The sequence below is a fragment of the Haliotis rubra genome, unplaced genomic scaffold, assembly GCF_003918875.1.
Source record: "Haliotis rubra isolate DU_JTF1 unplaced genomic scaffold, ASM391887v1 Scf309, whole genome shotgun sequence".
NCBI classification, from domain to species: Eukaryota; Metazoa; Mollusca; class Gastropoda; order Lepetellida; family Haliotidae; genus Haliotis; species Haliotis rubra.
The window spans coordinates 813,469-935,364 of record NW_025766979.1 but is presented as its reverse complement, the minus strand read 5'-3'; the positions used below and the strand labels follow the sequence as shown (position 1 = coordinate 935,364).

General features: G+C 42.7%; 6 protein-coding genes and 1 long non-coding RNA gene across 7 annotated transcripts; all 7 read left to right on the top strand.

The window, feature by feature from the left end:
- Positions 1-849: 849 nt before the first annotated feature.
- LOC124283062 (nucleoporin 88-like) lies at positions 850-28,119 on the top strand. Its single transcript, XM_046719083.1, has 13 exons — positions 850-1,021; positions 4,107-4,293; positions 7,578-7,749; positions 17,723-17,818; positions 21,632-21,713; positions 22,608-22,712; positions 24,174-24,326; positions 24,548-24,670; positions 25,153-25,299; positions 25,609-25,735; positions 26,258-26,373; positions 27,247-27,547; positions 27,621-28,119. The coding sequence occupies exons 1-12, from the start codon at positions 990-992 to the stop codon at positions 27,308-27,310; spliced, it is 1,404 nt and encodes a 467-aa protein (XP_046575039.1). The 5' UTR covers positions 850-989; the 3' UTR covers positions 27,311-27,547; positions 27,621-28,119.
- A 4,334-nt stretch (positions 28,120-32,453) lies between these two features.
- Positions 32,454-52,363, top strand: LOC124283061 (coiled-coil domain-containing protein 63-like). Its single transcript, XM_046719082.1, has 10 exons — positions 32,454-32,517; positions 35,082-35,260; positions 36,557-36,746; positions 37,233-37,352; positions 39,669-39,850; positions 40,580-40,770; positions 45,051-45,340; positions 46,021-46,272; positions 46,620-46,741; positions 52,146-52,363. Exons 2-10 carry the CDS (start codon positions 35,100-35,102, stop codon positions 52,324-52,326), a joined length of 1,689 nt encoding a protein of 562 aa, XP_046575038.1. The 5' UTR covers positions 32,454-32,517; positions 35,082-35,099; the 3' UTR covers positions 52,327-52,363.
- A 3,515-nt stretch (positions 52,364-55,878) lies between these two features.
- LOC124283058 lies at positions 55,879-60,560 on the top strand. The gene is made up of 5 exons (XM_046719078.1): positions 55,879-56,035; positions 57,698-57,879; positions 58,524-58,688; positions 59,219-59,265; positions 60,483-60,560. Exons 1-5 carry the CDS (start codon positions 55,992-55,994, stop codon positions 60,525-60,527), a joined length of 483 nt encoding a protein of 160 aa, XP_046575034.1. The 5' UTR covers positions 55,879-55,991; the 3' UTR covers positions 60,528-60,560.
- A 2,754-nt stretch (positions 60,561-63,314) lies between these two features.
- LOC124283028 lies at positions 63,315-67,874 on the top strand. Its single transcript, XM_046719040.1, has 4 exons — positions 63,315-63,423; positions 64,027-64,074; positions 66,201-66,388; positions 67,702-67,874. The coding sequence occupies exons 2-4, from the start codon at positions 64,031-64,033 to the stop codon at positions 67,872-67,874; spliced, it is 405 nt and encodes a 134-aa protein (XP_046574996.1). The 5' UTR covers positions 63,315-63,423; positions 64,027-64,030.
- Positions 67,875-68,403: 529 nt separating this feature from the next.
- LOC124283022 lies at positions 68,404-69,913 on the top strand. The gene is made up of 2 exons (XR_006900290.1): positions 68,404-68,442; positions 69,653-69,913. It is a non-coding gene; the product is annotated as an uncharacterized LOC124283022 (long non-coding RNA).
- A 22,516-nt stretch (positions 69,914-92,429) lies between these two features.
- Positions 92,430-98,095, top strand: LOC124283067. The gene is made up of 6 exons (XM_046719085.1): positions 92,430-92,549; positions 93,150-93,197; positions 93,696-93,865; positions 94,657-94,821; positions 97,284-97,330; positions 98,018-98,095. The coding sequence occupies exons 2-6, from the start codon at positions 93,154-93,156 to the stop codon at positions 98,060-98,062; spliced, it is 471 nt and encodes a 156-aa protein (XP_046575041.1). The 5' UTR covers positions 92,430-92,549; positions 93,150-93,153; the 3' UTR covers positions 98,063-98,095.
- Positions 98,096-106,674: 8,579 nt separating this feature from the next.
- On the top strand, positions 106,675-120,645 carry LOC124283066. Its single transcript, XM_046719084.1, has 6 exons — positions 106,675-106,732; positions 107,181-107,228; positions 108,184-108,353; positions 118,706-118,870; positions 120,192-120,238; positions 120,570-120,645. Exons 2-6 carry the CDS (start codon positions 107,185-107,187, stop codon positions 120,612-120,614), a joined length of 471 nt encoding a protein of 156 aa, XP_046575040.1. The 5' UTR covers positions 106,675-106,732; positions 107,181-107,184; the 3' UTR covers positions 120,615-120,645.
- Positions 120,646-121,896: the final 1,251 nt, after the last annotated feature.

Below are 121,896 nucleotides of genomic sequence, written 5' to 3'. Positions count from 1 at the left end.
TCCTATCCAGACTGAACTTTTGATGATCAGAGTTATTAAATGATGTGAGCTGTAATTCCCTTAAGAGTTTGTTTCTTCTGGGATTTCCAAGCAGTTAAATTCAATTCTCCACGTGGGTATAGTGTTTGAAGTTGAAGGCTGAAAGTGACAGAAGACCACACATTCTCACTCATATGGTGAAGATTTAGGTTAGAATTAATCTTCAGTAACCCATGCTTGTCATAAGAGGCGACTAACGGGATCGGGTGATCAGACTCGCTGACTTGGTTGACATGTCATCTTATCCCAATTGCGTAGATCGATGCTCATGCTGTTGATTACTGGATTTTCTGGTCCAGACTCTCTTTCTTTACAGACCGCCGCCATATAGCTGGAATATTGCTCAAAACTAAACTCACTCACTCACTCAAACACATACACATACAAACTTCTAATGATGACATGGCATATATCCACACCACTACAAGCATTCACACATGCTCGATACCATATTTGGGGCTAGTGGTTACAGCGTGCGCTCTTCACGCCAAAGACCCGGGTTCGATTCCCTACATGGGTAAAATGTGTGAAGCCCATTTCTGGTGTCCCCCGCTGTGATATTGCTGGAGTATTGCTAAAAGCAGCGTAAAACTAGACTCACTCGATACAATATTTATGAGATAAAGGTGAACACAGCTTTAAGCATTCATTGCTTCAATGCTCCAGGCTTCAACTCTGAACTTCCTATTTGTGTTTCCAGCATATATGACCTTGCTGATCCCGAGAAGGCCATGAAGACAATCGACCTTGACAGTGTCGGTAGGTTCGACTTCAACCCTTCCCCAACCAAGATTAGACTGAGCTCAGCACTGGGGGAGACAGCAGTCAGCTTTGACTTTGGCCCAGCGACAGAACTGAAGACCCGACAACGCTTGGGGGTATCTACTCTCCAGGAGACCCTCCCTGTCTGGCCGTAGTGGGTGTACGTCGTCAAGGGCAATGGAGATGTCATGGTGGTGTATACAAGTCTGAGGTTTACAAGGTAACAAATATGTGCTTTGTGGAAATGGGCTTCTCACATTGTACCTGTATGGAGAATCAAACCCTGATCTTCAGCTTGACAAATGAATGCTTTAACCATAAGACTACCCCTACGTCTCACTCACCCGTTGGATGTGTGAAAACAACGTCTGCTATTCATGCGGTGGCAGGGAAGGCTGGGACAGTTGAAGTCGTGAGGGGTTGAAACTGGAGACCACTTAAGATGAAGATTTCAAACAAAGGGTTGAATGAGTAACTGAATGTTTTGTGATACAACCATTTCAAGGTTCTCTGTAAACAATGAAGTCGTACAAGTCAAACCAATGGTTGATAGCATGGTAGCAGGGGGTAACTCCACATGGTGGGGGCCATTTAATAATAGATAAAAATATATTTTTATTTATTGTACAATATTTTTATTAAAACATTGATACAACTGTCACATGACATTTTCAGCCGCAGAAAATGCGTATATGTACCCCAAGGACGACTCTCTTCAAAGAATTGGAAACCTCTACAGGTTTAGCTAAATATCATGAAATATCAACGACCTGTTCACATCATAACCACCCAGTCCGTGATACAACATACCTTCCCTGCAACAAATTGACACAGCAGATCAAGTGTCAGAGATGATCAAATCATCGTGGTGGTGTGTGGTCCTGTGCATAGAGCTCAGGTCACATATCAGTTGAAGTTAAGCAACGTCGATCGCGGAGAGTCCTTGGATGGGTGACTGTGTTTGACAGCTTGACTCCTGAGAGTTTATAGGACTTCAGTCCTGCCCCACAACGAAACACATGTGATACATTTGGTCTCACCTAAGGCAAGTGAGTTTATTCAAAATTGCCTCTGTTCACCCAGCAGACAATGGGTACCCGGTGAGATAAATCATGTGACTATTAACCTTCTAGCGTCTAAGTCGTCACGCCGAAGACCTGGGTTCGAATCCCCACATGGGCACAATGTGTGAAGCCCATTTCTGGTGTCCCCCGCCGTGATGTTGCTGGAATATTGCTAAAAGCGGCGTAAAACCAAACTCAGTCAGTCAGACTAGCGCCTAACAGGCAGCTTGGGTTATCCGGGGTAATAATAATCAGATTCTGATTACAGCGTTCAGTGAGCAACTAGTCAGGGCCCGTTTCTCAAAGCTCTCGAGACCTCTGGCTTATGAGAGCTTTGTGAAACGGGGCCCAGATGGATACTAGGTGCTATAAATGAATTATTATTATACATATTATTATCATAAATCAGTTCACAGGTAAGTTGTACAGCCATTTTCTTCCCACCAAGACTTCACTTGAAGCAAACCAATTTGACTGATGCATAATACAGATAGTCCAGAAATCGTTCCCTCAGCTGTTTGTGATGTATTCCAGTACAGACATCAGATGACTTTAAAAATTCCTGAATCGGAATTAGACATTTTCCCATACATACTGATTCATAGGTGAAGCCTAGTAGTTAAAGCATTCACCTATCACACTGAAGACCTGGGTTCTGTTCTTCACATGGGTAAAATGTATGAAATGTGATGTTGCTGGGATATTGTTAAAAGCGATGTAAAACTCTCCAATCATATTATGGTTACAACTGATTTTACAGACCACCTCCATGGTGTAGTGATTAGAGTGGTCGCGGGTTCTATCCCCGACTGCGTCAAACCAAAAGACTTTAAAATATGGTACTTGTTGGTCCCTGCCTTAATGGGTACAACAAGGACTGTTTGGCTTGGAGTCAGTATAATGTGTCTGAGTGGGGTATTCATGCTTCACTGCGGCATGATATCTCAGTGGGCTAGCACTATAAAACCAGCTTAAGTCTGGGCTAGTACAAGCAGCCACACATACACATACACACGCATGCACGTCGTCATATGAGCGAAACATTCTCAAGTACGACGTTAAACCCAATTTCACCTCACCTCGCCACAACTGATTTTACAATAATGGAGAGGTGTTTTGTATTTCACTGATGCCAAGACTTACACAGAAGTGGAGACTTTGTTCAATACACTTTTAAAGTATAATAATTTAAACTATTCCGAATAACACTTTGAACAAAATAATGATTTTTCCCAATTAACCTTCCTTGATAAATTCCTCATGTTGTGTTGGTTTCTGTGTTACAGAAGTGTTTATAATTCCTTGTCTGACAGTACCGATGACATTGCTGACATAAGTTTGTTGAAAACTTAGAAATCACATTATTTAAGGGAAAATGTTTCATGTATGAGTCCAGTAAGTTTTATGTTAAAAGTGGTCCTTGGGTGCTTCACACTGCCTATTTGAATCTGAGGACTTTATTCTTAATCATTCAACTTCACTTGTTGTATTCTCCATTATCACATGAACAGCTGTACATGACTTAATTTATTGAAGACAACTTTATCTTAAACACAAGCCATCCTCCGAGTGTTTGCAATGTATGTGTGTGACACAACCTGCCTTGTTATAGTGAGAGAGTAAATATTGCCTTCCAAAAGATGGGGGGGCGGTGGGGTAGCCTAATGGGTAAAGCGTTGGCTCGCCACGCCGAAGACCCGGGTTCGATTCCCCACATTGGTACAATGTGTGCAGCCCTTTTCTACTGTCCCCCGCCGTTACGTTGCTGGAATATTGCTAAAAGCGGTGTAAAACCAAACATACTCACTCACTCACTCCAAAAGATGGGGTAGCCTCCTGGTTAAAGCATTCGCTCGTTACGCGGAAAACCTGGGTTCAATTCCCCACATGGGTAACATGTGTGAAGCCCATTTCTGGTGTCCCCAGCAGTGATATTGCTGTAATATTGCTAAAAGTGTGTAAAATCATCCTCACTCACTCACTATATAACTAGTGCACTAGCTACCCATGAAATTATATTCACTTGGGGCGAAGATGGATCAATAGCTTTGCTCTTGGTGGCACACATATGTTCCAAAGGGCACATCGAGCATCTCTGTGCGTGACCTGTGGCACACATATGTTCCAAAGGGCACATATAGCATCTCTGTAAGTGCCCTGTGGCACACTTGTAAGCAGATCTATATTGTTTTTTTGTCTTGTACTAACAGACTGTCTGCAGAGTCACGTGTTTGTCTCCAGGAACGAGCATCTCCCAGTGCAGGGCCCTCTGATGATGTGTCCACCTGCTGATGACAACTACGGCCTGGACGCATGCACCATCCGCTGTCTCAACATCTCTCCGCCAGTAGTTGTCATAGCAACTTGTGAAGGAAAACTACATCACTGTGTGGTCATGGCAACCGAGGATGACGACATATCTATTTCAGTGAGTGTTCTTCAGAAACAAATAGCTCTGACAATAATGTTTGTGTGCGCAAGTCTACTCAGTTGTAAATCAGTTTTGTTTCTATTGAAGGTATGAAGGCTGATTTTAACCAAAACACTGCATTCATTACTGATGTATATGTATACCCCCTGAGTGAGTTTTGAAACTCAAACTGTATCTTTCTCACTCACTCACTCACTCACTCACTCACTCACTCACTCACTCACTCACTCACTCACTCACTCACTCACTCACTCACTCACTCACTCACTCACTCACTCACTCACTCACTGGGGTGGTGGAGGTAGCCTAGTGGTTAAAGAATTCACTCGTCACACCAAAGATTTGATTCCCCACATGGGTACAATGTGTGAAGCCCTTTCTGGTGTCCCCTGCCGTGATATTGCTGGAATATTGCTACACTCACTCACTCACTCACTCACTCACTCACTCACTCACTCACTCACTCACTCACTCACTCACTCACTCACTCACTCACTCACTCACTCACTCACTCACTCACTCACTCACTCACTCACTCACTCACTCACTCGCTCATGAATATTGGAGAACGAATACAATAACAAGCCAACAGTAGATGTAATAAATATACAGTGAAACAACAGCAGAACATTTATTTGACATATTTTTACATAAATTTATCACAACAATTACCAGTGACCACACTGATGTCAAGTTAAATATATAATGTTGTCCAATATCCTGTCTGGCTTGGATATATTCCATATCCCATTTAATTAACACATGCTCATGTAGAAAACAGTCTTTATTTAATATTTGTGCATATTTGAATTGTGAATACCAAATGGCATTCTTGAAGGGATACAGCTTGAGATACAAAAAATACGCGAGTGCAGGGTTTTACCTTGAGTCACAAACATGGGGGTCCCAGGTACCCCAATTATTTGTTTTAAGGGACTTTGATGAGAGTATGAGGCTCCTGTGAAATAACAGTTTAGAGAAGCGTATGAGTTGATAATTTCTTTAGAGCCTGGAATGAATCATAAATAAACTGGTAGATGAAATGATGCACGTCACTGCTCTGAAAGACACAACCAAACACTTATCTATGTCATAGCAGAGATGCCAACCCTTACGATTTCATCGTACCGTTACGAAAAAACAACACAAAATACGCGACTACGATAGCAGTAAAAATATTAGATTTTTAAAACAAAATACATAAATTAAATGATTAAATAGCATACGTACTATACATTATACATTTTATTCAGTATCAAGCTATATGTGGATACTTACTACTGATTTAGTTGAGTATAACGTTAATAACAAGGTCTTAGACTATATATTAAATTTTTATATTTAATATGAAAATTCTTTGGAAAAGTTAACACTAATTTTGGCCAACAAATACTAATTTTTGAATCAGTTTTTGGCCAAAATACTAATTGGGCTAAATTAGGGTTGGCATCTCTGTCATTGATGTGTTGTCGGTACAGTGAATAATATTGTGGGGCCGTCTGGAAGCAGTGACTTGTTTTCTGTGTCCATTCTGTACATATGTGCACACTGGACACACATTTACGGGTTGCATGAGTGAATCAAAACAGCTCCATTACGCGGTACATATGCACATGCATGTACATCGCTGTTATGAGTGCAGTAATCTGAAAGGCAATGATGAATAGGTTTGGTTACTAGAAACTCTACACACATAGTTAAGTGTCACAGCAACAGGTAAACACTGACTAGTGTACTTTTGTTCAAGGTTAAAACCCTCAGATACAACCAGACCAATTATCTGCATGTATTACTGATGGTATGGACACTAGAGGTGTTCCGATTAATTGAAATAATCGAAGATTGGTCGCAGTGATCAAACGACCAAGCAATCGATCACATTTTCTCATAATCGAACACAAACGATTTTGGAAATACTGTTTTATTCTTTAAAACTCTTGTCGATGGAACATATATTCGAAGTTGTCAGGGCCTGAAAATGTGTTTAATTCTTGGAAAACTCACTTCACTAACTGAAAAGTCATGACTTAATAATAGTTGAAGGCTCTGAGTAGTTTATGTTCATGATATATTAGTCATCACTTTAAAGTAGCAAGTTGCATCATGTTATACTTATCTGCAATACCAACCTGAATAGAAAAATCTGAGAAATGACAATAACCAATTTTTTTCGATGATTTCTCGTTGGTAATGAAGCAATCATTAATTGTGAGATTTCAACCAATTCCCAACACTAATGGACACATTGTTTCCAAACAGATGACAATTGGCACTTGAAATAATGCTTCAGTTAATAAGCATTAAAATGTGGGCCAGGGTTAGTTGGATATTTGCAACAAGTGATAATCAAAGCTGCTTGGGGTGTTATTGGACAATGTGTATCACTGAGTGAGTGAGTATGGTTTTACGCCGCTTTTAGCAATTTTCCAGTAATATCATGGCGGGGGACAACAGAAATGGGCTCACACATTATACCCATGTCGGGAATTGAACTGGGCCTTCAGCGTGATGAGCGATCGCTTTAACCACTAGGCTACCCCTCCCCCACTAATCCTACAGGAGTTGTGATGAGAAGATAAGATAAGAGAAATTGCCCAAGAACCAGTTTATGCAAATTTTCTAGCATTCCCTTGTTAGCTGTAAATAACAGAGTCCGCAGTTTCTCCCTACATCTTTGTTGTCTGAAATTTGAAATCAAACGATTCAGGATTGTTACTGACCTGCAAAATAGGAGAGAATATGAATTTTTTATATGAAATTGCTCAATTGGGATACAAACTATATTGTACCTATGCCAATGTGATCTGACCCGTGAAGATCCGGGTTAGAATTGATCTTCAGTAACCTATGCTTGTCGTAAGAGGCGACCAATGGGATCAGGGTGGTCAGGCTCGCAGGCTTGGTTGACACATGTCATCGGTTCCCAATTGTGTAGACTGACGCTCATGGTGTTAATCACTGAAATGTCTGGTCCAGGTTCAATTATTTAAAGACTGACGCCATATAGCTGGACTGGCTGGCTGACTGAGTATGGTTTTACGCCGTTTTTAGCAATATTCCAGCAATATCACGGCAGGAGACACCAGAAATGGGCTTCGCAAGTTGTACCCATGTGGGGAATCGAACACGGGCCTTCGGCGTGACGAGCGAACGCTTTAACCACTAGGCTACCCCACCGCCCCCATATAGCTGGAATACTGTTGAGTGCTGCGTTAAACAACAACCAACCAATTAATAATGTAATGTGATGCATCCATCGCTAATGTCAGCGTATTTTGCAGGGTCACTCCAGCCTGGGCCCTACTCCAAACGCCAGCATCTACGAGCCTGTGACAGAGCCGACTCTGTGGGTGTACGAGAGTGTTGAACTTGAACTGTCCCTCACAACAACTGACATCAACGATGATCTGCCAATTGAAGATGATTTTGCCTGTCCGATACGAATTATTAAAGGTAACATCCGTTTACGTTGATCACTTTGTAAACTGCATTGTTCATTCGGCGAGTTGTAAGTTATGGAATGTTGTGAGATGCTTTGCTAAAAGATCAAAGGCCAACAGTACTTTATCAGGTGATAAAGTATGTATATTGCATGACATCACACTGTATTGACGTCACTACGCCATTCTTGTCTGCCCCCTCGTTATCAAGCTTACTCTTGGTAACTGACGTCATGATGCATGTCAGTTGTCATCGCCTTGTACAGCCTCCTACAGTAAACTACACCATAGCACCCCGTTTCTTGATTTGCAGTTGCTTCGTTCGGCTAACATCAGTGGCGGAAACACAAGTTTATGCTTTTCGACAGATAAAATGTCTCAGTTAGACTCACAATTAAACAGCGACACGGCAACGTTCGGAATGTTTACAATCCTACAATGCATCCGTGGAATGCCGCGTGACTTAAGTACTGTCGGACAAAAAAAACCTGTTTTTTTCCTTGATATCTACAATTTATGTAGTTAATATGTGTAAGTGTGAAATATCTGTTAAACTCAGTTCGGCCTAACTACAGTCTCAGTGGTAGGGAGATAGGAAACGTAGAAAAAGGACTTTACTGAGGAGAGATTAGTGCAGAAATGAGAAATGCGTCGTTTTTTCTAAGTCCAAAGCGACTTATTTGGCACAGGCCATGGCTTTATGCAAATTAGTGTGCGATGATATTATATTACAAAGGACAATTTTTATATGTCCACTCTGAAATTAAACTTAGCTTCATTACAAACGATAGCTGACGTAAAAAATAATAACAATTTTTTTACTGAAACTATGAACAGATTTTAATATTTTTTAGGATATTTCTCCATCAAAGTTAAAACTATTCCATCCCATATGTATATCCATGTATGGCCTTGTCAGAACTGAAACAGTTGAAAAACACATACAATATGTGGAAGAAATTGTGAAATCTTCCTTCTTGGTATGAGATGGCTGTGGTTTAACTCCTGACAGTGTCATACCATATGGCATTCCAAGATGGTCACTTGCCACAGGGCAGCCTAGTGGTTAAAGCGTTCGCTTGTCACACCAAAGACCCAAGTTCGATTCCCCACCTGAGCACAATGTGTGAAGCCCATTTCTGGTGTACCCCGTCATCATATTGCTGGAATACTGTTAAAAGCGGCGTAAAACCATACTCACTCACTCATTCCAAGATGGTACTTGCCGTTCCCAAGGTTGGCAAAACAGGGAATGGTCAGCTCTGTCTCTGTCGGGTTTCTGTGTTGAAAATATGCCTTGGCATCTAACAAAACTGGGTTGACTACCACACACACACACACACACATATGTAAGCATACCCGTGAAGATCCGGGTTAGAATTGGTCTTCAGCATCTGATGCATGTCGTAAGAGGTGACTAACAGGATCGGGTGGTCAGGCTTGCTGCCTTTGTTGACACATGTCATCATATCCCAGTTGCATAGATCGATGCTTACGCTGATTATCACTGGATTGTCTAGTCCAGATTTTATTATTTCATAGCTAAATAACGCTGACTGCAGCATTAAACAACAAACAAACAAATCCAAGCATGTCGTGTGTCCTGCAACTGAAAACCCCATTTCAATGAACCTTTCTTTTTATACAAAGTCAGACTAATGTTGTATTCTCGGTTAAAGGGAGTTGTTTGTTGCCTGTGGAAACATTAATGAAGATAACTGACAAAACTATGTGAGTTATATTGAAAAGGAAGGTTTGGCCATTAGTCATGTACTATATTTAGTATTTAGTTTTCTGTCAGTTGAATAATTAGGAGAAACACTGTGTTTCAACGGGGTGTTAGGCAACTAAGTTGAACCAACCGCCTCCATGGTGTAGTGGTTAGAGCGTCTGCCCTGAGAGCTGGTTCAATCCCCGGCCGCATCATACCAAAAGACTTTAAAATATGGTACTTGTTGGTCCCTGCCTGGCGCTCAGCATTGATGGGTACAACAAGGACTGGTCGGCTCGGAGTCAGTATAATGTGTCTGAGTATGGTATCTCAGTGAGCTAGCACTGTAAAACCAGCTTCAGTTTGGGCTAGTACAAGCAGGCAGACATACACACGCATGCACGTCGTCATATAAGCGAAATATTCTAGGTATGACGTTAAACCCCATTTAACCCCATCTAAATTGAACCACACTAGACTGAAACTGCAACATCGTAAAAATCTGATCTTCATTCATGCTACTACTCAACAAGGATCCGAGGACATCACATTGCTTGTATATTCGCAACAAACTTTCCGAAACTTTGACTGACAAGAAGTTTTCATTAGCCAATTGAAAGGCTGTTTTCGTATGCTATACGACACTAATTTCAAACTAGCACCATTACAGACACCGATTTGAAAACTAATTTGAATAAATTCTTGATTCAAAATGTGGAACAGTTAAAAGAATGTTCTCAAATGTCTCATATATGGCTGCATTTGTATGGGTTTGGTTTGGTTTGTTTTACACCGCACTTGGCAATATTCCAGCTATATGGCGGCAGTCTGTAAATAAGTCTGACCAGAACAATCCAGTGATTAACAGCATGAGCATCGATCTATGCAATTGGGATACGATGACATGTGTCAATCAAGTCAGCAAGCATGACCACCCGATCATGTTAGTTGCCCCTTACGATAAGCTTGGGTTACTGAAGACCAATTCTAAGCTGGATCTTCACAGGTCATTTTGTATTGCAATACATCCCACAGCCTATGAAAAGACTGACTGACTGACTGAGTATGGTTTTACGCCCGCTTTTAGCAATATTCCAGCAACATTACGGCGGGGGACACCAGAAATGGGCTTCACACATTGTACCCATGTGGGGATTTGAACCCGGGTCTTCGACGTGACAAGCCAACGCTTAACCACTAGGCTACCCCACCGCCCCCTATGAAGAGAAGTCTCTTCCTTCCGAATGTATATCCACTGAAGCATGGGGTTGACGGTGATTCGGAATCAGCCATATAGACGGAACTGAATTTTGGAATACCTAGTGCTATGCTTTTTCAGGCTGTATGATTTTGAAATGTATTCCATCTGTCACATTCCTACTATTGCGGTGGGGTAGCCTAGTGGTTAAAGCGTTGGCTCGTCACGCCGAAGACCCGGGTTCGATTCCCCACATGGGCACAATGTGTTAAGCCCATTTCTGGTGTCCCCCGCCGTGATATTGCTGGAATATTGCTAAAAGCGGCGTAAAACTAAACTCAGTCAGTCAGTCCCAACAGCCTTATTTCTTCTTTATTCCGTCTCAAGGCTGCATCTCTGCTGTCTAATCATAAAGGAGTTGTACGTCTACCTGTGTCGGGCTTACAGCTAATTCACAAGTTTCTACCTGTGTCATAGTGACAGTTTGAAATGTACGTGCATTTGTCACCTGTCCGTCTGGTATAACGGATGACAACAATCAACACTCTGATGTTGATCGTTCTTGTTACAGGCAAATAAACACCTTTTATACGAAACTCGTAATATATATCTAGGACAATACAAAGCCTGACCCTGCACCAACCTTTAAATAATTATGGTCTTAAACATTTGAGTAATGGGGGCGGTGGGGTAGCCTAGTGGTTAAAGCTTTAGCTCGCCACGCCGAAGACCCGGGCTCGATTCCCCACATGGGTACAATGTGTGAAGCCCATTTCTGGTGTCCCCCTCCCTGATATTGCTGGAATATTGCTAAAAGTGGCATAAAACTAAACTCACTCACTCACTCTTTTGAGTAGTGTGTTAGGTCAGTGAGGATTTCAGAATTGTCTGAAACATCACTGTTCCCCAAATTTTGGGCTTAGTATCTTCACTAGCATTGTCCTCTATCATTGTTTCCCAAATTTTGGGCCTAATATCTTCACTAGACCAACCTAGATCAATCATTGTTCCCCAAACGTTGTCCTCTATCATTGTTCCCCAAATTTTGCGCTTAATATCTTCCCCCAAACAATCTAGATAATCATTGTTCCCCAAACGTTGAGACTAGCATTGTCCTCTATCATTGTTCCCTAAATTTGGGGCCTAATATCTTCCCCCGAACAATCTGGATAATCATTGTTCCCCAAACGTTGTGACTAGCATTGTCCTCTATCAAATGCATTTGTAGGTCCTTGTATCATTGCTCCCCCAACAATCCCAACAATCTAGATAAATCATTGTTCCCTGAACTTGTGCCTGACATTGTCCCTTACGCGGTCTAGATAAATCATTGTTATGTTTCATTACATATTTCCTATTTAAATGCAGTAGGTATTTCTACAACATATATTATCGTGTAGTACTAAAATATGTTGAGTCTAGCATGTGGTAGATGAATGATATGGCTCAACACAGTTGATTTACATTCTGAACTAATTATAAATACTGTATGTAATGTCATAATGACAGGGACGAAAGAGGCCCCTTACCCCGAACTGAATAAGTTGAGTGTTGGGTTGTCTGTAGGGGTGAAACGGTACGCTTGAGCTTTGGTTCGGTACGTAGTGCGGTACAGGGCCCTCGATTCGGTACAGAACCAAGAGCGTAACAAAACTAAAATCACAACAAACCACAGTGTTTCTTGAAAATAAAGTTTTAATGAATGTAATGCTTCAAAACTAGCAGGCCATGATGGATAATTATTAATTCATTACATCTTTCCATCATTAACTCTTGGGAACGAATATATTTGCATCTGTAAGATGTCAAATATAATTATTTAAAAAATTCAGTATGTGGTTTATACGGAAAATACACTTTGATGCATGGTGTACTGAACCGAAAGCAAAATACCGCGGTTCCACTAATGTAGTTGTGAACCGTTTTACCCCTAGTTGTCTAGGAGATGATAAGACCCTCTACCCCTGCTGGCCCAAGGAGTGGTTGGGTGGTTAGGGCAGGGAATAGATCCCTTGGGCACCTTACTGTCTAAATAGGGGCCAGGTGATTAGGGTGAGAATAAGTGCCCCATTCCAGATGCTGAATGAAATTTGTGTGTGTGTGTGATTAGGGTGAGATTAGGTTCCCTAAACCAGATACTGATAAAAATATAGGTTGGGCAGTGTTCGCCTTAACGCAGAAAACCTGCATTTTTCACACACAAAAATCATAAAAACATGCAAAACATATTTTGAGTGTGTGTTCTGCATGCACAGATTCTGATTTACAGTTTATATTGTTATTGACATTGCTGCGTAATTAGACACTTCTCTCTAAACTGAATATGATTGACATTCAAATAGATAATAAGAATTGTCAGAAATATTTTCACTAGAATATCTTTAGTACATACACGAATTACATAACAATAACATCATATTATTATCCTAACGATTTTATGGGTATTAAAATGGACTCGTCCAGAAATAGCGTCCGCCTGTTTCCGTCTAGACTTTTTTTGTCTTTTCCGAGCAGAACTCTAAAACCGTTTCACTATTTCTTCACCAAACTTGGCACATAGATAGATTTGGTGGTGTACTGGTGCCTTTTGGTAGTTTTGGAATTCTGAATAAAATATTTTTGGCGTTTCCATGGCAACAATTTCAACTTAGACTGAAATTGGTGGTAGTGCTCTTTTCCGTAGCCGAACTCTAAAACTGTTCTCTATTTCTTCACCAAACTTGGCACATACATATATCTGGTGGGGTACTGGTGCCTTTGGGTAGTTTTGGAATTTTGAATAAAATATTTTTGGCATTTGCATGGCAACAAGTTTGACTTAGCCTGAAATTAGTGGTAGTGCTCTTTTCCGGAGCAGAACTCTAAAACCGTTCACTATTTGTTGACCAAACTTGGCACATAGATAGATCTGGTGGTGTACTGGTTCCTTTTGGTAGTTTTGGAATTCTGAATAAAATATTTTTATGTTTCCATGGCAACAAGTTTGACTTAGACTGAAATTGGTGGTAGTGCTCATTTTAGGATAAGTGTTTCTGTTACCAAACTTGGCACATACATATTGGACAAGGAAATAATTAATCCACATAAACAGGATGTCATTGGCTACTGTCGAAGGAATTTACAAGATTTGAACAAAATGAAAAAAGGGCACTTCATTCTAAAAGGGCATTTTGGTTCCATGAAAAAAAACAACAAGTTTAGTCAGTTGACTGATTTTATTGGTGATTCTCATTTTCTTGTTAAGAGTATCTTGTTCTTTCAAACTTTCTGTTTCAAGTACAATGTCTGAAATAATCATAGTATGACTTTAATCATTATTTTTCCATTCAGGCTAATCATGAGAAGTCTGTTGCAATTTTGAACACTGAGTCTGTTTCTATGATCTGTCACAATCAGTTTCACTTTTGAGAACACTCTCTCAACTTCAGAAGTTGACAATCACAGTTGCATGAATGGACAGTAATTGAACAATGTTTGGATTCAAGTTTCCAAGTTGAGGCTTGAGTCTTCAAAATGGTGGAGGGTGAACTGGTGTCAAGCTCCTTTACTTGACTCCACTCAATCTGTGTTTGGTCGACATTAAGTCCATTTCTGCCCTTGGTGTTCCACTTAGAACATAATGAACAAATCATCATTCCCTTCTTTTGTCATCTTCTGAGTACCACATCGACCAGGAGACGGTTTTGTTGCCACTTTGTGTCAAATGCAGTCTTGTGACCACCGCCTTTCTTCTTTGTTGGATTAACTGACTCTGTCTCGTGTGCCATTGACTCGCGGCTTGAGTTTTCCTAGGAAACTACCTCTGACTCGTCTAAGTCCGGTCTGAAAAAAAATATATACAAAGTTAATATACCATATTCAAAATATTCTTAGATATTAAATTTGCAATCATAATTATTAAAACAAAAATATCACACAATAATACACCTGAACGTAAGTATCTACTGTGGAGAGCTTCGACAAGGGTGTGGCTTCCCATTGTTTGAAATCGTAAAATAGTTTTACTCCTTCAAGACTTACTTTTTTATGAAATCGACACTAAACACTAAACACTAAAAACAAGGCTACCATGTTAAGTGTTATGCAAGCTGTATTAACTATTTCATTTCCCAGGACAAACAACAAAATAATTCAATATCGATTTCAAATTGCCGATGGATTCAAAATGGTGGACATTTTCGAGTTTCAGATTTTCACCTAAACAGCACAGTCTCATGAATATCGGTCCCCCCAAACGTACCAAAATACATCCCATGTAGTTCACACATTGTTGTCTTTAATAAATGAAGGTTTTATTTGAAGGCATGTGAAATGGAAAGGGAAATCAACGGCCTAAAAATCATGAACTTAGAGGCACATACCTGTTAGGCGCGAAGAAATCTATTAGTCGGCGACACTTCCTTGCTTCAACCTTCACCGCTTCTTCTCTTTTCCTTTTGATTCTTTCCTTGGTAGGCATTGTGATTTGTAAAGAGAATTAAACACCTTTGACTTCGCCATGGTTTAAATGCCAATTTCCTAATCATTATCAAAACAATTTTGCATCTCCCCTAGAAAGGGAGAGAACTCTGTCCTTAATAAAATTCTGAAAATACACACGGATTGTTGTAAAATCAAGCACAGCTGAAAAATAACTGGGATTGAGGTGAAAAGGGCAGGGCACAAAACAAAAAGGGCAAGGCGCAGCGCCCTCCTAAATGTGCCTAAGGGGAACACTAAGGATCGATATGTAAGACCACTATTAACGATCGTCGGTAGTCAGGAAGTGACTTCAACACACGGTATTAGCAAACGACAGTCACATAATGATTGTTCATTATATTCAAACACTGGAACGTAAAGTTAAAGCATATAGTTATAATTATTTGTTATGATAATGATAGTATTGTAATGAAAATTTCACACGCAAAAGATTTGGACTACATATATATAATTGTATTTCTGCACGCACTGGTACAAAACCTACCGTGAACACTAGTTGGGTGATTAGGGTGAGAATAAGTCCCCCCATACTAGATACTGACATACGGGGTGGGTGGATGATTAGGGTGAGAATAAGTCCCCCCATACTAGATGCTACGGGGTGGGTGGATGATTAGGGTGAGAATAAGTCCCCCATACCAGATACTGACATCGGATGGGGTGGGTGGATGATTAGGGTGAGAATAAGTCCCCCCATACCAGATACTGACATATGGGGTGGGTGGATGATTAGGGAGAGAATAAGTTCCCCCCATACCAGATACTGACATACGGGGTGGGTGGATGATTAGGGTGAGAATAAGTCCCCCCATACCAGATGCTGACATACGGGGTGGGTGGATGATTAGGGTGAGAATAAGTCCCCCATACCAGATACTGACATACGGGGTGGGTGGATGATTAGGGTGAGAATAAGTCCCCCCATACCAGATACTGACATACAGGGTGGGTGGATGATTAGGGTGAGAATAAGTCCCCCATACCAGATACTGACATACAGGGTGGGTGGATGATTAGGGTGAGAATAAGTCCCCCATACCAGATACTGACATACAGGGTGGGTGGATGATTAGGGTGAGAATAAGTCCCCCATACCAGATACTGACATACGGGGTGGGTGGATGATTAGAGTAATTTTTGATCCCTTAAACCAGATATTGATTGAAATAGGAGTCGGGTGATTAGGATGAGAATAAGTGTCCCCATACCAGATACTGATTGAAGTGGGGTGTGTGTAATTAGGATGAGAATATGTCTACTGTGATCTGCACTAACATGGGGGTTGGTGGTGAGAAAAATATTTCATCTCCTTCATATTGGGTGATTAGGCTCAGTGAGTCAGCTGATTGTGTGTCATAATTTACTTGTTTGCCTGTACTTAATTATTCATGTGTCATTATTCAGCTGAACAACAATTATGATCAGGATTAGCGTCAGTTAAGTGCATAGACAATGTGTTTGTTAAAACAAAACACTTTTAGAAAAGAAACATGATACATGATGGTTAGATCCTGCTGGAAGTGAAAATTCTGCTGTCAATGTTGTACAGTTAGGAGTTTTCTGTAATTCAGAATAAATGGGTGTTGGGATTGCATATTATGCAAATATCTCTCTTAAAATAGAGATATAATGGATGCATGTTTTCCTACCAAACATAAATGCCGGTTTATGAATATGGCAGACCGGGATGAGATGTCACCTGTTCAGGATAAACAAGTATGGTCCTGCCATCTGATATGACTGATGTAGCTCAGGTGTTGCCTGTCAGTGCCCGCTGACCATGCAAAAAATCCTTCACATTCATGTCAAATAGTTGTTCTATGTTGTATACACTGGGTTTTTTAAATTGAGAATATTTCCCTAAGAACAATTATTCTTTTGTGAATGGTATTATGGGTGAAACTTTTATTTCCTATTGTCACTGATTGTTCGTCTGTCCCAAGTTTTATGTGTTGTAAATCCACTAGATGTCAGAATTGACGAGTTGACGTGTTCACGTGGAGTGGTTGATCTCACCTCTGAACGCTAGAACAAAACAAGACAAATCATTCTTCATATCTGAAGAGTTACTTTCATTGTTTGACCTCGTGTCAGGTCGTCATGCATGTATTAGTGGTATTGTGCAATAAATTAGCCGTGTTTATGCAGCGTTAAGTCTGGGTGTTGACAGTGCGGTTGGAATTGAATCTGGAAGGCCATGAAGCCTAGGTGTGTCGTGCCTCACTTGTCAGGCTGCGCATAAACGTGTCGGAAAAACCTGTTAGCATTGGTGAATATTGGGATATTGCAATGTATCATTCTGTCATTATTATATTTAATGACCTCCTTGAGACAGTTTTATGTAATGCCTTAGTCCTTACATACATTCTCCACACTCACAGAATAAGTAATTAGTTGTACAGAATAGATCATGGATATTATGGATATATTCGAGTGTTTATTTGACTGTGTTGAGTAACGTTGCATGATGGGATCAAATGATGGAATTATGTAACTGATAATTTTCAGGTTATGATTTCTTTGTTCAGAATAGTTTTCAGCTGAATAACATTGTGAAAGTGAAAAATAATATTGTTTGATGTTTATCTGTTGCAGATCCGTGCACGTCAACCCGTTACCACTGTTGCCATGGTGCTGGAGTCCACAGCGTTGCTTTACCGTGGCTCAGCTGTGTGCACAGGTTCCTCACAGGTGAGTCAATTCTGTAAGGTGCGTGTCTGTGAGTGAGTGAGTTTGGTTTTGTGCCGCTTAGAGCAATATTCCACAAATATCATGGCGGGGGACACCAGAAATGAGCTTCACACATTGTACCCATGTGAGAAATCGAACCCAGGTCTTCAGTATAATGAGCAAATCCTTAACCACTAGGATATCCAACTGCTCCAGCATGCCTGAGGGGATTCTGGGCTACAAAACGTGCTTGTCATACAAGGTGACCCAGTGGCTTTAGTGGCTGTGACTTGGAGTTCAAGACCAGACTAGGTGATGGGATGGGGCAGACCAGGTGAGGGGGTGGGGCAGACCAGGTGAGGGGGGGGGGCAGACCAGGTGAGGGGGGTGGGGCAGACCTGGTGATGGGATGGGGCAGACCAGGTGAAGGGATGGGGCAGACCAGGTGAGGGGGTGGGGCAGACCAGGTGATGGGGGGTGGGGGCAGACCAGGTGATGGGATGGGGCAGACTAGGTGATGGGATGGGGCAGACCAGGTGAGGATGGGGTAGGGCAGACTAGGTGAGGGGTGGGGCAGACCAGGTGACGGGGTGGGGCAGACTAGGTGATGGGATGGGGCAGACTAGGTGAAGGGGTGGGGCAGACTAGGTGATGGGGTGGGGCAGACCAGACTAGGGGGTAGGGCAGACCAGGTGATGGGGTGGGGCAGACTAGGTGATGGGATGGGGCAGACCAGGTGAGGGGGAGGGCAGACCAGGTGATGGGATGGGGCAGACTAGGTAGGTGAGGTGGGGCAGACTAGGTGATGGGGATGGGGCAGACTAGGTGATGGGATGGGGCAGACCAGGTGAGGGGGTGGGGCAGACTAGGTGATGGGATGGGGCAGACCAGGTGAGGGGTGGGGGCAGACCAGGTGAGGGGATGGGGCAGACCAAGTGAGGGGGTGGGGCAGACCAGGTGATGGGTGGGGCAGACTAGGTGATGGGATGGGGCAGACCAGGTGAGGGAGAGGAGGGCAGACCAGGTGATGGGATGGGGCAGACCAGGTGATGGAGGTGGGGCAGACTAGGTGATGGGATGGGGCAGACCAGGTGAAGGGGGTGGGGCAGACTAGGTGGCCAGGGTGGGGCAGACAAGGTGATGGGATGGGGCAGACCAGGTGAGGGGGGCAGACTAGGTGATGGGGTGGGGGCAGACTAGGTGAAGGGATGGGGCAGACTAGGTGATGGGATGGGGCAGACTAGGTGAGGGATGGGCAGACTAGATGAGGGTGGGGCAGACTAGGTGAGGGGTGAGGGCAGACTAGGTGAGAGGTGGGGGCAGACTAGGAGGGGGTGGGGCAGACTAGGTAGGTGATGGGGCAGGGCAGACAAGGTGATGGGGTGGGGCAGACTAGGTGAGGGGGTGGGGCAGACTAGGTGAAGGGGTGGGGCAGAATAGGTGGAGGCAGTGGGCAAACCAGGTGAAGGGGTGAGGTAGACCAGGGGAGGCAGTGGGACAGACAAGGAAAGTGTTCAGGGAGGTGTACATACAGAAACAGGTGATGGGTTGGGGCAGGGGGAGGGGGTGGGGCAGACCAGGTGAGGGTGAGGAACAGACCAGGTGGGGCAGACAGGTGGAGGGTGAGGAACAGACCAGGTGAGGGGGTGGGGCAGACCAGATGAGGGGTGAGAACAGACCAGGTGAATGGGTGGGGCAGACCAGGTGAGGGTGTGGGGCAGACCAGGTGAGTGGGTGAGGCAGACCAGGTGAGAGGGTGGAGCAGACCAGGTGAGAGGGTGGGGCAGACTAGGGAGATGGTGGGTGGGAGCAGACCATGTGAGAGGGTGGTGGGGCAGACCAGGGTGAGTGGGGGAAGGGCGAGACCAGGTGAGGGTGTGGGGCAGACCAGGTGAGATGGGTGGGCAGAACAGGTGAGGGGTGGGGCAGACCAGGTGAGGGTGGTGGGGCAGACCAGGTGAGTGGGTGAGGCAGACCAGGTGAGAGGGTGGGGCAGACCAGGTGAGTGGGGGGTGGGGCAAACTAGGTGATGGTGGTGGGGCAGACCATGTGAGGGGGGCAGCCTGAGAATTGAAGTGTTCAGGCCATACAGGAATGACCTGGCCAGGCAGATCAAGACAAGGCTCCGATTTCTCAAAACTAACTTAAGTTTTTACTCAAATTTCAAACTGAGTTTGACAATTTGAAACAGCTGAATTTTAAACTAAATTTTTGTAATAAAAAAGCCCAAAGAACTTAAGTAATCTTTCCCCCAAACTCAAATTGTTTACTATGTTTGAGTTTAATATCTATTTCAGTTTATTCTGGGAAATGCATTTTCCAGCATTTTCTCAAATTTGAGTAAAAATTCTAACTAAAGTCAAAACTCAGACTTAGGTTTGTTTTTGTCGGGGCGGAAGGTCAGGTGGGGCTTATTTTTCTCAGTTTCACACCTCAAGTTACTAAAAAAGTAAAGCATCATTTTGGATGACAAATAGAATCTCACCCTCATGTCCTTGTGTCATGTTTATATCAAACATTTCAAGATATCAGTTTGTCTTCTCCTGTCTCAGTAATTAGACAGACAGACAGACAGTTTATTCAGTAAGGAGGCCACTGGCCCATAATACATACAGATAATAGGGTTGTTTTTGTATCTTTCACGTGCGCATGTTTTAAGAAGGTATATGTAGCACTCATTTGTTTCTAGAATTTACAATATTGTTAACATGGTACAAAAACAAGCCGATGTTGTACATAACATCATAACTTTCATTTTGAAACAGATTTATCATAGTGTGTACAGTGTAGGGTTCTTGTATATATTTAGCAATGTATTTGACTCTTAAATCTTATAACAACCACACACAAATATGACATGCCATTCATTTTCAATATAATCCAGACCTGCAGTACATACAAAGTCTTTCTCTTAGTTCAATATTGCCATATCTTCCAGTTTCTACTGCTATCTTAAAGTTGCTACATCTAAATCTTGATAAAGACATCCTTAGATACACTGGAATGTCAGAACACAAGTATTTTTCAACATTCAACAAAGACTTATATTGCTTATAATAAAAGCATTTTGAAGAATCCTGTATTGATGAATACCATGACTGTTGTAGATTTACCTTTAGTCTTTGTTTAAAAAGAGAAATGAACATACCAACATTTCCTATTTCTTGATAAAACCAAGCATAACAAAGCCATACCTGAGTAATATTTGTTTAACCTTTGAAACCCATGTGGTGCGTCCAGCTTCATCTAAAGATCTTAACATAATGTAACATTGATGAGGCAACCTATTTTCTGGTAAATTTATGAGACGACACCAGTATTTAATAACACGCAAGAGATAAACATATTGGAGAGAGAGTCTGCCACCTGCCTAACACCATACCGTTAGACGTAGATTTGTTTACTCTTAAATACTGTTTACAGAACTTAAGTTGTACGGCTTCAATAACTTTACAATATTCAGTTCCCCAAATTTCTGCGCCATAGCAGAGTATAGGTGCAATCATTGAGTCAAATATTCTAAATAAATCACAGCCATGTCTCAGTAATCAGGGCGGTGGGGTAGCCTAGTGGTTAAAGCGTTGGCTCTTCACGTTGAAGACCCGGGTTAGATTCCCCACATGGGTACAATGTGTGAAGCCCATTTCTGGTGTCCCCCGCCGTGATGTTGCTGGAATATTGCTAAAAGCGGCGTAAAACCAAAACTCAGTCAGTCAGTCAGTCTCAGTAATTAACATGTCACCAATTTCTTTAAATGTGATGATTATCTCTACTAGTCATGATTGTTTCTGCATTCAACTGACCAGTGTGTCATATTTGGTTCATCTGTTGCAGCTAATAACAATGAATCAAGTCTTCCTCACAACCAGGAGTGTGTGGTGGAACACTTAGTCTGTACCAAGCCACTCCCATCCAGGTCAGTAAGATCCTTAGTCTGTACCAAGCCACTCCCATCCAGGTCAGTAAGATCCTTAGTCTGTACCAAGCCACTCCCATCCAGGTCAGTAAGATCTTTAGTCTGTACCAAGCCACTCCCATCCAGGTCAGTAAGATCCTTAGTCTGTACCAAGCCACTCCCATCCAGGTCAGTAAGATTATTAGTCTGTACCAAGCCTCTCCCATCCAGGTCTCTAAGATCTTTAAAAAAAACCTCTCTTCCAGATTAGGATACTTAGTCTTTGCAAAGCCCCTCATTTCCAGATCAGTAGGATCCTTAGTCTTTGCAAAGCCCCTCCCTTCCAGATCCTGTCTGTGCTATGCCCCTCCCTTCCAGATCAGTAGGATCCTTAGTCTTTGCAAAGCCCCTCCCTTCCAGATCCTGTCTGTGCTAAGCCCCTCCTTTCTAGATCAGTAGAATCCTTAGTATTATCTAAGCCCCTCCCTTCTAGATCAGTTGAATCCAGTCCGTGCTAAGCCCCTCATTTCCAGATCAGTAGGATCCTTAGTCTTTGCAAAGCCCCTCCCTTCCAGATCCTGTCTGTGCTATGCCCCTCCCTTCCAGATCAGTAGGATCCTTAGTCTTTGCAAAGCCCCTCCCTTCCAGATCCTATCTGTGCTAAGCCCCTCCTTTCTAGATCAGTAGAATCCTTAGTATTATCTAAGCCCCTCCCTTCTAGATCAGTTGAATCCAGTCCGTGCTAAGCCCCTCCCTTCTAGATCAGTAGGATCCTTAGTCTTTGCAAAGCCCCTCTCTTCCAGATCAGTAGGATCCTTAGTCTTTGCAAAGCCCCTCTCTTCCAGATCAGTAGGATCCTTAGTCTTTGCAAGGCCCCTGGAAGCTCGGTGATAACCATGCCTGGATGTGTTTCAGCCCGGCTGCTCCAATTCTTGGCCTCGACATCATCACCGATCCATCCTTGTCTCCAACACTGCTGACCTTGACCAGTGACTTTGAGTTTGTCGCACTGCCCTTGAGGTGAGAGTTACATCATAGAATAAACAATGACCTTGTCAGGTCAGTCACTGATACTTTTTAAAGGAATGGAAAAAATTGTTTAGTTTTTCTGAAAGTGATTTCATCATGTCTGTATGACATGTGACCAGTGGGATTTTTTTCCACCGCCGCAACGCGGAACAGGGGACTATGTATGCAGCAGCGTCTGTACGTACGTACATCCCGATTCTTGTTAATAAGATACCTCGTGAAGTGTTGTACCCAATGTCTTCAAATTTAGTGACAGCCTACATTGGGGGATTGCGCAGACAACAGTTGGTTTGGGTGACCTTAACCTTATTTTCAAGGTCACCATGACACTTTGACCACTTTGTAAACTTGCCATTTCTTACAAAGTTGATGTCAGGAATTAACATAGCTGGTATCAGGGTAGAGTAGTGTAAAAGGGGATGGGGTACCCGGGGTAGAAAATTTAAAGCCGTCCCAGACCTAATACACACTGATATTGAACAGTTGCCCTTTGTCAAAGAAACGGGATTTTTAAGACCTACATTTTTGTAAGATTGCTTATGTACAACAAGCCTATATTGAGGGCACTAACTTTGGGATCTGTATCACACCTCTGAACTATAGTCACTCTCTGATGCAGGCTAATTTGCATATCACGTGACCAGACTTTTCTCTTGTTTGTAAACAAAAGTGCATATTCGTAAATAAGAATAGACTGGCCTTTTCAGTGTACTCTTCATAATGTTTTACATTGTTTCATAGATATTATTCTACAACTGCAGCAGTAGGGATTATGACAATGAATATTTATATATGAAAGGGGCTGCATCATTTGCTCTCTGTTGCGCTTCGATGATAGCATGTGGTGCCGTGCAACCTATGTAAACAAAGGATCGCTACACATATCGAAATAGTGTTTCATATTTTAGGATGTTTTCTCATTGAAACTAAACCATTCCATCAATGATGTTTAATTAGACCTATAGACTCGTAAAAATATAAGAGTTAAGAAATATCTACAATATATTGAATCATAACATCTCTCTGACCTGTAGCGGAGGTACTGTGCTGGTCGCATGGAACTCTTGGTAGGAGAGTGGGCTATTGTTTAAAAAACAGATTTCCTTTTCTCAAAATGTGTCCCAGTCCACAAAGCGTTTGTAGTGCTACAACATTCGTAAGCCTATGATAATATATGGAATTGCGACAGGTCGTAAAGTTACGAACTCTCTGTGGATCAGGACCCTGTACTAGAAGTGTACTGTAAGTATTGTACTAATGTAATTGAACGTCGCAAAGAGTTCAATGCCAAATATTTGAAAATATTAGCTACACACATTTCTTACGTTTTCTAGTTTTATGAATTGGCACGACAGAGATCTGTAAACCATAAATATTACAATATGTGACCTAAAATGCCATTACCATGGTAACAATATGCTGCTATAGTTACACGTAGTGTCCTCCCCTCAGCACCAAGAGCAGCAGTCTGGATGAACCCAGGTCCTTGCTGTCAGACTCCCCAGGACCAGCAGTTACCTCCCCTCTCCGTCAGCTCAATCGGGAACCATTCGACCAACACATTGCCAAGATTCTCCTAAGAAGCTCCTCACATCCAGTTCTCAAGTAAGTCATGGTGTGGGTTCAGCCTAGAATTGGTCTTCAGCAACGTAATAATTGGACCTAAACTATACGCTGAAATTCATTCACATACCAGATTTACTGTGAGAAAGTGCTTTACAAATGGTTGAAATAATTTCTGTCTCATTGTGTTATCTCCCCTGATTAATATTTCCTCCCAGCTATTTTTACCAATACACAGCCTTAATGGATATGGAATATTCCAGGTCTGGCCCCAAGTCAGAGTTATCCCAACAGGAATGCTTCCAGCTGCTGACACGAGCCACACAGGTGTTCAGGGAGGAGTACATACAGAAACAGGACCTGGCCAGGCAGGAGATCGAGACCAGGTGAGGGGGTGGGGCAGACCAGGTGTGGGGTTAAGCAGACCAGGTGTTGTGGGGTTGAGCAGACCAGGTGTGAGGTTGAGCAGACCAGGTGAGGGGATTGGTGAGGCGGACCAGATGAGGGGTGAGGGGGCAGACCAGGTGAGGGGGTGGGGCAGACCAGGTGAGGGGTTGAGCAGACCAGGTGAAGGGATTGATGAGGGATTGGACCAGGTGAGGTGAGGGGGGGCAGACTAGTGAGGGGTGGGGCAGACCAGGTGAGAGTGAGGAACAGACAAGGTGAGGGAGGTGGGGCAGACCAGGTGAGGGTGAGGAACAGAACAGACCAGGTGAGGGGATGGAGCTGTCCAGGTGAGGGGTTGGGCAGACCAGGTGAGGGGTAGGGGCAGACTAAGGAAATGTGACCAGGTATAATAGGGAACAGACCAGTGGAGGTCAGAGCAGGAAGGGAAGTGATAGACTTATGCATGTTGTGTTTGTTGCAGGGTACGGATCCTCCATGAACAAAAGAAGCAGCAGCAGCGTGACATCAGCACCCTCAGCCAATCTCGCAACATCCTCCAGGACAAGGGGGAGGGGCTTGCTTCAAAGTTAAACTCAGCACAAGAAAGCCAGGAATCATTGCTCAGGAGGTAAGGGGGTACTGTGTCCAGAGTAGGCACGTTTATTGGATATAGATAGTGACCATTGTAGGCAGGCATGTTTGTAGGCATAGCCAAGCATAAGCATTTGAGTCTGGATTATCTGAAGAGCAAGGTGCTTGAAATTTATCTTTGCCTGTATCATCTATAGTGCAAGCTGCTTGAAGTGTTCCTGTAACTGTATCACATACAGATACACATCACAGCGAGATACTGGATGTGAAAAATGTTTTGTGCTTTGAGCAAGGTGCTTGTTAATCTGTTAATCTCCATTGTATAAATGTGTAATCTCCTTCCCAGATTGGATCACATCATGAGGAAGATTCAGTCGCGGGTGCCGATGTTGTCTGACGCTGAGAAACACATGTTGAGAGAGCTGAAGACAATCAAGGGGAACCTGGACACATTTGCTAAAAAGCTGCAGCAGGTGAGACATGAATGACAAACTGATACCACATGGTCGAACTGAACTGCAGATCAAGCAGTGTTCATTCGTTCTTCTACCCAGAGTTGCATGCAGCCAACATAGCACTACCTGCTAACTCTGCCTCTGTACATTCAATATGCTGTATGATTTTCAACTGTTTCATATTTTACTTATTTACACATCTATTTGCGAATGGTTTACTTTTGTTAAGAAAATATGAAGGTATAGTTTGTTTATTTTGGTTGAAAGGCTCCACGTGCTGTCATTGAAGCCCTACGGAGAGCTGGTGATACATTCACTTTGATGTATAAAACAGTTTTATGATGTCCCTCACTGTCGCAGTTGGAGTGAAATATCTACAAAAATGCTTGCATTAGGCCAGTCTTTTCTGATATAAGGATACACGCATTTGTTTATAAAGAAGAGAAAAAGTTTGTTAACATGACATGCAGATTAGTCTGTGTCAGTTTACCAGTGTCTGTGTTAAACCCAGCTGACGTGACCTCTGTGTGTTACTCCCAGGTGAAGATCAAGCAGGACTTTCAGGCACGGACTGCTGCAGGCGACCGACAAGGCCCAGGAAGTCCAGCCATACAGAAGGCTCAGATCGGTCAGCTGCAACACATTCTCAAACAAGAGTAAGTAGCAGTTACCTCCCTTACCTCACATATTCATGGTCTTGCTTAGAAATAAAAAAATCAAAAACAGTTTCAGTTTGTTTTCTGTTTGAGCATATCATTGTGGCATCCTGTTGGTAAGTAAAAATAAAGGGCAAATCTATTTTGGAAGTTGTCAGAAAATTTAATGTCAGACACAAAGCTAATGAAGAGCTGATGTCCATATTTCCTCTTTCACTTTGAATTTCTTCCTCTTTTGTAAAGATTGTTATTTAAACTCAAACAGCTTAACCAGATATTAGCTTCAACAAATAACAGCTAGTACTGGGAGCACGTAGACATATCAAAGCTACCATGGTAAAGGGGTTGCCTAAACAACAGTTCCAAAATAAGATTTTACTGGGATGCTTGGCATGAGATGAAACAATATCTACAGTTAGCTACCAATTGTGACATTGGTAACAGAGATTATATTCTCACACCTCGAAACATTTCATTTATCCTACAGATCTGACAGGTTCCTTTCACAGGTCAAACCTGATTCTAACATAGGTTGTGTGAAGATTCAGGTTAAAATTGGTCTTCAGTAACCCATGCTTGTCATGATGGACAGGTGCAATTAATGTAGGATCAGGTGGTCAGAATGTATGGCTAACATAGGTTGTAACTCACAGAATGTATGGCTGACTAGGTTTGCCACATGTCATTGTATCCCAATTGTGTAGATTGATGTTTATGATCTAACATAGGTTGTAACTCACAGAATGATGGCTAATGGCACAGAATATGGCTAACATAAACTCCACCCACTCACTCATTTATCCTACAGATTGTATTGCTTGCACAGGTTGTAACTCACAGAATGTATGGCTAACATGAGGTCTTCTGTTACAGGGGAGAGGAGATTGCTGACCTCATGAAGAAAATCACACAGCTCAAGATGGAGACAAACAGCTGAAGTGGAAAAACTGACATTGAACTAAATAAGATGGAGGCAAGACTGTCTGTCTACTCTAGTGAAGGCTGCAGGTCCACTGTTACTGTAGGACCACACATCTTGATCAGAGATCATAGTGTACCAGTGGTTGATGTAACAAGTAATGAAGCAGCCAGGAGCCATTGTGGGCTGTCTAAATATGTGACTCAGCTTTGTAGCGATTGACCACACTTCATACTTCATGCTCTTAATTTTAAGGTATCCTGGAAGATGACTGACTGACTGAGTATGGTTTTACGCCGCATTTTAGCAATATTCCAGCAATTTTAAGGTATCCTGGAAGATGACAATCGTGTCAGTTTTTATACAGATCATTCACACCCATGAAGATCCCGGTTAGAATTGATCTTCAGTAGCCCATGCTTGTCGTGAGAGGCGACTAACAGGATCAGGTGGTCAGGCTCTCTGACTTGGTTGACACATGTCATCATATCCCAATTGCGTAGATTGATGCTCGTGTTGTTGATCACTGGATTGTTTGGTCCAGACTTAATTATTTACAAACCGCCGCCATATAGCTGGAATATTGCTGAGTGGGTTGTAAAACTAAACTCACTTACAGATTATGCACAAAATGTCGAGGATGTTCAGCGAGATAATTGTGTGATGTGTCGCGATGTGATGTCACCAGTGCATCATCGCTATGTTGGATGGCCGATGTTGACCACTTTTCTGGCCGCTACTGACGATGCTGCAAGCAGTACTGTGATTGTTACATTAAGTGTTTCACAACCCTGTATATAGTGAAGAAATACATGTTGTATCTTGTAGTCATGTGTGTCTGTTGTCTCTCACAGATCCACTTACATTTGTGTTATTCTTCTGTATCAGTGTAATGATGTCTGAGACAGATTGTTTGACAAATAGATTGAACATGTTGAAAAAAGCAATATGACACATGGTTCCATGTGTTTCGGCACAGACAAACACTACACAGTAAGACAGACACACACTGCACATACACACTGCATTGACATACACAACACATGCACAGACACTAGAGGTGTTCCAATTAATTGAAATAATCGAAGATTGGTCTCAGTGACCAAACGACCAAGCAGTCGATCACATTTTCTCATAATCAAACACCAACAATTTTGGAACTACTGTTTTTGCGTTTAAAACACTTGATGATGGAACATATCTTAGAAGTTGTCAGGGCTTGAAAACGTGTTTAATTCTTAGACAACTCACTTCACTTACAGAAAAGTCACGACAAAATATTTCTTGAAGACTCCAGGATACCAATGCAATTTGCGCAGTTTCCAAATAAAACAAAAATCAACAAAGAACCATGTTCTACATATCTGAACAGGAAAATCTGAAAAATGATGCTAACAAATTTTTTTTGATGATTGCTCGTTGGTAATGAACCAATCATCAATTGTGAGATTTCAGCCAATTCCCAACACTAACAGACACACAAACACTGAACAGACGCTCTACACATACACACAGACATACACACTACAGACAATCATGAACATGCATGGCCACACACTATACACATGCACTCCGAGCCGACCAATCCTTGTAGCCATTAATGCCGAGCACCTGGCAGGGACTAACAAGTACCATATTTTAACGTCTTTTGGTATGCCGCGGTCGGGGATCGAACCCGCGACCTTCCGCTCTCTGGGCGGACGCTCTAACCACTACACCACAGAGGCGGTCATGGTCATTGGTAGTAATACACACATCAATGTTGCTGTGGGAAGGTTCGCTCTTACTGCTTCTGGTTTCACATTCCAATATTAGTGCTACAACTATAGTTTTAAAGATTGGAGCGCTGACATTCATCTGATAACATCAAGTGTTGCGCCTGCTGAGACAATCTGGTTTGCTTTGCCAGGGCCTGAATATTTGAAGGTTGTGGATATGCAGTTAAGGAAAGTTGAAGTTCAGCATGAATTTCTTGAAATATTTGTTGTTTTCATTTCAGGATATCATAGATGTAAATGCCTACCTCCTACCACTGACCAGCAAAATAAAACAAAGCAAAACATGCAAGCACACGCACGCACGCACGCACGCACGCACGCACGCACGCACACACACACAATCTCATCTCTCTCTAACCGCCTCCGTGGTGTAGTGGTTAGAGCGTCCGCCCGGAGAGCGGAAGGTCTCGGGTTCGATCCCCGACCGCGTCATACCAAAAGACGTTAAAATCTGGTACTTGGTGGTCCCTGCCTGGCGCTCGGCATTAATGGGTAACAAGGACTGGTTGGCTCGGAGTCAGTATAACGTGTCTGAGTGGGGTATTCATGCTTCACTGCGGCATGGTATCTCAGTGGGCTAGCACTATAAAACCAGCTTCAGTCTGGGCTAGTACAAGCAGCCGCACATACACATACACACGCATGCACGTCGTCATATGAGTGAAATATTCTCAAGCACGACGATAACTCCAATTTCACCTCACCTCACCTCACCTCATCTCTCTACTCCCCTTCCCCACGAACATACTGTGTCACATTACCAAATTGTTTTAGAAGAATAATGTGGAAAATGTACCAACCCGAGGAACAAGCAGTGATCAGCACTTGCAGAGTAAGCGCTGACCCACAGAAGCCACCATAAAGATATGAATACAAAACTAGGAAAAGACTACCACTTCCCATGCCACAGTGATGTGGGTAGGAGAGTCAAGAGTTAAATCGTTGCAGGGACAGCCTTGATGGTTCCAAAGCATCTGCCCAGTATTAAATAGAATAAAGTGTCATAGAGCAAACCATTTCAATGAGTTTCTTTGAAACTTCATATTTTCAAATGACCTAAATGTTTTAGTATATGTCCAAAGTGCACCAAAATTCTATCTGCCTTGTCTGTTTAATGCAGTCAGCACACATTCGGTGTATACCCTCGTAACATCATTCTGTCAACGTCAGTTCTACATGATCTGACTTTTGCCTTCTGTCCGTCAACCATCCAGGGTCCCGATCCACAAAGCGTTCGTAGCGCTACGACATTCGTAAGCCTATGGTAAACTATTGAGTTACGACATGTCGTAAAGTTACGAACAATTGTGGATCGGGACCCTGAACAACCAACCAGATCTTGGGATCGAAACGAACGCTCTTTGTCAAAAGCATAGATACAGTACAACCAGAAACTATTGAGAATTTAAAGATTGTAAAAAAAATTTTCACTCATTACTCACGTATTAAATGTGAATATTAGCAGAACATAACTCCAGATTCAAAGGCAGGTGAACAGTTAGTATTTTGTCAAGTCACCATGGGCAGCAATGCAGGCTTCAATGCGGTGGGGCATACTACTGATCAAAGAAGTTAGAAAGTCGTGGTCCATGCTGTCCCAATATCTGACCACCTCTTCTTTCATTTCAGCAATTTTGTCAGATTTTTCTTATTGACACTTTCTTTCATAAGTCCCCAAACATTTTCTATTGGATTTAGGACAGGGCTATAGCTTGGCCAATCTAATAATGTCCCATTTTGGGTCCGAAACCAGGCGAGTGAATGCTTTGAGCGATGTTTTGGGTCGTTGTCCTGCTGGAAAATCCAAAATGTCCATAGAACACGTGAGCAGATGGAAGTAAATGTCCCTCGAGAATATCTGTGTACCGCTCACTGTTCATATTCCCTTCAAATACACGAGGGGCGTTGCCCCTAACACAGATATGCCACCCCAAACATTAAATTTCGGACTGTACTTTGGGCGCTGATACAAAAGTTTTTCAGTGTGTTTGGTCCAGAATTTCAGTGTATTAGGAAACAGCCACACAGAACTTTCATCTGAGAAAATCACATTGTCCCAGTTAAATTTTCTATGCTGTAAGCACCAGTTCAACCTTCGCTCCTTTTGTTCAGGTTTCATGATCGGTGATGGAATTCCTCGACTTTTCTGCCAACCCATTGCATGAAGCTCAGTTCTAATTGTCTCCTTACAGACAGCCACAGTTCCTCTATCAATCATATCCAGCCTCAAGTTTTCTAAATTCTTTCGTTTGTTTTTAGAAACAAGAATACCAAGCCGCCTCCTGTCACCGACAGTCAATTTTCTGGGCCTACCTGCGCCTCCCTGGTGCTCAATGCCATATCCACTTGCAATATTTTTCAAAACACGATAAACAGTGGACAAAGGGATGCCTGTTCTACTTGAAATCACTTTAGCTCATCTGATGTCCTTGTTATAATACTCTAAAATCGACTTCCTCTTCTCTAAATCATCCATACTGAGGATCACTGAAAATGTCGTCTGCTAGCAAGTAAACAAAGGGGGATAACTCTTCACAAACTAATGAGAAAGGATTAACGGAGTTGTCTCTCTTGAATGAAACCAAGCACTTGATAGCTGGTCAAGGTTGTTTATACTAGAAATCCCATTAAACATATTCCTAAAATTCTCAATAATTTCTGGTCATACTATATGTTACATCATGTCATTTTTGTGGCCAAGCAATTTATTTTTTCACATGTTTCCAACGAAAAAGTAGGCACCGTCCACTACGAACTACTGTTTCCAGAATGAAGTCAATATTTTCAGTGACTGGGTGAACCCTTTGTAGCAAGCTGGTTACCGTCTCCCTTTGCGCGCGCCAACTTGCGAGACGGGGCCCAGCTTACCCTTTGTGCTTACTGGGTGATCATTAAAAGTTTAAAAGGTGTTCGAGCAACTAGGCCCATTTACGCCATGTCCACCACGGAGGTTTGCTAAGGTTCTAAAAATTTCATATAGTAGCAAAGCTGCCACACGCTTTAATGTATGCATGAATGACATTTTTAACTTCATGGCGAGCGATATTCCCTGAACATAATACTCCAGCCAATGAGAGGTCAATATATAGATAACTGTAAGAGATTCCACCATTGCTTTACGTTGTTTAACATATTTAACAATGCAGTAGATAAGTACATCTGGGGCCGTAGTTTCTCCTCTCTCTTTTTATGATGCATTATAAATACGATTTTGTATTACTTTTGACACATGTTCGAGTGCAAAATAACAGACAATCTTGTTTCCCTTTCAATCAAGCACACTTGGATAACGTGAGTCGAGTTGACTCTAGTTTTAATCGAATAAAACAAATTACGTCAGAGAGGATCATCATCTGTTTATGACGTCATGGCCATTCGTACATTGTGACGTCATGTTACCTTAGCTTCACAAGTAACAGCCGACCTTGATTCTTCATCCACACACGGGTATGTAGCTGTTTGCGTTTCAAGCTACCGTATTCTTATTCTCCAACAAATGAAAGATGCATTTGAATTGAACGAACCCGGTCCATTATCGAGGGCTGTCCGTCAAGTTGAATAAGAATTGTGTAAATGTCAAATATAAAAAAATCCTGAAAACATGATTTATCGATATCGTTGACCAGGGCCCCGTTCCTCGAAGCGCTACGATCGCTTTGTGAAACGGGACCCAGGATTATTATTTCGATATAGATATATATACTACTTGCTTGAATAGACACATTTATACACTAAACTACAGTCATGGGACATAAGTATTCGTCAGTCGGCAAAATTCTCATAGACTCGTGCAAAATATGAACAAGATCAAACCAAAAATAAATTCAAGACATTTTTTCTAGCTGCACCAAATTAACATGTAAGTCTATGGAAATTATGCACAGTGACGGATACTTATGTTCACTGACTGTATGTGAGAAGCACTATATATTACACTTCCAATGTTTAATGCCAGCTTTTTTTGTATAATATTGTTTCAACGGTGAACCGACATGACACTTAAATCTAGGGGTCACGCGTACTTGATATTAATTAAAAGTTTCAAGATGTTTATATGGCAATGTCACCCAAAATACATGACCAAAAATATATGTAACATGTATGAAGTCACGTTACATCTAACAGGAACTGTACAATGTACAGATTAGGAAAAGTAGGCTAATTGTTTTCTTCATATTTAAAGGTACATTTAGTGGGGCTGAATATTTAAAAAATAAATCATTTCATTTATATTTTACAACTTCATACTTAGGACAGTTAAATATGACATGAATCACATCTTCAAAAACATTACTTGCTATTAAAACAGCTTCAGCGTCACGAGATAAATGCATCTTCCCCGTCAACAGTTTGTGTTTTATGTGAGTTTAACCCCGGTGCGATATTTATGTAAAGCTTTTATCCCTATTACCTGTATGGCACACTAAAAGCACTCAGAGATTTGTTAGGGGCATTGAAGCATTGTTGGGAAACGATAACATGCATCAAGCCAGTGAGCAAGCTTGACCACAAGATCCCGTTAGTCTCCTCTTACGACAATCATTCGTTGCTGAAGACGACTTCTAATCCGAAGGTTTCGGGTGTAGTCAAGAGCCTCGTGGTCCAGGTAGCATGTATTTGGACCATTATATTTCCGAGTTGACGTGATACGTACTATATTGTTAGACATTCATGGTGGAACGGAAACAAATATTTGTTTCAGGTGTATGTTTGTTTGAACATATTTGATTCTGTGTTGAAGTGGATTGGGCACAAGTTATGTAACTTATTAGCGTCCGCTCCCATCAGAAATATGAACAATAATGAACAATAATGATTGTACGTAATGGATGGACATAATAATATTGAGACATATTATTGATTAATTGAAGCGCTTACTTCGTACAATGTATTTATGTACATGTCTAAAGATATTTTCATTGATAGTATTTGGCAGAGCAGGGTTGCCGTAAAGAATGGTATCAATGTCGAACTGAACTTTTGATAGTTCAAAGTCTTTCTTCAGATCAAAACGGCAACTGACAAATTTTGGACATTTTAAGAAGAAATGGTTAGCATTTTCCACCGGAGCACCACAATTGCAAGCTCTACTCTCTGATAGATTAACACGAAACAGATCTGCTTGTAATGAACTACACGAATATATTTGTCTTTCTTTCACCAAATAGAAATTATTTTGGAACCTTGTCCTTATTTCCAGATAACTTTGATTTAAACGATGATAATGAATTTGTACATTTTGTTGTAGAGGAGAGAGCATTCCATAGACTTGCAGAATCATAAATAAATGACTTTTGGAGAATTGAGGTGCGAAATTTAGGAACAGCCAAATCCGATTTGTTACACAAGTTGTATCCGGAAATGGATTCAGTAAAAGGTGGAAGTAAATCTATCAGGTAATCAGGAGCTTGCATGTTAACAATTTTGTAGAATGTACAGAGTTTCCTTTGTGTTCGTCTAACTTTCAATGGTAACCAACCAGTTTCACTGTATAAACTATATCTTGAAGCGAATTTAGGCAATCCGGTTACAATTCTTGCTGCTTCAAGTTGTAACATTTCAAGTTTATCACAAATATAGCTAGGGCTATTTTCCCAGACCCCAGATGCATATTCTAAAATAGGCCTAATATACATTTCGTACATACTAGAAAGGATATATCTAGGTAATACGTACTTTAGCGTCCGTAATGAGGAAACAATTTTTGCGGCCTTTTCTATTACAGCAGATACATGATGAGACCACTTTGTATTATCTGAAAAGATGACACCGAGGTGTTATTTTATTGTATGTTATCAGCCAGTCTGGAAACAGTAGTCCGTTATAATGGGCATGGCCTTTTCCTTTTCAGTTGATGGAATCATCAACAAAAATCACATTACACCGTTGTAATGTGTGTTCATGCTATTACCCATTGGTTTGCGCAAGCTATGATTCGTAATTTAATAAACGCCATGTCGCCGCTGATTGCGGCACAAATCAATACTCACTCTACTAGTTTTACTCCGCAGGCCGCAAGATATTTAAAGATGCCGCGGGGGATAGCGGAGCGCCCCGACTCAGCAGAGGACCTCGGGGAGGAGGGGAGAGAGCGACAGGAACTGGCCCGGCTGCAACGACAACTACGGCTACTGGAAGGGGACAGGCGCGCCTACACAGAGGAGACATGCAACGTCCTCATGAAACAGAAGTAAGTGGCTTGAGGAAAGGGCACCGAGATGGAGGGTGGTCTGGGGGAAGTGAGGAAAGAGTACCGGAGTACTGGTCAGTGAGGAAAAAGTGTACAAGAGTATGGAGTGGTCGAGAGGCAATACCGGACAAAAGGGTGGTTGAGGGGATAAGGGTAGAGTGTTCCAAGGTGAAGGTCGTTAAGAAGGAAATATGTAAAGATTTCCAGAGAGGTTGTGGCCGGTTGGCAATGAGGCAGTTCAGCGTTGAGGAACACAATTGTTGCGCCGTACCGTTAGTAGCTGAGGTTTCTGGGCGTCATGGCAGCCAGTCTGAGTAAACTTGGGCTCAGTATGATTCGTTGCACTGCTATACTGAGTCTAACAAAACGTAGTAGAAGGTCGCGTCAGTTAACCCTTGAGCGACCCATGACGGTCCAACCAAACACGAGACGGCCGAACGGATTTAACCAATCAGACAACGACTACTTGTTAGGGTTCGGCGGGACTTGCAAAACGGTTATGGGATTTTCTCTTCGCTAACACTGAGGGATGCTTCACAGTATAATACATTATGACAATGTATTATACTGTGAAGCATTTCGAGTCGGGGGTCTTCTCAAAAACAATATTTTCTTCACAGTATAATACATTGTCATAATCTTTAATCTTTAATCCTCGCAAAGACACGAGGGTCTGTGCTTCTACTAGGTTTTCTTAGACTCAGTATAGCAGTGTAACGAATTATACTGAGCCTAAGTTTACTTAGAAGTCTGTCATGGCAGCCAAACCAAGAAGAGATTGACAGTGGACTTCTGATTGTCTCAAAAACACGTGCGCCTTTTAATGTGCATTCACGATGCACTGAACGTCATACTGATGATTTGTGAAGGTCTTGATGGCCTAAAAAGACTATGTTCATGATCTTGAGGTATCGTACATATCCGTTCGATCTTTTGTGCGATTTTGAGCTCATTTCATCGGGAGGTAATTAGAGGACTGTCCTAAAATCATGTGATTTTGTTTTTGTTGAGTTTTCGTTTTTTTCTTCTTTTTCTGTTTATGGTTTTTGTTTTAAATTTAAATTAAATTTTATTTATTTCATATATTTTATATATATTTATTTTATTCCATTTTCTATTTTATTTTACATTTTTTTCTTCTATTTTGGAAGGGGGACAGGGGCAAACTAGATATGGCTGATGAAACTTTGAAGAGAATCGTTGAAAATGTAATCATTATGTTTCACCTCATCGAAGCACTATTGATATGTAACGCCTGTTGTGGGTCACGTGACAAGAATGTAAGCCTGTGCGCAGGTCGGTGATCCGGGCCCTGCAGCAAGAGAACGGCGAGATGACAACAGTCCTGCGTCTGTCTCAGAGCGACAGGAACGAGATGAAGGATGAGGACAACACATCTCGCCTGCAGGAACTAACTGAGGCTGTGGATACCTTCAGCTCTCAGTGTGACACGGAGCACAGCAAGATCGCCCAGCTACACTCAGAGGTGTTTGTTTGTTTGTTTGTTTGTTTGTTTGTATTTTAGCTATATGGCGGCGGCCTGTATATAACCTTGTCTGCACAGACAATCCAGTGATTGACGTAATGAGCATCGATGTACGGAATCAGGAGACGATCAGTAACGACACTGAAAATGTAAGCTGGTTGTCAGCGGGATTTGTCTTAGTGGTCCAAGCGACAGAGTTAACGGAACTTGGCTCTGTGTGTCTCTGTGTGTCTGTGTGTGGGGGGGTGGGGTGGTGGGTTTGTTTCTTGGCTTAGCTGACCTAGCGACAGAGTATTTGTAACTTGGATGTGGGCGTGTCTTGTTTTAGCTGAACTAGCGACAGAATAGATGTAATTTAGGTGTGGGCGTGTCTCGACTAAGTGGCGCTGGCGACAAAGTGTATGTAACTAGGGCTATGGGAGGGACATACCTTAGATGAGGTGGGCACAACAGAAGTAACTTGAGAGTCGGACACTTTGTTCCCAGCTGGTCAGAGTTCAGACAGACATCTGCCACCAAAGGAGTCTCAATGGCAGCAAATCGGGACCCATCATGTACAAGATGATGCTGAAGAAGACAAAGGTCATAGAGAACAGACACGACAAGGTCAGTTGTGGCCAGGGTGTGGTGCCCGTTTCGCGAAGCGATCTTAGAGCTAAGGTTGTCAGTCGTAACTCTTAAACTTTGATATAGAAGAATAACAGCCTAAGAGCGCTTTTGGAGCAGGGCCTTGCTCCAGACAGGACTCTTAGCGCTAAGTTGTCGTAACTCTTAAACTTTAATATAGAAGAATAACAGCCTAAGAACGCTTTTGGAGCAGGGCCTTGCTCCAGACAGGACTCTTAGCGCTAAGTTGTCGTAACTCTTAAACTTTAATATAGAAGAAAAACAGCCTAAGAGCGCTTTGTGGAGCACGGCCTGGGTCACATTTCACAAAGCCATCGTAGCGCTCACATTTCACAAAGCCATCGTAGCGTGATCGTGATCGTACCTCCCATACTTTAACATAGACTTACGACAGCCGTAGCGCTAAGGTGATCGTACCACCCATACTTTAACATAGACTTACGACAGCCGTAGCGCTACGGTCGCTTTGTGGAGCACGACCTGGCTCCACAAGTAGATAAATGTTAGTTGTTTGGGCGCTAAGGCAGGTTGTAACCCACATACTTTAACGTAGACCCGCAGCAGTACTAGGCGGCAGCACTAAGGGTTCTTTGTAAAACGAGACCCCAGGTCACAGAGATAAATAAACTAGTGTCAGATTTGTCTTACAACTCATCAGGTGCATTTTGAAACAACTCCTTGTAAGGTAACTGATAACTGACAGACACTCGTCTACGAATCCCCACCGCCCAGGGCCCCGTTTCACAAAGATCTCGTAGCGCTACGACTATCGTAAGTCAAAGTTACAGAATAGGAAGTACGAATACTACGAGAAAGGTTACGAGATCTTAGACTTACGAGGTCTTTGTGAAACGGGGCCCTGGTATGTGTATGATAAAAGCATAGTAATAAAAAAACGATTATAAAGAAGATTCTTTTTGTCATTAACAACTGTTTTACTGAAACCAAATAATAGTTTGAAGAGTTCATGAGCTAATACAAACATGACACATATTTAATAAATGCACCTTAAGTTTCTACGATTTCACTGAAGGGACAAGTTCTTACATCAGGTGTAGGCGTTATGCCGTACAGTCCAGTTTCAATGTGCAGTGGGATGGATCCGCATCGATACATAGATATCTATCCATATCTATATAGGGGCGGTGGGGTAGCCTAGTGGTTAATGCGTTCGTTCGTGAAGCCGAAGACCCGGGTTCGATTCCCCACATGGGTACGATGTGTGAAGCCCATTTCCGGTGAGCCCCCACCGTGATATTGCTGGAATATTGCTAAAAGCGGCGTAAAACCAAACTCAGTCAGTCAGTATATAGGGGCGGTGGGGTAGCCTAGTGGTTAAAGCGTTCCTTCGTGAAGCCGAAGACCCGGGTTCGATTCCCCACATGGGTACGATGTGTGAAGCCCATTTCCGGTGAGCCCCCACCGTGATATTGCTGAATATTGCTAAAAGCTGCGTAAAACTAAATTCATTCAGTCACGATATCTATATAGAATATCATTTAAAAAATAACACAGTTGTCATGAGTGAAGCCATCCGGCTTACTGCCGTCTGACCATGTCTGGCGTGGCCTTCCACCCAAAATATTTTTGAACAGACATATCTGTGACTTGTCAAGGCGATGTTTATATTGCAAACTAGATAACATACACTTATTAATACTCAGACACCACAGATCTTCGACACGTTGGTGAATTCGACTGAAGTGCAAGTACCAATGATTTACAATCAATATAGGGGCATATTAAGTGCACGTATTATTTATAAGGTTCGATTCCATAAGTTCTTTCACGTATTATTTATAAGGTTCGATTCCATAAGTTCTTTCACATATCTGAAAGAACTTATGGAAACGAACCTTATAAATAATACGTGATGCCGTCAACAATAATAACTTTCTACTTATTTATTTATTAACACATAAACCCCACATTTTCTTATCATTTCATGATATTGGTGGAATTAAAATGCACAAGTAATTGAAGCAACAAACTGAAATCAATGACATAGTCCTGTCACTCATGCGACACAAGCCGCGCCCATTCCATTTTCAGCCAATCAGGTAACAATAGGGCATTAGTGGGCGCGGCTTAGTTGTTGTTTTGAGCTCATGGAAACAAACGACAGGGAAGAAAGGGATTTGAGCAGCAGTTTCGATTTAAATTAAGGTTTTTGACCGCTGCTGAAATGACTGTTTTCGTTTGCTTAGGTTTCCTGTCTTTTGCACGGATCTCTTCTTGATATAACCAAAATTAATTCAAAGAGTCACTAAACCCATCACACACATCTTACTCTAGGCTATGGTCAAGTTCAACAACCAGCTGGCGGTGAATACCCGTCTCCGCGAGGAGATCGACCACCTCCGACAGGAGAAGTCCGTGTTTGACACCCTATTCCGGAAGCTCAACACTGACCTGGAAGACATGCGCAAAGACATGTCACTCATCATCGAAGAAGCGTCTCAGGCGTATGAGGAAAGGTATGCATAGTAAATATAGTAGAATGTGTGGTACGTATGGAATCCCAGAAGGGACAATGTCGCATTGTTGACCTTTCAAAAACAATCAAAAAGTGTCAAAATGTACCAAAGCGCGACAATGAGTCAACGCGATAATGTACATTCTGGAATTCCAAAGGTACGCGTTAAAGGAATTCATCGGGCGATTCCCAAAGGCTGGGAGATCTGTAGTAACACGTGACGTCACGGTGGGTGTGTCAGTCTGCACAGGACAGCAGGTGGCCTATTCAGGAAAACGTCTCAGCGCCAAGTTTTGCGCGTGAAGGTGTTGAAAACGACAATCCTCAACACATAAAAGGGTATTTGGACTGACTTTGCAGTGTCTTTGCACTGAGTATCTTAATGTACTCACCCAAGAACCCAGTCACTCAAGTACTCTCATTCATTCATTCACTCACTCGCACAAGCATTCACTCACTCACTCACTCAAGCACTCATTCAAACACGCCCTCACTCAAGTTCGCCATCAGACTCACTCACTCACGCACACAAGCACGCCCTTGTGAAAATATTGTTAATGCAAACAAGTGTTCAAAGATTGGTCGTGTTCGATTATGATAAAACATGTTGATTGCTTGGTCGTTTAGTCACTGCGACCAATCTTCGATTATTTCAATTAATCGGACCACCACTAGTTCTCACTCACTCACGCACACAAGCACGCCCTCACTCACTCACTCACTGTGGCAGGGACGAGGCGTACAACAAGATGCTGGCGCTGAAGGAGAGGAGCGAGAAGGACACGGCGCAGCACGAGATGGAGATGCGGGAGCTCCAACGCATCATCGAGCACGACAACAAGCTGAAGGAGTTCATGATGATCAAGTCCAACGACCGCGGCGAGTACAAGGAGGAGGAGGACGCCAAGAAGAAGAAGGGCAGTAAGTGGAGCAGGGCAGACAGTAGCGGGTAGACAGCTGATGATCACATTGTAGACCGATGATATGAACATGACGATTAGACGGCTGTGGAGTATGTACCGGTAGACAACTGATGACCACAACATAGTGAGTTAACGGCTGCAGAGTATATGCCTGTACACCACTGCAGACCACATAGTAGACATGTGCTTACTATAGAGTAGACAAATGTTGGCCATAAGTGAGTCATCATTAGTGAAATTTGCATAGACCTACATGAAAATTAACTCCTTGCAAGAATAATTTTCATCAAATTGAGTAGAAGTCATTTTATTCTGATATTTTGCAAACATCTTGGAAATCATCTTCAGCCACGTGTACATAATTTTCTTTCATCTTTCCGTTCATTGGTTATCGAATGACACCTGATTAAGCACCGTATATAAGTACAATTTGTGTAATCTATCCCATAGACAGCCATGTTAAACCCGATTGGTCTGTCTAAAATTAGAAGATAAAGCTACTCTGTTTTCAATTTTGTGGTCCGTTATCGTTGATTTAAGACCGCTAAATGTAATTTAAAAACCGAACGCGTGTTTTAAATTACATTTAGCGGTATTAAATCAACGATAAAGGACCGCAAAATTGAAAACAGAGTAGCTTTATCTTCATTCTAACACGACTGATAAGCGTTTTAAAACCGAACTGTTTGGCGCCCAAGAACACAAGGCGTGAGTGGGGGCCTTTTCCTGGAAATCGCTTGGAATCGTCCTGTTCAGGGACAGGTTGTGTAATGAGCAAAATAAAACATTTTCAACAACATCAATGCTTTATTTCAGGAACAAGTATGATTGGTATTTGTAACAAGTAGCATACATAAATAAAAAATACAGTTTATATTGTGAGCAAAGTACAATTATTTGATTTTCTCAAGCGAATTATTGATCTCCCCTACTGTATGACAATCGACTCGCCCAATGCAAGCTGTGAACTCGCTAAGTTTAGTCGCCGCTAACTCTATTCACGGAAATAATTGTTGATAACCACCCTACTATTCCCAATTTGAAAAAGACCCTGACATGCCACGTTTTATGTGGGATACATGGACGAGTGGAAGTGGAAGTGGAAGGACTGGGCATTACGGCCGGGACGGAAGCGGTCAGGTTAGGGATGTGTGGGCCGACGTGTGTTGTCGACGTCATGCCCGCTAGATCTGGACCCGGCTTGAATATACTGCCGCTTTTGCGCTGCTGACGGATTTTCCAGCTTCGTAGTTTCTTCACTGGGATTAAAGGGTCAAGGAATTCTTCTGCAAACCATTCGCTTTAACTTCAAAACACCAAAGATGCAGCCGAGGTAGAAATTGCCAATGTCCGACATTTCTGTTTACAAACAATAGGGTCAACGAGTTCGTTGTATTCATACGCAGTGAATCAGTCACTTTCATTAGCGGTCTTAAACTGCCATTTAAGTACGGTTTTGATGAACACTCAGCCAATCAGAATCGAGTATCACACAATGTCGTGCTAGAATGTACAGGATATCGACTTTGAAATGAGGAAATGTTCCTGCATAAAGTATACAAAGATATATCTGCAATGGAATTACGAAAGCTCAATAAGGGGAATTCTGACTCGCATTCATGCTCAATATTCAATTAAAGAACCACTAAACTTTGTTTTTGTTACTCTTTAACCATTACATATGAAAGATTTGTGGTTAGTCTTATGCGGAACACCAAATGTATTCTTTAAAAACTTGTGGTTAATTAATACCGAGCGATTAAAAGTGGCCAAAAAGTCGCCTGCTTCCCTCTCGCCCGCCAACGAAACCACAGACAGGTTACGTAACTCTGTCGCCAGAGCACTGCAGTGACGTCATATGAGGAACGATTTTCAGTTAGTTGTATAGAAAATGTGTAGCACGCTCATCATTTTGATGATTTCTCGACATCAACGACGACATGCCGAATCGTTGCTTTGTCGTCAATTGCTCCTAGGGGTCGGGCGATGGTGTCCCCATGCACAGATTTCCACAGGACCCCACAGTTCGTGCTAAATGGGTTATGTTTGTGAGTGCGAAGCGAGCGTTGTGGAAGCCTGAAACGATATCTTACTTGTGTTCAGATCGCTTCACGGAAGTTAAAGAATCAAAACTACTTACTAGTTGTAGTAAAATATGCATACGATTGATGACCATAAAGATTTTCTATGACTTTAACTTGTAACATAACGATTTCTTCCTCGGAAGTGAGGTTGTGGTCGAAGTAACAATAATATTGTAAGTAGTATTATATTGATTACACCACCTCGCTGCCACGAGAGAAATTGTTATGATATACGCTATGTCATGCAAAATCCTATTGGCCATCAATAAAATATACATATTTTATTACCAGTAGAAAGTAGTTTTGATTTTTCAACTCGGTGAAAACAAACATAAATACCATTTATCCCTCAGACTGGCGGATGTTCCCGACAGGCGCCGCCATTTTAAAAATAAAAAATCTGTTAGAATTAATGAGATTATAGTTTGTTTTCACTGCTAAGAAAATCAAGACTACTTTCATAGTTAAATATGTATTGGAATCATAAACAAACGGATTTTGCATGACACAACTTATAACATAACGATTTCTTTCCGAGGAAGCGAGGTTGGGGTCGAAGTCACAATACTGCGCGATAAATTTCTTGACTCACCAGTATGTAGATACTAGTCAATGTGCGTCTTTATATTTGGTCTTATAATCCTAATTAGTTTTATTATCATAATTTGTATGCATTTTGAAACTAAATAAAAAGCAGACGATCTGCTGATACTTATAGTGAATTTATAACAGAACTGTAATATCTAGACATTTTATAGTTTGCCACATGAATCATAATTACAATACATCCTAGTGCATGTTGTCTGTCTCATTACACTTCACGGCGAAAACAATGATTCTGTTGAATGCTACGACAAAACGAATAAAAACAAAAATGCAAATATTAAAATTAAAACAGTTAAAATTATAGGAACAATATCAGGCCATTACCTTGTTCGAGGAATGTATCCATCAATATCCACAAAACTGTTCCAAAATGATGTGTCTTTAAACAGCTTTAATATACGAAAAGTGATAAATCTTTTTCAGGTATTGGTGTATAGTCTCATTGGTCACCCAAGATAGCACACCTGGCAACTAATTGTAAAATGTCCGGGCCTTTTAAAAAAACAGTAATTTAGTTAGCCAATAATGGGCAATCAATCAATGTATTGCCGGTTAATCCTTTTGAAAGAAGGACGTTGTTTTACGCAGACACCGACACGACAGAGTGTATTCAGTATAAATTAGTAAATCTACATACATAAACACTACCTTTGACAATTCTAGCTGTAAGATAAAAGTAATTAATCAATCAGCGTGTTATCGGTTAATCCTTTGATCGATGTTTATAATGTTGAATATTTACTCCAGACACAAGAAATGCCAAATGGGAACCTTTGTCGGTAATCTAAGTGTGTTACCACTAATTATACCTGTTATAAATTCATTAACTGACCATCAGTGAATGATGATGAAATAACATGTGTAGGTTTATACCACCTAACACGGGTTACAACGAGGGAGTATTAATTGCTGTATTGTACGTGAAAACTTATGGGCCGGACACTGTTTTGAGAATACAAACACACGTAGACCGTCTAGGCTACATAGTAGACTGATGCTTACAGCATAGCGAGTAGAAGGCTGATGATTAATACCGACGGACTGTAAATAAACAAATTGGAACAGGCAATCTAGTGACTGATATCATGAGCATCGAATTTAGTAACGGAGATACGACTGCATCAACCACGTCAGCGGGCCAGACCGCCCGTTCCCTGCAAACAATACAGCGTGTAGACTAATACGAATAAAACAGTAGGGTTACCTGACTTGTTCAGAGCCCCTGTGTTTTCCTAACGCATGGAAAAAACCTGTCCAGTCTGTAATTGTGAGGCTGTTTCTTTGGCAACGTTACATTTTTGGTTGATTTTGTTTATTTTCTAAAAACAAGTTGCAAAATCTAAATTAAGACTACTCCAGTCTAGGTAAACCCCACCCATTCTGACACGGAGTTGTGGATGTCTGACAAAGTGAGTTTAGTTTTATGCGGCAATATCGGGGACACCAAATATGGGCTTTACACATTGTACCCATGTGGGAAATCGAACCCGGTTTTTCGACGTGACGAGCGAAAGTTTTAACCACTGGGCTACCCCACCGCTCCAGTTATAGATGAGATGCTTGGCTGATGCCTTTCCGTTGCTTGCAGTGAAGGGAGAGCGAGACGTAGACATCGAGAATAACCAGATCTTGACGTACGAGGAGGCATTCGCCGAGATACGGGAAGCCACGGGGGAGGATGACATCTTCAAGATCATGACCGAGTTCCTGCGGCGGGAGGACGAGAACTTCGCCCTGTTCAACTACGTCAATGAGCTGAACGATGAGGTGGATAAGCTTCAGGAAGAGATTGGGTTGATGAAGTCGGAAATCGTCCGTTTTGAGGAGGAGGATGTTCAGATGGAAGCTGAGAGGAAGGTTTGGCTGAAGGAGCTGGAGGTGAGGGGTCGGGAGCGAGACGCGCGTGTTAAAGGCGGAGGATGGGGGTGGGTGGGTGGAGGTCTGGCTGAAGGAGCTGGAGGTGAGGGGTCGGGGAGCGGGACGCGCGGGTTAAAGGCGGATGAGGGGGAGGGGGCTGGGGATCTCTATCTGAAGGAGCTGGAGGTAAGGGTGTGACGGAGCGAGACGCGATGAAGGGGAAGATGGGACTGAGGAGAGAGGTCTGGCTGACCGTTGTCTTTGTAAACCATTACTGTTGGCTGTCTTCAGCTATGACTTCACTCCGACTTTTCGTCCCAAAATTCAAATGATGTCAACAATACACTTGTTTACGAGTCATATTTGCTAAAGTACACATTTTTTAACTCGATTATTTCTTGTGGGTAATTAATAGAGTAACCTACTTGCCCTCTTAATTGACACTAAAGCAAGGATACAGGTCTATATGATACATAAAGAAAATTACATAACTTAACGTCCTCAAATATAAGGGAGGCATTGCAGATAAAGCTTTCCATGAAAATCGTGTTTTACCAAAGTTTACCAAATATAATCGGGAAGCGTGCCCAAGGGACGTAACTCTACATAGAGAAGGGAGCCTCAGTTAGCTTGACCACCCATGCCCCTATTTTCCCATGGTATTCATATGAATAACTTAGTACTGATCCGAACACCTACAGGACAAGAGCACCCAGTCGGGGAAGGAGGCAGATGTAGCGGACAAGAAGATCATGGAGATGTCACAGGTTCTGGACGAGCTGACGGATGGAGTTACCTCCCTGTTCCGCTGCCTGGGCTGCAACAGGACCCCCATCAACGAGATGCTGGGCAGCGAGGCGGGCGTCACGGAGAAGAACATTCTTCTATACATGGGCATCATCGAGCAGCGGACGATGGAGCTTCTGCACCTGCAACACTTCATAGACATGAGGGTCAGTTGTTGGAGAATGGGAGGAGTGAGTGAGGTTTGGTTTACACAGCTTTCAGCAATATTCTTGCAATATTGCGGCAACCAGAAATGTGCTCCAGGGAAATGGGAATGAAACCCGGACCTCCGCTGTAACACTCAAACTCTTTAACCACTTGGGTGCTCCACTACAACTGAGATTGAAGGGAGGAGAAGGGCGGAAAGGAGGGAGAGGTGTGGAATGGAAGTGGTACGGAAGTAGGACACTAGGATTTGTGTGGGGATGTATTTATGTAGGTGACATGTTTGGTCTGTATTTGAAAGCGTTCACACATTGTGTCCGATTCTCTTCAACATGGTTTAATGTTGCAGAATTTAACTCCCGAGAAGGAAAAGGAGAAAGGAAAAGAGGGAAAGACAAAGGAGCCAGATATGAAGAAGTTCCGCCGACCTCCCGCCACATTCACTGTTACTATAGCCCCTCCGGGTCTTGGGTAGGTAGTTCCACCACCAACACTGTCAATATAGCCCCTCCAGGTCTTGGGTAGGTAGTTCCACCACCAACACCGTCACTATAGCCCCTCCAGGTCTTTGGTAGGTAGTTCCACCACCAACACCGTCACCAGGTACCGCCACCAATAGCCCCTCCAGGTCTTGGGTAGGTAGCTCCCTCTACCAACACCGTCACTATAGCCCTCCTCCAGGTCTTGGGTAGGTAGTTCCACCACCAACACCGTCACTATATTCAAGGTCTTGGGTAGGTAGTTCCTCCACCAACACCATCACTATAGCCCCTCCAGATCTTGGGTATGTAGTTCCACCAGCACTGTCACTATAGCCCCTTCAGGTCTTGGGTAGGTAGTTCAAACACCAACAGTCACTATAGCCCCTCCAGGTCTTGGGTAGGTAGTTCCAACACCAACACAGTCACTATAGCCCCTCCAGGTCTTGGGTAGGCAGTTCCACCACCAACACCGTCACTATAGCCCCCCAGGTCTTGGGTAGGTAGTTCCCACAACAACACCAGTCACTATCGCTCCTCCAGGTCTTGGGTAGATAGTTCCCGCAACCAACACCGTCACTATAGCTCCTCAAGGTCTTGGGTAGGTAGTTCCCGCAACCAACACCATCACTATAGCCCCTCCGGGTCTTGGGTAGGTAGTTCCCACCACCAACACTGTCACTATAGCCCCTCCAGGTCTTGGGTAGGTAGCTCCCGCACCCAACACTGTCACTATAGCCCCTCCGGGTCTTGGGTAGGTAGTTCCACCACCAACAGTCACTATAGCTCCTCCGGGTCTTGGGTAGCTAGTTCCACCACCAGCACCGTCACTATAGCTCCTCCGGGTCTTGGGTAGGTAGTTCCCGCAACCAAACTCCATCACTATAGCCCTCCAGGTCTTGGGTAGGTAGTTCCTCCACCAACACCGTCACTATAGCCCCTCCCTCCAGGTCTTGGGTAGGTTGCTCCCTCTACCAACACCGTCACTATAGCTCCTCTAGGTCTTGGGTAGGTAGTTCCACCACCAACACCGTCACTATAGCCCCTCCAGGTCTTGGGTAGGTAGTTCCCTCCACCAACACCATCACTATAGCCCCTCCAGGTCTTGGGTAGGTAGTTCCACCACCAACACCATCACTATAGCCCCTCCAGGTCTTGGGTAGGTAGTTCCACCACCAACACCATCACTATAGCCCCTCCAGGTCTTGGGTAGGTAGTTCCACAACCAACACCATCACTATAGCCCCTCCGGGTCTTGGGTAGGTAGTCCCACAACCAACACCGTCACTATAGCCCCTCCGGGTCTTGGGTAGGTAGTTCCCACCACCAACACCGTCACTATAGCCCCTCCAGGTCTTGGGTAGGTAGTTCCACAACCAACACCGTCACTATAGCCCCTCCGGGTCTTGGGTAGGTAGTTCCACAACCAACACCATCACTATAGCCCCTCCGGGTCTTGGGTAGGTAGTTCCACCACCAACACCGTCACTATAGCCCTCCAGGTCTTGGGTAGGTAGTTCCCACAACCAACACCATCACTATAGCCCTCCAGGTCTTGGGTATGTAGTTCCACCAACACCGTCACTATAGCCCCTCCAGGTCTTGGGTAGGTAGTTCCACTCCAACAACACCATCACTATAGCTCCTCCAGGTCTTGGATAGGTAGTTCCGCAACCAACACCGTCACTATAGCCCCTCTGGGTCTTGGGTAGGTAGTTCCACCACCAACACCGTCACTATAGCTCCTCTGGGTCTTGGGTAGGTAGTTCCACCACCAACACCGTCACTATAGCTCCTCCAGGTCTTGGGTAGGTAGTTCCACCACCAACACCGTCACTATAGCTCCTCCGGGTCTTGGGTAGGTAGTTCCACCACCAACACCGTCACTATAGCTCCTCCAGGTCTTGGGTAGGTAGTTCCCGCAACCAAACACGTCACTATAGCCCTCCAGGTCTTGGGTAGGTAGTTCCACCACCAACACCGTCACTATAGCCCCTCCAGGTCTTGGGTAGGTAGTTCCCACCACCAACACCGTCACTATAGCTCCTCCAGGTCTTGGGTAGGTAGTTCCACCACCAACACCGTCACTATAGCCCCTCCGGGTCTTGGGTAGGTAGTTCCCGCAACCAACACCGTCACTATAGCCCTCCGGGTCTTGGGTAGGTAGTTCCCACCACCAACACCGTCACTATAGCCCCTCCGGGTCTTGGGTAGGTAGTTCCCGCAACCAACACCGTCACTATAGCCCTCCAGGTCTTGGGTAGGTAGTTCCACCACCAACACCGTCACTATAGCCCTCCAGGTCTTGGGTAGGTAGTTCCACCACCAACACCGTCACTATAGCTCCTCCAGGTCTTGGGTAGGTAGTTCCACCACCAACACCGTCACTATAGCCCCTCCAGGTCTTGGGTAGGTAGTTCCCACCACCAACACCGTCACTATAGCCCCTCCGGGTCTTGGGTAGGTAGTTCCACCACCAACACCGTCACTATAGCCCCTCCAGGTCTTGGGTAGGTAGTTCCACCACCAACACCGTCACTATAGCCCCTCCGGGTCTTGGGTAGGTAGTTCCACCACCAACACCGTCACTATAGCCCTCCAGGTCTTGGGTAGGTAGTTCCCGCAGCCAACACCGTCACTATAGCCCCTCCAGGTCTTGGGTAGGTAGTTCCCGCAACCAACACCGTCACTATAGCCCCTCCAGGTCTTGGGTAGGTAGTTCCACAACCAACACCGTCACTATAGCTCCTCCAGGTCTTGGGTAGGTAGTTCCACAACCAACACCGTCACTATAGCCCTCCAGGTCTTGGGTAGGTAGTTCCCGCAACCAACACCGTCACTATAGCCCCTCCAGGTCTTGGGTAGGTAGTTCCACCACCAACACCGTCACTATAGCTCCTCCAGGTCTTGGGTAGGTAGTTCCACCACCAACACCGTCACTATAGCCCCTCCGGGTCTTGGGTAGGTAGTTCCCTCCACCAACACCGTCACTATAGCCCCTCCAGGTCTTGGGTAGGTAGTTCCACCACCAACACCGTCACTATAGCCCCTCCAGGTCTTGGGTAGGTAGTTCCCTCCACCAACACCGTCACTATAGCCCTCCAGGTCTTGGGTAGGTAGTTCCACCACCAACACCGTCACTATAGCTCCTCCAGGTCTTGGGTAGGTAGTTCCACCACCAACACCGTCACTATAGCCCTCCAGGTCTTGGGTAGGTAGTTCCACCACCAACACCGTCACTATAGCCCTCCAGGTCCTAGGCCACCAACATGTGTATAAGGTCTCTGGGTAGGTTGTTCTGGAACACCGTCACTATAACAGTCGGCGTAGTTCAAACCAACACTCACTATAGTCCCTCCGGGTCTTGGGTAGGTAGTTCCACCACCAACACCGTCACTATAGCTCCTCCAGGTCTTGGGTAGGTAGTTCCACCACCAACACCGTCACTATAGCTCCTCCAGGTCTTGGGTAGGTAGTTCCCGCAACCAACACCGTCACTATAGCCCCTCCGGGTCTTGGGTAGGTAGTTCCACAACCAACACCGTCACTATAGCCCCTCCAGGTCTTGGGTAGGTAGTTCCCGCAACCAACACCGTCACTATAGCCCTCCAGGTCTTGGGTAGGTAGTTCCACCAACCAACACCGTCACTATAGCCCCTCGGGTCTTGGGTAGGTAGTTCCCGCAACCAACACCGTCACTATAGCCCCTCCGGGTCTTGGGTAGGTAGTTCCCGCAACCAACACCGTCACTATAGCCCCTCCAGGTCTTGGGTAGGTAGTTCCACCACCAACACCGTCACTATAGCCCCTCCGGGTCTTGGGTAGGTAGTTCCACCACCAACACCGTCACTATAGCCCCTCCAGGTCTTGGGTAGGTAGTTCCACCACCAACACCGTCACTATAGCCCTCCAGGTCTTGGGTAGGTAGTTTAACCAACACTTCACTATAGCCCTTTGGGTCTTGGGTAGGTGAGTAGTTCACTCAAACACTGTCACAGGAAAATGCATTTCCAGAATAAACTGAAATCAATAGGTTAAACTCATACTTAGTAGACAATTTGAGTTTGGTGAATAGATTACTTAAGTTAAACATGCAGTTGAGTTAATAATTAGCTGTTTCAAATTGTCAAGCCCTCAGTCTTGAGGTATTTGACCAAAACTAGCCCCTCCGAGTCTCAGGTATTAGTTGAGAAATCGGGGCCTGGTCTTGGGTAGGTAGTTCCACCACCAACACCGTCACTATAGCCCCTCCAGGTCTTGGGTAGGTAGTTCCACCACCAACACCGTCAATATAGCCCCTCCAGGTCTTGGGTAGGTAGTTCCACCACCAACACCGTCACTATAGCCCCTCCGGGTCTTGGGTAGGTAGTCCCTCCACCAACAGTCACTATAGCCCCTCCGAGTCTTGGGTATGTAGTTCCACCACCAACACCGTCACTATAGCCCCTCCGAGTCTTGGGTATGTAGTTCACCACCAACAGTCACTATAGCCCCTCCGAGTCTTGGGTATGTAGTTCACCACCAACAGTCACTATAGCCCCTCCGAGTCTTGGGTATGTAGTTCACCACCAACAGTCACTATAGCTCCTCCGAGTCTTGGGTAGGTAGTTCACCACCACAGTCACTATAGCCCCTCCGAGTCTTGGGTATGTAGTTCACCACCAACAGTCACTATAGCCCCTCCGAGTCTTGGGTGTGTAGTTCCCGCAACCAACACCGTCACTATAGCTCCTCCAGGTCTACGGTAGGTAGTTCCGTCCACCGAAACCAAAGATGGGTAGGTACTTTCCGACGATCTTTGTACCGGTCGAAATCCTCGGTGATCTTGGTTGAACCTGTGTTTGGATTGGTCATTCTTTGAACTACTTGACCTGTGTTGTGCTGGGGGAAAACTAAGGGAAGAACTGCAGACTTGTTGATACCGCCCGAAACAACATTCTCTCACGCCTTGGGTACTAATCTTTATTTCCTTAATCAGAGAACTTAAAATATAAACTGAACGACAATATGTGGTTATGAATTATTTTACTATCTGATTTGGTTGGTTGTTGATTTTGTTGTGTTACACCCACTCAGCAACCATGTTTAACAGATACTCATTAATGTGTTTGCTGGTTGTTCAAAGCCTCTCTCAGCAATATTTCAGCTAGATTTCGGCAGTGTGTAAATAATCCAGTCTTGACCAGACAATCCAGTGATTGCCATCATGAGCATCGACACACGCAGTTGGGATCCGATGACACAGACGTCAAGGCGAATCTGACCACCTGATCTCGTTAGTCGCTTGTTAAAACAACCACAGTCGCCTCTAACATTACAAGCATGAGTTACTGAAGACCAATTCTAACCCAGATCTTCACGGGTCTTCTGCTTTTCATGCTGAAATATATTTGCAGGGAAGAAGAAGATTTGAATGAGCTTAATGAAGAAACTGAACTCCGTCCTATGAGCCATGAGGAACTCAAGCAAATGGTGATGAAACGCATCAACAGATCAACCGGAAATACGCAGTCATTCAATTCCACTCCGGTTAAGTCCCCTCGAGTACCAAAGGTCGAGGTCACTCAGCCAAAATAATCTGTCATTGCAAACTACAAGAATGTGCATGTGCAATAAAACTGATTGTTATATTTGTTATACCCTCCAGGTCTTGGGTAGGTAGTTCCACCACCAACACCGGTCACGAGTGAATTGGTGGTTATAGGCCCTCCAGGTCTTGGGTAGGTAGTTCCAGTATTTTGACCAACACTGTCACTATAGCCCCTCCAGGTCTTGGGTATGTAGTCCCTCCAGGTCTTGGGCAGGTAGTTCCACCACCAACACCGTCACTATAGCCCTCCAGGTCTTGGGTAGGTAGTTCCGCCACCAACACTGTCACTATAGTCTCTTGGGTAGGTAGTTCCACCACCAACACTGTCACTATAGTCCCTCCGGGTCTTGGGTAGGTAGTTCCCACCACCAACACCGTCACTATAGCCCTCCGAGTCTTGGGTATGTAGTTCCACCACCAACACCGTCACTATAGCCCCTCCGGTCTTGGGTATGTAGTTCACCACCAACACCGTCACTATAGCCCCTCCGAGTCTTGGGTCACTATGTGTAGTTCACCACCAGTCACCAAGCCCACCGAGTCAGTTCACCACCAACAGTATAGTCCCTCCGAGTCTTGGGTATGTAGTTCACCACCAACAGTCACTATAGCTCCTCCAGGTCTACGGTTGGTAGTTCCACAACCAACACCATCACTATAGCCCCTCCGAGTCTTGGGTATGTAGTTCCACAACCAACACCGTCACTATAGCCCCTCCAGGTCTACGGTTGGTAGTTCCACAACCAACACCGTCACTATAGCCCCTCCGAGTCTTGGGTAGGTAGTTCCCGCAACCAACACCGTCACTATAGCCCCTCCGGGTCTTGGGTGTGTAGTTCCCTCCACCAACACCGTCACTATAGCTCCTCCAGGTCTACGGTAGGTAGTTCCGTCCACCGAAACCAAAGATGGGTAGGTACTTTCCGACGATCTTTGTACCGGTCGAAATCCTCGGTGATCTTGGTTGAACCTGTGTTTGGATTGGTCATTCTTTGTACTACTTGACCTGTGTTGTGCTGGGGGAAAACTAAGGGAAGAACTGCAGACTTGTTGATACCGCCCCAAACAACATTCTCTCACGCCTTGGGTACTAATCTTTATTTCCTTACTCAGTGAACTTAAAACATAAACTGAACGACAATATGTGGTTATGAATTATTTTACTATCTGATTTGGTTGGTTGTTGATTTTGTTGTGTTACACCCACTCAGCAACCATGTTTAACAGATACTCATTAATGTGTTTGCTGGTTGTTCAAAGCCTCTCTCAGCAATATTTCAGCTAGATTTCGGCAGTGTGTAAATAATCCAGTCTTGACCAGACAATCCAGTGATTGCCATCATGAGCATCGACACACGCAGTTGGGATCCGATGACACAGACGTCAAGGCGAATCTGACCACCTGATCTCGTTAGTCGCTTGTTAAAACAACCACAGTCGCCTCTTACAACATTACAAGCATGAGTTACTGAAGACCAATTCTAACCCAGATCTTCACGGGTCTTCAGCAGATAAGCATGGCTACTTCCCATGTGTCACAGACATACTATGGCTCATTTTTGACTTTTATCTTTTAAAATAATAACTATTGGACTACATCACGTTTTGGTAATCTGGACATTTTCACGTGTTATAATTCCTGCGTAGCAACCGTCAATTGCGTAATTGTTTAACACAGCAATTTGACATTTATCACCTTAATTGATTATCCCCTTGGCCATATTTGTCATCATTTTAACAAGTCCAAAGTCCAGGCCAGTGCTAGTGTCTCTTTACCAGTCCATTGTTGTGTCTTAGTCTGTCCATTGTTGTGTCTTAGTCTGTCCATTGTTGTGTCTTAGTCTGTCCATTGTTGTCTCTTAGTCTGTCCATTGTTGTCTCTTTGTCTGTCCATTGTTGTGTCTTAGTCTGTCCATTGTTGTGTCTCAGTCTGTCCATTGTTGTGTCTTTGTCCGTCCATTGTTGTGTCTTATTCTGTCCATTGTTGTCTCTTAGTCTGTCCATTGTTGTGTCTTAATTTGTCCATTGTTTTCTCTTAGTCTGCCCATTATTGTGTCTTAGTCTGTCCATTGTTGTGTCTTAGTCTGTCCATTGTTTTCTCTTAGTCTGTCCATTGTTGTGTCTCAGTCTGTCCATTGTTGTCTTTGTCTGTCCATTGTTGTGTCTCAGTCTGTCCATCGTTGTCTCTTTGTCTGTCCATTGTTGTGTCTCAGTCTGTCCATTGTTGTCTTAGTCTGTCCATTGTTGTCTCTTTGTCTGTCCATTGTTGTGTCTTAATTTGTCCATTGTTTTCTCTTAGTCTGCCCATTGTTGTGTCTTAGTCTGTCCATTGTTGTGGCTTAGTCTGTCCATTGTCGTGGCTTAGTCTGTCCATTGTTGTGTCTTAGTCTGTCCATTGTTGTGTCTCGACTGTCCATTGTTGTGTCTTAGTCTGTCCATTGTTGTGTCTTATTCTGTCCATTGTTGTCTCTTAGTCTGTCCATTGTTGTGCCTCGACTGTCCATTGTTGTGTCTCAGTCTGTCCATTGTTGTCTCTTAGTCTGTCCATTGTTGTCTCATAGTCTGTCCATTGCTGTGTCTCGTCCGTCCTTTTTTGTGTCTCAGTCTGTCTATGTTTTCTCTTAGTCTGTCCATTGTTGTCTCTTTGTCTGTCCATTGCTGTGTCTCAGTCTGTCCATCGTTGTCTCTTTGTCTGTCCATTGTTGTGTCTCAGTCTGTCCATTGTTGTCTTAGTCTGTCCATTGTTGTCTCTTTGTCTGTCCATTGTTGTGTCTTAGTCTGTCCATTGTTGTCTCTTAGTCTGTCCATTGTTGTCTCTTAGTCTGTCCATTGTTGTCTCTTAGTCTGTCCATTGTTGTGCCTTAGTCTGTCCATTGTTGTGCCTTAGTCTGTCCATTGTTGTGTCTTAGTCTGTCCATTGTTTTCTCTTAGTGTTCCCATTGATGTCTCTTTGTCTGTCCATTGTTGTCTATTACTATATATTATGTGTTTACATCTGTTTTGGTTGTTTGTTTTTTAACGTCGCACTCAGCAATATTCCAGATATATGGCGGCGGTATGGACATCATCGTGTTTGGACCAGACAATCCACAGAGGTTCGATCTACGCACATGAGATACTGTGACATGTGTCAACCAAGTCAGTGAACCTGACCACCAGACCCCGTTAGTCGCCTCTTACGACAAGCATGGGTTACTGAAGGTCATTTCTAACCCGGATCTTCACGTGTCCCAAAGCATGATTAACACAGTACTTAATTCTAACAGAAAGGAGAAAACATCTTGGCTAACTAACACACTGACGGTTTATGCATTCAGGTGTTGTGCGTGCGTGTATCACACTATCTGCACTGGTGACAATGAGGAGGTCAAACGTCAAACGTGCGTGTCACTGTTGGACCAGAATTACCGTCTGCTCTGTAATCTGCAAGGTTGTTCAGCTTTGTAAACTGTATCTGACATAGATTCCAACACAATATACTATCTTCCGAAGAACTGACGTCAACTCGAAACAAAACGCTGGCCAATCTGTGAAGGCACAGGTGTACAACGTCATGAAGTGCATTTTTTAAAACTGTCACTCCTTTGCAGCATATGACATAAATTCACAGCTTATATGTAGGAGCGTTAGGAGACTGACACTACTCTCAGCCATGATAGCATTTCTTGTTTTGATCGGATCTGTGGCAGTTTACGGGTGAGTCTTGTGAGTGACTATATCTGACCAGATGTGTGTTATGTGTAAGTGCTAGGAGTACAATATTTGATTGTAGTGTTTGTTTGTTTGTTTGTTGTTTAAAGAACAAATAAACTTTGTTTTTTTGGTACTCTTTTAATTATTACATATGAAAGATTTGTGGTTAGTCACTAGCGTCTGGCTCGAACAAATAAGGCCTAGCGACATCAAGCGATTTTGACAGAATCGTCTATGAAAACAAGTTGTAACTCGGAAACTAGGCAAAGCAGGAGACAAAATCAAATGACAGTAGATTGTGAGAACATATAGCTTTCATTTTCCACAACAGTTGTCACGATTTCAGGTTTATACAAACCTGTAAACAAGATAATCTACCCCCTGAAATGTACATGAATTCTACATAGGCCCTCATATCTATTCCTCATATGACGTCACAGAGACGCGCCGCTCTGATTGGTTGAAATTTCGTTCGCGGGTGAGGATTGTGCACTGTTGTCAAAAAGGTCGATTTAAGTTAATTAAAGATCGAAGTGAGTAGTTTTAATGACGGGGTTTCATTTATAACGATGCCAATTAGTTATTTATGTATTTGTACCCCCTCAGCCATACATATTCCAGCAATATAGCGGCCGTCTGTAAATAATCGATTCTGGACCAGACAGTTCAGTGATAAACAGCATGAGCATCCATTTACGTAATTAGGATACGATGACATGTGTCAACCAAGTCAGCGAGCCTGACAACTCAATCCCTTTAGTCGCTTCTTACGACAAGCATGGGTTACTGAAGATCAATTCTAACCCGGATCTTCACGGGTCCCTAACACGGAATAATGACCATCCAGAAACTCACTTCCTTGGTAGCCTCTGTATTTTTTCGATGATTCACAGAGTATTGTAACAAAAATTATTTTTTTTAAAATTCACTGTTGTACTTAACTGTTATGGTTGTGATATCTGTCTTTCAAATACAGAAGTATATAAGTAGGTCAACAACGCTTTATTCGATGTTTGAATATTAGATGACTACAGGAACGGTCAGACAGCATCTCAGAGGCGATCGTCGGCCCACCTGGCTTGCCGCTGTCCGAGGGTCAAGTCTCTACTGACACAAAACATTCTTAATTCATGTTCACTAATAAAAACAGTCCTGAACATAATGTAGAAAAGTCGTAAATTTGTATACTGTGTGAGAAAACTAAAACTTTTCTCTATCACAAAAGTTGTACGACATTATCGATAACAAATATGGATAATCATTAATCATTTTTCCAATCGACCATATTTCCGATTATCGATAATTTTAGCCAGCCGTAGTTAAAACCCTTTTTTCACCCAAATACCTACGATACTGTGTTTACCCGGTGTCTTCTTGATGCCAGATCCGTTGGACTTTTATCCATTTGAGCCTCGTGTAAGCCCTGGTGATTTCTCACTGTGGAGTTGCGTCCCTTAGCTTCCTGATCTGCTAACCGTGGGTTCAGTAACCTGATTTGACCTGATTAAGATTGTAGATTGCCAGTTTCAACTTTTTGTTTCTTGATTTCACTAAAGCGGTAAACAAGGACTGGATTAAAACCAGTCGTCACTCCTAGTTAACTCTAAAACTGGTATAAGTTTGAAAAAAAGTTCCCCTTCTCACCACGGACTCCTCTGTCCTCAGCCAGGGTCAGAGCCAGGGCCACGCCCACGCCCACAACCACTCCTGCATCCACAACAACCACCAGCAGCTGCAGGCGGACCAAGTCATCATCAGCGTCATAGCCGACATGGAGAAAGATGGCGACGGCATTGTGGAGCAGACCGAGGTCGAAAAGGAGTTTGTCGAGAAGTATGACCATGACAGTAAGATATTATCAGTTGTATTATTTACAGATTAAGATCAATAATGCGGCAAAGGGGGTTCGGATGATCCTGGCACAGTCAGGCTGGTTAGGTTCGTCAGTTCAGGGTCCTTGTGAAGATTCGGGTTAGAACTGATCTTCAGTCGTGCTTGTTGCTAGAGGCGACTAACGGGATCGGATGGTCAGGCTCTCTGACTTGGTTGACACATGTCATCGTATGGATCCTATTGGCTCATGATGCTGATGGAATCAGCTGATATCAATGTTTTCATTTTGCACACATTGAAATATAACACTCAATATTAAGCGTTAGCACGAATGCCGAAGTGGACTTTCCGCCATATTGAAGAGTTGATTGGTTGGTTCTTTAATGCCACACTTGTTTCACGGACAGGCTGAATGTCTTCGAATAAATGAGGTATGTTATGAAACGGTATTGAGTTTCTGGGCCTAGATTTTGGAAGCTCTCTTAGCGCTAAGATAGTCGTAAGTTAATGTTAATGAATGGCACTTACGACTATCTTAGCGCTAAGAGAGCTTCGAAAATCTAGGCCCTGAACTGTTGTAGGTCAATGTTGAATATACGTGAGAGTTACGATCACCCCAGAGCTAAGATCACTTTGTACAATGTACATGATGTTTCAGAGAGCGGCGATGTCAGTGAAGATGAGTTTGTAAAACAGTGGCATCAGCAGTACCATGACGCACCTGACTTTGCCGGCTACCTCTTCCACCACTTCGACTCCAACGATGACCACAAACTGTCCGCCATCGACATCGTCAATTTTGTGAAAAGTGCTGATGCTGACGGTGGGTGATGCTTCTTTATTGTCACTTTCAGGTTACTAGGAGGGTCCGGTAAAAATAACTCATCTATTTACTGATGACTAACGGGGCTTTACAAACGCGTGCAGCAGTATGTACAAATATGTACCACAGAGAACGCTTTATACAAAGCGTATATTTAGAACGTATTCTCATTGATCTTTCATCCCACGTACGATACCTCTCTGAAGATCACGTTATAGGTCACGTGAGCTGAACCACCCAATCAAAATCAAGGTTCGCGGGTTATTGAACCAATCGGATGTCACCTTTTTAAAGCAATTCGGCTTCATATCCACTTCAATTCGGAAATTTCGTTTTGTACAAAACCCACACTAAACACAGTAATTCCGTCTTTGATAGTCAGTTTGGGAGGAAACACTTGCTGACAGTTTTAGCAAATGTGGAAACTTTGACCTTGACACTTTCTGAAAAAGATGGATGCATGTTTGCGAGCGAGAGTGTGAGTTGTCTCCCTTCCTGTATAAAGCTTGACAGTAGTTATTTCATTGCAGGAAATGGTCGCGTCTCGATCGCAGAGTTCCAGGCTTTCTTGACCAACGTAAGTCACGTGACAATAAGATCTCCGAGTCATACACATGCATTTGCCCTGATACTTATCTGCCATTTTGTTTTTAGCTCAGACACATCCGGGTGTTACTGAAAGTATTATGATATGATACCACATTCAGTATTCTGGATTTTGATACAAACTTAATACTCATATCGGAACAAACGTTTCTTTTTGTATGTTTTTGTAACTTAGGCAACTAAAATATCATTATAATTACTAAATATCAATTACAAGACGCTGGGTGTTGTTAACATGACGACTGAAGCATGTATCTGAGGAAAGGGCACGTTCACATTCATTCCATTGAGACTGAAGGTGTCCATCAAAATATATTCTTTTCAATGCATTGGAGAGGCTTTGGGGAAACCCAGTGTTTGAAGCATTCATAAACGTATCCTAAAGGGTTCACGCCGAAGACCTGTGTTCGATTCCCCTCATGGGTACAATTTATAAAGCCCATATCTTGTGTCTCCAGCAATATCACGGCAGGGGGACACCGGAAATGGGCTTCACACATTGTACCCATGTGGAGAGTCGAAACCGTTTCTTCGGCGTGAAGAGCGAACTCTTTAACCACTAGGCTACCCCACCGCCCTGTGTTATTCAAAAAACAAATCATGGCCGTTGTGTTCTGAAAAACGGGTTTCGAAGCTTCTCGTTGGTGTATTCTGTTTTTAGAAGAACTGAGATGATTTGGAGATTTTACGTGCGCTTACCGACATAATGCGGAAATGGATTAAGAGACTGGATCCAGATAAAAAAACCGCTCATAGTGTATCGACGTATCGTAACTGTATAGTTGTCATAGGCTTACGAATAGACTGTCCCTGAACCACATTACTTTTCCTAATGTCTAGCCCTCCTAATGCTAAAGCCCTAAATGGAGCAAGTCTAGATTTCCACAGGTTGCCCGAATGTCCGAACTCACTGGGGCTCCTTTTCAATTTAAATGGGTTTATTTCTTCTTTGTCATCTTTCATGACCAACACAATCTCTCACTGTGACTGACTGACAGACTGAGTTTGGTTTTACGCCGCTTTTAGCAATATTCAAGCAACATCACGGCGGGGGACACCAGAAATGGGCTTCACACATTGTACCCATGTGGGGTTTCGAACCCGGGTCTTCGGCGTGACGAGCCAACGCTTTAACCACTATGCTACCCCACCGCCACCTCTCTCACTGTGACACTTTATATGTTTCAGCTCTACGTCAACTGCGTTCCGTCACATTATTCTCACGGCCGTTGAGATGTGCTGTCAAGTAAAACATTATGATGTAAATTGCCATCTTAATTGTTTCCTTTGTCAAAGTGGATCGTGAGGGTCCTACTCGTCGACGGTGTCGGCATTTTTAAGTTTGAAAGTACAATATTGAACACACTTATGGATAACAACTTGTTTTGTTCAATATTGAACGGGACCTGTATATAAACTAACGGACAAAATAAACGATACTAAATCACTGATATTTGAAAACGACAAACCAAAATTGTGAAACATGAAAGAGAATTTTAATAACAGGTGTATGGGCCACATGCATGCTACCCAGTTACATCAGTTTTAAAGGGGTACTGAATACATCTGACGTAGTTTGAGAAGTGGTTATAAACTTCATCCTACACAAGAAGACAAAAAGTAGTCCAACATACACGAAGACAAAAAGTAGTCCAACATACGGAAGACAAAAAGTAGTCCAACATACACGAAGACAAAAAGTAGTCCAACATACGGAAGACAAAAAATAGTCCAATATACGGAAGACAAAAAGTAGTCCAACATACGGATGACAAAAAGTAGTCCAATATACGGAAGAAATAAAGTAGTCCAACATACACGAAGGCAAAAAGTAGTCCAACACACAGAAGATAAAAAGTAGTCCAACATACACGATGACAAAAACTAGTGTAGCATACACGAAGACAAAAAGTAGTCCAACACACAGAATACAAAAAGTAGTCCAACATACACGAAGACAAAAAGAAGTCCAACACACGGAAGACAAAAAGTAGTCCAACATACACGAAGACAAAAAGTAGTCCAACACACAGAATACAAAAAGTAGTCCAACACACGGAAGACAAAACGTAGTCAAACATACACGATGACAAAATGCAGTCCAGCACACATTCGTGACCCACTCGTGTTATTCCGGGACAAGCCGAATAGAGACTCGTGCCCCTTCTGGAAGGATTTCATATTGGCGCATGAACATCAGAACACGGGGGCTTGTATTGCTGAAAATAATATGTCCTGGGTCCTACAAGCGTACACTGATATCCATATACATATAAAGAAGGATGTATATATATGGATATCAGTGTACGCTTGTGGGACCCAGGACGGATTATTTTCAGCAATACAAGCCCCTGTGGTGAATATGAACAGAAATGAAGATATCGAAAAAAACAAACTTTAAAGTAGCACTTGAAAAACTACGAATGGAAGAAATACGTCCAAACCAACGAATTGGGATCATGTCTTACCTGAAGGGAAATGACATGCTGTATTGTTACCAAACTGGGAGTGGTAAATCTTTGACATTTGAAATTGTACCATTTGTTTCACAAAACAAACGAAGCAACAGTAACTGTCGTATCCTAACTCGTAGCACTCATGAAGAGTGAGTGAGTGAGTTTGGTTTTACAATGCATTCAGTAATATTCCATATTTGGCGGCGGTATGTAAATGATCGAGTCTGGACCAGACAATCCAGTGATCAGCAGCATGAGCATCAATCTACGCAACTGGGATTCGATGACATGTGTCAACCAAGTCAGCAAGCCTGACCACCCGATCCCGTTAGTCACCTTCTCATAAAGAACCAAATTGAAAAGGCACAGCATCTCGAAATTAAATCTGTTTACCTTCGAGGCCATTCTCTTCCCACAGAGGTTACTTGTCATATCTTCCTACGTAACCTCTGTTCTAATACGGCCCTTTCATGGTGTGAGCGTTCAAGACTCGTGATTGGAGGTAATCAGATTTAGTTGTGCAATCAGCGACGTTGTTTCAAAAGTGATCATTCGCAAGGCCTCGGTAATTTCCGTATACTTCGAGAAAACTAAACCTCTTCCCCTGCGCGATGCGCAAACGTTTCTTCTAGACAGAACTCAGTCATGTTATGGTGGATCAGTGGTGTCTCCATCGCCCTCGTTGAAAACGAACAAGCTAGCCATTAAACGTCTTGTGTGTAACATCAACACACGTCCCCGGTAGATGGGGATATTTGTGGCCTCACATTTGCTTGTGTTAGTCAAGTTGAATCTAAGTCGATGTAACACGTGTTCTGATTGGATAGAAAGAAGGGAGATAATTCGTGTTGCGATCTTTTGCCGCTAGGGGATTTTACGAGAACCGGGAAATATGGCCGTATTAGAACAGAGGTTACGTAGGAAAATATGACAAGTAACCTCTGTGGGAAGAGAATGCTTCGAGGCATGCAAGGTGAAATCTAGTGAGGATGATCTAGTATCTAGAAATACCCAGAACATCTTCAAGCATAAGACAGACGCTGGTCTTTTCACTTCAATTGAACAGTTTGTTTAAAAAGGGGTTTATCTATATCCTCTTCGCATATTATACAAATGGAAACTTGAATTTGGAGATAAGTTCAATCAAATTCATAAATATTTCTGTTGGTGTTCCAGATAGATCTTGCACTTTGGTCATCTAGTCTCCAAGTCACATTGTGGGCTGCAAGTTTCCCAACTGCAAAATGTTAGGCAGCCCGAGGGCCAATAAATATGCCTGTCACTTATAGCGTTATCTGATGGTTGTATGATGTGACTTCTAATTGGTAATAACCCCAGCACGTGTAGCCCCAATGCAGATGTTCTTATTTTCTGAATCTCTGGTCTCCCTAGGGCATCTTTTCAATTTAAATGGGCTTGTTTGTTACTATCAAACTTATATACATTCAGAGACTAAGCATTAGTCTAGATAAATGTTTTCAACTGGATCTAAAGAAACACTGTGCAGTCTGCGACAGGCGCAGATGCTTGTGTGCATAGAAATTTCTTTTTGAAATAACACTCCTTGGAATGTGTGCGTCCTAGTTCACTGCTTATATGAGAAGCAGCGTTTATAGACTGAAGTTACTCTCAGACAGACATCCTTGAGGAACACTAGCTGTACTCTGGTCAAGGTAGTTGACGTTTCCATGGCGTTCGTAATGCGGATTTACACTGTTCTTGTCGAAACCTCACCTGGTTAGATATTCATTTAAGGCCGACTTTAACAGTTTATGCGACAAAATTGCCTTTTGTGACATACAAGCTTGGCTGTTGCCCTATCTAACAGGTATGCCAAACCTTTCATAAAAGGTGCTTTGTCAAGCAGGGCGGTGGGTTAGCCTAGTGGTTTAAAGCGTTCGCTCGTCACGTCGAAGACCTGGGTTCAATTCATTACATGGGTACAGTCAACCCTTTATCGCGCAATCGGGTAACAGAGAACCATGTATTTTCTTCATTTTTCCCCTTAGATTGGCGATTGTCTAGCCTAGCGTTCTGTCGTTATAACGAAGACCCGGGTCCAATTACCAACGTGGATTAATGTGCGAAGCCCATTTCTGGTGTCCCCCGTCGTGATATTGCTGGAATATTGCTAAAAGCGGAGTAAAACTAAACTCGCTCGCTTTGTCAAGACACTTTTATAATGGGCGCCGTCACACTCTCCCCATAGGGTGCACTGGTGTTATTAATCGCCAGTACTTGTTGTCTGAACTAAAACTGTCCTATTTGATTTTCAGAACCATGATAGCTTTCCTTGTTTTAATCGGATCTGTGGCAGTTTACGGGTGAGTGGTGTGTGTGTCTATATCGGATAGGTTTATATGTAGATGGTATAAACTAGTATATCTGACCAGATGTGTGTTATGTGTTGGTGCTAGGAGTACAATATTTGATTGCAGTGTTTGTTTATTTGTTGTTTAACGCCGCCCTCAGCCATACATATTCCAGCAATATAGCGGCCGTCTGTAAATAATCGAGTCTGGACCAGACAGTTCAGTGATACACAGCGTGAGCATCCATTTACGAAATTAGGATACGATGACATGTGTCAACCAAGTCAGCGAGCCTGATCACTCAATCCCTTTAGTCGCTTCTTACGACAAGCATGGGTTACTGAAGATCAAGTCTAACCCGGATCTTCACGGGTCCCTAACACGGAATATTGGCCATCCAGAAACTCACTTCCTTGGTAGCTTCTGTATTTTTTCGATGATTCACAGAGTATTTCAATTTTATTTATTATTTTAAATTCACTGTTGTACTTGACTGTTATGGGTGTGATATCCGTCTTTCAAATACAGAAGTATATAAGTAGGTCAACAACGCTTTATTCGATGTTTGAATATTAGATGACTACAGGAACGGTCAGACAGCATCTCAGAGGCGATCGTCGGCCTACCTGGCTTGCCGCTGTCCGAGGGTCAAGTCTGTACTGACACAAAACATTCTTATTTCATGTTCACTGTCAGGCAGCCTGGTGTACGCGAAGCACGCGCACAAGTCCAGACAAAGTCATTGATTCATTTACCTGTGCTGTGCCGGTTCCATCCTTTCTCGCACACCTGGCTGTTCTCTTTGCACTCCTCCCTCGAAAGAAATAGTGAACTGTGTCAAAATTTTAATGAGAGTTTGTTAAACAACTTTTTTATTTTTAGGTCATAAATTCTGCAAAAAACTCATATAGTTGGTCTGATGTTTTAATTATGATCAGCGTTCCATTTAAAATTATATATATATTAGTTTTCGAGTTAGATTGCAATTCATCGGTCCAATTTTGAGCCAAACGGACTATAGTATTGTATTACGCAACATGTATGGATATGTACCTCATCCACAATGCTAAGCTTCCGTGACTAACCAGCCATACTCTAATGTTACATATACACGCAGCTGTATTGACGGCACTGTAGAGTGAGTGAGTGCGTTGTGTTTTACGCCGCTTTTAGCAACAGTCCAGCAGTGACAGCGCTGTAAAGATTCCGATACACAACATTTATTTGAATTCAGGGAATATATAAACATAAATAGACTCCCTGTTAAAACTAGGGCTGGCAATCAGTATATATCACAGAGATTGATAATCGTTAACTAGATATCGATCGATTATCGATAAATATCGGAGACGCCAATATGTCTGCAGAAATGCATATATTTCCCACCACTCGTGAGTGGTGACGTGTTTCGGCATGGATTAATAACAAAACAGCGTCCTGAACATAATGTAGTGAGTGAGTGAGTGAGTGAGTGAGTATGGTTTTACGTCGCTTTAGCAATTTTCCAGCAATATCACGGCGGGGGACACCAGAAATGGGCTTCACACATTGTACCCATGTGGGGAATCGAACCCGGGTCTTCGGCATGACGAGCCAACGCTTTAACCACTAGGCTACCCCACCGCCCCTGAACATAATGTAGAAAAGTCTTAAATTTGTATACTGTGTGAGAAAACTCAAACTTTTTTCTATCGCAAAAGTTAATGTACGACATTATCGATAACAAATATGGATAATCATTAATCATTTTTCCAATCGACCATATTTCCGATTATCGATAATTTTAGCCAGTCGTAGTTAAAACCCTTTTTCACCCAAATACCTACGATACTGTGTTTACCAGGTGTCTTATTGATGCCTGATCCGTTGGACTTTTATCAATTTGATCCTCGTGTAAGCCCTGGTGATTTCTCACTGTGGAGTTGCGTCTCTTAGCTTCATCATCTGCTAACCGTGGGTTCAGTTACCTGATTTGACCTGATTAAGACTGTAGATTGCCATTATCAAACTTTTTGTTTCTTGATTTCACCAAAGTGGTAAACAAGGACTGGATCAAAACCAGTCGTCGCTCCTAGTTAACTGTAAAACTGGTATAAGTTGAAAAAAACCCTTCTCACCACGGACTCCTCTGTCCTCAGCCAGGGTCAGAGCCAGGGCCACGCCCACGCCCACGCCCACAACCACTCCTGCATCCACAACAACCACCAGCAGCTGCAGGCGGACCAAGTCATCATCAGCATCATCGCCGACATGGAGAAAGATGGCGACGGCATTGTGGAACAGACCGAGGTTGAAAAGGAGTTTGTCGAGAAGTATGACCATGACAGTAAGATATTATCAGTTGTATTATTTACAGATTAAGATCAATAATGCGGCAAAGGGGGTTCGGATGATCCTGGCACAGTCAGACTGGTTAGGTTCGTCAGCTCAAGGTTCTTGTGAAGATTCGGGTTAGAACTGATCTTCAGTCGTGCTTGTTGCTAGAGGCGACTAACGGGATCGGATGGTCAGGCTCTCTGACTTGGTTGACCAAACCGAAACATGAGTCTCATTAACCTATTCAGACAATGACCTACTTTTCAGCCGATCCGAATTTTTCGTGTGAAAGTGAAAATAGACATCACAAACAACTATGGTTACACTGAATTCCAATTCCTTGTTTCATAAGAAAATGGTATTTACATGTGAATTTTAATTTTAAACTTTAATAACATCGTATTTCTATATTTTATGGCGAGGTGTAAGCAGCATGACCTTAACTAAGACGTCACAGACTGTTCCCGTTTGATGAGGTCGTAAAATGATTCACAATGCATCTGGCTCACTGGTTACATGTGTTTTTAGCGCTTATTCAGTATAGTTCTGTAACGCACAATGTGATTGATATAATATCAAGTCCGTACCAAACCGCCAAACTTTTCTAGCGGCAGAGCCTCGTTTTGAGATTTCCACGATTTCCAGGTATCTGTTTGTCAGTGCTCGCCGTACGACAGAGCACGCTGCACGACATGTTTGCGAGGATTATTTAAGGAGCGTAGTGTTGCTTGTTAGATGTCTCAAATAATACTGATTAATATTTTTGTATCAAGTTAAATGAATTGGTCTCAAAATTCTGGACTGGTTATTGTACTAAGATGCGCAATAGGATGGAACCCAGTCGGCAGGAAACAAGACTGTTGTGTAATCTATGTTTTGACTTGCATGTCATCGTATGGATCCTATTGGCTCATGATGCTGATGGAATCAGCTGATATTAATGTTTTCATTTTGCACACATTGAAATATAACGCTCAATATTAAGCGTTAACACAAATGCCGAAGTGGACTTTCCGTCATATTGAAGAGTTGATTGATTGGTTCTTTAACGCCACACTTGTTTCACGGACAAGCTGAATGTCTTCGAATAAATGAGGTATATTATGAAACGATATTGAGTTTCTGGGCCTAGATTTTCGAAGCTCTCTTAGCGCTAAGATAGTCGTAAGTTAATGTTAATGAATGTCACTTACGACTATCTTAGCACTAAGAGAGCTTCGAAAATCTAGGCCCTGAACTGTTGTAGGTCAATGTTGAATATACGTGAGAGTTACGATCACCCCAGAGCTAAGATCACTTTGTACAATGTACATGATGTTTCAGAGAGCGGCGATGTCAGTGAAGATGAGTTTGTAAAACAGTGGCATCAGCAGTACCATGACGCACCTGACTTTGCCGGCTACCTCTTCCACCACTTCGACTCCAACAGTGACCACAAACTGTCCACCATCGACATCGTCAATTTTGTGAAAAGTGCTGATGCTGACGGTGGGTGATGCTCCTTTATTGTCACTTTCAGGTTACTAGGAGGGTCTGGTAAATATAACTCATCTATTTACTGATGACTAACGGGGCTTTACAAACGCGTGCAGCAGTATGTACAAATATGTACCACAGAGAACGCTTTATACGATGCCATATCTTTAGAACGTATTCTCATTGATCTTTCATCCCACACGAAACCTCTCTGAAGATCACGTAATAGGTCACGTGAGCTGAACAGCCCAATCAAAATCAAGGTTCGCGGGTTATTGAACCAATCGGATGTCAGCCTTTTAAAGCAATACGGCTTCATATCCACTTCAATTCGGAAATTTCGTTTTGTACAAGCCCACTCTAAAGACAGTAATTCCGTCTTTGATAGTCAGTTTGGGAGGAAACACTTGCTGACAGTTTTAGCAAATGTGGAAACTTTGACCTTGACACTTTCTCGAAAAAGATGGATGCATGTTTGCGAGCGAGTGTGTGAGTTATCTCCCTTCCTGTATAAAGCTTGACAATAGTTATTTTATTGCAGGAAATGGACGCGTCTCGATCGCAGAGTTCCAGGCTTTCTTGACAAACGTAAGTCACGTGACAATAAGATCTCCGAGTCATACACATGCATTTGCCCTGATACTTATCAGCCATTTTGTTTTTACCTCATACACATCCGGGTGTTACTGAAAGTATTAATATGATACCACATTCAGTATTCTAGATTATGATACAAACTTAATACCCATATCGTAACAAACGTTTCTTTTTGTATGTTTTTGTAACTTAGGTAACTAAAACGTCATTTATAATTACTAGATATCAATTACAAGACGCTGGGTGTTGTTGACATGACGACTGAAGCATGTATCTGAGGAAAGGGCACGTTCACATTCATTCCATTGAGACTGAAGGTGTCCATCAAAATATATTCTTTTCAATGCATTGGAGAGGCTTTGGGAAACCCAGTGTTTGAAGCGTTCATAAACTTATCCTAAAGCGTTCACGCCGAAGACCTATGTCCGATTCCCCTCATGGGTACAATGTATGAAGCCCATATCTTGTGTCTCCAGCAATATCACGGCGGGTGACACCGGAAATGGGCTTCACACATTGTACCCATGTGGAGAGTCGAACCCGTTTCTTCTTTAACCACTAGCTATAGGCTACCCCACCGCACTGTGTTATTGAAAACCACGTCATGGCCGTTGCGTTCTCAAAGACGGGTTTCGAAGCTTCTCGTTGGTGTATTACCTGTTTCATTAAGAACTGAGATGATTTGGAGATTTTACGTGCGCTTACCGACATAATGCGGAAATGGATTAAGAGACAGGATCCAGATAAAAGAAAAACGTTCGTAGTGTATCGACGTATCGTAACTGTATAGTTGTCATAGGCTTACGAATAGACTGTCCCTGAACCACATTATTTTTCCTAATGCCTAGCCCTCCTAATGCTAAAGCCCTAAATGGTGCAAGTCTTGATTTCCACAGGTTGCCCGAATCTCCGAACTCACTGGGGCTCCTTTTCAATTTTAATGGGTTTATTTCTTCTGTGTCATCTTTCTAGACCAACACACAGTTAATCTCTCATTGTGACTGACTGACTGAGTGAGTTTGGTTTTACGCCGCTTTTAGCAATATTCCAGCAACTTCACGGCGGGGACACCAGAAATGGGCTTCACACATTGTACCCATGTGGGGATTCGAACCCGGGTCTTCGGCGTGACGAGCCAACGCTTTAACCACTAGGCTACCCCACCGACCCCTCTCTCACTGTGACACTTTGTATGTTTCAGCTGTACCTCAACTGCGTTCCGTCACATTTTTCTCACGGCCGTTGAGATTTGCTGTCAAGTAAAACATTACGATGTACATTGCCATCTTAATTGTTTCCTTTGTCAAAGTGGATCGTGAGGGTCCAACTCGTCGACGGTGTCGGCATTTTATAAGTTTGAAAGTACAATATTGAACACACTTATGGATAACAACTTGTTTTGTTCAATATTGAACGGGACCTGTATATAAACTAACGGACAAAAAAAACGATACTAAATCACTGATATTTGAAAACGACTAACCACCATTGTGAAACATGAAAGAGAATTTTAATAACAGGTGTATGGGCCACATGCATGCTACCCAGTTACATCAGTTTTAAAGGGTTACTGAGAAGTTTGAGAAAGTGGTTATACACTTCATCCTACACAAGAAGACAAAAAGTAGTCCAACATACGGAACACAAAAAGTAATCCAACATACGGAAGACAAAAAGTAGTCCAATATACACGAAGACAAAAAATAGTCCAGCATGCGGAAGGCAAAAAGTAGTCCAACATACAGAAGACAAAAAGTAGTCCAACATACGGAAGAGAAAATGTAGTCCAACATACACGAAGACAAAAAGTAGTCCAACATACGGAAGACAAAAAGTAGTCCAACATACGGAAGAGAAAAAGTAGTACAACATACACGAAGACAAAAAGTAGTCCAACATACGGAAGACAAAAAGTAGTCCAACATACGGAAGAGAAAAAGTAGTCCAACATACGGAAGACAAAAAAAGTAGTCCAACATACACGAAGACAAAAAGTAGTCCAACATACGGAAGAGAAAAAGTAGTCCAACATACACGAAGACAAAAAGTAGTCCAACATACGGAAGACAAAAAGTAGTCCAACATACGGAAGAGAAAAAGTAGTCCAACATACACGAAGACAAAAAGTAGTCCAACATACGGAAGAGAAAATGTAGTCCAACATACACGAAGACAAAAAGTAGTCCAACATACGGAAGACAAAAAGTAGTCCAACATACGGAAGACAAAAAGTAGTCCAATATACACGAAGACAAAAAATAGTCAAGCATGCGGAAGGCAAAAAGTAGTCCAATATACACGAAGACAAAAAATAGTCAAGCATGCGGAAGGCAAAAAGTAGTCCAACATACGGAAGACAAAAAGTAGTCCAACATACGGAAGACAAAAAGTAGTCCAACATACGGAAGAGAAAAAGTAGTCCAACATACACGAAGACAAAAAGTAGTCCAACATATCATGACAAAAAGTAGTCCAACATACGGAAGACAAAAAGTAGTCCAACATACACGAAGACAAAAAGTAGTCCAACATACATCATGACAAAACGTAGTCAAACACGCTGAAAAGTAGTCTAACATACACGGAGACAAAAGTGGTCAAGCACACTGAAAGGTAGTCCAACGTAAAAAAGACAAAAAGTAGTCCAACATACAGAAGACAAAAAGTAGTTCAACACACTGAAAAGTAGTCCAACGTACAGAAGACAAAAAGTAGTCCAACACACAGAAGACAAAAAGTAGTCTAACATACAGGAAGACAAAAAGTAGTCCAACACACAGAAGACAAAAAGTAGTCTAACATACAGGAAGACAAAAAGTAGTCCAACACACAGAAGACAAAAAGTAGTCCAACATACTCGAAGACAAAAGTAGTCCAACACAGAGAAGACAAACAATAGTCCAACATACACGATACCAAAGCCTGGCTGGGATCACAGAGACCCCTCAGATTATCGCCCTATATCGTTACACGGTGGGTTTGTAAAACCATGGAACGCATAGTGAACAATAGATTAGTTTGGTATTTGGAAACCAACAATCTAATTGCAGATATTCAATGTACTATTGATCATTTAGTACGATTAGAATCCTATGTTGATACTGCCATTGTTAATAAACAACACGTAGTATCAATTTTCTTTGATCTGGAGAAAGCATATGATACTACTTGGAAGTACGGCATTTTGAAGGATTTACATGATTTCGGATTGAGAGGTCGTTTACCTCGTTTCATCTCACAATTTTTAACAAACAGGCAATTTCAAGTCCGAGTGGGTTCAACCCTGTTTGACCATTACAATTAGGATCAGGGTGTCCCACAAGGCAGTATTTTGTCTGCAACATTATTTAGTATTGAAATAAACAGCCTGTCAATGGTTTTAAATGATTCAGTTGATGGATCACTTTTCGTGGATGATTTTAATGTTTCTTGAGGTGGTAAAAATATGCATACAATAGAGAGGCAACTACAACTATGTCTCAATAAAATTCATAAATGGTCAATTGAAAACGGTTTTAAATTTTCTAAATCCAAAACAAATTGTATACATATTTGTAGAAAATATAAACCGCATGAAGACCCAGAACTATTTTTCAATGGCACACCCATCAAGGTTGTAAAAGAGGTCAAGTTCTTGGGACTTATTTTTGACTCTCATCTGACTTTCTTACCACATATTAAATATTTAAGAAATAAATGCCTGAAGGCACTCGACTTGTTGAAAGTTGTGTCAAATTCAAAGTGGGGAGGGGATCAAGCTACCCTCTTACATCTATATCGATCACTGGTCCGTTCCAAACTTGATTATGGCTCCATCGTGTATGATGGAGCCTGTACAAGCAACCTTAAACTTCTTGATTCTGTCCACCACCAAGGCCTGAGACTTTGCCTTGGATTCTTTAGAACTTCTCCTATTGACAGTCTCTACGTTGAGGCAGATGAGCCATCTCTTGCACAACGCCGTATAAAACTATCTTTACAATATATTACAAAACTGTACTCTAACAAATCTAACCCTGCATATAACTGTGTCTTCACTCCCCTCTATGAGGATTTATACAACAAGAAATCGTCCCTTATTCTGCCTCTTTTGTATCCCTTGTGATGAGAGAACCACGGTCAAGCATGTCCTGCTTGACTGTGTTGAATTCTCCATCATAAGGGATACATATTTCAATGTAAACACAATGAAGGATCTCTTTACCACTTTTAATTTTTATCTAATTATTGGTTTCTTTAAAGAAATTGATTTATTTGATGAATTCTGATTAATGTGTTTCGTAAATAGCTATATTTTAAAGACTAGTAATTTAGATTAGTAACTTAGATTGTTCGTGGCTGTACCCTCAAAGGGGGTTAAAGTACTGTAAAATTATTGTCCTTCTGAGAGGGTACGTAAGTCCCAAAACTTTCAAAGTAAAATGTAATTGACCATATTTTGAACGTAGCATCTTTGTTTTTTTAACTGCCGGCTACATTTTCCTGCAATCGGCAGCGGCTGAAGGGATGGTGTAAATCCAGCTAGGGTCCATGCAGGTAGCAAAGGTAATGTAAGTCCCCATGGTTCCTAGTATGGTGATCTACCTTCAGTTGTTGGCGATCTATAGCCGGTGTTTTATACTGTATTGTCTTCTTTAATTGGAATGTTTTAGCTTTGTTCGCTAGTTTTATATTCATATCTGTGATTCTCTAGTACTTTTACTGTCCATCATCGACAGATTTTAATCTTCAAAATGTTTTCTCTTTTTATCGTATAAATTGTTTTCGTCACGATATGGCTGAGATATTGCCGATGTGACGTTAAATATTAACTCACTCACTCACTCCTATGCAACACCAGCATTTCGTCCTGCTTCCAGCAGAAAATCACCACCGTTTGCGCTTGCTTACTGACAAGTCGCCTCTGAGCCACTGCCGAGACTCAAGCTGGTTTGCCTGTGCAAGCCACCGTTTCACCACCATCGCCTTTACTCTAAGGGTCGCCCTTTCACCCACTATGCAACACCAACATTTGAGCTTGCTTCCAGCAAAGTCGCCTTTGAGCCACCTGTCAAGACTCAATCTGTTTCAGTTCTGCTACACCATGGCTATCTGTACATCGAACATCTTCGGGAGAACGAATGATGAATAGCATGAGCAACGTCGCGCGCCTTTACACAAGCTAAGCACCAAGTCAACCAAGTGCTTGATCATGGTGGAGGTCGGAATTATCCCTCTATGCACTACCTCGTGTCTTCCATCTGTCCGACCTCCGTGGGCAGACGTGGAGGGCAGCGTCGCAATTTTCACATCGCCGTGCCCGTCGCATCGTCGTGCCGGGGAACAAAGGCACATTTCCGAGTCAGTGGCCAACCTGGCTCCTTTCCCCGAATAAAGAATACGCCGTTTTGCATACACCTCCGCCATTGAATGGGCTTTCTGGCAATATAAGCCAATTTGACTTCTGACTGTGGAAACAAAAGTTATATAGGATTTTCTGCAGAAGTATAGCAAAAAATGACGATTTTTTTTCAAACAAATTGTGCAATATATTTTTAAATGTTCAGGATAGATCAAATCTGCGTTAACCACCGTCATCGACGTTAAAAGAGCTTTGCAGATAGGTATAACGGATTTAGAAGCAAACAAAGACGCGATAAGGCATTGCCTGAACAAAGGCGCATTTGAAAGGCCGCCGACACAAGAAGCGGCGGTATAAATTGACGTGTGTAACGTCTCAGCACAACATCGCACATGTCCGTGTTATGCGTCGTTAGAAGCGTACTTTCGAGGGCTTTTGACTGCATTAGACATATGGAAAATCGGAGCATGGACATAGAAATTATAGCCGAAGTGAACATCCACTGATGGCGGAGGTGACACGGACGCCAGAAGCGGCGGCATTTTCAGATGTGTGTAGCACCTTTGCAAAATGTCGCACATGTACGTGTTATGCGTCGTTAGAAGGGCATTTTAAAGGGCTTTCAAATGCATTAAGAAATGAAGGATCGAACGACGGGTATAGAAATTATAGCCGAACACTACATCCGCTGATTGCGGAGGCATCGGACACAGGAGCGGCATTTTCAGATGTGTGTAGCACCTTTGCAAAATATTGCACATGTACGCGTTATACGTCGTTAGAAGCGCATTTTAAAGGGCTTTCCGATACACTAAAAGTATACATATTGACACTACAGGTATTGTTGTTATGGTTAGATTCCAAATTATTGTAATTTTTAGTTCTGGCGAAGTGTAGGCAGCATAACCTTAACTAAGACGTCACAGACTGTCCCCGTTAGATGACGTCGTAAAATGATTCACAATGCATCTGGCTTACTGGTTAAACCAGTTATGTGATTTTGCGCTTATTCAGTATAGTTCTGTAACGCACAATGTGATTGATATAATATCAAGTCCGTACCAGACCGCCAAACTTTTCTAGCGGCAGAGCCTCGTTTTGAGATTTCCACGATTTCCAGGTTTCTGTTTGTCAGTGCTCGCCGTACGACAGAGCACGCTGCACGACATGTTTGCGAGGATTATTTAAGGAGCGTAGTGTTGCATGTTAGATGTCTCAAATAATACTGATTAATATTTATGTATCAAGTTAAATGAATTGGTCTCAAAATTCTGGACTGGTTATTGTACTAAGTTGCGCAATAGGATGGAACCCAGTCGACAGGAAACGAGACTGTTGTGTAATCTATGTTTTGACTTGCCTGGGTTTCCAGTTCATTACCTGTATACAATTTAGCTACTGTATACAACAATGTATTGTCAATCAGCATAATAACAAGTGTTGTAACATATGGCTGAAGGTATTATTTATCTTATTAATACATTTCTATAAATTCAGGTAGGCATATATAAAATGCATTTAAATGATATTCAGAGTAAGAGGGGCGGTGTGGTGGCCTAATGGTTAAAGGTTCGCAGGTCACATGGGTTCGATTCTCCACATGGACAGTGTGTGAAATCCATTTCTGGTGTCCCCCGCCGTGTTATTGCTTGAATGTTGCTAAAAGCGCCGTGAAACTTCACTCATACACACACTCACTCATTCAGTGTAAGAGCAGGAGGTTTTCTTCCATTGCACTGGTAACTACTTACAACTGTGCTGGCCATTTTCTTTCAAAATTATCAATAACATCAATTTTATTTTAAATACATTTTTCAACTATTATATCTGATAATTTTCAAAAATGTTTCCAAAGCCATTGATACTCGAGATAGAAATATACCTTTTAGCAGTTAAAGCCATATGACTATTACCGATATGTTTCTGAGGTGAGGTGAAATTGGGTTTAACGTCGTGCTTGAGAATATTTCGCTTATATGACGACGTGCATGCGTGTGTATGCGTATGTGCGGCTGCTTGTACTAGCTCAGACTGAAGCTAGTTTTATAGTGCTAACCCACTGAGGTACCATGCCGCAGTGAAGCATGAATACCCACTCAGACACATTATATTGACTCCGAGCCGAACAGTCCTTGTTGTACCCATTAATGCCGAGCGCCAGGCAGGGATCCCCGCTAAAAAAAAAAGGAAAAAAGAATTGCTAAATGCAGCGTAAAAATAAACTTACTCACTCACTCACTCACTCATATGTCCACAGAGTTTACCCCTCAGTACTGCCAGTTGAATGTACTAGCTCAACAATTCACGGATTCGCCCTGCTCTATCGTATGACCAGTCACGCTCACCAGAACCAGGCGCCAACAAGACTGAGTTACTAGCTGGACTCCGGTATGTCCGCCCCGGCATGAACTACGCGCCTGACTTCACACTACACATGAAGATTCACGTCAATGGCGAGGACGAACAGCCCCTCTACACATACCTGAAGGTGAGTGCACATTGATATACTCAACAGACAGTCTACAGATACCTGAAGGTGAGTCCACATTGATATACTCAACAGACAGTCTAGACAATCTACAGATACATGAAGGTGAGTCCACATTGATATACTCAACAGACAATCTACAGATACCTGAAGGTGAGTCCACATTGATATACTCAACAGACATAGACAATCTACAGATACCTGAAGGTGAGTCCACATTGATATACTCAACAGACAGTCTACAGATACCTGAAGGTGAGTCCACATTGATATACTCAACAGACAATCTACAGATACCTGAAGGTGAGTCCACATTGATATACTCAACAGACAGTCTACAGATACCCGAAGGTGAGTCCACATTGATATATACTCAACAGACAATCTACAGATACCTGAAGGTGAGTCCACATTGATATACTCAACAGACAATCTACAGATACCTGAAGGTGAGTCCACATTGATATACTCAACAGACAGTCTACAGATACCTGAAGGTGAGTCCACATTGATATACAGTCAACAGACATTGATATAGTATCAATATACAGATACCTGAAGGTGAGTCCACATTGATATACTCAACAGACAGTCTACAGATACCTGAAGGTGAGTCCACATTGATATACTCAACAGACAATCTACAGATACCTGAAGGTGAGTCCACATTGATATACTCAACAGACAGTCTACAGATACCTGAAGATACCTCCACAGATACCTGAAGGTGAGTCAACATTGATATACTCAACAGACAGTCTACAGATACCTGAAGGTGAGTCCACATTGATATACTCAACAGACAGTCTACAGATACCTGAAGGTGAGTTGACATTGATATACTCAACAGACAATCTACACATACCTGAAGGTGAGTCCACATTGATATACTCAACAGACAGTCTACAGATACCTGAAGGTGAGTAAAATTGATATACTCAACAGACAATCTACAGATACTTGAAGGTGAGTCCAAATTGATATACTCAACAGTCTATAGATACCTAGGTATATACCAGACAATCTACACATACCTGAAGGTGGGTAAAATTGATATACTCAACAGACAATCTACAGGGACCTGAAGGTGAGTGGACTCAAAAGTCGTAAATGGGTTACGCGAGGATGCATCACTATACATAACAGTTCCGAATACCTTAAGGCATGTCGACATTTAATGGTAGTCTATAATAATGTCCTACGACTCCACCGTTACTTCCCATGTATACCTTAATTTTGTTTCAGGACTCTTGTCCTGTTCCTCTGGGCGCTTCTTACGACCGAAGAGAATCATTCTGGGATCCTGTCAAAGTCAACGACATTTCATGGAACTTCGAGAAGTTTCTCATTGACCACAATGGCCGCCCACTCTTCCGGTTCCGACCGGATGTTGAACCCAATGATCTGGAAGACCTGGTTACGCTCATGATGGACAGATCCCTGGATCCCAAGGATTGGAGAGCGAATGCAGAAACTGAGCTCCTAATTATACACAACAAAATGAAAGCCAGAGATGAGGCGAAGAAGTAAGCGGAAGAGAAAAAGAAATAAAATTAACTTTCGGAAATTGAACATATTATTCAACTTTGTCCCGATCAACTGTTTTCTTTCTATTTATTTATTGGCATAGTCTTTTCAGTAAATTGAACTCATTAGGTACCCCAGGTGGAGTGATTCGATTAACATTATTCAGCCCGTAGTAACCGGAAGTCCAGTACCGGATGTGCTAAACGTCTGTCCTTAAAGTGTATTTTTAGATACCACAGGAAGTTATGCAGCTACTGAAGTTGTGTATTTGTAACAAGTGGATATTATGAGCCTTGATACGTCTACCTAACCTCAGAAGAAGAACTAAGATATTATTATAACTTTCCTCAGCAAATTACACGATTATTAGTTTACGGAAATTGCCAAATAAAAATTATCTTTATTTCAAATGCTGCAGCGACGCTTGATACATCTGCTGCAGTACATCACTGGATGATAGTAACCTACATTAAGTTACATTTAACGTACAGACATATTTTCCGATCCTAGTATTACTGTGACATCATCTTATAGTCTTTTGTCTGTTTGTGATATCAAATTCTTTGGTTATGTTGATTAATAACAGAGTTCTTTCAGCTATGTAGGGTCCCTGCTTATAATCTCTAACTGCGCCTGTTTTGGCTCCCCGGGTATTTGACCTCCTCCCATGCTACACTCAATGATGGACTTGCTGTAAACTGCGCAAGCGCAGAAGGCATGGCCCGATGGCCAATATGGACTGTGGTTTTGTACATTCAACCAGAGTCGTGTTGTTGGTAGTGTTCACGGAGGCTGTCAGTCACTCAGTGTCCGCCATTTAACAATAAACACTATATTTGTTCATGCATCATGCGTTTTATCAGTTCTGTATATGGTACACCAATCTCTGTTTTAGTGGATTATTAGCATCATTCCAAAAATGGGGCGGTGGGTTAGCCTAGTGGTTATTGGTAGTGAGGTGAGGTGAGGTGAGGTGAGGTGAGGTGAGGTGAGGTGAGGTGAGGTGAGGTGAAATTGGGTTTAACGTCGTGCTTGAGAATATTTCGCTCATATGACGACGTGCATGCGTGTCTATGTGTATGTGCGGCTGAAGCTGGTTTTATAGTGCTAGCCCACTGAGATACCTTCCGCTGTGAAGCATGAATACATCACTCAGACACATTATACTGACTCCGAGCCGACCAGTCCTTGTTGTACCAATTAATGCCGAGCGCCAGGCAGGAACCAACAAGTACCATATTTTAACGTCTTTTGGTATGACGCGGTCGGGGATCGAAACCGCGACCTTCCGCTCTCCGGGCGGACGCTCTAACCACTACACCACGGAGGAGGTCTTATTGATAGTGAATCTGCCATACTACAGGCTATAATGAAGCATACCACTTTATGAATAACAACTGCTTGTTTACTGGATAGAGCGATCTCGGTGTAGATTCTACACCGTTTTCAAGCTACGAGGGGCGGGTGGGATAGCCTAGTGGTTAAAGCGTTCGCTCGTCACACCTAAGACCCGGGTTCGATTCCCACCATGGGTACAATGTGTGAAACCCATATCTTGTGTCCCCCCGCCGTGATATTGCTGGAATATTGCTAAAACCATACTCACTCACTCATTTCATCAATATCACGACCTGCTGTGCCATAAATGGGCCTCATTCTTTGTACCCGTATTTGGAACCGAATCCGGGTCTTTGGCCTGGCGAGCAATCGCGAGCTATGTCGAGAAGGAGATCGGGGGAGAGATCAAGAGAGGGAGATTATAATGCTGGACAAATCATTTACCACCTGGAATTGAAGTCACATGTTACTTCAGGTATTCCGGCCTTTGAGTAACGGTCGACGTCTATCTTTAATACCACCGTCACTATCAAAAGGTGTTTCTGTGAGCGAATCACAGGTCATCAGCCAGTCTATATTCGGGCGACTGGTACCGAAAAGTGAGAACCAATAAAGACGGAAACGAAATTTTGGAAAAATAGACTAAGAATTTATTCACATATCAATGAATAATGATGAACACTTGATAATGAACAATAAAACATGTAAAAGACCAAACAAAGAAAAAAAAGAAGACAAAATGTCATGAGACAACTTCAGCATTTGTTATTGAGTGAGTGAGTTTTACGCCGTTACGCCGCCTTTAGCAATATTCCAGCAACATCACGGCGGGGGACACCAGAAATGGGCTTCACATATTGTTCCCATGTGGGGAATCGAACCCGGGTATTCGGCGTGACGCGTGAACGCTTTAACCGCTCGGCTACTCCCCCGCCCCTATTTGATAATGGCACTTGAATGATATACCCATTTCTGGTGTCCCCCGCAGGTGATGTTGCTGGAATATTGCTAAAAGCGGCGTAAAACCAAACTCAGCCAGTCAGTCAGTTGAATGATATAAAAAGATATCTTCTCCAGTTGATGCAATACAGTGGCGGGAAATAAAATCTCATGAGAATTTTTGAATAATTGAAGCAATGTTTGGCGAACATAATGTATAGGTAAACATATGACCCATCATCCACTGATATCAGCCCCAGAGTTTGTAGTTGGATGCAGGCCCGCGGAGATCCGAGTCTTCACCAACTTATAGTTGTCGTAAGAGGCGCGTAACGGGATCGGCGGTGGGCTCGCTCACTTGGTTCACGAATGTCGTCTTACCCCTATGGAGAACTATGCTTACGATTTCAATGACTGGATTGACTGGACCAGGCTCTATTAGTCGGCACAAAGCACGAATGTTGCTGAATGTTTGCAAGCAAGGAAACAAAGAAATATACAGGTAAATGATCCAAGAGTAATTACACATGGAATGGCATTCTGATGTACATTCACGATTTAATACCTGCTGTTCAGCTTTTAACGTCCTCGTCAAACACACACATCCCTCTTGTCACTCAGTATAACGGTACCCTTAAAATAGATAGCGGTACCTTGATGATCAATTATAACGCTGCGGATTTGATATAACAGTCTGTGCCATGGTCAGCCAATGGACGTCTCGCTCGTATCCAGATGGTCGAACGCTGTGGTCACTTGTAGTCCTCTGCACCGTGATGCAACTTCACCAGCGATGGTACAGTTTCTGCCCTAAAGCGACAGCCTTTTGGTACTGACCTCCAGGTGACGTGGAGCCGTAATGTAGCCTATTGCCTTCATATGAGAAGACATCTCCGTCACTTCGTCACTGCGGCTTCCCGTCACTTCGTCACATCGACCATTACCCTATCCAGGTATACTCCTTGGTTTCACGACATCAGACGTATTTGAAGGGCGTTTTAACGGCCAGTGTCTCGATTACATTGTGTGTAATCCAGTTTTATAAGATGAAAATACACACACACACACCACGGTGTGATGAAGCCTGATCCAAATCCTGTTGCATTCAGAACTACTCGTGCAGTTACGGAAATATTCCGAAATGAGCCAAGATGATCTGGATGGCCGTGAAGAGAAACCATTTATTAATAATCGCGATCCATATCGGTGGGATGGATAGGTGGCTTTTCTTAGCCACGTAGAGATAAACTTACAACAGGTCGACTCGACCGACGACGGTGAAGTTGTGGTAGCCGCCGTCGCAGCTTCCAGTTGAAGAAACTGAACCAAACCTGGTGTTGTTGAGATCAGGACTGAGAGTGACGGGGCAATGGGGATATGAAGTGGTTACTTTGGGTGCGACAGACGGACCAAGGTAACCATCGTACTGGTCGGGTCCGAATCCTGACGTGGGTATTTTCACCATCAAAGTGTTCTCCGGCACTCTCTCCAGCGTTCCTACTCTGTCGCTTGGCAGGGTCTGATTCTCAACCTTGGTTTGACCTTGACCTTCACGCATTTGTTTAGCTTTAATATTTTCCAGTTTTTCCATTGGAGTGTACAGATTATGCACGGTACGGGGATGGCCGTCACCATTACTGGGTGCTGTTGTAGTCATTGACGTCAACTCCGCTCGGACCGCCCACGATAGGTTGCTATTTGTTCTCACCACTTTGTTTTCTTGGCACAAGGCGCGTCATCTAACTGAGAATTGGTGGAGCCCTTCCGTGTGTACTTGACGCCGGAATCTCGGCGAATACCGTACGTTGACGCTGAGCGAGACTTCCTGTTGCTGACGTATTTGACGTTGTCGTCGATGACGTCGACAAGCTACACAGGTGAAGACAGTGAGGAACAGAGACAGAGTTACCATTGCTATTGCCAGCAGCAGGGGCATGAAGGAGGCCGGATCTGAAGAAAACACGTGAGTGAGTGAGTGAGTGAGTGAGTGAGTGAGTGAGTGAGTGAGGCTTTACTCCACTAATTCTATTTCAGTAACATAAGCAAGGGGGAAATTGTCTTCAAATAGTGCACACATATTGGAAATTAAAAAAAACAACATCGGGAAATACCACATATGTACCTTGTGACCATGTTGTCGGGGGCGGTATTGGGGGACGCCGAAACTGGCGGTCAAGGTCATCTGAAGAAAAAAAGGAAATCGTGAAGTCTTATTGTACATAACACAATGCCCTAGATTCGAATCATCTAAAAAAATGCAGCACGACAGGTTCCTGTTTTCATCATAAGCATTATAAACCGGAAGTGATGTAACTAAACACCCGACAGATAATGTTGTGTTGCCCCTTGACGTATAGCCTAAAAATAGAAACACACCAGGATGTCAGAGAGAGTTTTCAATATATCATACCAGTGTCAAACAGAGGAGCAGTCTACCAGTAACGCCTCCCTACCGGTACTGGATGAGTGAAATCCATACTTTGTTATTCTGCCGCGGTATTGCTGGGACAGTGCTACTGCACATAATCTTTCCGACATACCCATATAGTCTCCACATTTAAAGTACCATTCAATGATATGCATACAAAATGGATAATGGTTATGATGATGGTAAGGATAAGGATAAGAAACTGACATAAGTTTTTACGAATTTTCTCCTTTGATATCACATCGATCGTGGTACCTATGCAAATATATATTTATATATTTTGTGAGTGCGATGTTTCGGTACAGATGACACTCAAAGAAATGTACACGTGCTTCCGTGTTTTGTTGCAGTTCCGCATCTCATGTTTTACCAGCCGATCTCTGACAGCGAGATGAGGCGTCGATATTTGACTACAGCACGTACTGTAGTAATGCGTAAACAATTGCAGGCTATGAATGAGTGAGTGAGTTAGGTTTAACGTCGATTTTAACAGGGCGCGTAAGCTAGAAGTGGGATGAAAAGACAAGGTTATGTCTCAGACGTTTTCTATGAGTGAGTGAATGAAAGAGTGAGGGAGTGAGTGAGTGAGTTTAGTTTTACGCCGCTTTTAGCAATATTCCAGCAATATCACGGCGGGGGACACCAGAAGTGGGCTACAAACACTGTACCCATGTGGGGAATCGAACCTTGGTAGCCTCGTGGTTAAAGCGTTCGCTCGTCACGCCGAAGACACGGGTTCGATTCCCCACAAAGGTACAATGTGTGAAGCCCATTTCTGGTGTCCACTGCCGTGATATTGCTGGAATATTGCTAAAAACTGAACTCACTGTCAGTCGATCACTCGCATGTCATTTTGAATCACGTGACCTGTGACGTGTCGGAGATTCCTTCCCTAAAATAGTAACACGCGTGTAGGAAAACCTAATGTGAGCTACTACAATGGAATGGATTTTCCGATTCTGCAATTCGGAATTATGCATTGAACTGGTTGAAGTCACTACAATGTGTGAAGCCCATTTCTGGTGTCCCCCCGCCGTGATATTGCTGGAATATTGCGGAAAGAGGCGTAAAACCATACCCACTCACTCATTAGATCGATGCTCATGCTGTTGATCACTGGATTGTCTGATCCAGACTCGATTATTTACAGACCGCAGCAAATAGCTGAGTGCGGCGTTATACAACAAACAAAGTCTCATTACGAGCCCGGAAAGAGACAAAAACACCTACCTGCAGCAGTACTGCAAGCGAGACAGAATGTTAATGTTGTAAGCGACATGTATCTAGCCATGGCGATCAGAACAAGAGTTGATGGTCGTGGTCCATGCTGTCCCAATATCGCAACACCTTCCCCAAACATTTTCTATTGGATTTAGGTCAGGGATATAGCTTGGCCAATCTAATAATGTCATGTTGTGGGTCCGAAACCAGGCCTGTGAATGCTTTGAACGATGTTTTGGGTCGTTGTCCTGCTGGAAAATCCAAACATTTCCATAGAACACGTGAGCAGATGGAAGTAAATGTCCCTCGAGAATATATGTTTATCATCCAAAACTGTGTTCCACAGGAGATATCGCTTGTGTGAGATCAAACGATATCTCCTAGGAGATATCGTTTTGACAGTAGATTTTGTACAATGCCCTGACAATGCTATGACGTCATTTACTTGATGACATCACAATGCTATGACATCGCTGCACTGCAAGTCTAATGGCAGTACCATGTTCACAGATCTACATTTTGTCATTGAAAACTAATGAAGAGTGATTTTGGATGATAAATAGAATCTCACCCTCGTGTCTTCTGATATCAATATATCAACACTCGTTGATAAAGTAAAATATCCTCGGCTGGGCGCTGATACAAAAGGTTTTCAGTTTGTTTGATCCAGAATTTCAGTGTATTAGGAAACAGCCACACAGAACTTTCATCTGAGAAAATCATATTGTCCCAGATTAAAATTTCTATGCTGTAAGCACCAGTTCAACCTTCGCTCCTTTTGTTCAGGTTTCATGATCGGTGATGGAATTCCTCGACTTTTCTGCCAACCCACTGCACAACTCAGTTGGGGCTGTCTCCTTACACAGTCACAGTTCCTCTATCTATCATATCCAGCCTTAAGATTTCTAAACTATTTCGTTTGTTTTTAGAAACAAGAATATCAAGCCGCCTCCTGTCACCGACAGTCAATTTTCTGGGCCTACCTGCGCCTCCCTGGTGCTCAATGCCATATCCATTTGCAATATTTTCAAAACACGATAAACAATGGACAAAGGGATGCCTGTTCTACTTGAAATCACTTAAGCTGATCTGATGTCCTTGTTATAATACTCTAAAATCAAGTTCCTCTTCTCTAAATCATCCATACCGAGGATCACTGAAAATGTCGTCAGCTAGCAAGTAAACAAAGGGGGATAACTCTTCACAAACTAATGTTTCAAGAAAACACACACTCTCTTTGACGTATCTTCCACTGTGAATAAGTAAATGCCGGATTACATGTAGAAGTTCTTGGCGCTTGAATAGACGCGATTCTTTACATCCGTTAATGCAACAGAGAGGAGTTAGAAATACACAGCGACTGTCCTTGTATCAACGGATTCTCCTGATCCGTGATGTGATCTTGGGTACGGAGTCTGGCGCTTATGGTCGAGTCCCGCGATACGAGCCTTTAACCAATAGTACTCGTCAGTGATGCTACTTCCGGTTGTGACGCCGTGGATATTCTTCCTGGTCTAGCTGTGGATATTCTGGATCCTGGTCCAGCTGTGTCATGCCTGTTATTGATGTTACTGGATCAGGGGTGTGTAATTTCAACATGAATCCTACACACTCTCCAAACCGCCCCTGTCGTCATGCTTTACCACAGAAATTCTATTGATGTTGCTGGAAATCAACAATGTCATTGAACAAACTCCCATCCCGAAATCACCGATTCTGCTACACGCTCATCCCCCTACCAACCCGATTCCTCAACCATTCTACCCGGCTCTACAACCCACCCAGCCTTCTAGTACCATCTACAATCTACCCGGCTCTACAACCCACCCAGCCTTCTAGTACCATCTTCAATCTACCCGGCTCTACAGCCTTCTAGTACCATCTTCAATCTACCCGGCTCTACAACCCACCCAGCCTTCTAGTACCATCTTCAATCTACCCGGCTCTACAACCCACCCAGCCTTCAAGTACCATCTTCAATCTACCCAGCTCCACAACCCATCCAGCCTTCTAGTACCATCTTCAATCTACCCGGCTCTACAACCCACCCAGCCTTCTAGTACCATCTTCAATCTACCCAGCTCCACAACCCACCCAACCTTCTAGTACCATCTACAATCTACCCAGCTCCACAACCCACCCAGTCTCCTAGTGCCATCTACAATCTACCCAGCTCCACAACCCACCCAGTCTCCTAGTGCCATCTACAATCTACCCAGCTCCACAACCCACCCAGCCTTCTAGTGCCATCTTCAATCTACCCAGCTCCACAACCCACCCAGCCTTCTAGTACCATCTTCAATCTACCCAGCTCCACAACCCACCCAGCCTTCTAGTACCATCTTCAATCTACCCAGCTCCACAACCCACCCAGCCTTCTGGTACCATCTACAATCTACCCAGCTCCACAACCCACCCAGCCTTCTAGTACCATCTTCAATCTACCCAGCCCCACAACCCACCCAACCTTCTAGTACCATCTTCAATCTACCCGGCTCTACAACCCACCCAGCCTTCTAGTACCATCTACAATCCTACCCAGCTCCACAACCCACCCAGCCTTCTGAGTGCCATCTTCAATCTGGCCCAGCTCCCACAACCCACCCAGCCTTCTAGTGCCATCTTCCAATCTACCAGCTCCACAACCCACCCAGCCTTCTAGTACCATCTTCAATCCATAGCTCCACAACCCACCCAGCCTTTCTACCACAGCCTCCCAATCTACCTAGCTCCACAAACCACCCAGCCTTCTAGTACCACCCTTCAATCTACCCCAGCTCCACACCCATCCCCACCCCCAGCCTTCTAGTACCATCTACACCTACCCAGCTCCACAACCCACCCACTTCTAGTACCATCTACAATCTACCTAGCTCTACAACCCACCTAGCCTTCTAGTATCATCTTCTAACCTACCCAGCTCCACAACCCCACCCAGCCTTCTAGTACCATCTTCCATCTACCTAGCTCCACAACTCCACCCAGCCTTCTAGTATCATCTTCAATCTACCCAGCTCCACAACCCACCCAGCCTTCTAGCAACCATCTACAATCAAACCAAGCTCCACACTCCACCCCCACCCCAACCTTCTAGTACCATCTTACAATCTACCCAGCTCCACAAACCCACCCTAACTTCCTAGTACCATCTTATAATCTACCCAGCTCCACACAACCCACCCAGCCTTCAAGTACTATCTACAATCTACCCAGCTCCACAACCCACCCAGCCTTCAAGTACCATCTTCCAATCTACCCCACCTCCACAACCGGGACCCAGTCTCCTGGTGCCATCTACACCTACCTATAGACTCCACAACTCCACCAGGTCTCCTAGTGCCATCTACACCCATGCAGCTGGCACACAACCCACTCCAGCCTTCTGGTACCATCTACTAGTGCCATCTACAATCTACCCAGCTCCACACTCCCACCAGGTCTCCTAGTGCCATCTACACCCTACCCAGCTCCACAACCCACCCAGCCTTCTAGTACCATCTTCAATCCTACCCAGCTCCCCACCCACCCCCACCCCAGCCTTCTAGTACCATCTACACCTACCAAGCTTCTCTGCAACCCACCTAGCCTTCTACAGGTACCCACTCTTCTGATCTACCTCAGGCTCCACACAACCCACCCAGCCTTCTAGTAACCATCTTCACCTACCCAGCTCCACAACCCACCCAGCCTTCTAGTGCCACTCTACACTCTACCAGGCTCCACAACCCACCCCCACCCCCAGCCTTCTAGTACCATCTTCAATCTACCCAGCTCCACAACCCACCCCAGCCTTCTAGTACCATCTTCAATCTACCTAGCTCACAACCCACCCAGCCTTCTAGTACCATTTCTTCCTAGCTCCACAAACCCACCCAGCCTTCTAGTACCATCTTCAATCTACCCAGCTCCACAACCCACCCAGCCTTCTAGTACCATCTACATACCTACCCAGCTCCACAACCCACCCAGCTCTCTAGTACCATCTCCAATCTGCCTAGCTCCACAACCCACCCAACTTTCTAGGGTACCATCTACAGTCTACCCAGCTCTACAACCCACCCAGCCTTCTAGTACCATCTACAATCTACCCAGCTCCACAACCCACCCAGCCTTCTAGTGCCATCTTCAATCTACTCCAGCTCTGCAACCCACCCAGCCTTCTAGTACCATCTACACTCCACCAGCTCCACACAACCCACCCAGCCTTCTAGTACCATCTTCAATCTACCCAGCTCCACAACCCACCCAGCCTTCTGAGTACCATCTACAATCCAGCTCCACAACCCACCAAGCCTTCTAGTACCATCTTCAATCTACCAAGCTCCACAACCCACCCAGCCTTCTAGTACCATCTTCAATCTACCCAGCTCCACAACCCACCCACCTTCAGTACCATCTTCAATCTAGCTCCACAACCCACCCAGCCTTCGTACCTCAATCTAATCTCCACAACCCACCCAGCCTTCTAGCCATCTTCAATCACCTAGCTCCACAACCCAGGCTTCTAGTACCATCTACATCTACCCAGCTCTACAACCCACCCAGCCTTCTAGTACCATCTCAATCTACCCGGCTCCACAACCCAAGCCTTCTAGTACCATCTACAAGCTCCGGCTCTACAACCCACCCAGGCTTCTAGTGCCATCTACAATCTACCTGGCTCTACAACCCACCCAGGCTTCTAGTGCCATCTACAATCTACCCGGCTCTTACAACCCACCCAGCCTTCTAGTACCATCTACAATCCACCCAGCTCCACAACCCACCCAGCCTTCTAGTACCATCTTCAATCTAAGCTCCACAACCCACCCAGCCTTCTAGTACCATCTTCAATCTACCCAGCTCCACAACCCACCCAGCCTTCTAGTACCATCTTCAATCTACCCAGCTCCACAACCCACCCAGCCTTCTAGTACCATCTTCAATCTACCCAGCTCCACAACCCACCCAGCCTTCTAGTACCATCTTCAATCTACCCAGCTCCACAACCCACCCAGCCTTCTAGTACCATCTTCAATCTACCCAGCTCCACAACCCACCCAGCCTTCTAGTACCATCTTCAATCTACCCAGCTCCACAACCCACCCAACTTTCTAGTACCATCTACAATCTACCCAGCTCCACAACCCACCCAGCCTTCTAGTACCATCTTCAATCTACCCAGCTCCACAACCCACCCAGCCTTCTAGTACCATCTACAACCTAACGCCTCCACCACCCACCCAGCCTTCTAGTACCATCTTCAACCTAACGCGTCCACCCCCCCCACCCCCCACACTATAAAGCGTGTACTCTGCTACTGGCCGTTGGTTGGTTGGTTGTATAACGCCACACTCAGCAATATTCCACCTATATGGCAGCGGTCTGTAAATAATCGAGTCTGACCCAGACAATCCAGTGATCAACAGCATGAGCTAACTGGGATACGATAGCATGTGTCAATCAGGTTATGGAGCCTGACCACCCGAACCCGTTAGTCGCCTGACCACCCGAACCCGTTAGTCGCCTCTTACGACGAACCTGGGTTGCTGAAGATCAGTTCTGCTACTGGGTAGGCGAATGAGGCATACATCGCCAGAAAAATCAAGAGCTTATATCTGAGTGAGTGAGTGAGTGAGTGAGTATGGTTTTACGCCGCTTTTAGCAATATTCCAGCAATATCACGGCAGGGGACACCAGAAATGGGCTTCACACATTATACCCATGTGGGGGATCGAACCCGGGTCTTCAGCGTGACGAGCGAACGCTTTAACCACTAGGCTACCCCACCGCCCTCGCTTATATCTGAAGTGTAACATATGTTATATATGAGATTGCACTTTCTAAATGTCATTGTGTGTATCTATACTTATATCTACAAGTTATATATTATAAATACTTAATACTAACATGTTGGAAAGACAGTCGGACAATTTTGATAACATTACTTGCACATTCCACGAACAAAATTTAAGATTGTGATATTATTTTTCGTGATCACGTGACATAGAACCTTCTCGTTGGTGTATTCCGTTTCATGAAGAATTGAGAAGATGATTTGGAGATTTTACGTGCGCTTCCCGACATGATGCGGAAATTGATTAAGAGACTGGGTCCAGATCAAAGAGCGTTCGTAGTGTATCGACGTATCGTAACTGTATAGTTGTCGTAGGCTTACGAATGACGCAGATCTACGAACGCTTTGTGGACCGGTCCCCAGGTCAATAGTTATATGTGTACGGGGAACTGGTCTTACGATTTATCATTTATCAATGCCATCCGATCTAAATGTACACGTTCATGTGTTGGTAACATTATTTCAATTCCTTTTGAATCACACCACACTTCTAATTCAAGTTACCCATTTGAAATATCTCTTAACACCGAAATTCATTATCTTCTTCACTGTCTCCAGACCTGACCTTTGTGCCTTCGTGGGTTAGTTTACGACAATAACATTGTCTTGTCTTGGTGGACCATGATTTGACTCCACATACTGTTCCCGAAAACGTGGTATGAACGGAAACGAGAGACACAGGGTTTCACTGGTGAAGTCGTTGGTATTCTCGGCAGTTGGTACGGAGATCTGAGACGTTTAACGACAATATTTGTGTCAAGAGTTGTCATTTCAATGAAGAGAGAGTGAGTGAGTAAGGTTTTACGCCGCTTTTAGCAATATTCCAGAAACATCCCGACGGGGGACACCAGAAACTGGCTTCACGCATTGTACCCGTGTGGGTAATCGAACCCTGGCCTTCGGCGTGACGAGCGAACGCTATAACAACTAGGCTACTCCACCACTAGGCTACCCTCAGTGAAAAAGGAGACTAAAATACCAAAACTGTCATTGCCGTATTTTAAAATTCCTGGTTACTTATGTTTCCCAGTTTCGGAAGAACAGAACCAGACGTGCTGGATAACTGTTAGTCTGTCTCACAGTCCCTGAACCACATTATTTCCCCTACTGCCAAGCCCTCTCTGCAGTGCTAAAGCCCTAAATAAAGCAAGTCTAGATTTCCTCAGGTTCAGGGTCTGTTAACATCTGCAAGAAAACTAACTCACTTTGGGGGTCGGATTACAAAGTAAACTACCATGGCTGGCCAGACCAACATCCTCACCAGTGGTCTGGAATCTTGCCTCACATTTTCTTCTGTCATCATTTTCATTGGGTGACATGAAGCTATAGTGGAGGCCTTGTGTACAGTTTCTGGCCTTGAAGAGACAAATCAAGCAAAATCTTGGGGAAAAGTTCCACCTGAATGTTATGTTGTAAACAGTATTGTTTCATTGCCTGACTTGGGTCCACATATAGCAGCCCAATTGTTAATGCGGTTAAGGTTTTAATTGTAATTAAAACAAGGATTATTTTATTTGAGTATCTCACTTGATCTAATTGCTCAACAGTAAAACTCTGCGTCAACATATGGCAGGGACCTATTTGTGCACAGGTTCCATCTGATTGATTTGATCAAGGCATTACTATCGCTCCTTTGTTGATATGCCAGGATTTGTTTCAGAAACAGATATATTTTTTGGTGTGCTAGCAAATTAAACACAGTGAATATGAACAGAAATGAAGATATCGAAAAAGCCATATATTTAAAGCAGCACTTGAAAAACTACGAATGGAAGAAATACGTCCAAACCAACGAATTGGTATCATGTCTTATCTGAAGGGAAATGACATGCTGTATTGTTACCTAACTGGGAGTGGTAAATCTTTGACATTTGAAATTGTACCATTTGTTTCACAAAACAAACGAAGCAACAGTAACTGTTCTATCCTAACTCGTAGCAGTCATGAAGAGTGAGTGAGTGAGTTTGGGTTTACACTGCATTCAGTAATATTCCATATATGGCGGCGGTATGTAAATGATCGAGTCTGGACCAGACAATCCAGTGATCAGCAGCATGAGCATCAATCTACGCAATTGGGATACGATGACGTGTCAACCAAGTCAGCAAGCCTGACCACCCGATCCCGTTAGTCACCTTCTCATAAAGAACCAAATTGAAAAGGCACAGCATCTCGGAATTAAATCTGTTTACCTTCGTGATGTGATTGAGGCATGCAAGGTGAAATCTAGTGAGGATGATCTAGTATCTAGAAATACCCAGAACATCTTCACGCATAAGACAGACGCTGGTCTTTTCACTTCCATTGAACAGTTTGTTTAAAAAGGGGGGTTATCTATATCCTCTTCGCATATTATACAAATGGAAACTTGAATTTGGAGATAAGTTCCAATTCATAAATATTTATGTTGGTGTTCCAGATAGATCTTGCACCTTGGTCATCTAGTCTCCAAGTGACATTGTAGGCTGCAAGTTTCCCAACTGCAAAATGTTAGGCAGTAGGGGGGGGGCTTGACTGGCCCACATTAGTTGATGACATCATGGAGATAGGACAGGGCTTAACCCGAGGGCCAATAAATATGTCTGTCACGTATAGCGTTATCTGATGGTTGTATGATGTGACTTCTAATTGGTAATGACCCCAGCACGTGTAGCCCCAATGCAGATGTTCTTATTCTCTGAATCTCTGGTCTCCCCAGGGCTCCTTTTCAATTTAAATGGGCTTGTTTGTTACTATCAAAATTATATATATTCAGAGACTAAGCATTAGTCTAGATAACTGTTTTCAACTGGATCTAAAGAAACACTGTGCAGTCTGCGAAAGGCGCAGATGTTTGTGTGCATAGAAATTCCTGTTTTGAAATAACACTCCTTGGAATGTGTGCGACCTAGTTCACTGCTTATATGAGAAGCAGCGATTATAGACTGAAGTTACTCTCAGACAGACATCCTTGAGGAACACTAGCTGTACTCTGGTCAAGGTAGCTGACGTTTCCATGGCGTTCGTAATCCGGATTTACACTGTTCTTGTCGAAACCTCACCTGGTTAGATATTCATTTAAGGCCGAATTTAACAGTTTATGCGACAAAATTGCCTTTTGTGACGTACAAGCTTGGCTGTTGCCGTATCTAACAGGTATGCCAAACCTTTCATAAAAGGTGCTTTGTCAAGCAGGGCGGTGGGTAGCCTAGTGGTTAAAGCGTTCGCTCGTCACGCCGAAGACCTGGGTTCAATTCATTACATGGGTACAGTCAACCCTTTATCGCGCAATCGGGTAACAGAGAACCATGTATTTTCTTCATTTTTGCTCTTAGAGGGGCGATTGTGTAGCCTAGCGTTCTGTCGTTATAACGAAGACCCGGGTTCAATTACCCACGTGGACTATGTGCGAAGCCCATTTCTGGTGTCCCCCGTCGTGATATTGCTGGAATATTGCTAAAAGCGGAGTAAAACTAAACTCGCTCGCTTTGTCAAGACACGTGTATAATGGGCGCCGTCACGCTCCCCCCATAGGGTGCACTGGTGTTATTATTCGCCAGTACTTGTTGTCTGAACTAAAACTGTTCCATTTGATTTTCAGAACCATGATAGCTTTCCTTGTTTTAATCGGATCTGTGGCAGTTTACGGGTGAGTGGTGTATATCAGAGCGATGATATCAGGTACGTTCGTGTGTGGGTGGTACAATTTTTGTGGTATAAGCTAGTATATCGGATTAATCGCAGTATATGTGTAGGTGGTTTATACTAGTATATCTGATCATATGGAGTTTTTGTGCGAATGGTATAAGCTAGTATATCAGATTTAAACGCGGTTTGTGGGTGTGGTTTTTTAATTTGCCACTTGAGGAAAAAGAGCACGTTCCCAAACCTATGTATTCATGGAAAGGTTTAGGACTGGCATAACTAAAGCTCAGTCTCTCAGCTCTCCAAGACTGGAGGGTAGCCTAGTGGTTAAAGCGTTCGTTCGTCACGCTGAAGACCCGGGTTCGATTCCCCACATTGGCACAATGTGTGAAGCCCATTTCTGGTGTCCCCCGCCGTGATGTTGCAGGAATATTGCGATAGGCGTAAAACTAAACCCACATTCTAAGACTGGAAGACTCGTCAGTGAATTCTCTGCCCTCAGACAGGGCCAGGGTCACATCCACAACCACTCCTGCGCCTTCAACAACCATCACCAGATCGCGGAGAAGCAGGTGGTCGTCAACATCATCGCCGACATGGATAAAGATGGCGACGGCATTGTGGAACTGCCCGAGGTCAATGCGGAGTTTATTTCCAGATATGACGTTGATAGTAAGAAAATTATTAATATTTATTACAAGCTGTCTGTCATACGTTTGTCTAACCCTCTATAATTTTCAGTGGCGGTTGGGTAGTCTCGTGGTTAAAGCATTCGCTAGTCACTTCGAAGGCCCGGGTTCGAGTCTCCATATGGGGACAATTTGTGAAGCCCATTCCTGGTGTCTCCCCGCCGTGATATTGCTGGAAGATTGCTAAAAGCGGTGTAAAACCCAACTCACTCACTTCAGGCCATCCTGATACATGTGGAATAATGGTAACTAATAAAGGTTTCATTTACCATATGTGACCCTCTAAAGTAGCCACATTGACAGCCTATTTTCTTGTAACATGTTAGAGTTGGGATTACACTTTCTAAGGATTCTAGGAAAGTGCAGATTCTAGTAAAGGCATGAGTGTTAGAAACAATTGTAACTACAGGGCTTATCATAGGCTGACGGATACCATAGTGCTGTGTGCTTTGTGATTGGGGTTTTGTATTCATCCTATATACTTGGAGAAGTACCGTGAACCCTCAGATATTGGCCAGAGACCCCACTCGACTTTGCCAATGCTGATTGCATCTTTGACTTTTGGATAATGTGGATGTTTAGAACGTAACCAACAGGCTACCAGTTATCTCCCCTCGTGAATAGAGAATACTAAACGATGTCCCGTGTAATACTATATTTATGAAACGAGTGAATCTTGGGGTATCTAATGAGCCTTTGTTAAGGTATGGGAGTTACGCTAAGATCGCTTTTGTACAACTGCACCCTTAACGTAATGCTGCTGATGTTGTTCAGAGGACGGCGAGGTGCTCGAGAACGAGTTTGTGAGACAGTGGCATCAGCGCTACCACGACGATCGCGACTTCGTTGGCTACCTCTTCCACAACTTCGACACGAACGACGACCAAAAACTGACCGCAGCCGACCTCGCGGCTTTGGCGAAAACACTTGACGCTGACGGTGGGTGATCTTTCATGACATTTCAGTTTTCATAAGGTGGGGTGGGGTTGGGGTTGGGTGGGGGTGGTTTGTTTTTGTGTGTGGGTGTTGTTGTTGTGTTTTTGTCGTGAATCTCATACAATTTGTTCAGTGGAGGCAGATGAGGATTCTACAATAATATGAACTAAAGAGAACGTTTTATACAAATGCATACCCCTCTAAAACGCAATCATCCTCGATAATCTCAAAGGGTATACGACATTATGCGTTTCGGTAAATCACCACTAGTACCCTGGATGCATCTAAGGCTCGGCCTGATTATTGTATTAAGTCCCTTCGCTGTCTTTTTATCCAATCCGGTGTCTACGGAAGTTGAGCTTACCAATCACAAGGCTTCTATCACAACTCACTTTCTAACCGATTAAACTTGGCAACACAATTCTTGCAGAGATAACTGAAAGAGGTAGACGGAAGTATTGCATACATTTTTGGAAGGTTTCAGACCTGTCAATTTGTCAGTATGATGTTTTCCCTAAATCTGATTCGCACAGCGAGCAAACCTTCGCGCCTGCGGCCGCCGCCTGTGTAACATTGGCAAGCTCGATTGTATAACCGCTTTTCTGATTGGCTACTGTGAGAAGGCGGAGCCAGCAAAGAAAGGTAATACAATTATCGAGCCGAGAACAGAAGATACGTCCCTGGTAGGCCACGTGATGTTAACCCGTGAGCATTCGTTGCCAATCGTGTCTTTCCGTAAGCTGCCAGGGACTCCTTCATCCGTGTCGTTAATAGTTATGCACGAAAATGCGTCAAAGCATTTGGAATAGCCGTATGAATTCAAGTAGAATTAAACCGTCGGAAATAACTGATTTTTCAAAGTACATTCGTCTTGTATCTAAAAACTTACCCTAGATACAGTTAATTGTGTTCAGCAGAGCTGTAAATAAATGCAATACATCAACCCAGGGATAATCTACGTATTCTATTCTCCCTGATCAACTCTAGTGCAATACTTAAGTGAAACATATCACTAATTCTTTCAGCTATGCCTGTTTGCGTTCAGATGGAACCTAGTCACAAAAACGCCTTCAGTGGGACGCGAGTCGCTATTCGGCTTGTCCCGGAATAACACGAGTTGGTCACAACTGTTTTTAGCATAGACGACACCAAGTTGCAATAATGGCCACGAGAAGGGTGCGCGTCTCTGTTTGGCTAGTCTCTATTTGAAGCTTGACATGAGTTGGATATGAATGCCGTGAGGGAACATTAACCGCCCATTTTAAAACAAGGATTCATGGATTCTTTAACCAATCAGTCGCCTTCATAGCGCCTAAATTTGGAGTTTTCTATTCGTACCAACAAAACAAAACACAGAACAGATATATTCCATCGTTGAAACGCTTGTTGACAGTTTCAACAAATGTGAAGGGTTTGCCCTTGACACAGACTGATAGATAAAGTGACCAAGAAAAACATGTGTCTCCTTTGTCTATAACCCTTGACAACGGTTAAAGCTTAGAAAGAACCAACAAAATAAGCATAATTAAAACACAATTATTATTTATTCATTACATATAATATACATTGGTGATTATGAAAAAACAAATAAACAAAATTATAAGCGTACAATCGCAAATCAAAAGTGAAATATTTTGTACTTGGGTTTACTGCCCTCGAAACGAGGCACCCGGGATACCGAACCCAGTCAGAGCGGGTGGGCGTGCACTTAAGTGGAACGAAGGCTTTCATTGGCTGGTTCCTTTTCCGACACACTCAGGGCTCTTTGTGTGTGTATAGGCATACCGCTTCAAGTCCATTCTTAACTACTCGTCCTTTTCCGTAACCTGAAAGAAGACTCGTACCCCTCTCGTAGAGAAATATTCCCCCAGCCAATCAGAATGCTCGTATATAGCGAAGAAATTAGTTGAAACAATTTTCATTTCAGAACATCATCTTTTCCCAGACACTCAAGTATATTTTAATTATTGCATAGTCCTTCTGGGTTTCCTGAATTTTTATAACCAGGATATATTATTTAACATTATGGCGTAGGAAAGTATTTAAGCATGTTAAACATACCCTTTGAGGTAAATTCCATGGATGCCATGTTTGTTTTCCAAGTAAACTAGATACATGCCCTTGAAAGTAGTTCGGCGACTAGACCATTTCTTTCTCTCTGCGCTTTTGCGCTCAGACAGAGTGACGTTCGAACCTATTCACTGTGCATGCGCTATGTGCGCACTGCAGCACAGCTGTTGAAACCTCTTTTCACCCCAGCTGGGTTTTTCACCCCAGCTGGTTTTCTTTTTCAGTGAATCGTTTAGTGAACTCCGATTTCGCGGGATTTTTTTCATCGCGTTATATTTCAACTTTATAAGTTGAATTTGCATTTTTGATTATTTGTTACTATAAGTCTACACCGAAAGGTATCAGAATCTGCAAAGTTGTGTTTTGCGTTGCATGTAAGCTTTACTGTATTACAGGAAATGGACAAGTCTCAAGCGCAGAGTTCCAGTCCTTCATGATCAATGTAAGTCATGTAACAATATAGTTTTCCATATGTTATATTTGGGATTACACTTTCTTAATAAAGTACAGATTCTAGTACCATTTGGGTTGAGTCACATCCGGACTCCCTTGGGAGCCGTGCCAATTAATACTTATCAGAGGGGTAAACAAAGTCCATTTTTGTGGAAGCCGCGGTGGCTGAGCGGTCTAGGCGTCTGACTTTGCGATTAGGTGCCTGAATCTGAGGGTGTGGGTTCGAATCCCGGATGGGACTCAACCACAAAAAATACTAGAATCTGTACTTTATTAAGAAAGTGTAATGCCAAATATAACATATGTTACATTTGACCACTTTCTAAAATGGCATTGTGTATTTCATATTTAATATAATTTTCGACTGATCCACATGAGATTTCTCAGTTACCATATTCGCTGTGTATTATTTTATTAGTAACAACATAAATTCCTCGCGTGCTTGGGTTCTTTAATGTGATAACACATCGAAAATGAACTTTAAATGCAATTATTAAAAAGGAAACCAATGTCGAAAATACTAGGAAAAGTATATTTGGGGAGCTATTACTTGGGGAGTTATTACTATAACGGGGGTAGCGCATAGTTCCTGAAAATATAGTTTTGCTAGAAACAAGCACTGGAAGCTGGCTTGACCGAGGCACTGTGTCACTGATATACTCTTCGTATGTTTCAGCTCTACGTGAACTGTGTACCGTCGAAATATTCTCACGGCCCTTGAGATCAGCTGTCAAATAAAACATTCTGATGTACATTGCCATCTTGTATCATTTGTCAGCGTTGGTCGCGAGAGTCCTACTTTGTTGATGATGAAGAGCAAGACACTGGTGGTGTAAGGGCCGCTACTGGGCTACGGGATCGGTGCATAGTGTAATGATGAGTTAAGGGTTTTTCAGGGTGCGTTATTTCAGGAATAATCTACAGCATGCCTAAACACCTGGTGATGTAAGGGCCCTGCTTGGCCCAAGGGATCTGTGTAGTTAAAGAAATGAGAAAACACTTACTCCAAGATATCCACAAGATGTGTTCAAAGGAATGAGAATTAATCAGGTTCATTTTAATATTTCCACGTTTTTTGGATTGATGACAAGTCAACAAAGTGTGAAAAGGGATGGTTTAAGAGGTTTTTAGAATGCAGTCTTGACCCAAGTTGATTTAAATGGAAGATACAAACACACACACGCACGCACACAGGTGCATACTGTGTTTATACAGCAAGCTCTATACGGTAGGTAAGAATGCGACCATAGACACCTGTTCCTCAGAGGAGGCTGAATTTTGTTTATTTGACACCGGGTGTTACTCCAGGATCTGAAAGTACTTATGAGACATACCGTCACTAATACTGATTTTGTGAAATATATATTCACAATAAATAAGTGAGTACAGGAATACGATTTCTTCTGTAATACACAAGAAACAATTATGGTGATTTACAAACATTTGCAATTTGTAAATATCATATTTGCAAACAATTGTAAAGATGATATTTACAAGGCTTGTAAATCTTTGTAAATTTAAGAGGGATTTTACCAGTACTTCTTTCAGTTTTTCCTTTTCCCAAGGAAAGTGTATAAACTTAACTATTTCACACATCTTTTGTTCTGTTAGAGTTCTTATCATTGATATACATAATGAATGTTGCAATTGACTCATTATTCATGAGAACTACAGGAATAAGCCGTATTTTAATATTATCCATTTACATTTGTGCTTTATATTAATGCAACTGCATCTGACGCGTGAGTTATATTTTTGAAAGTTGGGATCATGTTTAAAGTAAGTGTTTTCTATTCGCCGTCCTATGCGATCAACTAGGAACCAATTCTATATAATAGTATAACTTCACTCATCTGCATCCTTCTTGTTCTAAGTGTCCAAAATTGATATTGACTGTTATATTTGTCCCTAGCATTTTCCAAAGTACCGTTTTAAGTGTGTGTTATATTTGTTATCCACAAAAGCGCAAATATGTTAATATTTTCCCTGTCACTGATCGTGTAAGTACAACTTACATACACCTAAGTTGCATGGATTAAATAAAAGTTTACCGGACCCACTGACTGACTGGACAGGGTTTATTACATGTCATAAAAGTGAACCCTTGACAGGACATAACAGGCTTATTGTAGCAGAATGCATTCTCTAATTAGCACCTGTCACAAGGGATCGGCCGTTTGGGTTCACGAAATATCATGAAATTGTTGATAGATAATTGGTAATGTTGTCCACACACCAGCGGATTGAGGCAATCAAAACAAAACAAATGGATTCCTTCTCAAATAAATCATAGTTTACCTAATTAATTTGGTCATTTACAATAAAAGGTGACTGAATGTTTAATTATACATTATTCATTTTAGATCACGAAAAATAATTTCTAGAGAAATCAGTTCATATCACATATGGTTCCAAAGAGAAATAGTCTATGAGATTCTAGTTTATGAAAAGCATCAAATTCCAACATAATCAAGCCAGTCTGAACTCAAGAATTATTACCACTTATATGACAATAGTTTGAGAAGAGTGTTCAAATCTGCAGTAGCCTGCTGTGTAATGCGATTTTTAAAAGGCTTGAAGCAACATGTAGATGTTCATCTTTTGGTGTATTAATATAAAATATTTGTCTCTGTAGTGACACCCGCGACGAAGGAACTAATATTTGTTTAGAAAATGTTAAAACCTGCATTGAGGACACAACACCAATCGTAATTCAATGTTTGTTTGATTGGCATTCTTAAAGTACGACTTTACAGATGCCGATTTCTTCTTGACGCATAGAGGGGCGTTTCCATGTTTATTCTCACGCCATTATCAAGATAAAAGTTACTACTACAACAACAACTACTACTACAACAACTACTACTACTACTACAACAACAACAACTACTACTACAAACTACTACTACAACTACTACTTCTACTACTACTACTACACAACTACTACTACTACTACTACTACTAGCAACTACAACTACTACTACTACTGCAACAACTACTACTACTGCAACTACTACTACTACTACTACTACAACAACTACTACTACTACTACTACAACTACTGCTGGCTACTACTACTGCAACAACAACAACTACTACTACTACTACTACTACAACAACAACTACTACTACTACTACTACTACACTACAAGTGCTGGCGATTAGGTGGCTGACTCTGTTGGTGTGGGTTCGAATCCCGCATGGGACTCGACCCAACAAAAGTGTAGTTTACTAAGAAAGTGTAATCCCAAATATAACATATGTTTAACAAGGAACTGTTATCACGTTAGTGGTATGTTTCGTTATGTATCCCCATACTGTTTACTGCAGTATACGTGAAATCTGCTTCAGTTTGCGAATGACCAATCTTTTGAAGTTGATTTATGTTCTACTTTAGTAAACTGCTATCTAACAAATAGATCTCAGATTAAAACATCTCATTCCAAATTCTTGTAATCCTATTTCAGTTACTAAGAAATACTTAATCTTTACACATCAACTAGAAATCTACTGGTACCAGTTTGACGTGTCTTGTCATGAATTAATATAACGATTATATATTTCTTACCATTACATGTGTTATAAAATTATAATTTATGCCATTATAATGTTTCCTGATCCATTTCACCATACAGCTTTTATTTCATTCAATGTTTTGAAGCTAAGAATCTACACCGAAACGTTGCTCTATGCAATAAAAAAAAGTTGTCATCCACAAAGTCGTATGCTTTATTATTGGTCCTATAGTGTTTGGTGGTTGGAGGGAAATCCTGGATATTATTAATCATCTGTCCAGAGAGGCCTAATATATATTTTTTTAGAATTAGACCGTTATGTCAATCCATATCGAACGCTTTTGAAAACTCCGGGGATATGCCAACTGTATATTGGCGGCACAGCTGGCTTTCATATCTGATTTAGACCGGCAAAACCGGTAGAGCGATTTGGGGGTAAAGCCGCTCTGGTTCCATTTTATTGGGTTATTTTTTATCTAGGTAGTGCTAGTGACCGTTCTTGACAATGGCCTCCATAGATGAAAGATAAACGAAATAGGCCGATAAGAATTGGCCTCACCTGTAGGTTTCTTTGATATTGGTATTGTCGTAACTGGCGTTTGGGTGTTAGTAAACCCTACCACAGTTACCTGTTAATTATGGTCGTTCCACATTGTTCGGGGAGATGGTAGCTCTGGCGCTCCACTCGCTTGGTCCGTTGCAGGATGCTAAGTCAAGGAGTGAGGGTTCGGACGACCGTGACTCCAAATTAACCACATAACATTCATGTACTGGCACACATACATTCAAAGATAAACGCAACACCAAGTTTATACTCACATAGTTTTACTCTGTGTCAGTCCATCTCTCTAACTACAACTTCAACATCAGACAGGGCAGGTTCGTACCACACGGGGCAACTGAGTGGATGGACTGGCTTCCGTCACTAAAAAGCGCGCACCTACCGCTCAGTGCCCAACCTGTCTTTTTATATGGTTCGAGCCTGGCCTGACCTTGATCACATGTTTCAACTAATCGTTTTGATTCGGTTAGCCTGTATCCGACTTTGCACTCATGAATATTACGATTGGAAAAGTACCGGTAAGAATCGTTCGGTCACTCTCCCCTTTGTTGTTTGTTTCAATATAAGATTAATCTGTCTTTCACAACAAATGTGTTCTGTCTCTCTTTCCATAGCCTACGGCTAAACGTCATTCTATGGAAAATTTCCGTCTCCATACCGTGCCTAACCGCTATGACTCATGAGCAAAACTGCAAATCTAAATACGAATCTGATGTAATTTTCTCATGGTTTTGGGGATGCATTTTTACCTTATAACAGTATTTGTATGGTCTTGGCTGCCTACCAGTACAGATGTAAACGACACGTGAAGGTCCTGGTTAGAATTGGTCTTCAGCAGCCAGGCTTGTCGTAAGAGGCGACTAAGAGGACTGGGTGGTCAGGCTCGCTGGCTCGGTTGACACATGTCATCGGTTCCCAAATCCATACATTGATGCTCAATGGACGGTCTGGTCCAGACTCAATTATTTACAAACCGCCGCCATATAGCTGGAATATTGGTGAGTCCGGCGTTAAACAACATACCAACCAACCCCACAGAGTAAATGCTTTGGGGTGGGGTTGGGGGAATATTGTGGTCGTATTGTGGTTGTATTGATGTTTGTAGAGGCCGAAATATTATTTCAACTCCATATAGCAGGAATATTGCCCAGTGCGGCGTTAAACAAACAAAACATGTCTATGGTAATAGACAACAATGGACAGACAAAGAGACACGAGAACCGTTCTGGACTTGATGAACAATGGAAAATGATGACAATCGGTTAAGGTTATAAATGTCAAATTGCCGTATGAAACAACTGCGCACTTGACGGTGGGCTACAACTTGTGAACTTTTCCAGATAACCGAAACGTGAAGCAGTCCAAAAGTTATTATCTGAAAAGATAAAGTCCAAACTTAGTCACAGTATGTCACTCTGTGACACATGGGAAGTAGCCATGCTTATCGCTGTCCTTTCGCAATGTGAAGTCTCCGAAGTTCACTGAGTTCCACAGCTGTCACACCACTTTGAGGTTTGTGTTGCCGAAAATAGAGTCAAGTAATAATCTTCGGCCAATCGGCCAACTAGCCCCACCCCCGAAATCTCCCAGCAGAACGTTGTCGAATTTCAGACTTGTTGTAAAGAGTATCGATTAAACCTTGTCAATATCATTGTAAATGGTACAACGGTGTTTTCTCAGGTAGATTTGAAACAATGTACAGGGCGGTGGGGTAGTCTAGTGGTTAAAGCGTTTGCTCGCCACGCCGAAGACCTGGGTTCGAATCCCCACATGGGTACAATGAGTGAAGCCCATTTCTGGTGTCCCCCGCCGTGATATTGCTGGAATATTGCTAAAAGCGGCGTAAAACCTTACTCACTCACTCTCTCTTCATTGAAATGACAACTCTTGACACAAACATTGTCGTTAAATTGAAACAATGTACAGGAGAACTGACAATTTATTTTTGATGGATGTGGTCTAAAACAAAAGAAAGAAAACATTGAACAGTTCTTGATGCAAACCACATCAACACGACCAGAATATATAACAATATGGCGGCGGTCTGTAAATAATCAAGTCTGGACCAGACAACCCATTGAGCATCGATCTACGTATTAGGTATACAATGCCATGTGTCAACCAAGTCAGCCAGTCAAACCACCCGATCCCGTTTGTTGACTTTTGCAAGCACGGGTTGCTGCTGGGTGGGCGAATGAGGCGTACATAGCCAGAAGAATCAAGAGCTTATATCTGGAGTGTAACATATATGAGATTGCACTTTCTAAATGTCATTGTGTGTATATCTACAAGTTGTATATCATACATACTTCATACTAAAAAGTTGGAAAGACAGTCGGACAATTTTGATAACATTCCTTGCACATTCCACGAACTGAATTTAAGATTTTGTATTTTTGTGATCACGTGACTTAGAATTAGAAACGTCATTTGTTCGGCCATGGCCCATGTCTAATCTAATTCACTTGTCTTGTCCGGGTTTTGTGTCTTCCCATGTGAAGCTCATGCTGTTGATCACTGGATTGTCTGGTCCACGCTCTATTATTTACAGACCGCCGCCATACAGCTGGAATGCTGCTGAGTGCGGCGTTAAATAACAAACACAAGATGCACTCAGTCCTCTTCACTCTTCTCTCATTCAAAGCAAACAAACTCACATATGTCATGTACATACCGTATTTCCTCAAATAAGCGCCCGGACGTATATGTTTTCAGCGGACTTCAAGACGCGGCGCTTATTAGAGAACCGGCGGCTATTGCGCTTACTGAGTGAGAGGTTATGGCCCGGGAAAGCGAAATCTGCACCAAACCTCCTCAATTTAGGTGTCTCTTTCGCGGGAACGGTCAAGCTACAGTGAACACTGAATTTAGCGTTCCCGGGACTCTCAATACACAAGAAAAACAAAGAAATGTGAGTCGTCGTCTGATACCGTAGTCATGGTAGAAATCCAATAAATAAATAAATAAATAAATACATTTAACATTAGCAAGTCATGTTGAAGCATACATATTATTTTCTAGCATTTGTGATAAAACATTGTGAATTATAACTGACATTTTATTTTGAAGTGCATTAGTAGCAAGTTTAAACCAAACTGAAATTATTCACTTTTTAATATATACAGAGATAGAAATTCGTCCAGTCTCTCCGTAGAGCATGTAGGATGGTGTACTCTTGCGTAGTTTCAGGACAGATTTCATGAATAGCCTGTGAACATTTTCTAAAATGTCTATATTTGAATGTCCCCACACCTCGCAACCATACAACATGATTGATAGGATCATGCAGTTGAGTTGGGCTTTACGTCACATCGGCATTATTCCAGCCATATACATGTAGTGACGAATTTTAAGAGTAGATATTTTCCTTGAAAAAGTTGACGGAACTATGACAAATTCGGCAAGGAACAATAAGATTTTTTTAACAATGATTATAATTCATTACATGAATTAATAAAACTAGAGTTAAGTAGGGTCACATACGTACTGAAACTTGAAACAACTGAAACTTCATCTCCGTTAAGAGGCTTACAGATTGAGTATTGGGGTCGCGCGCTAATCTGATGTACGGTACTCCGATGTTTTCATAGCAATTCGCTTTCGCGGCACTTCTAGCACAACTTTGGTTTTTGCTTTACCGGGAATAGGGAATATTGAAATTTCGCTTTCCCGGGCCGACACCAAATATTTCTTTAACCGCTGCTTTACCCCCGGCGCATAATAGAGACCGGGCGCTTATTAAAGGAAATAAGGTATGTTAGCCATGCACCATCTATTCGTGATCGCATCGTGGCAATCTGGCGTAAACAGAGACCTTGTCCTGAATCACCAGTTGTTGGTCATTAATCAGCTGTTCTGTTGCTGTCACGTGCTTCAACTATGTGGGGAATCAGCCGACTTTGAGCCTTCCTCACGTTCTGTCTCTCCCGTAAAACTGGCACATTTACTATTACAACAAGGAGAGGTTAAACTTGCTCACCATTGGGATGCTTTAACTTTTTTTTTCTTTAGCAGAACGAGAACAAACCTTTCTTCATCCTTAAAAATATATTGAAACCCATTTATTTTATTCAATTCCCAAGGCTTTAACGCTTTCAATATTCACATGTTGTGTATTGTGTAGTCAAAGCTCACACCGCAGAATATTTGTTACTGTTTGGCGGCGGTCTGTAAATAAAAGACCATACTTTTAGGGATCATTTTATAGTATGCATCGCCAAAACTTCAGGTAAAACTGACAGTCTACCAAACCACAAGAAACTCAGATCTTCTGGACCAGACAATCCAGTGATCACAGCATGAGCATCGATCTACGCAAAGGAGATACGATGACATGTGTCAACCAAGTCAGCAAGCCTGACCATGAATCATCGGCATTATTCCAGCCATATACAAGTAGTAACGAATTTTAAGAGTAGATATTTTCCATCATACGTTTTATGTAAATTAGTATACCTATTTGAAATTGAACATCGAACACTCATTATCTTAATTACAGTCACCATACATCCACGACTCATTAAAAACGATTTTTATGCCTTTAGAAGCTAGTTCACGACCTTAGCGAGTGAGTTTAGTTTTACACCCCATTTAGCAATCTTCCAGCAATACCACGGCGGGGGACACTAGAAATGGGCTTCACACATCTTCGGCGTGACGGGCCAACGCTTTAACCATTAGTCTACAGGACCTATATTCTTGTTTGGTCTTGGTGTTCCAGAACACGTGGTAATGGAAGTGCGAGACACTGGGTTTCACTGTCCGGGTTTCATTTGTGGTTTAATTTCTCAACGGTTGCTACGAAGACTCGTGAGGGTTTTTGACAAGTTCAGAAAAGTTACCATTTCAATGAGTGAGTTTGGTTTTACGCCGCTTTTAGCAATATTCCAGCTATATCACGGCGGGGGACACCAGAAATGGGCCTCACACATTGTACCCATGTGGGGAATCGAACCCGGACGAGCAAACGCTTTAACCACTAGGCTACCCCACCGCCCCAATTTCAATGAAGAAGGAGACTTACAACATCTGTCATCGCCGTATTTAAAAAATCCTTGACACTTATGTTTCGCAGTTACGGAAGAACACCACCAATTCGGCCAGACATCCTGGACAACTGATGTCAGCTGGATGTGAAGAAGCACTGACCGCTCTGCGAAAGGCGCAGATGTTTGTGTGCATGAAAATGATTTTTACTGACACTCCCTAGAATATACGTGACCCACTTCACTGATTATATGAGAAGCAACGTTTTTAGATTCACGTTATTCTCAACCTGACAACCTTGTGGAACACGAGCAGTACTCTGGCCAAGGTAGTTGACGTATTCAAGGCGTCCGTACTCCGGATTTAATCTTTTCTGGTCGAAACCTCACAGTTATTCATTTGAGGCCGACTTTAACAGTTTAAGCGACCAAATTGATTTCTTGTGACATCCACGCTTGTCTGTTGCTGTATCTATCAGGTATGTCAAACCTCTAACACAGGGGCTTTGCCAAGCAGGTCGCCGAAGATTCCACATATGGGTACAATGTGTGAAACCCATTTCTCGTGTCCCCCGCCGTAAAATTGCTGGAATATTGCTCAATGCGGCGTAAAACTAAACTCGCTCGTTGTTAGGTATGTAAGGGACGCTGTCACACTGTCACACTCCCCCCACCCCAATACACACAGAGAGAGAGGGAGGGAGGATGTAATGATGATATTAATCTGTGCCAGTACTTCTTGTTGTCTGAACTAAAACTGTCCTATTTGATTTTCAGAATCATGATAGCTTTCCTTGTTTTGATCGGATCTGTGGCAGTTTACGGGTGAGTGGTGTGTGTGACTACATCGGATAGGTTTATATGTAGATGGTATAAACTAATATATCTGATCATATAAAGTTTTTTGGTGCCAATGGTATAAGCTAGTACATCAGATTAATTGCAGTCTATGTGTAGGTGGTATAAACTAGTATATCTGATCATATGAAGTTTTTTGTGTGCCAATGGTATAAGCTAGTATATCAGATTAATTGCAGTCTATATGTAGGTGGTATAAACTAGTATATCTGATCATATACATTCTATGTGTCGGTGGTTTAAGCTGGTATATCAGATTAATTGCAGTCTATGTGTAGGTGGTATAAACTAGTATATCTGATCATATACATTCTATGTGTCGGTGGTTTAAGCTGGTATAATCAAACGCAGATTGTGGGTGAGTGATATGAGCTGGTTATCTGGCAGAAAATGCGTGTTTTTTCAAAGATTTGACCTCTTGAGGTAAAATAAATCGACAATAACATTATCATGGAGCAATGCCCCGGGTTTTCAAAACAATGTACTCACTAAATAAATGTTTACTGTAATTCGTTGCTCAATTGCGTTCCATGGCTATTTCAGGATTCGCTAATCGTTTCAAATCTTGATCACGATTGTTAGTTTGCCAGCATCACAGCCATGTTTATTGGTGTCTCCAAAGAGGGAAAGGTTTAGGACTGGCATAACTAAAGCTCAGTCTCCCAGCCCACTGGCATGGATGGATGGATGGGCGGTGAGGTGGTCTAGTGGTTAAGGCGTTCGCTCGTCACACGAATGACCCTGGTTCGATTCCCCAAATGGGTACAATTTGTGAAGCCAATTTCTGGTGTTCCCCGCCATGATATTGCTAGATTATTGCCAAAACTCACTAACTCACTCACTCACACATGGGCATCAAACACTGCGTCAATGCCGGTATTCACTCGACTGGAAGCCCAATCAGTGAATTCTCTGCCCACAGACAGGACCATGGCCACCACCACAACCACTCCTGCACCCACGTCAACAATCAGCATGTCCTGGCGAAGCAGGTGGTCATCAACATCGTCGCCGACATGGATAAAGATGGCGACGGCATTGTGGAACTGCCCGAGGTCAATGCGGAGTTTATATCCAGATATGACCCTGACAGTAAGAAAATTATTAGAATTTATCAAACTCTTAAAAAGAAAAGAAACGCATAAGCCATTTTTAGAAGAATTTATTGCGTTAGTTTAAGAGCAAATATACTCAGCTGACGAACCGATTTGCTGTCAAATTCCCCTGGACAACCACTTAATCAGATCTTTGTGTGCTGGATATCACACCCCGCCCCCGAATCTGTCGACCTATTGAATGCAATTGAGTCAAAACGTTCATTTCTCCGACGGTAAACACGCCGTCTTCCATCTCGACGGTGAAGAAGAAATCGTGATTCATCACTGAACCAGACTCGCCTCCAGTTTCTATGAGGTTCCAGTTCCGGACTCTACGATTGCGCCGATGGAAGTCTCTCAAAACAGGGGCGACAACTGGCCTTCTTGGTCGAATCCCCACTTCACGCAATCGATTCCTGACAGCTTGGTCGGAAATTCTTCTTCTAAAACCAGGGATTCGTTGTGCCGTCTCCACGGCTGTGGCAAGACGGTGACGCAAGTGAGCCGCGCGGATGCAGCGGCCCTGGGCTTGGTCCAATATTCTCAAAATCACCTATGCGTTTCTTTCTTTCTCAAGGCGGCATAAAACCCAACTCACTACCTTGAGGCAATTGTGATGCATTGGGAATAATGGTAACAAATTAAGGTTTCATTAAGCATATGTGACCTTAATAAAGTAGCCAGTTTGAGAGTTTGACCACGATGGAAAAACATGAGTCTTTCTGACCCGTACAATCCTTTGACTCATAAAAAACGACAAAATATTTGAAATCCATGATTTATGATGATAATTGCTCATTTGAAAAAACAATGTCTGTCTGTTTCATACAAAACCATGCCTCTACAAGTATAACCCTGGAATGTTGAATTTATTGGTGAATGTGAACATTCAAAATGTTTATTCAAGATCAATACCGAATGTAACCTCCATGTGACTGTGTGACAGCCAGCACTCTCCCCCTCATAACCCTGTCAGCCTCCCGGTCCCCTGAAAGGACAGTCTATGCCATTCCTCGTGTAAAGCAGCGTCCAACTAGGCCGGGTTCCGTACAGGAGGGCCCCTTTGTTGCACACGATGACGAATCATGTCCTAGATATGCTCGAAAAGGGGCTCATTGAAGAGCAAGGAATAGTGATAATGGCTTCACTTTAAATGAAGTCCTTCACAGCCCTAGGACGATGCGGTCTTGCATTGTCATCCATGAACACAGGGCGTGTAGCCGATGGATGGTTATAAAAATGAGGCACTACAACAGGATCAAGAATGCCTGGATGTACCCCCGGCCATTGAGATTTCCTTGAACAGTCACTAATGGCAACTTGCAGCCACGAGAAACACACCCACCCCACCCCCACCCCCACCCCCATACCATAACAGAAGTTCCTCCGTATGGTACAGTAGGTCTGGTGTTCCTAAGCACTTAAGCAGTGTCTCTGTGCGTCCAGATCTTCAGTCGACCGTCTGTAACACGTAGGAAAAACCTGCCCTCATCGCTCCAATGCACTCGCCTCCGTAGGCTGCAGGTCTGCCGTGCTATACACCATTTCAAACGTCGTCCTTTATGGGCATCTGACATTCTTACCTTCATGTAAAATACTTTAATTTCATTAGTCAATAACGCTTTAACAAGTTTCCGTCTGGGAGGGTGACAACTGGAAATTCTAGCACGACATTGTGTGATACTCGATTCTGATTGGCTGAGAGCTAATCAAAACCGTACTTAAATGGCAGTTAAGACCGAAAATTAAAGTGACCGATTCACCGCGTATGAATACAATGAACTCGTTGACACTTTTGTTTGTAAACATACATGTCGGAAATCGGCAATTTCTATCTCGGCAGCATCTTTGATGTTTTTGAAGTAAAAAGCGAATAGTTTGAAGAAGAATTTCTTCACCCTAATCCCAGTGAAGAAACTACGAAGCAGGAAAATTCGTCAGCAGCGCAAAAGCGGCAGTATTCAAACCGGGTCTAGATCTAGCGGGCATGACGTCGACAACACAGGTCGGCCCATACGTCCTAACCTGACCGCTTCCGTCCCGGCCGTAATGCCCAGTCCTTCCCTTCCACTGTCCATGTATCCCACATAAAACGTGGCATGTCAGGTCTTTTCCAAATTGGAAATAGTAGGGTGGTTATCAACAATTATTTCCGTGAATAAAGTTAGCTGCGACTAAACTTAGCGAGTTCACGGCTTGAATTGGGGCGAGTCGATTGTCGTACAGTAGGGGAGATCAATAATTCACGTGAGAAAAATCAAATAATTGTACTTGCTGACAGTATAAACTGTATTTTATATTTATGTATTATGTACAAGCATACTGGTTCCTGAAATAAAGCATTTATGTTGTTGAAAATGTCTATCTTGTTTATTACACCTGTCCCTGAACGGGACGATTCCAAGCGATTTCCAGGAAAAAGACCCCTTCACGCCTTGTGTTCTTGGGCGCCAACCAGTTCGGTTTTAAAACGCTTATAAGTCGTGCTAGAATGAAGAGAAAGCTACTCTGTTAACAATTTATCGCTGACGCGTTCGGTTTTTAATTACATTTAGCGGTCTTAAATCAACGATAACGGACCGCAAAATTGAAAAAAGATTAGCTTTATCTTCTAAATATTACCCGCTGCCACGGTAACCGCCGAACTCTCCGCCGAAAAGTATCGGTTACCTGTATCGGTAACACTCGTATGACGTCATAATATGACGCATGCTGTTTTTGAGTTCACTATGTACACATTAATTTACCGACTATCACTGCTTTATTTAAACTATTTATACATTGAATCCTTTGCACACTCAACTTAAACATAATGAACCATTTTATAGCAGTTTTAAGCTTGTCAGAATATGTTTCACTGATTTTAAAATACTTACTCCAGTCGAGAAACACATATGTTTCACTGATTTTAAGATTCCAGTCGAGAAACTGACGCCATTTTGCTTACATGACACAAAGTCGGTAGCGATCTTCCAAATAAAATAAAATGATATTTTGTACATTTAACATGGCGGTAAGATAATTATATTGTATGCTTCTCCCTCGCCTCGGGTGACACTGCTACAAACAGGCGTACATCAGACCGTATAACCCTGGAGAGAAGTATTCAACTTTAGTAGGACGTTTTGTGAACCTCCTTGACCTGTATCCAAACGCCTTGAGGTGGTTCCTGGCGGTTCTGCTGGGTAGTCTTCTGTTAGGTAGCGGGGCGGTGGGGTAGCCTAGTGGTTAAAGCGTTGGGTCGTCACGCCGAAGACCCGGGTTCGATTCCCCACATGGGCACAATGTGTTAAGCCCATTTCTGGTGTCCCCCGCCGTGATATTGCTGGAATATTGCTAAAAGCGGCGTAAAAATAAACTCAGTCAGTCAGTCAGTCTGTTAGGTAGCCAGAGGTGCTTCATACGGGAACTTCTGACCAGACGTGCCAGTGCTCTGTCTTTTCGTGGAGTTGTCTTCCTTGGCTGGCCTGACCTTCTGCGACCTTTGACGTCACCCGTTGCTTGATGTTTCCTAATGAGCCTGCTCAAAACGGTATGAATGTAGCCCATTTGTCGACGAATGGCCTTAAACCACATGCCTGATGCATACATGCCGACAATTTGCCACCTCAATGCTTGCCACAGTCTTCGTCTTGCCATTTCGAAATGAAGAGACAAAATTATAGCCTCGTTAATTTGTTTTTATGCACGTGAAAGGAATTCCGTTTTGAGCATGGGTATGAGGGTTAAGATGCGTTTGAGCGAACAATTTCACGCAAGAGTATTGCTGTGGTTGACATTCAATGTGTTATTACACTTAAATCATAAAAATTCATTGCTAACATTAACAGGTGGTTCTCAATCGTGAGATATGTCAGGGGGTGCTTCACTAAGTTCTCTGTGTATAATATCTCAGAATTCAACTTACACAACGAGTGCATTGCGCCGTAATAACAGGGTCAAGCGTATGAATAAAGTTCATTTCTGATTGTGAACATTAGTCAGTTACTGGAGGCCCAAGCTTTAGGAGTGGCAGTTCGTACATTTCTGTTGTCAACACCTTACGTGTCTTAGTTTGCCTCTCCTTAAATTCCAAGAATTCCCTTAGCTATCTAAAAAAAATAAACAACTGAAATATCGTGACTCCGAGATGTGTTGTGAATGACAGCCGACATTTTGTTTTTAAACCACTCTCCTACCCAGAGTTCCATGCGGCAAGCCAGCAAAGTACCTCTGCCACATGCCAGAAAGATGTGCACCGTCCATTCAATATAACCTACTTATAACCTATTTCTTAACTCTTTTATTTTTGACGAGTCTACACATCTAATTAAACATGTTTGATAGAATGGTTTAGTTTCACTGAGAAAATATCCAAAAACATGTAACACTATTTCGATTTGCGTAGCGATCCTTTGTTTACATAGGTTGTACGGCTCCACGTGCTGTCATCGACGCCGACAGAGAGCAAACGACGCAACATGTTTGATATCTAAATAATGTACTGTCATAAACCTTACTGTTGTGGAAGAATATATATGTAACAATGTAAAACATTGTGAAGAGAGCGCCGAAAAGCTTGCGTAAGGCCAGTCTCTTCTTATTATGAATATGCGCGTTTGTTTACAAACAAGAGAAAAGTCCGGTCACGTGATATGCAAATTAGCCTGTGGTGGTGATGTTATGCTAAGTCCTCTATCTGAATTTTCGTGATGCATGTCATCTTCCAAATCGTGATCGCATGATGAGAATATTCAAAATGTTCTTACCAATCTTCAAAGGGAGCAACAATCAATCAAAATATGCTCTGGAGCTGCTGCGATTCTTGATTCAGCATAATTCCATACTGAGCGAATGTGAATCACACAGAGTTTCCTATGGCCTGTTTGTGAACAACCAAGGACACATTAACTCTCATATCAGAGCAGACCAGCAAATGGTGTACATAGTGAAGAAGCAGAAAAAGCTAATCAAACAATGTTACTCCAACAAGAGTAATAAAAACATTGTGCGACACACTGCTGCAGTCCATGGTGTGTCCACCGTATTGGAGAGAGCTTTGATGCTGCCACCAAAGTTATCAGGCGTGCCAAAGCTCATCCCAAACTTTCAGCATTGATGGATGAAAAATCCATGATATCTGACATTATAAGCATTAAACCATATGCAATATGCAAGACGGGGCCCACCTCATGAAACAAGATTTGTGACGTCACTATGGAGCGTGACGTCACCTGCTGTGACGTCATTTGACAACAGAACTGATAATGACCTAAGCTGGGCCCCATCTCGCATATCGCAATTTATTACCCACGTAGTTAACGTATGGGTAGTTGCATACTAATCTCATACGTCACACCAGTGTCGTATCGCGTTGACCAGGGCCCCGTTTCACGAAGCTCTCGTAGGCCTAAGATCTCGTAACGTTTCTCGTAGCATTGGTACCTGCTATACTGTAACATAGGAGGTACGAATGCTACGAGAAAAGTTACGAGATCTTAGGCATACGAGAGCTTTGTGAAGGCCTAAGATCTCGTAACTTTTCTCGTAGCATCCGTACCTCCTATATTGTAACATTGACTTACGATAGCCGTAGCGCTACGAGAGATTTGTGAAACGGGGCCCTGTGTCGTAACGACTTGACCTGAAATTCTAACGATTTGATTGGATAACCGACGACCTCTCAATTAGGTCACGTTGTGACGAAATTACTTGTTCATTCATAACAAACACGCGAATTCATTCATTCTACAACTTAAATGCATTGTGGGAATGTAAACAATGCGAACGTTGCCGCGTCGCTGTTTAATTCACACTCCGGCACAGCGATGACTTAACATAACATCACTGCCACAGGCTAATTTGCATATCACGTGACCGGACTTTTCTCTTGTTTGTAATCAAACGCGCATATTCATAATAACAAGAGACTGGACTCACGCAAGCTTTTCGGCGCTTTCTTCATAATGTTTTACATTGTTACATATATATTCTTCCACAACTGCGACAGTTAGGTCTATGACAGTACATATGTAGATATCAAACTGGCTGCATCGTTTGCTCTCCGTCGGCTTCGATGACTGCTCGTGGAGCCCTACAACCTATGTAAACAAAGGATCGCTACGCAAATCGAAATAGTGTTACATGTTTTTGGATATTTTCTCAGTGAAACTAAACCATTCTATTAAAGATGTTTAATTAGATGTGTAGACTCGTCAAAAATAAAAGAGTAAAAGAAATCTGTACATTATATTGAATGGACATTGCAAGATGTGACGAATCGTCACATTTTTCTGGCCTCTGGCAGAGGTACTATGCTGGCTTGCCGCATGGAACTCTGGGTAGGAGAGCGTGTTTAATTGTGAGTCGAACTGAGACATTATATCCGTCTAAAAACATAAACGTAATGTTTCCACCAGTGATGTTAGCCGAGTGAAGCAACTGCAAAACAAGAAAAGGGGTGCTACGGAGTAGTTTAGTCTAGGAGGCTGTACGAGGCGATGACAACTGACATGCATCGTGACGTCTGTTACCAAGGGGACAGACGAGAATGGCGTAGTGACGTCAATACAGTGTGACGTCATGCAAAAGTGACTACAGAATAAAATTCTTCCGCAACCTCTTTATGAAACCGGTTTCGGTCTGAAACCATAACAATAACAAAAATACGCTATTTTGTCAATTTAATGCATGTAAGACGTGGGTAATAAATAAAATACCACACTCGGTCTCATTACATACGAATTACACGAAACTCGTGACCTTCCTATGGTATCTGACCGAGCGATAGCGTTTCGTATAATTCGTATCTAATGAGACCTCGTGTAGTATTCTCTATATACCAGCAGGTACAGGCCAAAGAGACGATGGCTGTGAAGGCCTACGAAAAACCAACATTGACAATATTATGTCATTTTCCATTGGTTGCTATATATTTTTAGACGGCCGCGCTGTCCTCCATCGGAAGACGTCCAAAACACATTTTGTATCGTTTTTAACAGTCGGTCATGCAGGCGCTTGAAGACCTTTGAAAACATAATTTGTTCTTATTTCTTGGCAACTTTTACGTATTTGATATCAAAATTCCCTGGAAATAATAGTAAACGTAAATATTCGTGTTATTTGTGTGAACAGATCGTCGCTTTTCAAATGCATACCCTAATTTCCCTACGCGACAGATTTTTATTATAAGCTTGTCAGAAAACTGTGGGCGAATAAATCCATCTCTGATGTATGAACGAGACAAATATGCAGGTAATTTATACATGTGGAAATCGGTCGAGCCACGAATACAAATTAAATCTCGTATTGTAAATATTCCAAACTTTCCTCGCGGATGACGTTATAAAGGTATGTAGGTGCGCTAACATTGGCACAAAATCAGTAGTACGTCGGAAAATGAATTTAATATTTTTGACGATATATAAGCAACAGCAACAGCAACAAGAAAACGTTTGATGCGATGCATCAACACGGCGGCAAACTATTTGTTCATCAATTTTCACCAAATATTAAATCAACATGGGTAGGCTTTTTAAGCAATGTGATCTTGTCATCAATACAAAGTGGTTTTATGAAACTGAGCAATATAGATAAGGTGTGAAAATGAAGGCGGTGCAAAGTGTACTTGTTTAATATGTAAACAAATCATAACAATTCAGATCTTACACTGCGTAGCATTTAGATTTATGAACGTTTGACAATAAGTTGGTTTGAACATACTTTCTATGAGAAATTGACAATGTTAGTGTTGTATACAAAATCTCGTACCTTTAGACAAGTGTCAGCAGATCTACATATATTCCACATCTGAACATAATGTAATAGTCGGAGTACCGTAGATGCAATGCAACGTTCACTTTTCAGATCCTATGAAACTGTGCATCACAAAATACTTCCGCATCCAGTGGTATTATTTTCAGTAATTTCATTACATTTGAAGATATGTCTAGTAATCTGGGGCGGTGGGGTAGCCTAGTGGTTAAAGCGTTGGGTCGTCACACCGAAGACCCGGGTTCGATTCCCCACATGGGCACAATGTGTTAAGCCCATTTCTGGTGTCCCCCGCCGTGATATTGCTGGAATATTGCTAAAAGCGGCGTAAAACTAAACTCAGTCAGCCAGTCAGTCTAGTAATCTATTAATAATGGTGCAAACTTAGTCAAAACACATCTACATTAACAGGAGAATATGGAATATGAGAACTAAATTATATATTGGATAAGGCCATCCAAATCACTATTACGTGCTTTCTCATATAGTACGTTGTCATATCTTCTTATAAATTGTGAAACTACCTAACCATAACCATATCATTGAGGGACTTTATATTGGAATAGGTTGGTTCATGGTGAACAAACCATAACGAAAATATAGCGTCCGTATCCACAACAAATTCTCTCCAACAATTCTGAGTAACATTGACCTAGTGTTAAACATATCGGAGTTATGCCCCCTTATCTTTATACGTGTATGGCCTCTCTGTCGTCGTTTGACGTCATAGAACAAAATCCTTTTTCGACATTTACTGCGAGTCATTTTTAATGTTGAGTGTATAACGTTATGCATAAGCACATAAACCCATTTCATATACACTTATGTCGTTCAGATATCAGGCTGTATTTTCTTCGCTCACAATTTCCGTGAAGATGCAAAATCAAAAAAATCGTAGCACAGTGCTTTCATCGGTACACGATCAAAAACGGAGACATTAACTGTTTTTTAACGCACAACAAAAATTTTGACAACATTTAACAGTGTCTATTTCTCAAACCGCCGAGGTATTTGCACATGTATTTATACCAACGGATAGGAAATTTAATATTCTGCATTTCTATGTAATTTTATAGCCGTACGCAGATCCAGAACCACGCAACCGCAATTCTCGCACAACCTTCACTTTTCAAACCTTATGATTCCCAGATCTTTCAGCGCGATGGAGTCCAGCTTGACCCATCCGGATGTGACGTCAAATAAACGAGCAGATCGTTTTAAATGGCAGCCTATACCGGCTTCTAGCTTTAGCGCAAGTTAGCGCGCACACAGGAGCCGGGAACCAGCCTAATAATGACCCGTCGTTGAGGAATCAGCGGCCCGCTCATTCCTGATAACTGAGGACGGTTTCATGATAATTCCGTCCATTTTAGCTATAACACTATGATTTATTCATCATTATCAGATTTAGTCGTCTGCACATAATACACATGTTGAAGTTTGAAAAGGGAACTACTTTTTCTGGCGATGGTGTAAGTTCAAGGAGTGATGGGATTAACCTTTGACCTGGTTTAAATAATGAATTTCTTTCACGAAAAAACAGCGTAAAGGTAGTTGAATTAGAATGGGGCATACGCTTACGCGTCGCCGATAGAACTAAACCACCGGTACACGTCCCCAATTCGTCAAACACAGTACAGTTATCCCCAAAGTCTAAGATAAACTATATACAGTCCATTTGAGACCGATGAAGTGCTCACTTACACAAAATTTAATAATTGCAACAAAACCCAATTTTGCAGTCACATGAAATCGACAGACCAAGTCTGATGATTAGTCTCATAACTTTGGACACCCGAATAAAAAAGTTGTTTTAACAAACGATCATTATTTTGTTTTCACTTTTCGTTATTTTTACGAGGGTTGACCACGTGCTGGTAGAACAGCCAGATGTGCGAGTTGTATGTGTGAAATTGAAATTTCACAACACACGCTTGTTGATGGCATATCTATTATGATTAACAGATTGGCTCATTCGTCACTGATGCTGCGTTCCGGAAGTGACGTCACATTCAGTTCCGCTCTTAAAAAGCGTCAGAAGAGAATTCATCTTGGTCCCGCGTATAATATATTTGAAAAAGAAATTGTTTCAGAAAATTTGCCTCGGTGACGTTGAGCAAAACAGCCTTTGCGCTACAACTGTCTAAAGTCTATGCATAGGAGTTGCGCTTAGATCGCTTTTGGACCGCCTCCGTGGTGTAGTGGTTAGAGCGTCCGCCCGGAGAGCGGAAGGTCGCGGCTCGATCCCCGACCGCGTCATACCAAAAGACGTTAAAATATGGTATTTGTTGGTCCCTGCCTGGCGCTCGCCATTAATGGGTACAACAAGGACTGCTCGGCTCGGAGTCAGTATAATGTGTGGGGTATTCATGCTTCACTGCAGCATGGTATCTCAGTGGGCTAGCACTCTAAAACCAGCTTAAGTCTGGGCTAGTACAAGCAGCCGCACATACACATACACACGCATGCACGTCGTCATATGAGCGAAATATTCTCAAGCACGACGTTAAACCCAATTTCACCTCACCTCACCTCACCTAGATCGCTTTTGTACAACTACACTCTTAACATGATGTTGCTGATGTTGCTGTTCAGAGGATGGCAAGGTGCCCGAGGATGACTTTGTGAAACAGTGGCATCAGCGCTACCACGACGATGGCGACTTCGTCGGCTACCTCTTTCACCACTTCGACAAGGACGACGACGAGAACCTGACCGCAAATGACCTTGCAGCTTTGGCGAAAACTCTTGACACTGACGGTGGGTGATCTTTCATGTCACTTGCGTTCACAGAAGGAGGGGGGATTGTGTTTTGTTGTGAGCCTCATGAAATTATTTGTTCAGTGGGGGCAGACGAGGATTCTACAATAACATGTACAAATATGAACTAAATAGAACGTTTTATACAATTGCATACCCCTCTACAACGCAAGCATTCTCGATAATCTCCAAAGTATACGTTCCGATAAATCTTCACTAGTACCCTGGATGCATCTTCGGTATTACCTCCCTTTGCTGGCTTTTTAGCCAATCAAATGTCTACGCGTGGGAGTTGAGCGTACCAATCACGAAGGCTTCTATCAAAACTCACTTTCACTTGTTGCAGAGATAACTGAAAGAGGTAGGAGTTCTTGCATATATATTTTAGGAAGGTTTCAGACCTGTCAATTTGTCTGTATGATTTTTTCCCTAAATCTGAGTCGCGCTGCGAGCAAACCTTCGCGGCTACGGCCGCCATCTTTCTTGAAACTGGCAAGCTCGATTGTAACCGCTTATCTGATTGGCTATTGTGAAAAGGCGGAGCCAGCAAAGGAAGGTAATAAAATTATCGGGCCAAGTCGTAGATGCATCCAGGATACTAGTTTATCGGAACGTATACCCTGGAGTTTATCGAGGATGCAACGCAATGTCACCCATCGTTTCTCCTTTTCTGTACCTGTTTAAGTGGAAAACAGAACACGACCCTGGTAGGCCATTGGTTTTTCAATGTACATTCGTCTTGTTTCTAAAAATATACCCTAGATATAGGCAGTTATGTTGGGCAGTGCTGTATATCAACTCAAGTGCAATACTTAGGGGAAACATATCACTAAGGCGCCACTAATTGACAGTTCTTTCAGCTATGGCCGTTTGCGTTCAGACGGAACCTAGTCACAAAAACGCCTTCAGTGGGACGATGTCGGCTTGTCCCGGAATAACACGAGTTGGTCACAACTGTTTTTAGCATAGACGGCACCAAGTCGCAAAAATGGCCACGAGAAGGGTGCGCGTCTCTGTTTGGCTTGACATGAGTTGGATATGAATGCCGTGAGGGAACATTAACCGCCCATTTAAAACAAGGATTCATGGATTCTTTAACCAACCAGTCGCCTTCATAGCGCCTAAATTTGGAGTTTCCTATTCGTACCAACAAAATCCCACAGAACAGATATATTACATCGTTGAAGCGCTTGTTAATAGTTCCAACAAATGTGAAGAGTTTACCCTTGACCCTCGCTGAAACAGACTGATAGATAAAGTGACCAAGAATATAATTTGTCTCCTTCGTCTGTAACCTTTGACAACGATTAATGTATTTCAGGAAATGGGCAAGTCTCCGTGGCAGAGTTCCAGTCCTTCATGATCAATGTACGTCACGTTACAATATAGCTTTTTACTGATCCATGTGTAAATGCTCAGATTCCTGTCCGCCATATTAACTTTAGCAATAACATAAATTCCACACGTGATTGTGATAATGTGATAATACATCGAAAATGAACTTTAAATGCAATTATAATAATGAAACCAATGTCGAAAAAATACTAGGAAAAGTTTATTTGGGGATCGGCAGCCTGAATAATTACTGTAACGGGGGGGTAGCGGATAGTTCTTGAAAATATAGTTTTGCTAGAAACAAGCACTGGAAGCTGGCTTGACCGAGGCACTGTGTCACTGATATACTTTTCGTATGTTGCAGCTCTACGTCAACTGTGTACCGTCGAAATATTCTCACGGCCCTTGAGATCAGCTGTCAAATAAAACATTCTGATGTACGTTGTCATCTTGTTTCATTTGTCAGCGTAGGTGGCGATAGTCCTACTTAGTTGGTGATGACGATCAAGACACCGGTGGTGTAAGGGCCGCTACTGGGCATCGGGATCGGTACATAGTGTAATGATGAGTTAAGGATTTTCAGGGTGCGTACTATGAGCATACGCAATTCTTTGACCCAAGCTTCTTGGTCGACAATCAAGATGAGGAGATGACGCCTAAACACCTGGGCCCGGTTGTTCAAAGCACCGTTATTTTAACGTACCGTTAAACACTAACGACCCGTTAAATAGCTAACGAAAAGTTAGTTAACAGAACGTTCAAATTTGGTTGCTGGAAGGTGTTTACAACAGGCCGTTAAGTAATGGTATGATTAGAGGTTAACAGCCTGTTAAGGACCTAACCATTACCCACAATTCCTTGCATACTGTCCCATGATTCCCTGTCAAAATGGCATCGCAACCAGAAACACCTGTAATGACCCCAGTAACCTCTGACTGTAAAAAAAGAAAAAGAAGAAAAAATTTCAGTGCTGAAGAAGAGAATGTCATTCAGGCAATGTTTCAGGAAAATGCTGAGATTCTTAATAAAAAATTCAGCAATGAGGTGACTAATAAGGGCAAGGCTGCAATCTGGCAGAAAATAACAGATTGTGTAAACAACAAAGGTGTTTGCTGCCGTACTGTGGATCAAGTTAAGGAAAAATGGGGAAACATGGCCCATAAAGCAAAACAGACATTCACCGATTACAGGATGCAGCAGAGGAAGACGGGGGGAGGGCCCCCACCCCCAGAGATGAGCCAGGAAAACGGCAACCATCATAGATTCTACGAAGGATACAGCCTCTTTCAGCGGCGTTCCTGGAGGGATGGAAACTGAAATAAGCTCATGTGGTAAGAAATAAGAGGCCTAAATATAAGTACAAGTTGACGTAATGATAAATTCAGTCAATTGACAATATTTTTAACGAAATAAAGTTTGATTTTCCTGGCATAAAATGTGCAAATTCGATTTTTAGTACCACCATGTGGTCAAATTTAATCTAAGTTTACCATCGCTAACCATCGCTCAAAATTGTGTAAGATATATGCTTACAACTGGCATAAAACTAATGAGAAACAACTCGCAAACAACTCCTAAGAATTAAACTTACCAATTCATGTTATGTTGTGGTAAATTAACAGCTTGTTCCCAATATTTGAACAGTAGCGTCCATGCTAACATGTTTTGAGAGGAAGAGGAAGTGACAATCA

Coding starts and splice junctions, on each gene's coding strand:
- LOC124283062 (XM_046719083.1), top strand. CDS start 990: ATGGTGGTGTATACAAGTCTGAGGTTTACAAG. Junction 4,294..7,577: donor ATGACGACATATCTATTTCA/GTGAGTGTTCTT, acceptor CGTATTTTGCAG/GGTCACTCCAGCCTGGGCCC. Junction 24,671..25,152: donor AGGCAGGAGATCGAGACCAG/GTGAGGGGGTGG, acceptor TGTTTGTTGCAG/GGTACGGATCCTCCATGAAC.
- LOC124283061 (XM_046719082.1), top strand. CDS start 35,100: ATGCCGCGGGGGATAGCGGAGCGCCCCGACTCAGCAGAGGACCTCGGG. Junction 46,273..46,619: donor AACACTTCATAGACATGAGG/GTCAGTTGTTGG, acceptor TTAATGTTGCAG/AATTTAACTCCCGAGAAGGA. Junction 46,742..52,145: donor ATAGCCCCTCCGGGTCTTGG/GTAGGTAGTTCC, acceptor ATATATTTGCAG/GGAAGAAGAAGATTTGAATG.
- LOC124283058 (XM_046719078.1), top strand. CDS start 55,992: ATGATAGCATTTCTTGTTTTGATCGGATCTGTGGCAGTTTACGG. Junction 56,036..57,697: donor GGATCTGTGGCAGTTTACGG/GTGAGTCTTGTG, acceptor CTCTGTCCTCAG/CCAGGGTCAGAGCCAGGGCC. Junction 58,689..59,218: donor GAAAAGTGCTGATGCTGACG/GTGGGTGATGCT, acceptor ATTTCATTGCAG/GAAATGGTCGCGTCTCGATC.
- LOC124283028 (XM_046719040.1), top strand. CDS start 64,031: ATGATAGCTTTCCTTGTTTTAATCGGATCTGTGGCAGTTTACGG. Junction 64,075..66,200: donor GGATCTGTGGCAGTTTACGG/GTGAGTGGTGTG, acceptor CTCTGTCCTCAG/CCAGGGTCAGAGCCAGGGCC. Junction 66,389..67,701: donor CGAGAAGTATGACCATGACA/GTAAGATATTAT, acceptor ATGATGTTTCAG/AGAGCGGCGATGTCAGTGAA.
- LOC124283067 (XM_046719085.1), top strand. CDS start 93,154: ATGATAGCTTTCCTTGTTTTAATCGGATCTGTGGCAGTTTACGG. Junction 93,198..93,695: donor GGATCTGTGGCAGTTTACGG/GTGAGTGGTGTA, acceptor CTCTGCCCTCAG/ACAGGGCCAGGGTCACATCC. Junction 97,331..98,017: donor TCCAGTCCTTCATGATCAAT/GTAAGTCATGTA, acceptor CGTATGTTTCAG/CTCTACGTGAACTGTGTACC.
- LOC124283066 (XM_046719084.1), top strand. CDS start 107,185: ATGATAGCTTTCCTTGTTTTGATCGGATCTGTGGCAGTTTACGG. Junction 107,229..108,183: donor GGATCTGTGGCAGTTTACGG/GTGAGTGGTGTG, acceptor CTCTGCCCACAG/ACAGGACCATGGCCACCACC. Junction 108,354..118,705: donor ATCCAGATATGACCCTGACA/GTAAGAAAATTA, acceptor GTTGCTGTTCAG/AGGATGGCAAGGTGCCCGAG.